The sequence below is a fragment of the Lethenteron reissneri genome, chromosome 6 (genome assembly GCF_015708825.2).
Source record: "Lethenteron reissneri isolate LAM-NWPU_2019-01 chromosome 6, ASM1570882v1, whole genome shotgun sequence".
Taxonomy (NCBI): domain Eukaryota; kingdom Metazoa; phylum Chordata; class Hyperoartia; order Petromyzontiformes; family Petromyzontidae; genus Lethenteron; species Lethenteron reissneri.
This window is the reverse complement of record NC_083784.1, coordinates 250,256-394,434: the sequence shown is the minus strand read 5'-3', so window position 1 is coordinate 394,434 and position 144,179 is coordinate 250,256. Positions and strand designations below refer to the sequence as shown.

Here is a 144,179-nt window from a genome sequence, read left to right as displayed (position 1 = left end):
TGTCACGTGTGTTGCTGGATGGCTCTGCGGTGTGAGTGGCGGGGTGTCACGTGTGCCGCTGGATGGCTCTGCGGTGTGAGTGACGGGGTGTCACGTGTGTTGCTGGACGGCTCTGCGGTGTGAGTGACGGGGTGTCACGTGTGTTGCTGGATGGCTCTGCGGTGTAAGTGGCGGGGTGTCACGTGTGTTGCTGGATGGCTCTGCGGTGTGAGTGGCGGGGTGTCACGTGTGTTGCTGGATGGCTCTGCGGTGTGAGTGGCGGGGTGTCAGTGTGTTGCTGGATGGCTCTGCGGTGTGAGTGGCGGGGTGTCACGTGTGCCGCTGGATGGCTCTGCGGTGTGAGTGTCGGAGTGTCACGTGTGCCGCTGGATGGCTCTGCGGTGTGAGTGTCGGAGTGTCACGTGTGCCGCTGGATGGCTCTGCGGTGTGAGTGGCGGGGTGTCACGTGTGCCGCTGGATGGCTCTGCGGTGTGAGTGTCGGAGTGTCACGTGTGTTGCTGGATGGCTCTGCGGTGTGAGTGACGGGGCGTCACGTGTGTTGCTGGACGGCTCTGCGGTGTGAGTGTCGGAGTGTCAGTGTGTTGCTGGACGGCTCTGCGGTGTGAGTGGCGGGGTGTCAGTGTGTTGCTGGACGGCTCTGCGGTGTGAGTGGCGGGGTGTCACGTGTGTTGCTGGACGGCTCTGCGGTGTGAGTGACGGGGTGTCACGTGTGTTGCTGGATGGCTCTGCGGTGTGAGTGGCGGGGTGTCACGTGTGTTGCTGGATGGCTCTGCGTGTGAGTGTCGGAGTGTCACGTGTGTTGCTGGATGGCTCTGCGGTGTGAGTGGCGGGGTGTCACGTGTGTTGGTGGACGGCTCTGCGGTGTGAGTGACGGGGCGTCACGTGTGCCGCTGGACAGCTCTGCGGTGTGAGTGGCGGGGTGTCACGTGTGTTGCTGGACGGCTCTGCGGTGTGAGTGATGGGGTGTCACGTGTGTTGCTGGATGGCTCTGCGGTGTGAGTGGCGGGGTGTCACGTGTGTTGCTGGATGGCTCTGCGGTGTGAGTGACGGGGCGTCACGTGTGTCGCTGGACGGCTCTGCGGTGTGAGTGGCGGGGTGTCACGTGTGCCGCTGGACAGCTCTGCGGTGTGAGTGGCGGGGTGTCACGTGTGTCGCTGGATGGCTCTGCGGTGTGAGTGGCGGTGTGTCACGTGTGCCGCTGGACGGCTCTGCGGTGTGAGTGGCGGGGTGTCACGTGTGCCGCTGGACAGCTCTGCGGTGTGAGTGGCGGGGTGTCACGTGTGTCGCTGGATGGCTCTGCGGTGTGAGTGGCGGTGTGTCACGTGTGTCGCTGGATGGCTCTGCGGTGTGAGTGGCGGTGTGTCACGTGTGTCGCTGGATGGCTCTGCGGTGTGAGTGGCGGGGTGTCACGTGTGTCGCTGGATGGCTCTGCGGTGTGAGTGGCGGTGTGTCACGTGTGTCGCTGGATGGCTCTGCGGTGTGAGTGGCGGGGTGTCACGTGTGTCGCTGGATGGCTCTGCGGTGTGAGTGGCGGGGTGTCACGTGTGTCGCTGGATGGCTCTGCGGTGTGAGTGGCGGGTTGTCACGTGTGCCGCTCGGCTTGACGTCCGGCGTCTGACGCGCGGCAGGATCCGAAGGGACGTCGGAGAACTACGCAAGGCAGCCGCTGTTGGTTGCATGACTTAATGTTGCTCTCTCTCTCTGATCGTTTGAAACAAATATAATCTACGATATTTAATTAAATTAGAACTTAGTTATATTTCACTCATGGGCAAGCATTGGCTCATAATTTAAGCACTCACATTTGCTTTCAAGTACACGGAATCACAACTTACTGTCACAAAGTTAAGGGTTTTTTTTTCCATCTCACTTTAGGTTGTGTTTAAAGCAATTCAAGTGGTTACTTGTGAATAAGATGACTCCACTTATAACGCAACGGCTGCTCATGAGGCATGTAGCCACCCCAGACCTCATCACAATGCATTCTCTCCGTTATACAGGACCCCACGCTCAACGTTGCACAGAATATCTCTACGGAAGCATCCAATCAAAGCAACGAAGGGCTCCGTGTCACACAGAAGCCTGCAGCTGGAGTCCAACCTACAGCGAGGTTTTGGTGCTGTCTCTCAACTTTATCACTGGACAAGAGCCCTTTTGTGAGAGTTTCTCCTTGGCAAACAAGATACAGGTCACACACAAACAAGATACAGGTCACACACAAACAAGATACAGGTCACACACAAACAAGATACAGGTCACACACAAACAAGATACAGGTCACACACAAACAAGTTACAGGCCAGTCACACACACAAGTTACAGGCCACATACAAACTGAGTTACAGGTCACACAAATGCAGTCAGTTACTTTGAATGCCCATATGTCCACTTTCTGGCAACAGGCAGTACCACGTGGCCATTTCAGCTGTTACAAAGGGAAAGGCGCTGGCCTGCGATTGCTTGTCCACGCTACTCCGACGGAACCGCTTCAATGACAATCTCTACAGAGCCCCTCTAGAAGGTGGCTGGCCTCCTCTTACACACTCGCCAAGCGTCTTGGGAGAGGTGGGGGTGCCCACACTTTACCCCACCACACGCCACCTGCCGATCGACAAACCGGGGTGTTCCCATTTACATACTGCTGGGTGGACACAGGTGGTAAGGAGAATGAACCAGCAACATTTGGATTGCTACCCGGTGTGCAAATAATGAAAGAGAGCCGACTTTGAGAGGTGGCCACCAGGTTGAGAGACCAGAGCGCCGAGCTACACTGTTGAGAATCTGGGTTCGGATGGGGGCAGACGCCCGCGATGAAACCGGGGGGTTCCCAAGTAGAGAGTTGATGATCTCCAGGAGTCACATCCATGCCTGACCAGAGATACATCATTATATTTCATTGTCCACCTAATGTGGCTACATTGCGGCTCTACGCATGCAGACAATGTTTTGACTGTTAAGTGACAAACATTCATCTCAGCAGAGTGACTGAGAAAGTGCGACCCCCTTCGGTGTAAAGGATGAAACGGAGACTTGAAGGATTTTTTCATCGACGTCCCATGAACAATCTCTCCCATGGGCCCTTCTGCAGCACATGGGTCGCGCTGCTATGAGAGTTCCAAATTAATTCTTCACCTCATGAAAAGATGCTCCTACATAAGCCAACCAGAATGCACCGAATACAAAAACAAAGACGATCAGCACCACTCACTGCAATTGTATCCCCTTAGCGCCTGTGGCGTCATAGTTCAGTGTCATCGTCCGCCTACAGCCTGGATTGTAATAAACTCGCACGTTGCACGCGACCTGGTTCTCTCTGCAGTGCATCAGGGCCAAGCAAGAAAAAGTTGCTTAAGAGCATAGAAATCAGCGACACGTTTAATAAACAACAAATAAAAAATCGAACGGTTGGAAAAAGTTTGGAGCAAAGAAACAGGAAATGAACCACTTCGCCCCCCACGTAAGCATTGTCGCCAAAAACCGCCAGACTGCTAAAAGAATTGTCAATGCGAAGGTCTTTCCAAGAAAGTAGATAAAGATGTGTTCATTAAAAGAGAGGGTGACGACGGATTTCATGTGAAGGACGCCGACACCACGTGTCACGTCCACATCCAGCTTAGGACAACGTGTGCATCTGTAACAATGGGGCGACATTTCTAGATTTCTCATAATAATTTAGCAGTAATTATAACCGTGCTTCAACAGGAATGGGCAGTTCTGTGATTGTAGCAACGTGTCAGATTTTTTTGAAAAACATTTCTCGACACAAATCGTCTAGTACACAATACATGACGGTGATGTCAGGACGTGGGTTTGTTGAGTATTCTGACCACTCACAACAACCTAAAGACACGTTTTACACAGCAAGATATCTCACTTTGAACAGCACAGTATAGTCAAGATATAGAGTTAGCGTATACTTTTATTTTTTTTCTTATTAATGATAGAGCTTTTACGGCGTCACGCACACACGCACACACATAAGACGCTTTACATTACTGCACGGCCACAACAAACAGAACACCAATTTATCCCAAATCTTCATGACCACACAGACATACGTACGTTACGTCAACTTTAGAAACTTAATCCTCACAAAAACAAAGAACCACTCGAACCAGAACATTTAAAAATAGTCTCTAATATCGATTAGAAGCTGTCAATAAATACACCAATTGTTGGTTTCGTTTGTGGGGTCAGTAGGGGGGAGAGGGTCGCGGTGCTTGAGAGAGCATAGAGGGACTGGCACGGGGGGACTGGATTTTCACGTCACGGGATGGGATGCGAGTACACTGGCGCGGCACGTGCCAACAACTTGATGGGTGTGCAGGGGCTCCGATGAAGCAAGACAGCTGAAAAAAGAAAAACAACATGCGGATTAAAAAGTCCCCACGTCTGGACTTGGATTCCTCCTCTGTGACAACGCAACCTCGGACTAATACAGTACAACCCCTTTGTCAATCCACCGTCTGAGATGTTTGACCAAGGCAGGGTTGTTAATTGACGTGTGTAGTGGAGGGCTTGTGCAGGACACACCGCTTTGCTGGATATTTGCCCAATGGTCAAGCGTAATGAGGGAGTGGTAACTCATTGAAGAGGAACAGCAATGCAATAAAGTGGTGCACAGACACTCGAATTATTACATCACACGGTGGGGGCCTTCATCCAGCAGTGGAATGACTGGCTCACGATGAAGATGTTGATTGTATGTCCCACCACCAGCTATGTTGAACTTGTTTCGCACCGTTCGTAGCCAACCGTGCTCATCGGAGGTTTGGGGGAAGGGAAACAAACTAAGCACAACAAAGCAGTTCTTAAGAAATAAGTTTTCAATCTAGATTTAGAAGTGCATAGCTCCAGTGGCTTCCTAATATCGGAAGGAAGAGCGTTCCAGACGGCCACGGAAGCGCATCTGAAAGCGCGCGACACGGTGACCACCGCCTTTGTTCGAGGATGACCGTAAAGGTGACGTTGGCCGTCAGACTCACGTGCAGCTCACCGCAGGCAGGCGGCCGGCGTGGGCGGGGCACGACTACAGCGTGGTGGCCTGGATGAGGACCTTGGGATTCTCGATGTCTCGCTTGCTCTGCACCATCCTGATCTCCAGCTCCGCCACGCGAGGCTTCCCACCACCTGCTTGGGCTGCAGGCAGAGCAATTGTCGCGGAGCGACGGCGAGACTCAATATTCTCTCCGCCTGCGGTGATTTTGCACATTTTATGACCTCAAATTTGTCAAGGCTGGCAGTATTCAGATAAGACCACGCGGATAAGAGACACAATGTGACATTTATTTTAACTTGCAGTAATTTCAGCGGCACAACAATCAATTTGTGTACAAATGCAGGACTTCACAAAAATCCCAGTGAACTCTGTTGACAAAGAGACAGCCATATAAGCACTTCCAGAAATATGCATAGAATTTCTTATTCAACACGAATTTTTACTTTCATTTTCGATAAATAATGTTTATGTACAGGATTAAAGTGCAATTAAATGTTTAGTAATGGCGCTTGGCTCTTTAAGTGTTCTTGTGGTTGAGGGTGTTGCATAACGAATGATTTTGCACAACCACACGCCAAAGCAGTACCTTGAGCGCAAGACAGGGTCCTTTTCAAAACGTGCGACATAGCCGACACGGCTTTTTCACAGGCCAGCTGTGGACACAAACAAACAACGGCGTGTAATTTACACGAGGTGAGGGTCACGCACTGCCAACACGTAGGTTGTTGTCGCGCTTGTGCCGGACAGCTCCCACGTTTGTTTCCGGGTTGTGCCGCGTGTTGTGCAGCGCGATGTCCGACGTTTCGCTCCACGTGCCGAGTGCTCTAACCTTTAAAAACCACCACGCCTAGGCCGCCATTGTCTTCCCGATGCTGATAACGCTGCACTACAATCGATATTTGTTTTATGCAGGCGCATGCACACAAAATGCTTTTTGCGTTTAGTTTGTTGTCCATCCCTTGCACCTCCGATTAGCTTGGTACTGTGCGAAAGAAATTCAGCATACATACACAAATGTCTACATTATCACAGGTAAATACCTACTTAAATTTCTAAGTAGACCAAAATACCCCTATCTATTTATCATATGACCTGAATGGAATCTCCGATCACGAGGAGTAACAAGTCGGGCATCACGCCAAACAACAGGCGGAAACTATCTGAAAACCCCTCACGGTGAGGTTAAACATCGGTCATCTCAAAGGCTCCATCTCAGCATGAACCGCCAATCTCACTTCCGACTTACTGGATTGCCAGCTGCGCCTCATGCCCAACCGGCCACCACAGCTGCCGTAAATGTAAGACTTGGTGGGGCACGGGGGGGTGGTCTTGAGAGCGCCGCGGTAGCGAGATGTTAACTACCTCGCCTTGTATACAGGAGGTCGTGGGTTCCGATCATGATGCCTATATATATGGAGTTTGCATGTTCTCCCCGTGGTCGCGTGGATTTTTCTCTGGGTCCTCCGTTTTAATCAACATTTAGAAATATGCATTTAGAGTATTTGGCTGCTATAAATTTGCACATGATAACCCACTTCGCCGAGCTATAATTTGTGGCCATATCGCTTCTGAAAAAGAGCTATAGAGTTCAGTGGGCTATACCTGGTAAAACAAAAAGTTTAGTCTGGTTTCAAATGGATCTCGGGTGAATGAGACGTGTCGTGCTTTCTAACAAGATGCCTGTTACTGCTACCAAGTGGCACGACCTCGGTGGTGGGATCGTGGGCCGGTGTCCAAGTGAGGGGGAGGCTTGGTGTAAGTTTCCGCACACATGCTGGAGTCCATCATGTGTGGCCAACTTAAAGGTCTCATTCATTCGGCTTCCAAAACAGGATCGGGAATTTGGAGCGGACATCTACGAATCCTGGCAGCATGCCCTACCAAAAGAGCGTGGCGCATGTAGAGAAACACAGGCTGCTTCCCCACTACCGATGGAGAGAATCGTGGTGGGATAATTCTATATATCACACGGAGATTGGCGAGGTGTGTTAATTCAAGTGCTGTACTTTTACCAAAGACTTTAAGTTCATCAATCAACGATGTCTAACACACAATCAGTATGCTGAAGTAGTAACTAATTGCCGCATTATGTTCACGTGACAACCTTACTAATTGGCTGTGTCGGGTGGAGGTGGGTGTACAATACATTTAACAAAACTAATTCGCAATATTGATCGCAAAAAGCTGACATGTCACATCTACAGGAAGTAACTTAGGTCACATCTCCTGCTTGCACAATGCACGGATTCACGCAAGGGCCGCGGAGAGAAAACTCTTATTTTTTGTCCCCACGGCCGCGTCACCTTGAAGTTGTCAGGGTGGTGGTGGATCCACGCAAGGAGCATGGCTGCAAAAAGGTCCCCGGTTCCAACAAACACCGCGTCGAGTTTCGGGATTTCCAGTCGGATTTTCTCCTTGCTGTTGGTACCGTCCGGTTTGCCTGCGTTATCACACACACCAAGACTAAAGATCCCCCACATGGCCTTCACAGACTGTTGGGGAACATGCTGTTAGCGAGCACCTATAAAGGCCGGCACGGCACATGAGGGGGTGGGGTGGCCAGCACCACGCCTGACCGCTTTTGTTTCCCCGGTGGCGATGTTTACACACCGCACCGGGTACTCAATTGAAGATCAGTCGACCTAGGGGAGGCCCAGGACCGATTCAGAAAATCCTCACCGGTGTTGGCCATTAGCAGGAATCGAACTCCGGTCGCCTGAGTTCATAGCGCAGCGTAGCGCAGCGTAGCGCAGCGTAGCGCTAACCACACAGGTCCACACGCGACGGGATTACAATAAGCCACATGGCAAATCGTCAAGTTGGTAAACGCTGCCGTGGAAGCGTGCGGAACTTTCGTTACTGGGAGCAGGTGTGCGTGCAGGCCTCTCTCTAGATGACCGTGCGACGTGCGCGCCATCCTCACGGGTGATGCGGCTTCCCAGCACGATGAGGAGGTCGTTTTCGCAGCTGGGAATGAAGTCGGAGCTCGTGATGAGCACCGTGTGGGGCCCCATGGCGTGCAGGACCTCCATGACCTAACGGCAAAACCGCATGCCGCCTGCGTTATTCACCGCGTGAGTCCAGGGGTGCCGGCTGTGTAAACTGCGGAAGCCACACCGTTCTCTACCCGTGTGAGGGATTGTCCCCAATGGAAATTACGCTTGGTTTGTAGTCCTACGTAACGTACGTATGTTGAACTTCTTTTGCACTGTATATAGCCAACCATACTAATCGGAGGTGCAGGGAAAGGACACCAAAAATCAGTTCTGAAGAAATTAGTTTTCAATCTAGATTTTGTAACATGTTGAGACGCCGAATAAACTGACAGTCATTATTTGGCAAATGCATCCAGATATTCACAAGGCGGGGGAGTACAAAAACAAAGATCCCACGTTTTGCCTTAATAGACTTTTGGGGTAAGTGCTGTTAGCGAGCACCTATGAAGGCCGGCTCGGCCTATAAGGGGGTGGTGGCCAGCACCACGCCCGGCCGCCTTTGTTTCCCCAGTGGCGATAATTTTACACACCGAACCAGGCACTTATTTGAGGCCGAGTCAAGCTAGGGGAGGCACAGGACCAGCTCAGATATTCGACACTAAGTGGCGGTGACGTCACCACGACACTTGTGCCAGGCTATGTGTACATTAAGGTCACGTGAAGTGTCAAACACCCGCTGGCAGGTCACCGGACAAACCCAGGTGCCATGGGTTGGCCGACTAAGATGACTGGCCGATGCACGACCTGTGCCCCCTACTGTGCCAACTTGCTGTGTTTTAGCCACCCGGCGCTCGACTTGTTGTTGTGAGCGTCACTCCTCACACAACAACCACCATTCGCCACTAGGTGGCGGTGACGTCACCACGGTGCTTATGCCAGGCTTAATTACCACTAAATCACACTCCTCGCGCGCCACACACACCGACACGACGAGCACGGAATGTCAGGACACTGCATTGTTCAGGTGGACTGTGCATGCCCCATCCATTCTCCAGCTCAGATCTGGAATGGTCAGATTTCTATGTCTGACACTTTGAAATATTTCCTAGATCGGTATTTATTTTAGCAACGCCGGCATGATCATCATAGGCCGAGCCGACGCCTGACTGGGATTGAAGATGAAAAGGGAGCATGTGGATGTGACACGGGTGCTCTGAAACGCGCCACTTGGCCAGAACCGGCATTGGCACGTGTTTTAAGACACTCCACCACCCCACGAGTTGTGATGTTTCGTGAGACGTTCAAATACCTCCAGAGCTTCCTTCTCGGTGTTTAAAGTCCTTCCTGTTAGGAGCCTGCACAGAGAGACACGTTCTCGTCAGCCGTGTTTCCGTGTTTTAGGTTCAGTGTCAAGAAACAATAACCTAAGCTCAGGGAAATTTGACTAAAATGGACACGTGAAGGATTTCATAGAAATGAACACATTTTGGTTATTAATATTGAAACATTTTTTTTCATTTTTTTAACAATTACATACGTTTTGATTAATCTCCCAGGTGGTTCAGATAATTGTGGAGATGTGGTTGTCATTTGATTCGAGAATTTATTAATTCTGGGTTGCTTTTACCATTTAGCGTGCATAGTTTTTTCGTAAATTTATCTCTGTCGTTTGTATATTCACTTTACAAGCCTACAAGAAACAGTATTATGTAATTATCAAGTAAATTGCATAAACCAAGAAAATAGATGCTTTCGCGCACAATTCGACGCGGATCAATGAACGATTCCAGGCAGATGCATTATTGCACTAAGATAATCCGTCGCAAAAAAACATTTCCCATTAAAGTCCAGAACTGAATAAAACGCAGCTAGTTCATAGTCATTATATGTTCTTGTCATACAGGAAATTTATAGGGGAGAAATGTAAGAACACAAACGAGTTCGGCAGGGAAAGCGACCATGGCAAAGGCGTGGGTGCAGTGCGCACTCGGCCTCAAACTGGTTGGGGGTTATGATGTCGGCGAGAGGAACCACTTGGTCTCGGTAGACAGGAAGCAGCTCCTCTGGAACGTACTGCGTCGCACGAAAGTACACACACAACAACAAAGACCCCCCCCCCCCCCGGCACAAAGCCATTTGTCAGTGCAAGCGCAGTTTGCGAGCAGCACCTATGAAGGCCGGCGAGGCACACGATGGGTGTGTGGTGGCTCCCATACCCCCCCCCCCCCCGATTAGCACAGTTGACTACGTACGGTGCGAAAGAAGTTCAACGTACATACATACGGTGTGGCCAGCGTCACACCCGCTCGCCTGTGTTTCCGCTGTGCCGACATTCACACACTGCCTCAGGTACTCGTCGAGGGCTGGGTCAACTAGGCGAGGTCCCAGGAACCGAATCGGTATTGGAAAAACTTCCATAAAAATCTCCCACAGGACGTGGGGCGAAATATCGTGCACGTGCCGAACAGCAAGCGGTACAGAATCGCAGCCATTACATTCTTGAATAAGGCAGCAATATGTTAAAGGAGCTAATGCCAATGTCGAGGTCTGCTAGCCACGAGAGGACTTCAGGAGATGGTTCGTGTAATTTTGGAACTCCTTCGTGAAATGAGCGCAGAATACAGCGGTTTACTATATGGTCCAAAGTTTTGAATCAAGTAACCCAGAGAATTATGATGAAAGCAAGCATTGTAATAGCACCAATGACGATGTGTATTGCAACAATAACACTATCTACGAATGATTATAAATCATTCAGACAAAGGGGTACACGCAGGATGGAAACCATCAAGAGTGATAACACACCTCCCATGAACATTACTATGCTCTACGTATAGATCTTTCCGCACTTACGACCCGAGCCACATTATGGTGAAAGAGGCACTGCGCATTCGGCCGCTCAGTTCGTTCGTAAATCAGCGTGCGGTTATTGCGCCGCCCCATTGAAACGGGTGGGTGGCGCAGCGCACGCCAAAAAAACGAATGTTTGCTGAATTGGTCCCAGGGTAAAAGCAAACGAGCCGCCACGGCAGGCGGCTATGGAACAATAACGGCGCAGCTGGACGCGCAAATTGTCGCGGCTCGGTGGACAGATGGCAACACGGACGGTCGTTTTACTTAAAACTAGCCGGGCGCGCCGCGGGAGAGACGTGCCCCAGCCTCACCATAGATCCCTCGCCATTCCACTTGTCCCCCAGGACTGGGTCGCAGACTGCAATGCAAAAGCAAGTTCGAACACAAAGATAAAGACAAAGATCTCCCGTGTCAGCTGTTGGTTTGGGCAAGTGCACCGACGAAATCCGGCATGCAGCGCGAGGAAGCCACGTGGCCAGAACCACACCCCGCCACCTTTGTCTCCCCAGTACTGATGTTTTATACCCACTGCACCAGGTACTCATTTAAGTCCGAGTTGACCTAGGGGAGGCCCAGTATCGGTTCAGATATTCGTCACCGATTGTTGGCCGTGAGTGGGAATTGAACTCGTGCCGCCAGGTTCATAGTGCACTGTGATAACTACTGCGCTGTCGTTCAACAACACGCCTGTACACACACACACGTGTGTACGCAAGCGTGCACACACACGTGTGTACGCAAGCGTGCACACACACGTGTGTACGCAAGCGTGCACACACACGTGTGTATGCAAGCGTGCACACACACGTGTGTAAGAACCATTCATAAAACACATTTGGCAATTAAATAAAATGACAACTGCAAGGTTTGATTAATGAGACGCTAATTAAAGGTTGAAACATTAAGGCCCAACCAAAGAGTGCAAAACCCAGTGCAATCCAGTTCCAACTCTCTGTCCTAACCTCTACTCTGAAGGAGCTAATGTTCACAACATTTACACTTTATATATCGAGTCCATTTGTAAAGTGTACGTGTGGTTAATTATGACTGTGGCGAGTCTTGCATTGTGATAGATTTTTACCCTTTCAACGGGTACAAAAACTGACACCTTTATACAAGGCATCATGTTTGCAATAACCACAACACAAGCAGTCAAATTGCAAACAAAAATAAACAACTCGGATAATGATATGCACTGTCATATCAGAGTTGTTTCTTTTTGTTTGCATTTTGACTGCTTGTGTTGTGGTTTTTGCAAACATGATGCCTTGTATAAAGGTGTTAGTTTTTGTACCAGTTGAAAGGGTAAAAACCTATCACTATATTTTGCCACTGGTAAAGGAGGTCTCATAGTGAGTCTTGCATTATGGCATTTGTGCAAGTTGACAGGTGTTAATCACTCTTTTTTTTACTGCTGTTGGCATATGCCACAAATGCTAGTCTGCTCCTTAAAAGCTCATCGATGGCAAAATGTGCTCTTGTAGTTGTGGTGAGGCATCACTATAAAATCCTTTATATGCGTGGCATCGGGGCGGCTAGAGTCCTCTCGTCCTCTGGCTTGAGATGGCTGCCACCTATGGGTCAGATGATTGTCTGGCAGCATTAAGCAATTGGTAATTAAATATTTTTAAAAAATTCCCTAAACAGTGTAAAATTTTAGAATTTTTTTTTCACGAAAATGCATTGTCACGCACAACGAGTCTGTGTGGAAAATGTCAGCTCGATTGGATCACGGGAAGTGGGTTAAAAAACGACCGAAAGATTTGCACGGTCCTAAGCAAGCAAGCAAGTGAACTTAATATAAAGGATTTAAAAAAACAGAAAGACTCCTGCAATTAGAGCTCAGAAAGAGGATTCAGGAAGGGACAGTTTAAAATCTGATTTCATCAAAAGTTGCAGACAGAGTCCTGTAGGACCAGCAACTCAAGTGTCAGTCCAGCTTCCACACTGCGCATCATGTAGATTAACAACAGCATTTGTAAAAAAAGAAATGGGGGTGACAGATTGTTTAAGTCACAAATATATTTATAATATCGCTCAGCGGAACTTCCGTAACCCACCAACAAGTGGTAGCAGTGAGCTGAAAAGTATTGCACTGTGTGCATGCGCGTTTGCATTGGAATGAGTTTCAGGTAAATAAAATTGAATTTAGATTTCCCATTTGTTGGGATATTTGGATGATGTACATCATGTAGTCATTCCACGTGTCTTCGTGCATATCGAGCAGGAAAAGTGCAAATGTGACGTCACCTCCCACAATGTCATAGTTTCGATCAACAATAAAAAAAAATATTTTCGAGGCATCCAAATATCATATATACGTGTGATTTTCGGATTTTTTTATTAACCCAAAAATCAGGAATACTTCCCTCATGTGTACACTATTTGTAAAATAAGATATGTATGTTGCTGCCTAAGAGCAGAGTTGGAAAAAATGGGTATTAGCCAGGTTATTCTCGCTGTTTCATGAAACGTGCTGGATTGTTAAGCCGATATTTTGGACCTTATGGACATCCGCTTAGAATATTAAATTCCTTTCGACACATTTGGGTGAACCCAGAAGGTCCGGACATTTGTTTTACATTTTAGACCAATGTTTATAAATTGTGTCAGTCACAAATTAGCCGAATTTGAGAAGTTACTCACAAATAACGTGCTCAACGTGGATATGCCGATGTTTAAATTATTTCGCACCGTAAGTAGCCAACCGTGCGAGGTGATTATTACCTGATACCGGACCTCTTGGTGCTAATCACCTCCTATCCAGGAGGCCTGGCTCGGGGCGATGGATCGCGACACCTCGAGGAGGAACATTCAAAACGGGCCATTCATGGCTTTGTGGCTCCTGCTGTATAGCAACGCTGCCCCCTACTGGTGAGACTAACCCCACGTGTGAAACAGCACCTTCACGACAGCCTTGCGCCACATTAACGGAAGGGAGTACAAATTTCAGCATGGGACTTGACTCACGAAATGGTGTGGACCAATCAGTTGCTAAGACATTGCATATAATATCAGAGCATGTGTTTTTTTTGCATGTTCACCACAACTATATGTGGTTAATGCAGACATGATTCCTTGCAAAAGGTTTCAGTTTGGTGTTTTAACATCTTAACACCTGATTTATTGCCAGAAAGGGTCAATATATTTTGATACTGGCAAGGGAGGTCCCATGATGCAGCAGGGTTTCCTTGAGCTGGTGAATCAGAGTGCACCTTTGATCTCTCAAAAGAGGGGGAATGGAGAAAATGCATAAATGTGGAAGCGAGGTTTTACTTGGCAACAAAGCGGCTTCGCTTACCGTAAATTACTTTGGGGTTCTGCTTTTTTAAATCCTTCACGATGCCCACCAGCTGTTCCAGGAAGGATTTGTCAGCTGTGTAGCCTGTCAAAAACCAGACGCACACCGACAAGTCTCACAAAGCTCTCGAGAAGCCACCAGCATTCCTGGATGTTGAGCCAACACTTTGAGAAGCAATAAATAGAATGCATATTTACACACACATTTAAAGCACAGCCTTTATGACAGCATAGAGTGAAACAAGGAAATGTTACAGATGTATGTTGAACTTCTTTCACACCGTATGTAGCCAATCGTGCTAATCGGAGGTGCGGGGGAAGGACAACAAACGACACACAAAAAGCAGCTCTAAAGAAATGAGTTTGTTAAGCGAGAGGACTTCAAAGTGTACGGCTCCAGTGGCTTCCGAATATTGGAAGAGCATTCCAGACAGTCGCAGAAGAGCATCTGAAAGCGTGCGATGCAGTGACCATCTTTGCTCGATGGCGAGCCAAAAGCCACTGCTGCGAGTTTGATGTCACTGCAAAAGCTTTGAGTTTCATTTCACGAGAGAGAACCAGAACCTGTAAGAGCGGGATTCGTTTAAGTTTTTAAAAATTTTCCCACGATTTATTGCAACTGCGCTAACGGCATGATATTATACGAAGAATCCCATCGGAAATCTCGCCGAGCAGTGCAGACCGTGTACGAGAGAGCGGCAGCGGCAGGAGGTAATATCCACACGACAAGAGGGGTTGACCACTCTCATACACTCTGCTATGAGATCGCTCGTCGCATGAGAGCCAGAGACATTTGTAATTAGCCGAGCTAGAATTTAGCCAAAGGAAGTGAAAACCCGAATTTTTGCACAAACATCAGGGACCGGGAGAGGGGGGGTGAGAGCATTAACTCGTTACACTTGAGAATAAAGTTTAATTACAGAAAGCTGAAACCCACGTGTTGACCCAGAATGTCAGGCTGATGGTTCAGCGCTCTGGCCTGAGCCACCTTGGGATTTGGTTCAAGTAAAATAACACGATCCCAGCGGTACAGCCTGTGTGTGGCGGTTACATAACCTTTAAATAAACTGCTGGTGCCACAGTTTAAATCATCCATGAACACGTCTCAAGCAGGGCTTTTCCCTTACGAGTCTCACTTTACACCTCCGTTTAATTATCGAAGGAGGCGTGGCAGCCGGAGCACCCTGCAGAATCCAACGGGTTATACAACAATAAAAATGGGTAATTTAATTGCTCACGTAAACATTTCAGTGCTGTGTGGGACCAAGACGGCCCCCATCTCACTTACAGAATGCTGACTGCGATGGCAAGGGGCGATATTCTGCTGACAATTGTGCATTGCACCGATTGTAGTGAAGCAGAGCATGTCGGGCAAAGTTCAGATCAACACCACTGCAGATCATTGCAGATGACTGCGGTATCACTAAGGGTACTGACAACAAGATTTTTTTAGGGCAAGGTGTCGCTAAGCATTTCAGAGCTCATTAAAGTGGCCATGCGATTTGGTGGAAGCGAGGGTACTGCGGGGCAGCAAACCCCAGTTGCTGTCACGAAAAAGAAACGGCTACAAACGACACCACCATACCACCTTTGTGAGTCGGGGACCAAAGTCACGTATTGGAGCAAGAATATTTTTCTCCAGATTTTTGCGGTGGTATTGAAGAAGTGAGCTGGCCACAAATAATAGCTCAATAAAGTGGCTTATCATGTGGAAATGTATAGCAGACAAATACTCTAAAGGCATGTTTCTAAATGTGGTGGGAAAAACCAATGGACCTGGAGAAAAATCCACGTGACCACGGGGAGAACACGCAAACTCCAAATATACAGGCATCAGGGTCTCCTCTATACCAGGCGAGGCAGTTAACATCTCGCCACCGTAGCGCAGCCGGCGAGCGGACCCACCAGTGAGAACATAGTCATAGCGCGTGATATCGTTGAGCCGGAGGCCCTGGTACAGTTCCTTGAGCTCGTCGGACTTGAGGACTTGGCCACGCCAGTGAGCGTAACCTGCACACGTACACAAAACAAAGATCCCCCCGTAAAGCCTGAACAGACTGTTGGGGCAATTGCTGTTAGCGAGCACCTATGAAGGCCGGCACACCATGCGAAGGGGTGGGTGGCCAACACAACGCCCGGCCGCCTTTGTCTCCCCAGTGGCGATGTTTACACACTGCACCAAGTACTCATTTGAGGCCGAGTCGAACTAGGGAAGGCCGAGGACCGGTTAAAATAATCGTCGCTGGTGTTGACGGAGCGGGAATCGAAACTGGATCACGAGGTTGGTAGCACAGTGCGATAAGAGCGACACAAGCGCTCCCCACACACTCACACTCGTACACACGAGAGACATCACCAAAGTAAACTTAAGGGGAATAACCCTCCCACACCCCCCAAAAAACGAACAGCTCTTATTTTGTGGACATGCGGCATAACCTTGAGGCCTCCTTAATTAAAACAGCTGCTGGACTTCTCAATCAATGTTTAAGAGCAGAATTGTTGTATGAAGTGGGAAAACAGTGGACCAGTAGAGTCCGGTTTTGTAAAGCGTGCCCCCTTCCGTGTTTTTGTGTACACCTCAGAGTGCAAAAGTGCCAAAACCAATCTGACTTTTGAAATCCGGATTCATGGAACGGACGGTGTCGAGCAAGGTTTAAAACTCGAGGTTTGGCAGCCCTAGCTAAAATACAGTATTTGCTCTGTATTGTAAGCCTTTACCTCATTACGAAGGTTCAAACTTGTGCGATACAGCCGAGGCCGCACACGTAGTCTCGATTGAAAACTAATTTCTTTAGAACTGCTTTTTGTGTTTAGTTTGTTGTCCTTCCCCCGCACCTCCAATTAGCACGGTTGGCTACGTACGGTACGAAAGAAGTTAAACATACATACAGTATAAGTATCTACACTATAAGAGATGTTTCTATTTTGGGTTAAGTGTTTCTTGCAGGAGACTGCATTGGCAGTGGTTTCCAAACGCAAACTGAAGCGACATCTCCACAATCCTCATCAATCCTCATGAACACAGTGCCTCCCCAACGCCTCGACACTGCCTCTAGCAAACTCTACGTTCTTCTCTAACAAGGCAATGCATGTTAATGACATTGACTTCCCAAAACGTGGTACTTACTTACTTTATTGACCCCAGACAGCTGAGTGGCTGGGTTTATCTTCAACAGGGATTTGAAATAGGATGCTTAAAATTACGTGCAAATTATTTCTTAATTTCCGTTTCAAGCTTTATAGTGGACGTTTGCCTTATTGTGGATGTATAAAGGGACTGAAATCTATATGTTAAATGATTCACGTTATTTTTTCTAAATTACATTTTACTGCCGTGTTGCTGCTGAATTTTCTTTCATGAGCCTAGAGAGACTTCCCAAATGGGCTGGTTTTAAGTCAGGATTTATTACTCAGACGGCTAACCACAGCACCATATGGCAGTTCTAACTTACATTATACTTGTGAAGTATGGGAATTGACGGCAGGAACTTCTTGACGGGGAACACACTTTTTATTAAATCTTTACGTGTCAAAATACAACGTGTAGTCTCCTTTCTTCCGACTTCACACTCCACTACTCTCGTGTAAACTCTAGGCCTCTGGCTACACACGATACCCTTCACTCGTGTAGACCCTACGCCTCTGGCTACACAATACACTCGACTCGTGTAGACCCTATGTCCCTGGCTACACACACTGCATTCGGCTCGTGTAGACCTTATGCCTATGGCTACACACACTACACTCGCCTCTGGGTTACACAGAGTCCCGGTCCCGTTAGGACAGCGGGACTAGGTACCGCAGGGCCCTAGGTCTTCATCCCCGTCTTCATTCTTCGCTGGTTACACACTGCTCTCACGCCTGTGTGCATCCCCTTTTATAGCCCCTGCTCACGAGAGGCGGAGCTGATGCGTACTTCAACGTGAGCATCGCTCCTTAATGAACCAATCACGACGCACTCTCTCTACGATCCGTTTTCCCCAGCGCGTGCTAACACTCCTCCACCAATCACACCGCGCTGCCACCCGATCACTCCCTCTCAGCACGTCACCGGCCCACAGCCAATCAGTACCCCGTAACCCACGACCCCGCGCTGACCCCTGATCCTCCACCGTCAGCGCGCGTCACCACCTACACAGCCAATCATTACGCGCTGGCATACGATCTCTAATCCCAGCGCGTATCACCTCTACATCACCCCCTCCCACATAGCTTGCAGCCGGCCCGGCTGTTAACCAACAACACAACCTAACGTCAATGCAGTAACAAGAAACTCCACCTCTCAGTGTGCCCCGTAATGCAACAACAACAACACAACACAACACTTAAATATGAAGCAATATACAGCCCGACGAACAACACAATAAAAGCGAACACCGGAAAACGAACACAATAAAAGCGAACACCGGAAAACGAACGCGCCAAGTGTCTCTGTGACTAAACGCAGTGCCGAGGCGCTCCGGCTGCCTCGACTCCTCACGTGGCAGGTCACACAAAGTAGCGCGACCTAGCGCGAGTCCGTCTGGCCGGTCCGTCGTATGGGACGGAACGTTGGCGACCGTCCGGTGGCTCCGGCCGCTCAAGATCCGGCCGCCGGTGGTCGGCAGCTGTCAGTTCCGAGACACCTGGGAGCGGATCAGGCGGAGACATGTGAGGAGCAGGCAAAGACAATTCCCCCTCAGGGTCGCTGGTCACGTCACATGCTCGGCCCTCATGACACAAGGGGAGGCCATACGGAGGCGAGAACGGTTTCAGTCGGGAGGGGTGGACGTACCAACGGCGTTTTCCCCATTTTATCTGAACGCACTGGGGGCGTGCAACCCGCACGACCTCCACGGGTCCCCGCCACGGCTTCAACAATTTAGGCGACGTAGCCAAAGGTGCCTGCGGGCAATGCAGCCAGGCCCTGTCACCTGGTTCCCAATTGTGCACGGACACCTTCCGTGCCCGCAACCGCTCGTTTGCAATTTGGCGAGCCCGTGAATTAAGCCGTGCGGTAGGCGAGCACGGTCTCCGTGTCCGCCTTCCGTCTTGCATAAAAATGATGGCGGCACGCCGAGGGAGGACCATAGACCTTGGCCATGAGAGCCAGCGCATCCTTGAGCGTGGAGCGGTCCGACCTGCGTGCGGACGTGAAGGCCGCGAGCGCGTTGTCATCCAGCATGGCAGGCAGTGCCCGCAGTGCCGTAGCGTCGGACCAGGCGGACATCTCCTGATGCGCCAAAAATCTGCGCTGAAATTGGCTCCAATCCCCGCCTTCCGCCTTGAAGGCTGACAACGTGGGAAGGCGCTGCTGACAGATGAAGTCGTCCTCCTCCTCGTGCTTCCTCTCTGCCGCCCCGTCGGTGTGTAAGATGGCGGCCCCCTCGGCGGGTGTGTGATGGCGGTCCGCCGCGCGCGTTGGTGACGTCAGCGGGCGCGCATGGAGAACCGCTGCCACGTGGTGATGGCCGTTCCCGCCAAAAGTCGGTGCAGATGAAATGGCGGCCATCGCCAAATCGTTTTGGCGGGAATCTGCAGGGCGACCCTGCAGAACGTCGGCCGCCGTTCCCGCTCCTCCCGACGAGCTGATCTCCGCCAGGATGGACGCGGCGGCGAGCAGCAGCTCCGCCAGACGGGAGTGCGCTTCGCGAAGCACGGCGTCAGTCCCCCGTCTCTCGTCCGGCGCCGTCGGCGGATCCTGCCCCGTGGGCAACTCCTCTTCCTCACCCCCCGATGCCAGCTGGCCCGCGTCGTCGAGGTTGTCCCCGTGGTCAATCCCGTGGGTCCGACGGTTCCTCCTTGTATCCATGCTTGGAAGACCGTTTCACTTCTGACGCCAGTTGAAGTATGGGAATTGACGGCAGGAACTTCTTGACGGGAACACACTTTTTATTAAATCTTTACGTGTCAAAATACAACGTGTAGTCTCCTTTCTTCCGACTTCACACTCCACTACTCTCGTGTAAACTCTAGGCCTCTGGCTACACACGATACCATTCACTCGTGTAGACCCTACGCCTCTGGCTACACAATACACTCGACTCGTGTAGACCCTATGTCCCTGGCTACACACACTGCATTCGGCTCGTGTAGACCTTATGCCTATGGCTACACACACTACACTCGCCTCTGGGTTACACAGAGTCCCGGTCCCGTTAGGACAGCGGGACTAGGTACCGCAGGGCCCTAGGTCTTCATCCCCGTCTTCATTCTTCGCTGGTTACACACTGCTCTCACGCCTGTGTGCATCCCCTTTCATAGCCCCTGCTCACGAGAGGCGGAGCTGATGCGTACTTCAACGTGAGCATCGCTCCTTAATGAACCAATCACGACGCACTCTCTCTACGATCCGTTTTCCCCAGCGCGTGTTAACACTCCTCCACCAATCACACCGCGCTGCCACCCGATCACTCCCTCTCAGCACGTCACCGGCCCACAGCCAATCAGTACCCCGTAACCCACGACCCCGCGCTGACCCCTGATCCTCCACCGTCAGCGCGCGTCACCACCTACACAGCCAATCATTACGCGCTGGCATACGATCTCTAATCCCAGCGCGTATCACCTCTACACTTGAATGATCACCGTGGCGAGGGTTCGATTCAGGCGCAGGTTTAACAGTCGCAGTCACAATAACAACTCCGTCTGCAGCTACCAACATCGGACTTGTTACCAACGAGGCAAGATGATTAATCTCTCTCACGATTCGATGGATCATCGTGATATAGGGAGACACGATATTATTTAGGAAATTATTTGTCTTTAACACTGGGGGTGGGGGGGGCATCGTTGCGCCTCTAGTGGCCGCAGGGATCACGTGACATGATCACATATTAAATAAGTGCACATTGAAACACAATGATCACACCCAGAATTAGACAGATGCATGCATCGTGAGTGTAAGAATCGGTTCTAAAACAGGAATGTATTTTCAGTGTAAGAGGAAAGAAAGCGAAGTGGTTAGCAACAAACATTTTCTTAACAGACCACCGGCAGATATGGTGCATCGGAAATCTAACTTCCCCCGGTGCACAGACACCACGCAGTGTGGGGGGGGGGTCAGGTGTTGTACCTCAGCAGAACGCTCTGGGGTCCAACACGCCGCCACAAATCTCCGTAGATACATTTAATTGTAAACACACACGCACATATATGGGGGCTGTGTTGTGGGCAGCAGAAGGGCCATGCAGCAACACCAACTGTTGTACTGTTCGTCTATTCTCCCGCATCTATGCTCCCCGCATTGACCGACGCGCACTGTGGATTGACAGAAAGTGCTATACAATGTATATCGTTACTTGCTTGACCTGCGTACTCGTAAAATGCATTTGCAATCAAGTGACTCCCCGCTAATTATTAAGAAAGCACTCGGTGACCTGAGAGTCGATGTTATCCTGAGCGAATGTCAATAATCCATTATCTCACACTAAATCCGAGCTGCTGTTAAATTGGCCGAATTCCTCGGCGTGTTACTGTATAATTACCCCGAGCTAATACCAAAAGTCACACGCACAGGGAGCTCAGAGAATTCCTATGCGGAGCCTAAACATGAACAAAAAGCCCTTAGAATAAAATGAATTACACCCATCCTGGAGCCATCGATGGAAGGCCTCCCTGAGCGACGTGGGTTATGAAGGGTGTGTTTGTTGTTAACCATACTTCACCACGTTGGTCAATGTGGGCACCTGAAGGAGAGGACTGATTCGGATATCACTCGCCACTGATGTTAGCCATGGCAAGGAATCAAACTCGGATGACCAGGTTCGCAGTGAAGCACATGGACCACTGTACCGATCACTCCACTCATGAAGCACTTGTTAACAATGTCAGGCTGTATTGTGGTCTTCATGAATGCCAACATTACCACCGCTGGAATTAGCATTGGGCTTTGTTATTTCCACTCTTGGTCCCAAGTCAGCAGGGAAAATTTCACATTGATATGCCAGGGACCTTAGCAATCGAAGTCTTAAATTGCAAGGGCCGAAGAATCAGCCTGGCTCCGTTCAGAAAACAAGACTCTTAATTGATCTTGAACTCACACAATCTCTCCGACGGTTAAGAAGCAGTAGGATGCGCCCATTACAACCTGCTTTGGTAATTAGTGCTCGATTAAATCCCACGCAGCCGTCTCAATGGAGCAATTTAAACGTTTTCAAATTGTCCGCGTGTCTACGCTGTCTAGTGGTGAAAGCTCATTTAAATGCACCACACTGACGCATGCGATGCACGAGGCTGCGTAAATACGTCGAGGTGAAACGAATTGGGAGAAGCTTCATTCAGGAATGCTTAACAGCAGCGAACGCAAACAAAGAAACACAAGTGCTGTTTTGGCATTCTACCTTGACATAACGACAACAATAATAATGTAAACTTGTAACACGTTACACAGTATTCACTCACTCTCCAAGACGGAGCATGGCTCAGAGGCACGCGGAACACCAGACACAAAGAAAGGCAGCGAAGCGACGAGCCAGCACCAACTATTGTCCAAGCTCTGCGGTCCTGTATATATACTAAACATGTGGGAGGAAACAGGGACACGTGGAGAAAACCCACGTGTGCGGAGGGGCAACACTATCCCATACAGATGGAACGGAGTGTGTGCATATTCGCTGTACTGTCTTCTCCTGGGTATGGCTCCTCGACATCCATGGGGAGAGAGTATCACAACATTTGTGCAGTGATCCACCTACCCTTGCATCAGGTGCTGGATTACAGGCATGCACCACCACCATTGAATCACTACAATGGCCAATACAAACACCACATCAGAGGCTAAAGACTGGTGATTAGTGGAACGGCTCAATGAGACAAGTTTGATCTTTTTGCCCTCTCAGCCAGCCAGATTTACTGCCTGCCTTTGTCCACGAGCCATCCTTGAGAAGAGATAAAACAACAATAATATTCTAGCTGCCCTCTCTATCTGATCTGAAGGGCTACTACTTTAAACATGATGGTATTGCAATTATGTTTCCAATTGAAAGTGTATTGACCTTTTTTCTTGACCTTTTCCCACATTTTAGAACATTTATGCAGTCAGTATCACAAGTAATGAGATGCAGAATGCATTAGGAACTATTGCAGAGCAGGGCATCTATAAACGTATCTTCCTATCTTAAAGAATTATGATCAGACATCAGTTTGAAATGTGCAGGTGAAATGCTGGCAACATATTCCTTATATACTTATGGGTTTTTTTACTGAAAATATTTAAGCATTCGAATCTATCATAGACAAGATGTTGCTGAACATCTGGGACTCTCATATCTCGAATGCCACGGTGGGTGCATGAAGGTTTAGAGGGGGTAAAACTTGTAGATAAAACCTTCACCATACCAAGTGCGTGTGTGCGTGTAGTTTTATTGAGCAAGTTCAAACTACAGTGTCATTATAATTCTTTAACAATGGATGATAAAATACCTTTACGAACACCCCTGTACTTGAGCCTATTGGCTTTCCGGCTCAAATTGACGGGCCGCATTTGTTTAAACGCACACACTGCGACTGCTGGTGCCAAGAAAAGGTGGTGCGAGCGGAGATCACGCTTGCATTCCGGTTCTAGGTTCATGGACTAAAACCTTGTTTCGATAACACCACACACCATAGGTGTTCTTCACAATCACTCTCGTGATTATTCTTGATTTCTTTTGGTAAAGTCACGTAGATAGAAAAAAATAAGGCAACAAAAAAATACTAATGTAGACTGTAGCCTGTTTTTTAATCGGAGTGTACTGGCAGTCTATAATGTAAACTGTAGCAATGGTTATTAAGTTGGGTGAGTGTACTGGCAGTCTATAATGTAGACTGTAGCCTGGTTCTTTACCTCGGTGAGTGCACTGACAGTCTATAATGTAGACTGTAGCCTGGTTTCTCAGCTGGTGAACGAACTGGCAGTCTATAATGTAGACTGTAGCCCGGTTCTTAACCTGAGTGAGCGTACTGGCAGTCTATAATGTATACTTATTCTCTACATCATAGACTGCCAGTACGCTCACTCAGTTTAATAACCATTGCTACAGTCTACATTATAGGCTGCCAGTACACTCACCGAAATGAATAACCAGGCTACAGTCTACATTAGTGTTTTTTTGTTTATTATGTTTATTTCTAATTCACTTTCTTTTTCATTATTCTTTTTCTATCTACGTGACTTTACCGAAAGAACCAAAGAACATGAATTCCTGCAGTCACTCTCGTGATCATCTCTCGTTCACACATTCATCCGCTATGCTCTTCCGTGGCAAGATTGTGACAGGTTCACGGAAACGTCGGGAATGGGTTCCGAAATCTTTGAACCTCTCTCTCAACGATGGTAACAATTACAAAGTAACCGGAATGGGTTAAGGGGCAGCGGGGGGGGGGAGAAATCAATTAGAGATGGAGCAACAACAGCAATCTGTCGCAACAACGCACCGGCACATCCGGCGGTGGGTGGGGTTGAAGGCCCAGCTGGCTGGAACGGTGTTTCATTTACACGACCTGACGGTGCGCCGAGAATTTATAAGCAAAAAATCAAATTATAACGATCAATCGTGGGGCGCATCATAAGCGGATGTCAGCCGCGACCTAAATCTATAATTACGTACAATGTGACATTTGTAAAACGCGGCTTTCAATGAGCAATGCCCACGAAATAAATGTCAATGTGTTCAGAGAAAGGAATATGTCAAAGGAAATTACCGTACGGCGTATGTGCATTCTCTTTCATCTTTATACGCGCTGCAGTGGATAATGATTTGCCCTTGTGTTTCTCTTTTTCTTTGGAGTTGAATTTAAAAAAATGCATCACCAGCATTTTACAATAATACAAATTTTGGCACATTCTGTTCGAAGACAAACTTACCTTGTATTTTTTGTTGGATCACACGATATGCACATACTGTACTATGTACATTTTCCAAGAACAGAGAAGGAACCAAACACAAATTGATTAAACACTGGAATTTTTTAATCCCACAGACTTTGTCCAACCAGCAGGACCATGCTTTCCGCTAGATTACATATCGCTTCAGCAATCATTCCAACTGTAACGTAACCCTGGGTGTCTCATTAATGAAATGCGATGTTCTGGAAAAAAATCTGTGCAGCATTCCTCATCTATTTCCATCTGTCGGGTTCTCTCCATGAGTATCCATTAAGATGAAAAACATCCTAACAGATGCGAGAGCACCGCAGAGCTTGGACAATTGTTTAGCGCCGGCTAAATTCTTCGCTGCCTTCCAGATTGTCTGTGCTTCCTCAACAATTGTGCAATGCGATTTGCATGCAGGACGACACTATATAAAACATACCGTCATAATTAGAGTTTGAAGAGGGTTGGCTGGGATAAAGGAAATGTGTGCAAGGGTTTATTATAAACTATGTCTCACTTGCTAAAATGCATTTACCCAGCTAATTTAATGGCATTTTTTTATAAACTGTATACATATTATTAGAATATTCTAATACAGGGTTCTTCAGCTGTATTCTCTGGCCACATAATACTAATATAGATTGTCTGTGCTGGCGGGCAACATTACGCATTGACATTCGTGAGGACTTTATGACGTCACGTGGTGTCGTAGCTTCATAACGTCGGCACACGTGACCGCTGACATGGATCTCTTGTCCACAGCTCTCTCATCTCCGTCAGGGTTGTCTCTCTCTCGTGTCACTAATCTGTATCTCTTATCCACAGCTCTGTCATCCCTACCTCTGTATATCTCGAAGCGCCACATTTCTTAGTGGGCCACAGCTCGGCAGACCACACACTAGTTAAAAATAAAATTAAAGACATAGCACATTATACACAATCATTTTTGTCTTTTCTATCATAATGAGCTGAATCAACCCACTTGGCTATTTGGAAACCATGATTTCCATGATTTCCTCTGGCGTGGTTGGGTGGCTCAGGGGGGAATTGCTGCGTCAGAGAGCTGAACAAGGACCGACGTGTGGATCCACGGTGGCGAGATGTTAACGACCTCGCCTGCTATGTGGCTCTTTCGCCAGGTTATCAGCTTTTCCCCTCCACATTAAGAATCGACATCACGCATTAAGAGTATGTGGCTGCTGTACACTTCCACGTGATAAGCCACTTCACGGAGCTATCATTGTTGGCCAGCTCGCTTCTGAAAAGTAGCTAAATAGCTCAGTGGTAAAAATTCTTTTTTTTATGAATACCCTTGTGGCTGATGAAAATCTCAAGGGAAGGAAGCTAAATTGTAATTGTTGGTATCCCCAACACCAAGAACCACCAGCCGGTAGGGACAACAGGAAGGTAAAGAATATTATTATAGATCATCATCATCATCGCCATCAGCCACGGTGGATACACTCTAGGTCAGGTACTCGGGGAGAGGGGCACCCCTCTCAAAGTCTCCTCTCCTATTGGATGCCCTTCCACCAGCAGTGGCATGAGCGAGCAATTCCAGGGCAGCACCGTTACCCAAGTCGTGTCATTTCTACAACTTCTTAATGGAAATACGACCAATGGCACTTAAAATGTCCATCTCTGAAAACGATTTGATCGCAAACCGCCCATTGCGTTTCTTACACCTAACTGTGTTCATCTTTCTTAAATCCCCCCCCGCCGACCTCAGCATACCTCATTAATATGAATGACTTCCCGTTACAAGGAATCAGCTGAGCGACAAGAACGATCACCGGGATGTGTCGACGGGGGTCGGGGGAGGGAGGGCGTGGAGGTGGGCGCAAGGAGGGACGGCGACGGGGCGGCGGGCCGTGAGAGCTCTCCCCGCCACCCCAGGGGCGGTGGGCACGGCTTGGTGGGGGGGTCCAGGGGGTGGGAGGTGGGGGGGTGAGTTGAGGTGGAGGGAGTGATGGAGGTGGGGGGAGTGATGGGGGCGGGGGTGGTGAAAAGACCGGAGGCAGCAGCGGGGGCTGCAAATGACGCGCAGCATCGATCGCTCGTGCCCGCAAGCTCCGCATCGATGATTCGCGGCTTATCTGCGCTGAACACAAACGGAGCCCCACTCCGCTGCGCATCCCCACACACACGCCCCCGCGTGGGCCGAGACCCTTTGCTGGCTGGACATACGCGCACATGTAAGAAATAAGAAAACAAATTAATGCCACGTAGAAGGGACATAATAAGATATTATGTTTGATTTTTATTATTTCCCTTCTACGTGACTTTACCGAAAGAACCAAGAATATGAATCCCTGCAGTCACGAAAGCTTCGAATCTACATTTATTAATGCCATCCACATGTTCATGGTTAAGTCCTCTAATGTGTCCCGTATAAAACCGCTTTGAAACCCCCCCCAGCGTAAGGAGCCATATCAATTGTTTCTTATTATTAATAGTGTCATATGTTGAGTGTGTACGCATCAGTTTAACTAAATATTTTACCATCGTTTTCATGCATAAATGATGGCTCGTCACAGAAAATATATTGAGCAGCTGAATAAATTTCTTGAAGCTCACAGCACGTGCAGCGAAACGTCGGACATCGTGCCGAACAACACGCGGTTGAACCCAAACACAAAGCCAGGCGTTTGTAAACGAGGCCTTCTGTAGCTGAAAGGATACCCAGCAGTCTCAGTGGGCTCTCTCTCCTGCTTATAGCAATGATACTTATTAAATAACGTGTGCAAAATCAAATATCAAAATAAAAAAATCCATTCACAATTACATTTCACACAAATACATTGCAAAGGGCAAGTGCTCTGATACAACACCATCCACCTGAACCGACCAGCCATGGGTGAGCTCGTGTTCTGGCCAATGGCCCTCCTCTTGGTAGAGGAGAGACAGCGACGGGAAGGAGACAATCATTTTACATTTTGCAGCCTTCAAAATGAAGACTGAAACATGAAGAGGCAGTTGCTATATGACGTTTCTATTAGGAGATAATAACAAAAAAATAATTAAAACAGTACAAGTGCAACATTCTTCATACTGTCAAAATATTCTGTTGTTCAGGAAATAATCTACGATGCTTTGTCAGTGCACTGCTGGATGAATGCCCCCCACCCCCCTCCATGTTGGCGATGACATAGAGTTTGACAATAATTCGTCATGTAGGATACTGTGGATTAGTGAAGGGGTGCCCCCGTGACGAGTTCAGATGTCACTCACCACTGATGTTGGTCATGGGTGGGAAATGTATCTCAAGTCGCAGGGCTTATCGGTCAGTTCACTAACCAATGTGCCACCACTCCCCCCACCTCAGCTCAAAATGTTAGCTTATTTCACATGTACTTTACCATGAGGATGATGACATGGGGAAGGGGCCTTCATTCAGCAGTGGATACGTAATGGCTGATGTGGATATTCATGATGTGTGAGGTTTTAGAATTGCAAATACATTTAATTTAGTTATACAGCAGTGTCATTGACGATGGCATCAGTCATCAGTCATTTCCAGTCCATATTTACACCAATTTGCCAATGCAGTCTCGTAAGTTTTACTGAAGATGTATGCAATATAAGCATAAAATAAATGGAAAACAAATAGATTGAACCAGGTTCAATGGATTGTCCATGTGACATGAGTGGATGGGGGAGGCCATACAGTGAAAGGAATACAGCTCAAGATTGGAGAGGAAGGGGGCAGTTTGAGCCCAAGGGCTGTCGTTGGGCAGAGGATGAAAAGTAAATGGAATGGAAGCCATTCATATATTTATCTTGGTCAAGTGTCCTTTCCTAGGCGAGATGCCTCAAGTCTGGATCAACCTTTCTCATGCTTCCCACCTATAGTCCGAATACCCTTCAGAATCCAACCAACTGTATGATCTCAAGTCATCGTTCATGGCCGTCACCATTTGGAGAAGGTGGAGGGGGAAGAGGCGGTTAATTGTGGTCAGATGCAGCTGAACCAACGTGTATCCGAGTTTAGATGATAACAGTCATGGTAATCATCAACTGTATGGATACACGATACATATTCAAGTTATTTCTCCAGTACATTTAGAGTGTATACCAAAATTACAGGTTAATAAAAAAAAGCAATTTTTTTTATAGGTCAGAGGAAAAAAATCTGAATTATTCGGATGACCGACCTTCAGGAAAAGCTGAGGTTTAGCTGAGGTTGGTAGATGAGGTTTGTTTTCCTACGCCTCCCGACTTCGAATTGTGTCTTATTTGAGAAATGTGTGCCCAACAAATTGTTTATTATTGTGTAAATGTACAGCCCTTTAGGTCAATCCACTGCTGGATGAGGCATCCTCACACTGTCCAGCCCATGAGGGTTACTGGACGACACTAACACGCTGACGAGTGCCGGTTGGTGAGGAGGTTGTGTTTACTTTGGCTGGTTGGTGATCTCTGTTTACAAGACTCACTGGGGTGCTATCAGCCATCATCATTATCGTTTGAAGATGTTTTTAATGCACTGCGCACATTACGCTGTGAATTGTCTGACTGAAACGTAATTGGTTTTCTCATTGTGTGGACATCCAGAAGTCGGTCAAACTCGGATGACTCATTTCACCGCAGAGAGTTCGTCACCTGACACAACCTCGCCCTCGAACCTTGCAAATGAATGTGACCCCTTGAGGCTGCTGGTATTGGGATGTATGAAGACAGCTGCTCCTCAGGAGAATCAAGCCCCACCCCGCTCCCCTTGCCTTGTGTTTTTAAATTTTATATTGTTTAGACGTTCATGCAAAGTGCATCTCAGACTCAGAATATGTATTCATTCTGGAGGAATCCGATGAGCTATAAAGCGCTTTTTCACAGATGTCCAGTTGGGGCGGGTCAGAAAGTTACAACAACAAACAACACAAAAACACGACAGAGTACAAAGTATAAGAAAGGTTAGAAATCCACTTAAAAATATACATAAAACTAAACTATTTTATTTTACCAGGTGAAGCCCGCTGAGCTTTATAGCTTTTTTAGAAGCGACCTGCTCATAAATGATAGCTCAACGAAATGATTTATCATGTGGAAATGTACAAGAGCCAAATAATCTAAATAATCTAAACGCAACTCACAATAACTTAGCATGCAGGGAAAAGTTGGCAGGGAGCCAGGTGGTGAGCCAGCGCCACCAATCGTGCAAGCTCTGCACTCCTCCACACATTAAGATGTTTTAGCCAATTAGCAAGTGTTTATGCACGTGGGAGGAAGCCCGAGTATCTGGAGAAAACCCATGAGTGCGAGGGCGCAACACTCTATCCCACACAGAAGGGGCCGATATTCGTTCGCAGGTACCGCCTTCTCCTGGCGAGCCAGGGGAAGAAGCGAGTTTCACAACATGTGTACGACGAACCAAACCTCGCTGCCTCCAGAGTGCTGCATTACAGGCCTCGTGCGTAGCCATCACCACGGCACTGCGGTGTACAACACCGTGTGAGATGTGTGCTTCTGAGTGACAAACTAATCTCCACAAAACACGCGACCTTTCAAAAGACAACTACGGGCACACGTGCCTATTATTTAAAAATTTACGTATTCCCTTGCTTCGCTGCAAATTTTCCGGCTCTACGAATTTATATTCACCCGCACGCGGAACTGCTCAATAAATTAGATATTCAGGGATGCCTATTTGCTCCGATTTAGCAGACATTTGCCGAGTTCAGTCACCACGACTGTCCACCTCGTCTGCCCGTGCATTGCTGTGTCGATTAACGCTGATGCGGGCTTTTTGTTACAATCAGTGCGAGAGCTTGAAGAGGGAGGGAATGTGGGAGATTGCGTTTTGTTGTTTCATTTATTTATTTTTCTGCGACAAATACAAACGTCAGGCTTTTTCACACGAGGGCAATTTTCATTTTCCCATCACTGCACCTCCGTCGCGTCCGTGTGACACAGGACCAGGGGCGAGAGGAGCCGGTTCCCCTGGCAACGCGACCACGTCAGGAGCCGTGAGTTCAGAGGCAGCGACATCGCAGGGGTGGCGTGGTGAGGGTGGTGAGGGTGGCGTGGTGAGGGTGGTGAGGGTGGCGTGGTGAGGGTGGTGAGGGAGGCGTGGTGAGGGTGGCGTGGTGAGGGTGGCGTGGTGAGGGTGGCGTGGTGAGGGTGGTGAGGGTGGCGTGGTGAGGGTGGTGAGGGTGGCGTGGTGAGGGTGGCGTGGTGAGGGTGGTGAGGGTGGCGTGGTGAGGGTGGTGAGGGTGGCGTGGTGAGGGTGGTGAGGGTGGCGTGGTGAGGGTGATGAGGGTGGTGAGGGTGGCGTGGTGAGGGTGGTGAGGGTGGCGTGGTGAGGGTGGTGAGGGTGGCGTGGTGAGGGTGGCGTGGTGAGGGTGGTGAGGGTGGTGAGGGTGGCGTGGTGAGGGTGGTGAGGGTGGCGTGGTGAGGGTGGTGAGGGTGGCGTGGTGAGGGTGGTGAGGGTGGTGAGGGTGGCGTGGTGAGGGTGGTGAGGGTGGCGTGATGAGGGTGGTGTGGTGAGGGTGGAGGGAGAAAATGGGTTGGAGAGTTGGGGGGAGAGGGGGCGTGGGAGGGTGTGGGGGGGAGAAGGGATGGAGGAGGAGGAGGGAGAAGCCAAGGCATTTCATCACCTCGGCCATTATCATCCCACGTCCCAATCACCGTCACTCAAATACAAACGCCGTTCCCCTTTCACGAACACCCGCCACGATTAGGTAACGAGCGTGCCGATTGAAAGCCTCTGCCACTTCCACGCATTGGGCTCGACGCCGTGCGTTAACACCCATTTAGTCGGTCGTCAATTTAATTTTCATTTATCTAATGGTGTGCCTGTCATTGAGGGAGGCCGATTTCAACTCGGCTATTTTATTTCTATTTGCGTAAAAAGAAAGGTGTGAGAAGATAAGAATCACTCGTACGTTCCCAAAATAATAAATACTCTCTAACAAACGATATTGTTAGCATGTAATTACCCGTTAATAGCAGTTAATATTATTCGACAGAATCTATTGTATAAATTGTTATTATATTGGTGGCAAGGCTTCGATGGAAGATTTTCACAAAAAATCGACCCTGTGTTTTAATCTTGTCCGTCACAGATGCCTTTGGGCCACGCGACTGCAATGCACAAATGACCACGTGCCTTATGGCATTATAATTATTGTTGATATTGTAATTTGTATCATCATTTTCACTACCTATGAATGTTCCCCAGAGCCAAGAGTTTTCTCTGCCAAAGCTTCACCTTCCCCAGGGACCGAGATAGCAGCTTCCACGGATGTCTATCGGAAGTGATTATCAGAAATTTGCACACCACTCAGAGCCCCTTCACCCGCCCGGGGTTGTACAAAGAGCATACCTTGAAGAGAACGCACAGCACAGAACACATGGCACAGCACAGAACACATGGCACAGCACAGAACACATGGCACAGCACAGAACACATGGCACAACACATGGCACAACACGCCACATGACATCATCAACCATAGCACATCACGCACAACACACCACCCACTGCATACATCACTCGGCCACAGCAGACCACACGCAACAAACGCCACATTACCACCCACAGCACACAGCACCACTAAAATAATTAGTATTGTTATCAGTCGAAGGATCAAATCAACAAGTACCGTGTGTTCGAATCCGTTGTGACGTGATAAGAAGCACACTTCAGGGACGGTGGACTTCGTCTCAAGAGACGGAATGTTCCACTGTACGGTATTAAAAAACATCACGCACTCGAGACGACCAGATCATCGAGTGAAGAATCACAGCCCCCGACAGATACATGATCTCAGCTACTAAATAAGGGACAACCGATTTTATACAACAGAGGATTCTATTGAGCATGAATAATTGTTGTACGAATTCTATGTGGTTAACAGAGCCAGAATCAGAGATTACGTTGGGGTTTCAGGCAACGCACCAGGGATTAGGCAAAGGTGCAGCCATGCAATGTCGCAGTCACGCTACTGCTGGTGGGAGGGCCTCCACTAACTCATTTGTACAGGGTGGTTTCAACTGCTCTTTCCACGGTAATGAGGGATTAATACCCCGGCAAAATGTGAACAGTTTGCCAACAAAAAGCATTCGATCGCAGACATTCGTGTCCACAGCTCCCAGAGTTCATCATTATCAGCCACAATCAATCCACCGCTAGATGAAGGCCAAGGGAGCGCGTTCCCTCCCCTTAGCTGCTCACTTTCTCATTATCTCGACCACCGGCTATCATCCCTTCTAGAAGTCGCATGTCCTCCCCCGAGCTCACTTTCCTTAAACTTTGGTGATACTGTGTTAACAGTGGCGCTCAAGCTAAATAGAAAAAAACACATCCGTCAATAAAGGCATTGTTGACGAACGTGTTGAGGTTTTTTTACTGATATTGACAGAATTACGTCTTTAACTTACAGATGTTGTCAAATCCATTTATTCCTCTACCGGTCTCTCAGTGTAAATCCAAGCGTGTATCTCAAATTCACAGAAGGCTATTTACTATCTTCTGTAAGAGGAAAATTACGATGTGGCCTATTTACTAGAAGTGAGACGACCTTGCAGTGCTTGATTTCAAGAACAATGGCCTAACTGCCACAAACTCATTGACCCAGGGTTAGCTTGTCGAGACAAATGCTGCCGGATGATATTGGTCTGGAAAGCAAATATACCAATCGACAATTATTTTTTAATGGATATGTGAAGACTCACAATTGCGTTATACTTATACGTTTGTAATGACATGATGACACCTGCTGACTAGAAAGGGGAAGCACGGGTACTACAGGCACCGCTAAGACAACATCCAATCTGAAAGGGAGATGTATCTGGGGCAAAGGTAATGGGCGGGGGTTCGCCGAGATGCTCCGGGAACCTGCTGGAAGGTTCCACGAGAGGGCGTGGCCGGAGGTGGAGCCTAGCCGCGCCTGGGGAGATACAAGCGGGGCGGGCGAGGGCTCGGGGTCCGTGTGTGCAGTCTTGGGCCCGGACTGCGTCGCTGCTCGCCGTCATCTCTCTCCGTCGTCCGGCCACGTGGAAGATCTCCTGCGGACTTCCATCACCCTCCTCGGCACGCCGCCAGTCAGCGGCGTGGCCGAGTGTGGACGGTGGAATGGCGCCGAGTGATCGGCCGTGTGTGTGTGTAGCCAGTAGAGACGCTAACATCTAAGTGTTGTACTCGGAGTGAGACAATAAGGTTGGCCTGTGTTGTGCCCGTGTAAGAATAAAGAAGTACCCTCTACACGACGTGTCGTGGAAGTCACATGTTTAACCCACGACGGTTGACAGCAACGCAAAATGAGTTTGCTTTTGCCATGAACAGGGCTTCAGTTTAGATTCAGTGCTCTTGCCGTAGCATCTGCTAATCCGGTAGCAATTTGTTAAACAAATTTGTCTCTGCTAATGAGACCCTGAAGGACAAATATGGTCCAATCTTTGCTTGCTTAAACAAATGCTGCTGCAATGACATTCGTCTTGAAAGCAAATAGGCCAATGGACTAAATTTTATTTTTCATTCTTAGTTGGAGACAAAGAACCAGGCCACAATGGTTGTTGTGGTAGATTACACGTGAGAAAATGAACGACAACCACCAGACGTTCACCAGGCCGGCCGGCTAAACACATCAATAGAAGAGCCAGGCTGCTGTATGGCATGTTGAACTTCTTTCGCACCGTACACCGCTAACCGCTCGAATCGGGAGGTGCAAAAGACGCCGCACAAGCTGGCGTGCATCCTGCACCACGGCAAGTGGGATGGAGGGTCAGTGATTGGAAGAGTCGAGAATGGGTTTAGTCGAGAATGGGTTTAGTCGAAAATGGGTTTAGTCGAGAATGGGTTTATGAATGGGATTGTCCCAAGCACAGCCTCTGTATTGAAAAGATAACATCAAAACAAGGTGGCCAGGGGGCTCAGAGGTCAAAAGTGATGAGCCGGCACAGCTGAGGCCTTGTGTCTGTACCTGGGTTCCATCACCCTGTGATTAAACTGGGCTCTCAAGTGGAGTGAGGTGATTGTCTCAGTCCGGTCGCCAGTGACTACAAGAAACCCAGCATTTAAATTTGGATTTACCATTTAATTTTGATTAGTCCAGTTCTGAGACTTAAAATTTTTAGTTTCATTAAAACACTTTTGCAGGGCGTACAAATAAGCTCCTGAACGTGGATAAAGCTGATGAAAGTGATTTCAGAATTAGTCGTGGGAAATGTGGGGCATTCTCTGCCATAGGGTGAAGCACTGCAAGCTGTAGAGTTATGCATATAAATGTCTTTGTCTTGCAATGAGGCAAATAACAACAATTGTAAAAACTACAGAAATGGAGCAAGTAAGCGGGTAACGCTGCAGGGTTATAACCTGCTGCCGCTAATCTTAAATCCATTAAATAATATAATAATACTCCCAACACCTCTACAGTGTGCACATTCTGCAAAACGATTTGCGGAGTACGAGGGTTACGTGCCGCAAATTATGCTGCATGTCCACGAGGCACACCACCCACAGTATGACACCCACAGCACCCAAACATGCCACACTACCCACGGCACATCACGCACAGCACATCACCCACAACACTACACCCATGACACCCATCCATGGTACATCACCCACGGCACATCACCAACAGCACTACACCCATTGCACACTACCCACAGTATGACACCCACAGCACCCAAACATGCCACACTACCCACGGCACATCACGCACAGCACATCACCCACAACACTACACCCATGACACCCATCCATGGTACATCACCCACGGCACATCACCAACAGCACTACACCCATTGCACACTACCCACAGTACGACACCCACAACACCCAACCACGGTACACCACCCACAGCAGAACACCCATGGCACACCACCCACGGCACATCACCCACATCACTCAAACATGGTACCCCATCCATAGCACACTACCCAAGGCACACAATCCACAGCATTCCATCCATGAGACTTCAGCCATCATCCACAGCACGCGATCAATGGCACACCATCCACAGAACACCGGCTACATCTCGGACAGCACACCATCTACAGCATGCCATCCGAAGCACACCATGCGCTTTCGACACGGCGCTTGCTGCTGACTTAGCCAGCCATGTGATGATGGCGATCCGTGGTGGCGATGGGCACAAACCAAACTAAGCAAATGCATAGGTCGTGCTTGAGGAAGGGTCACTTCCCAAAATGTCGTCTCTTACGTATTTTTTTTTGATGGCCAGTGTTGCTGACAATGTTTTAAATTGTTTTGTTAATTGTGTTTGTCCACTATTGTCAACACAAACACTAATTTACATTTAAAATACAACTATTATTTCTCATCATTATCAAGTCTGCATCTCTCTTAGGTCATAACTACATTTTGGCTCTTGTCTACATCTCTAATGTCACGAGATCTGTCTCGTTGGTATCTGCCGTAATCTCACGACATCTCTACATTTTGTCGATATTCGTCCAAATTCTCGACATGTATCCCCAACATTGTTATTTGTGGTTGCCCACAAAATGTATTTCTGATTCGAGTCCCCAATGGGGCAGCACCAGCACTGATGGCATTGATAACGATGATGGCGTTGATGATGGCGGTGGTGTTGATGATGATGATGGTTACAACGGCAGTGACGAATTAGGCAGTGGGTGGAGAAGAACACAGGGTGGCGTGTGGGAAGCAATCAGCTGAGTGGTGCACAGACACTCACTTGCAATTCAATTACACTAACAACTTGAGTCACCAAATAATTGTCTTATACCAACGATTGTAGCACATCTATAACCATAGTTTACACGGTCACTAAATTATGTATTCAGTATTTAGACATGTTTGTGTGTGTGTTTATTATGGGTGGCCAAAAGCATTTTAATTTAATTTCACAAGTGTCACTACCTACAAGTTACATGCTATTATGAAGCCCAATGTCCATCACAAGATAATGAATTATTAATGCTGAACGTGAACAGCACCTTCGGTCAGTCCAATGCTGAATGAAGGCGTCCTCACGCATTGCAGGTCGTGGGGGCTATTTGACCATACTTCACCACGCAGGTAAGTGCGGGTTCGTGAAGATGGGAGGTAATGAAGCTGCAGCGTATTCCAGTACAGCAACGGATTTTTGTTACAAAGTCCTCTGCTGACGATGTTGTCCCATATCAGCCTATACCACCCCTGTTATATAAATGGTGGTCGCCCATCCAAGCACGATCCAGGCTCAACCCGTATAGCTCACGAGATATGTGCAAGATCACGTGTATTGCGGTAGCGAGATGTTAATTACCTCGCCTGGTATAAATGAGGTCGTGGGTTCAATCCCAACTCTGACGCCTGCTGTATATTTGGAGTTTGTGTGTCTCTCTCCCTGTGGTCGCATAGATTTTTCTCCGGACCCTCCGGTTTTTCCCTCCACATTTAGAATCAACATCACGCGTTTAGAGTATTTGGCTGCTATAAATTTCCACTTGATTAGCCACTTCGTTGAGTTATCATTTTTGATAGCCACGTCGCTTGTGAAAAAGAGCTACGTAGCTCAGTGGGCCTTAGATTAAAAGCACAAGCGCCTGCATGCTCAATCAAGTGCTGGGTGTTGCTCATTTGCATTAAAGCTCTGAAGGCAGTGATGGAAATGCATGAATCTAGTTGCATGGCAAAATAAGCGGAACCTCATTACGTATTGCTATTCAGGGGACAACTGACCATGTAGTGCAAATACATCACATTATAAACTATAAACTATTTTAGTTTTACTAGGTGAGGCCCACTCTGAGCTATATCGCTCTTTTTAGAAACTACCTGGCCACAAATGATTGCCCAATGAAGTAGCTTATCACGTGGACGTTTATAGCAACCTTTAAATGCATGTTAATTCTAAATGTGGAGGGAAAAACCAAAGGACCCGGAGAAAAATCCATGCGACCACGTCGAGAGACACGCAAACTCGAAATACAGCAGGCGTCAGGGTCGGGATGGAACCCACGACCTTCTGTATACCAGGCAAGGTAGTTAACATCTCGCCACCGTGGCAAGATGTCATTATCATGCCAAAAGAATAATGATGATGGTGGTGGCAGTGATGTGGCAGCAGCGGTTACGGTGATGATGATGCTGAAGTTGTGATAACGATGATAATGATGAAGCTAGTAGTGCAAGGGCGGCGCTAAAATTATAAGAATGACATCATAATGGTAGTAATGCAGAAGCGGTGATTTTGATGATGATGATGAGACAACGGTGGCAATTATGATAATGATGAAGGTAGAGGTGTGAGGCAGCATTGAATGTATGCGTTGTATGAATATGATCATGATGACTAGATGATGATGATGACATTGGAAAATAACACTGGCTAAAATATGAACTTGCAATCTTATGATTGCTGCAATTAACACCATGCCGGAGAAGCTGTGTGTAACAACCAGAGAGCAACAACAAGTACGGTGACAATCTTTGCAGTAGCGATGCACAAAAGAACGAAACAACAATATATCACATTTAAAGGAAGGAGGCCCATCTATAAGCCATTAAATGTGATAAACATTCATTCCCAACGTAGCAGGCGCGAGCTGGTGATTGAGCTGCTGTCGCCGGCGTGCCCTGCCGCGGCATATCAAGTGCGCCACGAGCATGCGAGCGTCGTCGCGGGGAGGCTGCAGCCATGAATTTAAATTCACGATCGCCTCCCACGTGAGCCCTCGTGCTCATGGCTGGAACCCGCAACGGGCACATGTCTATTTCAGCAGGTGGGGTAAGTAAAGACGCAGCCGAGCCCTGTTATCAAGCGATATCAAGCGATAACAGGGCTTGCTCGCACCACTGCTGGCGAAAGGGCCTCCACGATAGAGGTCCCTCTAGAGCAGGGGCCCCAACCCCCGGGCCACGGACCGGTACCGGTCTGTGGCCTGTCAGGAACCGGGCCGCACACCACTTCCATTCGCGCCTCTTTCCCGCACTGCGCACTTGTCTCACAGTGTTGGTGAGCCCACAAGCTCTAACCCCTCAAGCTAACCCCTAGTAGCCACAATGAGTAGAAAATAAACGTAGCTGGAGAGCTTATTTGAAAAGGGGGAAAGACCCAATGATGAAACCCCCCTCCCCCCCGGTCCGTGAAAAAATTGTCTTCCACGAAACCGGTCCCTGGTGCCAACAAGGTTGGGCCCGCCGCCCTAGAGGGCATATCGGCCGACTCTTCCCACGCTGGACAGACGCCTCCGAAAAGATGGGAGCACCCACGCTGGACTCCTCCCACTTGCCCATCAACTAACCACGGTGTGGTGTACTCATTCACTCTGATGGGGAGACAAAGGTGGTGGGGGGGGGGGAGAAACTCCCCCATTGTGTCAAACAGTCAAAGTTCAATGTCCGAACCGTTGCACCACAGCGGCATTCCACAGCAGTGCATCGTTTATTATTATTATTATGACGTGGCACTCACTGCCCGTGAGGCAAGACTTGCCATTTTAATGCGCGTACTTTTACATGTTTACGTAATAGCGGTTATTTTTTCGCGCTCACAAGACCACAGTTTTATTTCACAACCATCCCTGCAGCAGTGACGACAACCTTGTCTACACACACAGCTGCTCTGGTGCAGAATCCCCCAAGCACAGACATGTAAGCACAGATCTCTTTTTATCGTCACTTATTTGAATAATTGTGATGAAAACGAATGAAAAGTGAATAAAGGGGCTCGTTAAACTGCTCATAGGAATTTACATTTGAATGATTTGTTTAAAGGGTCTTCGAGTTTAATGCTTCCAAGAAGCATTACGTTTTGCAAAGACACCCTGAGCCAGTGCTGAGTTCACTGGAGCTGAGATATTCGATATTTAAGTAATGGAAAAGACTAAAGATTGTTATCACGATTACTCCACTTACTGGCTAAACTAAAAAAGTGTAAAATTATCACCTCTTCCCCTGCTAAATGAGAACGGTAATGGGCAGAGATTGGTGATGTCACCGGCATCATTTGCTGCGTCATGCTCGGCATGGGCTTACGGGGGTTTCCAGCCTTTGGGAGAAAATGTGGGGGTGGCCATCATTTTTAAAGAGGTGCCACAGTGTTGAGATGTTAACGACCTCACCTGGTATACAGGAGGTCATGGGTTTGATTCCAACCTTGACGCCTGTTGTATATTTTGAGTTAGCATGTTCTCCCCGTGGTCGCGTGAATTTTTTTCTGGGTTCTCCGTTTTTTTCCTCCACATTAAAAAAATGTGTTAAGAGTATTTGACTGATATACATTTCCACATGATAAGCCACTTCGTTGGGTATCATTTGTGGCCAGGTCGCTTCTCAAAAAGAGCTATTATATAGCTCAGTGGGATTTGCCTGGTAAAATAAAAAGTATAGTTTGATCATTTTAATAGTTTAAAGGGGCCCGAGTTATCCACTTAAAATGAGGAGTCGATTACAACTTTTAGTCGATGAGCTTACTAAGCTAATGTTCCCAGATCTAGACCTCACTCAGTTAACACAGAGCTGTGGTGTCCTGTAGTATTGTGAGAAAAAGCAGCCGCCCAGAGAATGTGGGAGCCAAACAGACTTCCGGTAACTTACAACAAATGTTGATAGTCTTTGCAACATCTGGGAATCCAATGTGATTGTAACCGCAATAGGCAAGTGAAGAGCCATTGAAGATATGGCATGTCAGGAAATACTATGCAATATATTGGCATATGAGCTTCCCAGATACATTTTTCCGAAGGCAGGTACGTAAAATGGTAAAAAGAAGTTTAACGGTGATAGAAAAGGAAAAACATTATTTAAAAGTACTATAGCCTTCCAGCACAGCGTGAAACGCGAATGATTTAACCTCAACCGTCCTGTAAAAACGAAAAGTTAACTGTTTCAAACTCAATTGTGAACCCAATGTACCGCATTCTAAACGGAAGCTATGGGACGTGTACATTGATTCCATGTAATGTTGGCGGGGCTGCGTGTCACTAACGCGTGTTCGTCTCTGTACAACGTCCACATTGGCGTGCACCGCCACAACAAACAGGGCTGCGGCACACTGGCGGCAGACGCTTCAACAAGCGCATCCAACAACCGGCAGCCGATAACGACAAAACTGAAATAAAGCCGTGCCACCGGACCGATGAAATATGTCTCCGGTAAAGAGAAATTGAGACGCAATGAAAAGCGCGAGAGAGAAACGAATTAGAGCGGGGAGGGGGGGATGGCGAATCACCGACTGCTCGCTTTGCCGAGCTGACGACGCCTCGCTCACAAAAGCAATTGCCGCGCTGCGAAAGCGTCCATCAGACAAGTGACAAACACGCATTTCATATTGCACGCGTCGGCTCAGTAAGCCGACATTGTAAACCACAAATGGCACCGCAAGGAGGAGATGGAAATAAATAAATAAAACATTTTAATAATGAAATACAAAGCGCAAAATCCGCGCCGCGGGCACTCGTGGCTGCAAACGGTGGAAAGGAGGTGGGGGGGGCACTCATCCCTCGTCTTGTGACGCAGCTGAAATGGCCATGGCTGCCGCTGACAAAATGCTCGTCTGCTGGCGTACAGCAAACCATGCCCACGTGGCTTACACATAGAATTCGGCCGCGTGCCCCTTTTACACATGCAAGTCGTACGTACATGTTTGTATGTTGAACTTCTTTCGCACCGCACATAGCCAACCGTGCAAATCGGAGGTGCATGCAAGCCACATGGGAGTAGAGTTACTTTGTAGGCAAAAATGTCAAGGTGCAGCCCTTGCAATTTCTTGTTCAGGCCACTTCCCTCCTCAATTCATATATGTATAATAAAAGATATATATAATAATAAAAGATTCATCATTTACAGCCGTGTGTCAACTCAATTCTGGATGAAGAGATCCTCCTGCCATGTTGTTATGCGGGTTGTTTAACCGTACTTCATCACGCTGGCTCAGTGCAGGGTGAAGGACGGAACACAGACATGGAAGCAGCATAGAAGTATATTACAAACACAATGGCTGCACTGCCCTCGCGCCGATCACCATTGTAGCACAACTCCAGCCAACTATGAAAGCCTGGCATGCATTATGGTCACCCATCCAGAGTCCTATCCAGGCTCGTGTCTGCTTGGCTTCCGACATCTGTTAGGATCGGGCACATTGAGTGATTTTGTCAGGCAGCCAACAATACAAGTCATGCGATAAAACACGAGGATTTATAACTCTCTGAAAGTGTACCAGGCACTGGATGGTGTTCAAGATACAGAATGTGCCAAAAACAACAAATGGTTCCAGTTATAATTAACGGAAAGGTTAAAAGTTAAAGGTGCAGCCCTGCAATTCCATGCTCAGGCTACTGCCGCCAGACGGGCCGCCATTGGAGGCAACTGCAGGGCCCCACTGAAGGGTTTTTTTGACCGATTATTCCATGCTGCCCAGAAATGCTGGAAGAGGTGGGAGAGAACCCACACTCCACACAGACTGCTATTCTACAGACTGTGGTCTACCTAATTGGGACCTTATTGCCAGTATCAAAGTATGAAAAATAAGAATAGGTTTTACCGTATCTGGCAATAAAACAGGTGTTAAGATGTCAAACACAAAATATAAACATTTTGCAAGGAATCAAGTCTGCGTTAATCACAGGTACTTATGGTAACCATGCAAACAAAAATGCTCTGATAACACTGTGTAACATTTTTTTTGTTACTTCCTAATTGCTTATGCCTCAAAAGTACAGAAAATGGCTATTATTCTCCAAAAACTTTGCTTTTGTGACCAGGACAGTGATATTTTAAAATGTACCTATTTTCCAGAACATTCCAGATAGATTCAGTGCTGAGTAAACTTGGAGTGACTTTTAGAACATTCTAGAACTTTCCAGTAATATAAACAGTAGTATAAATACAGGGGCCTTAAGCCCACCAGTTCAATTTCACCTGCGAGCAATGCAAAAACAACTCTGGAAGGTAATATGGACAATGATTTCTCGGAATTTCATGTTATAAAATGTGTTAAAATTCTTAAAATTGCAAAAGTTTTAAATTTTAAAATATTTTACAATTTTCAATGTTATTGAAAAAATATATCATATATGAAAAATGTTTCGAGAATCTCTTACACATTCGTCATGGGTGAAATAAATTTATTTTTGTAGGATGGTACAGAGGGGAAAAGAAAGCCAAGAAGTTCGCTATCCCCAGAATTTGGCGGGAACCCACTGACCACTCAAGCAACTGCTACTTCTGCAAGGTGGACCCTTCCAAACGTCGGACTGGCAAAAATGCACCTGCTATCACGTATCCGGGACCTTCCTTCATCCATCGCCCCGGTGCCTCACTGCCACAAACTACCCGTACCCACTCCTCCGGAGCGAGAGCAGTCGTCTTTAGAAGAGGGCAGCAAGTCAGAGAGCGAGGAAGACGTTGTAGATCCAGATGACAATTTCAGAGGTGGAGCTGAGAAGAGAAACCCATACTACCCCAACCAAAAATACCTCAACGACTTGATCAGAGATCCTGGTCTCACCAAGTCCAATGCCGAGCTTTTGACGTCAAGGCTCAAGCAGTGGAACTTGTTGGATAAAAGTGTGCAAGTCGCAGATCAGATGAAGCGTCACTAATCTTTTTGCAGCTTCTTCACCCGTCAAGATGGGCTCTACTTCTGCCACAATGTGGCCAGTCTGTTCGAGGCAATCGGAATCGCCTGTAACCAGAATGAGTGGTGCCTCTTCATTGACAGCTCTTCCAGGAGCCTCAAAGCCATGCTGCTCCATCATGGTAACAAGTACCCGTCTCTTCCCCTGGTTCACTCGGTGCACCTCAAAGAGGATTACAACAGCATCAAGACCTTGCTGGATGCCTTGAAGTATGATGAGTACGGCTGGGAGATCATCAGAGACTTCGAAATGGTGGCATTCCTGATAGGTCTCCAAGGCGGTTTGACAAAGTGTCCCTGCTATCTTTGCCATTGGGACAGCAGGGACACCAAGTCACACTACCACAGGTGGGACTGGCCACAGCGGACCGAGTTCTCTGTGGGAAGGAACAACGTCAAGTGGGAGCCACTGGTGGACCCACGGAAGGTGCTGATGCCACCACTGCACATCAAATTGGGCCTTACGAAACAATTTGTCAGAGCTGTAGATAAGGAGTAGGCAGCCTTCAAGTATCTTCAAGACTTACGACACAAGAACACAAACTGTGTTACAGTGTAACATACTCATGATCTTTGAAACTGATTGGCCTACACCAGAGACAGCCTTCTTTAGGGCCTAGGCTCACGAGTGTCAGACCAGAGAATGCCAAAGGTGATCATCAGTACAAACACAATGCACTGTCACGTACATTTATAGCTCGGAGTGAGCAACTACAAAATGGGACCTTTTTGCCAGTATCAAAGTTTGAAAAAAAATAAGAATAGGTTTTTCTCTTTCTGTCAATAAACCAGGTGTTAAGATATTATCAGATCATGTGTGTTTGCATGTTCACCACACGTACGTGTGGCTAATGCAGACTTTATTCCTTACAAAATATTTATATTTGGTGTTTGAACATCTTAATACCTGCAAGCAAAGGGTAAAACCTATTCTTATCTTTTCCTACTGTGGAGTACCTATTAAAATTGCTGGGATGTACAGAGGTAGTAGGGATAGGATTGAAGAACCATACACCAATGTTTCAACTTCTGTGCATCGGGAGATTGAGCCATTAAATTGTGTATAGCTAATCCAGCGTGCTAACCATTACACCATGGCAACGACCCCTAATTTGTGCATAATGATACGTATGAATGGTGATTGCAAATGAAGGACCGAGGGAGAACAGCAAGAGTGGTGGTGCCCATCTCAGACGAGCCGAACGTCCAATCAGATGGCAGGAAGTCGTACGAAGAGGAGAAGACCACGTGGGAAGAAGTTTATGAACTTAAAGCACCAGAGAGGAGGCCAAGCAGCAGACCAAGAGAGATGTGGTTGCCAGTAGCGAACTGGGATGTGAGGGATTGCGGAGTGGACGTGGAGCCGATGGCCCAGGACAGGCGTGAGGAGAGAGAGGACCAGGCAGGCTGACCCCACACAAGTGGGGACAATGCCCAGAAGAAGATGCATCGTGAATATAGTTTTGTGTTGAGTGGTGCTTACTCTAATGTTGGTGGACATTTCAAATAAATATGGCAGGGGCCAGTCCAGTACTCAACTTAGCGAGGACAAACTTCACACACAATATGGTACACATACGCTCCTGTATACATACATTCTCAAGGACCGCCTTGGTCAACATTCAGTCTATCAATTTTTGTGCACTGCGAATTCTACAATGAAAATGAAGTCTCGCACTTAGAATATCTGGATATTTGTAATATCTACACACGTTTGCAAAAACATTTTCAGTCGTTTTGTGTGCACAACCGACGATAATGTTGTGTCTGTTTTTTATAAGTGTACCAATATGCAAATTAGCATCTGTATGTTCTGTCCATCTCATTGATTCCACACATTTGCGGATAAAATTTACGATGTCCTGCGGACAAAGGCAATCAATGGCTTATCATGGTAAAGTACACGCGAGCACAACAATGATCCCCCATTAGCCTTTCGGCCATATAGTCATGGGCTGTCAGTGAGCATCTATGAAGGTGAGCGTGTTCGAGAGGGTGGTGGTGTCAAATCACCGACTTTACTGGGGTAGAGCAGCGGTGACACAGTCATGAGATCACTGAACTGTGAACCCAGCGACTTGAGTCCGATGCCTGTTAACAGCTCACATCGATTCCCGGCCACCGCGAATGTTTCTGGTCAGTGAGGCAGGAGCCAGTCCTAAGTTCCCTCCGTCACCAACCGGCACAGACCAATGTGGGAGTTCATAAATCTCCGTGATCCATTATCTTGATCACTAAAGCACTGGATTACAGGCTACCTGCTGTATCAATTCATATTTTTTGTCGGCAATGTGTCCATGATTATTTCAGGACAGGGAGTTCATAAAAGGCAACAGGACAGAGATTTCAGTGTGGCAGAGGTACAAAGATGTTTCCAAGTGAACGGGTATTTATTCCAAGGCAGAGGAGACGAGACAGAGGGGAGGTGCCAAACTAAGACGGCATCAACGAGAAGCAACCTCGACTTGAGCTCAGGTTCACTATGATGGGTTTCAACAGGAGGCCTTGGTTGCCCAAGAAAACATGTGGGAGGGGTGTAGTAGCAGGAGCTGGCGAGGAGGGAGAAGACGTGGGGGTGATTCCTAGGACGATCGTGGAACAAATGTGCACCAGCCCCAACTGGTCTAGGGAACTCTCCCAGAAAGGTTCAGATGTCGCACGTGCTGACCAGGTGTCACGATCACCAGAATTGTTAAGGAGCGTTAGAACCACTCTGCCACCACTGCCCACATATGCACTTCAGGTAACGTAATTGGTGATTTTAGTTGTTCATTTATAATATCAAGATGATACAACAAAAACAGAACGACAGAAATATGATCTTGATGAAGATACTATATCATTGAGTAAAAAATATCATTGAGCATCATGTTGACCATCCAGTGCATTAAGTAATTACTCTAAATTAAGGAATTTAATGAGGTTAACATTAATGGCAAATTGACATTCATTTTAAGGTGTAAAGTATACAGCAGACATCCCTGGCTATATATGAAACATTTTCTTCACGTACATTTCTGAAAAGTGTCCTTATCTATCCGAGTGATCGTTGAGGAATTTAAAATGTGGTGCCCATATTTGCTGTGTCCACATAATTGTCACTTTTAAGGCCTCCTGCCCAATGCTGCAATCAGTCGCCCCATAGACTAAGTGCAAGGCTGGGCATTTGGATCAGGCATGAGCCGTGACATCACGACAGCGCAATAGCAGTTCTAATTCAACGCAATTACAAACATAATGTGATTGCCACTTGCACAACCCCACAGTTTGCTGTATAGATTGTTTCGGCTTTAAAACAAATGCTGAATTTATTATACGAAAAAAAATCCCATTATTTCACACGAATCTACGCTAAACGATAAGATAAATAGACCCACAGCAGAGTGCTCATGGGCCCGCGTATAAATAATTACTAAAACGCAGATAATTGTCATATGAACATTTGTGAGGTAGTCTCAGCTCATATATATTAAAATAAAAGACAACCCTTTACATTCAATGCATGCGGATTCGAATTATATAACGTTGCAGCCATACACATTACACACATTTGTAGGTGACGTTCCCTGCTCATTTGTGAATAACAGCTCATGAATTTTAAAACGCTACACCAACCCCGATAGAGAACAAACGCATCACTCACGCACCACGGCTACTAAGAGGGCTTCAATTCAATACCCAGACCTCAATTACAGAGCCGCTCGCCCCACAATAAGACCAATGGCATATCTACATTCTCAATCGGTTAAGAAATTGTCTGAATTAGGACATGCCCTTCATGAAAAGAGACCCATCAATAAGGCCAATCGTATTAATATTGTGTTTCTCGTACACTATGATCAACGTGGGATAAATTCATACCGAAGCAGTGCCATGGATTTACAATGCCTAATTCAAGAGCAGAAAAATATTCACCACTGCTAACCTTTCCTCTACAATAACCATCATTAACCATCATCTTCTAATGATCACAGCGATACACTCCGCTGCCCCTGACGCGGTTACCTGGCTTGACCACCTGAATGTGAAGTTGTTGCTGTTGCTCTGCATCTACAGCAGCTGTAGAACAGAAAATAATATAATGGAGAAAATAATGGTATGCATCCACTTAAAATGGACACATTTTAATATGTAACATGTTTTAGCGGTGTGGTCGGCTACAGGACTTATCACCATTGTTAATAATGAATGCACTTTAACATCCTTTTATCAATCTGCTGCTTGATGAAGGTCTCGCAGTGTTGAGATGGTGATGGAGGATGTTTGGGCATACTTCACCACGCTGGTCAGTGCGGACCCGTGAAGGGGGGGCATGCCCAGGATCAGCCGTGGTCAGGAATCAAACTCAGGTCACCGGGTTCCCATTGGAATGCACTTACAACTGTGCCATCACTCTACCACAGTATACATATACTTGTACACTTGTGTAGTGACATAGAGTCGGTCACGGAGCAGCATAGCGCTGGCTGCTGGCAGGGAAGGGGATCTGCAGCTCGCAGCAGCCCTGACTGACAGCAGGTCACGCGATTGACCAGAGGGGGATGTAGGGGAAAGCTCACGGAAGGGGCACATCGAGAACCCGCTAGAAGGCTCCAGAAGGGGGGCATGTCCAGGGGCGGAGCCAGCAGGCCACGCTGGCAGTAGAAGAGGGGCCCCGGGAGGGGAGCTCGGGGCTGTCGTGTGGAGTGGGGGGGGTCCCCCTCGGCGTCGCCAGTCTGCCAGCCGTGCTGACTGGGAGCCGTAGTCACCCAGTGTGAACTGTTAAGGCCGTTTAATAAACACAGTGCCTCCTACTCTTCGTGTCTCTGAGTCAGTCACTACACTTGTATGCAATCAAGGATGGAGAGGTCCATGCTTGGAATTACACTGAGAGAATGTAGAACAGATGGATCGTTGAGTGATCACAAATCACAGATATCCTCATAAATGTTAAAAACGTAGGTGGGCTTGGGGCAGAACAGATCATCGCTCGCAAGGATGAGACTGGCGATGGAATTGCAGCCAAAAAAGTGAGATTAACTATGTACTGTACATTAAACTTCTTTCGCGCCCTACGTAGCCAAACGTGCTCAGCGGAGGTGCGGGGGAAAGGAGAACAATCTAAACACAAAGAGCTGTTCTAAAGAAATTCGTTTTCAATCTAAAATTTAAAGTTCATAGCGCCAGTGGCTTCCTAATATCAGAAGAAAGAGTGTTCCAGACGAACGGAGAAGCGCATCTGAAAGCACGCGATGCAGTGACCGTCTTTATTCGATGGTTAGCCAAAAGCCTCTGCAAGGATGACCTGTGGATATCAAGCACTGACAAGTGCATACGTAAGTAGCGTAGTGTGCACATGCGTTGTTTCCTTATCATCTCCACTTTCCAATTACTGCCGTCTGATTGCAAGAGCAGCCCTCCTTTGGCGTTAAGCTAACTCCAGCTGTGACAAGACTGTCTAACCAACCGCCTAGAGCGGGAACTGTGAACCCACACAGAGAGACGCCATGCCTTCTGATACTCGTCAGCAGAGGAATCTCGGGTGAAGAGCACGGGTCAATTCCTAGACATGCTGGCCTAGACGGATAGTTTACCAATTTATATTAGAACGCTCACACAGCACTGCGATGGTAAACACGTGTCGAGTACGCGCATGCAATACATTACTTGATTCGTGTAACTTGTAACTGGGTGAGGTCACTCCCTGGAAGGCACTAGGAGCAACTACATTGACCACTATGTTTAAAAAAACGAGGAAGATCATTCATATGCACAGATTACGTAGCAGGCAGCACAGTGCCGAGATGTTAACTACCTCGCCTGGTATGCAGGAGGTCGTCGGCTAGATCCCGACCCTGATGACTGCTGTATATTTGCAGTTTGCATGTTCTCCCCGTGGTCATGTGGATTTTTCTCTGGGTCCTCCGGTTCTTCCCTCCACATGTATTTGACGACTATACATTTCATAATAAACTATACATTTCATAATAAACTAGACATTTCCTCATAAGCCACTTAGTTGAGTTACCATGTGGCCAGGTCACTTCTAAAAAAGAGCTATATAGTTCAGTGGGCCTTACCTGCTAAAATAAAAAGTTTAGTTAGTTTAACACGAATATATCAGATGTGTAAATGATTGCAACTCACTGCATCTCTGAGTGCAGGTTCGAAGTCTGCTTAATCACGCACCGACCTCGCCCATTAAACATTTCCGCAGAGAGGATACAAAACTAAATCTGTGGAGAAAAATCCATAAGTTCCAATCCACCGAATAATTCTAATCCATCACACGGCTGATGAGTGTGCAAATATGCATCGGCAAAAGTAATCAGCACAGTAAAACAAACCACTTTAAACGCTAGCCTGCACAAACACACACATCTTGTTCAGTTAAGCAGAACCAATAGTCATAAACACAAGCGAGAACAATAATTCATACGCACATTAATAACGCACACACACAAAGACAAATGTATCCCCCAGCACAGCGTTCTGGACTGCGGAGGAAATTTCTGCTGGCAAGAAGCTCGCAAGACGGGCACAGAATTCTCGTCAATGCCAGGTGCGGTCCAGTACCACATGGTTGCGTTTAGCTCACGTGTCTTCACGACTACCACACTGCACCAGAAACTAATTTTAGTGGAGGCCTGAGCCAAGCTCACAATAATCCAAACCGATCTATAGATGATGTGGAAAAGCAGGGCTAAACAACGGTCAGCCATATTCTTGGTTCTTTCGGTAAAGTCACGTAGAAGGGAAATAATAAATTAATAAAAATTAAACAATAAAATTCTCACGACGTTTAGATTGCAACACAAGCAATCATCATCAGGTGTGAAAACCACAGCAAGAATAATCCAAACCTGATGATGATTGCTTGTGTTGCAATCGAAACGTCGTGATAATTTTATCGTTTTATTTTTATTCTACATTGACTTTACCGAAAGAACCAAGAATATGAATCCCTGTAGTCACGAAAGCTTTAAATAGAAACGGTCAGCCAGCATAGACTGGTGTTGCTCATCACTGCTCTGGGGTAATTTCAGATTTGTGCAAACAGTAGATGCTGCGGTTTCCGATAAGCGCCACGGTGGCAAGATGTCAACTACCTCACCTGGTCTACAGGAGGTCGTGGGTTCCATCCCGACCCTGACACCTGCTGCTGCTGTATATTTGGAGTTTGCGTGTTCTTCCCGTGGCCGCCTGGAGTTTACTCCGGGTCCTCCGGTTTTCACCTCCACATTTAGAATCAACATCACGCGTTTTAGAGCATTTGGCTGCTATACATTTCCACGTGATAATCCACGACGTTGAGCTATCATTTATGGCCAGGTCGCTTCTGAAAAAAGAGCTATATACGTCAGTGGGCCTTACCGAGTAAAATAAAAATTGTTTATAGTAAGCGTGAGAGTTTTCACTTAAGAGTGTCCATAGCGGAGTTGGAGTGATCAGACCCGTAACTGTGCAGGTGCTCCGTGGATTGTTGCCTCGCGAACTGAGGAATGGCGAGAGCTTGGGAGGCCTTCACCCAGCAGTGCCTTGGTCTTGGCTGGGATGGTGACGAATCACTTCGCCTTTTATCAAATCGACTGCCGCACCAAGGCCTCCCGACGCCGCGACGGCGACTGTTTGTCCATACCTCACCACGCTGGTCAATGTGGGTTGACAAACGGGGGTGTGCACGCGTGCCCGCAAGCAACGGTTCAGATATGAATCGCCACTGATGTTAGCCGTGAATTGAAATCGAACTCGACCGGGTCACCTGGTTCTCAATGCAGTGCGCAATCCACTAACCCACAGCTCCCCAGAGTCTAAATGGGAAATGTGTTTATAACCAGCCAGTACACGGATGGCGCAAGTTCTAAAGATGGGTGCAAGGGCTGCAGAAATGCGCATGGCACATCACGTATATAACACCCAGTGACTCGTCCTGAAAATTAGCAGATGGAAGTAATATATATTTGTCTGGTCTTGCTTCTTTTTGCCCTTCCTTAGGAGACTAATTACAAATCCCCCTTGTAGACAGACTGTCCTGTTGGTAGCGTAAAATAAAGACACAGCCCCGCAATTGTTTGCTCACGCCACCACCGCTCGCAGAAAGCCCTCCACTCGAGGGAGCTCAAGAAAGACCCCCCCCCCGAGTATTTGGCCTATGTCTGATTATGCTGGCCAGATGTCTTGGGAGAGAGGTTGAAGTACCCACATTTCACCACACCACACCTGACGAACTGCGGTTTATCCATTTACACAGCTGGAAGGACAGAGGCGGGGGGGGGGTTAACAAACGTGTTTTTCAGCTGCAACATTGGGAGATCACGCGGTGTTGGTTCACGGACAGCATCATGTGTTGCTCATCTCCATATCCCCGAATCTGAGACAGTTTAGGACTTGCTATGTATCATCAGTGTGATCAGTGTGGCACATTCGTCATGGAATGGACTCATAAGAGTGCGTCATAGCAAATGTTCAGACTTAACTTAATTCGATTGTGTTGGACAACACCAGTCACTTTTCAAGGACGATGACCGCTGATGACGTTCCACAACGTAGTACATATTCTATTGGCTCCAGGAAGGTAATGTGTGGAATTGACCCCCGACTGAGATGTCGACTCTAAATACTCGTGATTGAGTTTTGGCGCTGGGCCGGTTGGATTATTTGGATTAAGTTTCTGCCCAGCTAATAATTGCACAGATCCAAACTTCGCCGTAACCAGTCTGCCACCAGAGGAACTGTGTACGGGTTTGTTCATTTCGTTTTGTTCGTGTTACGAATCTATTCTATGCAAGCAACAAAAGCAAAAATCCAGTATCGCTCTCAGAAGTGTTTTCGGATGTAGCGCGTGTTGTTCGACAACCAAGTCCAACGTTTTGCTCAATTTGCTGGGAATCGAATTCAGTTCCTCAAGAAGCTCCCAAGCACGTGGAACAAAACATCGGAGGTCGTGCCGAACGACGCGCAACAATGGCCCGAAAATAAATCAGAAATCTGTAAGGCACAACTGCAAAAGTTGTAGAAAAAATTATGTTATCGGTTAACCAACCAGCACTGACCAACGTTGAGTATGTTCAACACAATCCTCTTGACTCTGACACAGCATGAATATGGGCCTTGATACAACAGTGGACTGACAAAGGGCTGTAAGGTTTTTTTTATCTTGTATGGAATGGATCATCATGTGACCAATCCAGTTGAAATGCACCATGTGGTTTGGACAATCAAATTTAAATTGGACTTGATTATCAATTACATGACTTTCGAAATCAATAATCGATTGGGTAAATCATTATCGAAAAATCGATAACCTATTAACAACTCGAGTGAAGTATACAATGTTTGAGAGATCACTTAAAAGAAGTGTAGCCCCTGCCAATTTTAGGTGAACACATTAATGATCAAAATAGGAAACAAATATTCAGTTAAAAAGCAACTTTGTTGACAGGCCTGATATGTAGGTAGAAGGGCATCTCTCCCAGTCATGAAACTGGGAGTGACAATCCCAGTCAGGGCCAATGCAGCCCCTCACCCATCCATCATCATTCATGGCAGCCATCATCTGTGCACTGCTGGATGAAGGCCTCCTCAAGTTGTCGCCATCCATCACATTCCTATGATGCAACGAATCCTTTCAGCTCCTGCAGACGGGCTGAATTCATCACTCCATCTCCACAGTCGTCTTGCTTCCAGGCTGCCATTCCATCGTTTTCCTCGACTATAAGTCATCATCCCTTCTGCCCAAGAACACTTATTTTTCTCAGTCAACAATATCAATATGAGCTATATCATCTGCCCAGGGTGGATAAAATTAGGACCGCCTTTTAAGGATTCTCAACTTGGTAGGAAGCCAGCAGCGGTTATTCTGAGACCACACACATTCATGGTAAGTCACATAGGAATGTGGAACGAACTGCTCACGAAGATACATACACCCAGATAGACATTATTGGACCTTTATCTATTTTGGTTAATTTGTATTGAATTGCAAACAAATAGCACATCCAGTCCCTTACTGACAATAACTTTAACTCAACAGCCCATAAAAAAAAACACGATATACCCTTTTACAATGTATTGGCCGAGGCAATACTACCCAAAGTTCCTGTTGCACTCTTTAATCCCATAATTTGACTCACGCATTAGGAACATATTTAATTAATGATGGACTGGTTGGGGCAGCGTTATGAAGCAGTGAGTCACGAGCATGCATGTTTGGCCAGGCGTGATGAAGCCATGGGAGCGGTAGTGTGGTGAACACAACGGTGCGTCGGTGCTACTGGCGGCGCTGAGCAGTGGCTCGCTGCAGCTCGCTGTGTGAGAAGCAGGTGTTGTATACAATGGCGCAGGCACAGCTGAGGCACGGTATAGCCATCGCTGTCAACGTGAAGGTGGGACCGTGTGTGTGAGTGCATGTGTGTGTGGTGCATCCGGCAAAACAACCGCCTACCTCCTCGTGGTGCCGAGCGGCAACGCTGTGGTGGGCAGTGCTGTGGGGGGAGGGACAATTTTTTTGGCCTTTCCCCTCATGGCGTTTGTAATCACCACAGCGGCCGAATGGGGGCTCTGGACAGGTACGAGGGGCAGGTAACCCCTCCACCTTCAATTAATTACCACAAAACCACGACGGAAAAACTTAATTAATAAGCTTGTGCCGGAGGCCCTGGGGGGACAGGCGTCCATGACGTCTCTGGGCCAACCCCATTTGGAGGAGCCAGGAGACTGAATCCTTACCCTCGGGGCTCCTCCAGAAACCACAAAAGACCACGACGTGTGGTCACTTGGAATGATCGAACCCTCACTGATGAGGAGGCTGCTACTGCTCTGTCGGGAGCTGGACCGGTACCGCCTGGATCTCTGTGGTATTCAGGAGGTCCGATGGACCGGTTCTGGCTCCTGCTACCATGAGTGGTGGACAGTCCTCTTCTCGGGGCAGGAGACTGCCAAACAACAGGGAGTCACTCTTCTTCTGAATAAAATAATGAAGGGGGCGTGGGAGCATGGCGGTGAGGTGTGCGAAGCTGTAAGCCCCAGGCGACTTTGGGCTCACCTTCCCATCAACCAGAGGCGAGGAGTGGTGGTCGTGGTTACTTATGCCCCCACTGAAGACGAACATTCGTGGAGGGATGCAGGCAAGGCCGATGAGTCCGATGCCTTCTATGACCACCTGTCACAGATGCTGGCTAAAGTGGCCCCTCGGGATAAAGTCATCTTGATGGGTGACTTCAATGCCCGAGTTGGTCATGATGCTGGCACCTAGTCTGGAGTGATTGGAAGGCATGGGCCAGATCAGCTCAATAACAACGGCAGGAGGCTGCTAGATTTTTGTGCAGCCTATGGGCTGGTAATAACCAACACGCTGTTCCGGCATTGGCGCATCCACAGAACATCATGGATGCATGCCGGGTCCAAGCAAGAACATCTTCTGAACTACATAGTGACGGAACAGCGGATGCAGGCCCATGTCCTTGACACCAGGACCTACTGTGGAGCTGACCTGCCCACTGACCATCGACTCGTCATCTGTAAGATGTGCCTGTCATTCTTCCACTCCGGTGGTGGGTGTGCACCCAGGACCCCATTTAAACCCTTAGTGGCATGGTCTCAGCTAGCTGATGAAAGTTGCAAGCAAAAATGTCATCATCGCTTGCGGCTGGAGTTGGCATCGTCTCCCACTCCTCCTGATGTCGAGGGAAATTGGCGAGGTTTAGGACTGTGGTTCATGCAGCTGCAATGCCTGCTTTGGGTACACGGTCCAGATCTCCCCAGAAACCCTGGCTGACAGAGGAGGTGTTCAAGCTGGCTGAGAAAAAGCAACAGGCTCACTCTCATCGGCTACAGCATCCCATGTCAGAGAATGAGGAGGCTTACCGCAGCCTTCGCTCGGAGGTTCGGAGAGCCGTGAGGCGCTGCAAGGATGGGTGGTGGTCGTGGGTTGCTGAGGAGATGGAGCCTGCCTCAATGGCCCGCGATCACAAATCGCTCTTTAATTCCATCAAAAAAGTAACCTGCAGCGCCACACCTATAACCTTCATTAGGGGAAAGAACGGTGATCCAATCTCCGACCCCCAGAAACAGGTTTGCAGATTTGCTGAGCATTTCTGTGAGGTCCTGGGGGAGGAGAAATCCCTCAGCCTGGAAAACGTGGGACAAAGTGGGGATAACCCTGCTGAGGCTGAGGTGCCTCAAATATTGAAAGAAGAAGTCACCCCCTATGAGTGGCTACTGAGGTGCCATCTGTTGAGGAAGTACTGAAGGCGATCCAGAGCCTTAGACCAGAAAAGGCACCGGGCAGAGATGATCTCCCAAGCGAAATGCTGAGGGTGGCGTTTGTGCACAGACTGCCCGACATTACATCATAATAACAATCTGGGCCACTGGACGGGTTTCGCAGGATTATAAGGATGCCCTGGTGGTTCCCCTCTTAAAGAAGGGGGACCGCACAGACTGTAACAACTACAGGAGCATCTCACTCCTCAGTGTGCCGGGAAAGGTCCTGGCAATGATTGTTCAACATCGCCTTGCTAGGCACGCTGAGGAGAGGCTTGCGGAGCCCCAATGTGGTTTCAGGAAAGGGCGGTCCTGCACAGATGCCCTATTTTCTGTCCGTCTGCTACAGCAGAGGTGCAGGAAATTACAACAAGACCTACATCTCTGCTTTATTGACCTGGTCAAGGCCTATGATACCATCAGTAGGCCTTGGCTCTGGGTTGTTCTTCGTGCTTTCGGAGTCCCTGACCCTCTGCTCACGATCATTAAGGACCTTCATGATGGTGAGCAGGCCCGGGTAAAACTACGTGGCCAGGCGTCGGAGTCATTCCCTGTACACCTTGGGGTGCGACAGGGATGTCCTCTGGCTCCCACATTATTTAACATCTATTTCGACCACGTAGTTCGTGAAGCCTTCAATAGCTGTACCGGAGGAATTTCCATCTGGTACAGATACAATGAGAGGCTGATCGATGCCCCGGTGCGGTCAAGGGATGGCTCCCTATTGCTCAAACATGTTATATATGCTGATGATCTGGTAATTGAGTTGGAGGCGCTGCTGCTGAACCTGGAGCTTGCCACTAAGAGGTGGGGACTTACCATCAGCCCCACCAAAACTAAGCACCTGCCTGAGTAATTTGTACCATCGGACACTCAACCCCCACAATTCCCAATTAGTGACAGGGCAGTTGTGGAGAGAGTGGAGAGTATCCCATACCTAGGCAGTATGCTCATGACTGGCTCCGGTTTAACAGCAGAGGTCTCACTCCAAATCAGTCGAGCGACATTATCTTTTCATCGGTTGCATAACGCTGTGTGGAAGCTACCTAGTCTGTCGCTCCACACGAAGCTTCAGGTCTTCTCGGCCACAGTTATTCCCTCCCTTCTCTACGTTTGCGAAACGTGGACCACCATAAGGGAACATCTTCGCCGGTTAGAAACATTTAGGCTGGCCTGCCTACGATCCATCCTGGGTTTAACCAGGTTGGATTGTGTGAGGAGCTCACAAATCCTTGAAAGATCTGGACAAAGTCGCATCGGTGAACTCCTCCGGCAGGCAAGGCTGCGTTGGCTGGGTAATGAAGCCGGCATGTCCAGCTACCGCATGCCTAAACAGCTTTTGTTCGGCCGGATCGAGGGGGCTAAACGGGCGCAGCACAGGTTAGAGAAGAAATTGAGTGATGTGGTACAGGAGGATGTGGAGCTAAGTGGACTTGCCGATGACTGGTCCCAGCGGTGTCAAGATCGGCCTGTGGAGGAGGCTCGTGAAGGATGCTACTGGGCGGTTGGAGGCAGTCGCCCTCCAACAACAATGGAGGGCGGAGGAGCGACGTTCACAACAACGAGCAGAGCGCCGGGTGGTTAAAGCACAGCAAGTTGGCACAGTAGGGGGCAGAGGTGGTGCCTCAGCCAGTCATGTCATTCAGTCGACCCGTGGTACCTGGGTCTTCCCCGTAACCTCCTGCCAGCAGGTGTTCGACACTTCACGTAGCCTCAAGGTGCACATAGCCTGGCACAAGCATCGTGGTGACGTCACCGCCACGTCGTGGCGAATGGCGGTTGTTTTTATTGTTGGCGTAGTGTACCGGTTCGCGTACTGCGGCTAAGAACCCAGCGACCCGAGTTTGATTCCCACTCACGGCCAACACCAGTGACGATTATTTGAACCGGTCCTGGGTCTCCCATAGGTCGAATCGGCCTCAAATGAGTACCTGGTGCGGTGTGTAAACATCACCACTGAGGAGACAAAGGCGGCCGGGTGTGGTGCTGGCCACCCACTCCCTCGTATGCCATGCTGGCCTTCATAGGTGCTCACAAACAGCACTTGCCCCAACAGTCTGTTAAGGCTATACGGGGGATATTTTTCTTTGATCAAGCCATTCGGGGGCAGGGGGGGGCGAGGTGGGAGGGGCTCGCAATCCCGAGCTCTAAAATCGATATTGACACACACATGACGACACACCGCACGCTCTTCCCGCTGTCAAGGCAAAAGGTGACGAGGTCATCACAGTTGATGTAGCCAATGTTAGCACAACACATGGGAAACTAGGGGAAGAAATCAGTAACAGTGAGCAGCTTCTATCAAAGCGAACAGCACTGGTGTGGAATAGAGCGTGGCCGATGCGTAGATTATTACATCGCAGAATCGCGAGAGATGGTGGCCACTAGGGAAGGCCTTCATCCAGCAGTGGATTGACCAAGGCTGACCATACTATGAGTCAACACTAACATACGCTGTGGAAACGTTAACTTTAGGATGGAGGAAGGACAATAAAGGACAAGCCGTTGAAAGGAGAAGTTGATGAAATAGGGTGAGGAAGAGGACACAGAGGCATAGTAGAAGGTGAATCTCTGCAAAACAACTATGGTCACATCAAGAAGAGGGAAAAACACTAAAATCTATTATTATTTTACGAGGTAAGGTCCACTGAGCTAAATAGCTCTTTTCCAGAAGTGACCTGCCTGGCCACAAATGATAGCTCAACGAAGTGGCTTATCATGTGTGAATGTAAAGCAGCCAAATACTCTAAAGGCACGTTTCTAAATGTGGAGGGGAAAAGTGGAGGATCCAGAGAACGATCCATGCAACCACAGATGGGGAGAACTCCAAATATACAGCAGCAGCAGACGTCAGCGTCGAGATCACACCCACGACCTCCTGTATACTAGGCAAGGTAGTTAACATCTCGTCACCACTGCACCCACATTGCCAAGGAAAGCTAACTTGAGAGATGGGAATAGAATAAAGAACCAGATAAAACCGTAACTGCTTTATGGTTGTGTCTATCATATCTATCATACCTGCCGGGTACTGGTCTTTGTTTCCGAGTTAATTCCCCCCCATCCACAGCTCTCTCGGCCTCCCACTTCCAGCCCCCCCCCCCAGCCTCACGTCCCCTCTCCTGGCGCTCACGCAGCACCCCCCTACCCCCACCTCTCTCTCCCCCCTTGCCCATCCACCCTTCTTAACTATATAACATCTTGCCACGGCCGCTCTCTCTCCCACTTCAGCAAAAAAAAGATCTTGCTGTGGTTTTCCCACCTGATGACGATTGCTTTTGTAGCAATCAAAACGTCGTGATTTGTTTTATTTTAATTTATTTCTAACTACGTGACTTTACCGAAAGAACCAAAGAGTATAGAATAAAGACGACCAACAGGGCCAAGGAAGGAGCGGGACAGATGGCGTTATGGAGGCCTTAAAAAACGAGAAGACAGGAGAGTGTTGGAGCAAGAGATGAGAGGTATAAAGGGAGGCAGGGAGAGATGTCATCTCGCAAGTGACCCACGAAATTCCTGGACATGGAGACCAATGATGGGTAATGATGACGATGATGACTGACGGCGATGATTATGAGAATGATAAGTACAAGCTCATGAGGCTCTAGCACTTGGCGGTGATTATTATAAGACACGTCTGGTCTAGGAGCACCACCAAAGCTGAGAATTGGCAGAAAAGGTATATTCTGGTAATGTGTAAAATGCCTGGTAAGTATGATGATGAGAAAAGTTAATAAACATTTATTAAATTCCATAAAATATTTCATTCGTGCCACAAAAGACAGAGTAACAGAAAAATCCTAAAATCACATTTTGAACACGTACTGTATAGTAATCATACACTCAACCAAATATCACCAGACAGGACCTTAGACTCCCTTGGTTATTGTTTTACTTCATGTACATACCAGTTCTACCAAGGTAGCTCCATCCCACTCAAAGAAGTGCATCCAGTACAGGTGTAGTGACATAGAATCGGTCACTTAGCAACATAGCGCTGGCTGCTGGCAGGGAAGGGGATCTGCAGCTCACAGCAGCCCTGACTGACAGCAGGCCACGTGATCGACCCGAGAGCGATCGAGGGGGAAAAGTCACTGAAGGGGCACATTGAGAACCTGCTAGAAGGTTCCAGAAGGGGGGTGGAGCCAGCAGGCCACGCTGGCAGTAGAAGAGGGGCCCCGGGAGGGGACCTCGGGGCTGTCATGTGGAGTGGGGGGGGGGGTCCCCGTCGTTGCTGCTGAAGATCGTCACCATCATCGCTGTCGTCTCGCCACCTTCGACGCTGTCGTCGTCACTTGCTACATTGCGCTGCTGGACGGTAGTTGGCTGTCTTAGTTCAGCGCCGTCAGTGTCAGACGGCGAGTGTTGTGTGTAGGCTAGCAACCAGTGTAGAGTTTCGTATAAGCGAATGGCAGCGGAGTGTGTAACAGTGTAGGGTGTGTATTGTACAAAGTGTGCTCGGTATTTAATTAAAGAACTGCCTCCAATAACTAAAGCCTTATTATCTCTCTAATAAAGCCAAATCCCTCCTTTACAGACAATTTGTAGGACGAATGCCTCCCCTGTGGTTGCTGAGCATGGCTACAGGAGAGGTGTGAACAGCGCAGTGTTGTGCATCTGGCATTATGACATTCAAACAAATGAATCTCCTGGACGAGATGGAGCCACTTTGGCAGACAGAGGATTAGTGTTCACCGATTAGTAAATTGGAAAATGCGGCAAATTTAGTTTTGTTAGAGAATTTAGTTTTGTTAACAGTCTTACCTACGGTGCCATCTTTTATGCAGTCATGGATTCCTGCTAGACATTGAATGAGAGAACGGGCTAACTTAAAATGAATGTTAACACTCCAAATAAAAAAAAAGCATAAAAGGCAACAAAAATGAAACACAAGTAGCACAGGCAGAACCCACTGACTCTGTATCAACCATGTAAACATACAACACTGTCCATATCACAATGCACAACAGCTTTGGAGAGTTCAATTTGGAGCATTCCATTGTATATGGGGGGGGGGGGCTTCTATTTGTCAATAACCTTTCCTTAAATATGCGACATTTCAGGCAATGGTCCTTCTTAATAGCAGACAGGCCAGCAAGGTAGAGTGATATCGAGTTGACACAGAGTCTATGCCCTGCACAGCAATACAAATCAAATGATTGAGAAAACAAAACAAACCATGAAAATGTAATGGAATTGCTTGTGGCCATGTTCATACCTGTGTGATTTGAAAACTGCACAGAGTTGATTGTGTCCACTTCAAACCCCAACACCTGGGTAAAACAAAGAAAACTGGTTAAGATTCCGACTCATGTCCATAATAACATTAAATTCCTCAGAAAGCAAGCCCGTTTAAGGTGCATGCTGCATTGGGAGGTGGGCCAGAGCAAACATTGACACCACCTAATGTGGAAAGCTTTAATAGCACCAATGTATTGATATGGCCTATGAGTGAATAATTTGATAACCCACTGATTCCCAATGGTTATCACACAATACGCTGTGATTGACCACAAATAAATTGTAACCGCTAAGTGAAACATCTCAACACACGCATCAACAACAACCTCATGCAGCAATGGATATAATAGGACACATTAAAGGCAATGGCCATTTTGCATCTACTGCCTAAAACGTCACCATTTATATATTTATTTTCAAGGTAGCGTTAACGTGTGTTGAGTTTTGTGTTAATCGTATTTTCACTCCACTGCCAAGTGAAATATCTGGTCTGGGCCCAAGGATCAATGAGTAGGAGAACACTAGAAAAACACCCACACTAAAGAGATTATAACACTCAAAATCAAAACAAATGGATATCAGAATCATAACATTTATTTCTACTGGAGGAATCCGATGTGCTAGAAAGCTCTTTCACAGATATCCAGTAGGATGGGTCATGTAATGCCCTCCCCTCCTATACTCCCATCTCCTCACAGCCCCAAGCCAACAACAACTGCCAATGCCTGGAAGTCTGCCATCCAAATGCTAACTAATCTCATCCCTGCTGAGTTCCAGCGATCCACCAAGATTGAGCTGATCAGCGTGACTTGTCTCAATGCCCAGCCGGTGGTAAAAACAAAACACCTGCAGCCAAAAATTCTGAAGAATTTGGCAATTACATATTCTACAGATTCTACTTTCCTACAATCTCCTTGAAACTTTTCTGTTCCAAATGAAAAAAGGTGTATTTGGGCAACCAGTAACCGCGTCCTATAAATGTGTACGAGCGAGAGTTAGCCTCACAGGAATTCAAGGTTACCGAGAAGCCCTTCTGTTTGTGTGCTACCCAACCAGACAGTGACATTGTGCATTGATGGCTCTGCCAGGGGAACATCTGTCCATACCAGATCCATCTGCTTCCAAACATTAATGAGACAGGACGATCTATCCCCAGAAGCAGGGTTTAATATAGAATCAAACTCATTATCAAGCATGATCGATCAACTCCTGAATTACGGCCATTCCAAGCCGACGCTATCTCTCAGGGTACCGCGATGCAACAATCCACCCTGCACACGTGCCGATCTCATCGCTCCGTCTTCTTGCTGGACGCACTCTTCGACGCACTCCCTTCTGTGCCACTCTGTCACCATACTTGACCTCCGATTAGCACGTATGGTGCGAAAGAAGTTCAACATACATATATATTCCTTCCAGAGTGTGAATGAACCTGCTCATGTTCTGTACTCCGCGTGCTCCTCTGCTGTCTCTTGACGTCATTTACAAGTCTGCGTCGCTCCGGACTTCGAAGCAAACTTTTCAGTTGTTTTCATTTTTTGTTGATGACCATGTTTCTAAACTATATGGCCGAGCAAGTAATATACACTACTCTGAAATGGCTCTGATATTAGCCAGTTCACTGATTTTAGGTAGGTCAAAAATTACTGTCAAAAGCCAGATGTTTATTTTAGCATTGATGGGAATGCGGAGGCACATGCTGTTAGTGAGCACCTGTTCAGGTCGGTAGGCCAAAACCAAGCTTATTGTTTTTCATCTACCCAATGCTGATGATAAGACCACACTATTTAACCAGTGTCGATGCCTCAGGTAAGGAAAGGTTAGGTTCAGAAATTTATATTCCACTGGTATAGTTCACGGATCAGAATCGAACCCAGGTTCATTGGTCCTGTAGCACATTGGGCTCACAACCACGTCATCGCCACTTTCCCTCAAAACGCACACGGACGCACACGCGTGCGGGCGATTGAAAAAAATCACGAGCACAGATCATAATGGCTACTCTACAAAAATGCTAAAGAGGTCCATGAATCAGATGATAGTCAACACGGCACCATTAAGAGATGGTAAATGCACACAGCGTTCACTGCGGGATCCAAACGCGGCGATCGCTTTGCAAGCGAGGCATCTGGCACTCCGTGTGCGCAAGTGGTTTAGACCCCCCCCCACCACCGCCCCATCATGACTGCACCCCTGATCCCAACCTTCTCATCTCGCCTATGCACATGGCTAGGCAATAGGACCATTTTGCCAGTCAATTATTTTAAAGGCCACCTGGGGAATTGAAACCCAAGGCTAACCCAACTCACAGCATCTGCTCCAATCGCAACAGCAGCATCACATCAGATGGGTTATTTTATTTTTTACACAGTGTGTATTGAGCTCATTATAATCATAATCATCAGCCATGATTAGTCCACTGGTGGATGGAGGCTTCCCCAAGCCATCGCAACCCCTCACAGTCCTGGGATGTAACATTCCACCTAGCAACACGAGCTGATTTCATCACTCCATCTCTGCAGTCAGGTGACGACGTCCCTCTGTTGGCTGCCACTCTTGAATTATTCTGAATCCCTGACAATCAACTCTTGACTGGTGGTGAAGAATAATGAGGGTGGTCACTAATCTTATAAAAACAGACAAATTAGATTGTTTGATGCAGTAGAATGCAAACAGCTTCATGCATGTGCTTCAAAAAGTGAATTAATTTGTTTACTATTGCTTGTACCTACATACTTAAGTATTTACTTTGAATTATTTACATTTACTTGTTAATTATCTGCATCAGGCCATTAACTACACTCATTAATGTACAACCATTTGTGTGCAACTTTTCCAGTTACCCATCAAATCTTTCTTTAAATCTCAAAACCTTTGCGGACTGTAATGTCGCGTAAGATTGTCACTGTTTAGAGTTGAGTAAATTATTATTGATTTCCCTTTTAGGATGGCGATCAATTAGGGATTTTATTCACCAATTTTTTTTTTGCAGGGTGTAATTGTGTTTATGAAATATTAAAAAAAGGGCAGCTCAATATAATTTACTTTTCCAAAAGTTCAACGAGAACCTCGAATGAGCAGATATTTATGCAGTCACGTAGCGGACAACAAAATATAACATTTCGATGAAAAGATTTCGGAGATAATGGCCATGCAAAAATGACATGAGGTTGTAGGCAATTACGCTGTTATAAACCACGTGTAATATATATAATAAATATGCTTGTTTAGCATACAGAAACGTATATTTGACAACATGAAACATGACAGGCAGGTTATACGATGAATATTTAATCTGTTTCTTAATACCAAATTGTATAATACGGTGAAAGTTTTGGACATTTGTAGTTCATCTTACAAACACCACTATATGTACAAGATACTGGATTAAACCGTTCAACGGGATGCACATATGGCTGCTCGGCATTAAGCCTAAAGACACATTGAATGGGTTAGTTTATTAAATTAAATGATTTTTTTAAATACTGTCAATTTCAACAGTTTCCACAAAGAATATAATACTTTAGGAAATGTAAGAGGCAATGCATCTTCTGCCACATGTCACATTGTAATAGACAAGGGCATGTAACCTCCGAAGTGTCACTGTGATTAATACATCATTATAAAGCTGTTTGCTCTAAGAGAACATCAATACATATATCACGTAAATGGCATCTTCTACGTAGAAAGTTGCCATATCGCAAACTTCAGCCATTTACAATGTTCAAAACAGCATCACTGTCATTTTTTATAGAGCATTGCCATACAACAAAAATATAAAACATAAATAGTGTCAGAACTGTGCGTCACGGCAATGAGACACCATTGCCCACTTCGTAAATAACCTGGGTTTTGTGATCTCATTGTAGGCAGGGCTCATTGCACAACGCCAGGATTCGTGGTCTTGAACTCCGAACCCGAATATAATACCGGGGCAACCGCTCCACTGACTACAAAATGACAGTCCGGATTTTTTTCAGCACCTAACACACAACCGCAACACAACACACTGCACATCAAAGACGATGTACCTATGTGCACAGGGTAGGATTAAGGTGGTAGTTAATGGAGGTGGGGAGGAAGATAAGACACTGTATGGATGGAGAGAACCTCATGAGAGGCATATGAATGAATGTGAAGAGTGATCATGATTTACAGCTGGATTGTCAATCCAGTGGAGGAAGACCACACGATGCCATATGGTCATGAGGGGATGTTTGGCCATACATCCCCAGACTGGCCAGCTGCAGGTTGGTGACGGGGAGGGTTTAAAACCAGTTCAAATGTCACTCACCACTGATGCTGGCCATGGCCGGGAATCAAACGGAGGTTGCACGGTTCATTGGGTAGCGAGTAAACGACTGCGCCACCACTCTCCACCGAGATTAATTCGTATTTTTACGTGAAAATAATTTAAGTGTTTCACCGCTCCTCATCTCCATCAGCAGCCATGAGCCAACGGTGTCATGAGACTACGCCGTCGGCAACAGCGGGGACAGGACAGCAAAATCCATTGTTGTACTATACATCCAAGGTCCCACATCTATGCTAGCTGCCTTCACCATCCACACTGAACAGCATGGGAAGGCTGTGCTAAGCCAAAACCCTGGGACAATGGTGGAAATTCCTCCCTCATTTCCTATGGTATGAGTGGGCCTTCATCACATCCCAATGACAAGTGTGAATGATCAAAATTACCCCCAGGAGCCACATGGCATGGTGAGGCCATCATCCAGTAGTGGATTGACAAAAGGGACCGTAGATGTATCATACAAGGTTTTGTGTAGCTTATTAAATGGATGGGTGCTTGTGTTTTAACATGCAAAAAACAAATATCTTCCACTTAGCCCGATAAAGACAAGCAAGTGCTGTGATTACGCGCCTATTAATGCCAGAACGTCACACGCGAGTTAACTATTACTAAACTACGAGTGGGTGAAGCAGTGGTATGGCCATGAATGCAAATCCCATGAGTAGGGGAACCTATCTAGGGCCTGTGGGCCGCATTGCATAACACCCACAGCCACTTGGAAAAGGCCTGTCAATTATACTGATAGGAACCTCCTGGTTACATCAGCCCGCAGGGGATTATTGTGTCCGTCGTGCAGGAAGGGGCTGGGTGGGGTGGGAGGGGCTGGGTGGGGAGGGGCTGGGTGGGGAGGGTGGGACAGGGTGGGGAGGGTGGGGCTGGGTGGGGGGTGGGAGGGGTGGGGCTGGGTGGGGAGGGGCTGGTCACCCCGTGGTGCCCTTATAAAACTCAACGTTTAACCTACTCACGCATATTTGCGGAATACACCACGCCGCCGTTGACCCTGGCCATTGACCGAGCAACCCAACGTTTCTACCAGCTCCCTCCGCAGGAATGTATTATACTTATACTACCCGTCACTGCAAGCATATTGCCACACTAATCGGGCAGTAAAGGGGTAGATTTTCGAAACTGTTAACACTGCGTATATCATTTTTGTGGGTTCAGTCACTTTTATGACTTAACTATGGGTTTTAATGCGGACAGTTAGAAAAAGTGAAATTCCTGTTCAGCCCTGAATGATGAAAAAGTCCTCCTACACCTGGCCTAGCCACGAATATCCTCGTGCGTATGTTCATGAGCACACTGAACCATTCCTCATGAGGATTGTGGCAGATTGATATACCTATTGGGTCAATGGAATCACAGTGCGCTAAATGCAACACTACAGTAGAACAGACACCGTACAAAGACAAATAGTGTTTTACCTACGTGACTTCACCGAAAAAACCTAAGAATACCGAAAAAAACCTAAGAATACAAATAGCAAATTCAGGCATATTCCAGATGAGCAAGCGGTGTTCACGAGCACCCATCAAGGATGGAGTGGCACACCAGAAAGTCTCTTGGACGCAGCCCCCTGTCCAGCCAAATTTGTCTCCGCAATGTCGGTATTAACGCCTCCAGCAGGTACCGATTTCAGGCCAAGTCAACCTAAAGCAAGTCCAGTACAGGAGGTTCTAACCTCTCGCGCCACTGATGATATCTATGGGCAGACATTTAATCCAAGTCAATGTAAGCATTGCTGTGTACCATAACCCAACAACAATCACCGCCGTTCACCACGAAGTGGCGGTGACGTCAACACGGTGCTTGTGCCAGACTAGGTGCACCTTGGACTCGAGGTAGATCGAGCCACAACTCGACACGTACACACGCCAGGCACCCAAGCTCCAGCATTATGTAACTGAGGGTACAGGCGTCATCACAACGGCAGTGTGGATGACTCGCTCGCACACAGCGGCAAGCACCGGTGATGGGTAGAACATAGAACTCAACAAGTCGCGTATGACACATCTCCCCGACAACCTTGCAGAACGAGTCCAGTACACCACGATGTGTGCGTCAACACACGCGATCGTGTAAGGGTGGGTCGATCTCAGGGTGGCCAAGGACAGGGTTCAGGTGCCGCTGATTGTCTGTGACAGAATCGACCCCGCGTGACCCGAGATCATAACGCACGGTGAGAGCCACCGTGCCACACACGTCAATGCGCGTACTCACTCGCATACACACACACACACACACGAGCATAGGTACACACAGACACGCGAGCATAGATACACACACACACACGAGCATAGGTACACACACACACACGAGCATAGGTACACACACACACACGAGCATAGGTACACACAGACACACGAGCATAGGTACACACAGACACACGAGCATAGATACACACAGACACACGAGCATAGGTACACACAGACACACGAGCATAGGTACACACAGACACACGAGCATAGATACACACAGACACACGAGCATAGGTACACACAGACACACGAGCATAGGTACACACAGACACACGAGCATAGATACACACAGACACACGAGCATAGGTACACACAGACACACGAGCATAGGTACACACACACACACACGAGCATAGATACACACAGACACACGAGCATAGGTACACACAGACACACGAGCATAGGTACACACACACACACACGAGCATAGATACACACAGACACACGAGCATAGGTACACACGCACACAGACACACGTGCGCCAAACCAACTGCATCCACATGGACCACACGGAGACAGTGGAGGAGTGACTGACAGATACACGCTCCAAGCTCCCACTGGCAACATTGCCACAACAAACATCACCATCACCAACCTCTTTTACCACCACACCCACGCCTAGCCCCAATACCACCAACCACGACGATTATTACATTATCACACCAGCAGTCATTCACTCCCCACCACCATCACTAAGCAACATAACCACCATAAAAATTCACCACGGCCACAATCACGACGGTTCTCCTCACAATTGGCACCATCACGAACCACCTCCAACCAGTCACCACCCAACATCACCACGACCACCACCAATAAAACCACAACTCCCCCCACCACCACCACCACCGGCTCCTCTCCCCAGCCCCGTCGTCACCTGCAGCGGGAAGGCTGCCGACTTGTTGCCCACGTATCCGCGCACCACGTGGCTCTGGATGGAGAGCACGCGGCACTCGGGCTCGCACTCCATCTGCGCGGCGTCGCGGCTCTCTGCTGCTGCTGCTCCTTTTCCTCCTCCTCGGCGACCCGGTTGGAGTCCGGCTCCCAGACCCGGCGGCGTGGCTTCGGTTCCGGCTCCCGGCTCCGGCGTGGCTCTCGCTCCGACTGCGGCTCCCGACTCTAGCAGCGTGGCTCTGGTGGTTCCCGGACCTGGCGTGGATGTGGCCCCAGCTGTGGCTCCCGCCGGTGTGGCCCTGGCTGAGCCACAGAGCCGCGCTGAGCTCACCACGTGTGTACGCAGCGCGCGCGCGAGCATCGCTCCTACAGCGGCCCCGCCGCCAATCACCGTCAAGCGGCGCCAGGGGGCGTGCTCAGCGCTGACCAATCAGAGCGCGCTGGAGCGCAATGTAGGCGTGACCGAACTCGCGAGATGACATCATTGAGACGTTGGTTCAAGAGGGCTGCCCAATCGGAAGGGGACTCTAACGTGACATCACTTTAGCGTCTCTGTCTATGACGTCATTTGATTATATACGTTACATTTTTAACTAGGTGACGTCATTAAAATTGAGGGCGTGGTATCCATTGGCCAATCAGCAGTGCCCTTAGGGGTCGTCTTGATTCTATTTATAGCCTGCATAGAATACAATAGACACAGCCCAGCCCCCCCATATACAGTGTTGTAGGTGTATAATAACATTTAAATGAAGGTTAAAAAAATAATGCAATGCTGTATTTTCAAATGCATTTCATTACCAGCTACACAATAACCTATTGATATTGTAATGGAGAATTTAATTGCAAAATATGGTTCATGCTAAAGCAATGCACCAGCATGCACGCTCAAGCCCTCACAATTCATTATCAACAATGGCTTATTTAAAATGGCAGTCTTGCCAGATTCTCTTGGTTTCAAAGTGAAGGACTTCCACCCAATCCCCCAGGCAAGCCACACAAATGATAATATCCTGTGCTGTAGGTTTGGGAAATCTGCTGGACTAGTGGCAATGACTGTGATGTTCACCCCACATTGTTGTAAAAAATATTCCCAAAATCATGAGCAAACACAAGATCCAGGTTCGATTTAACATAGTACTGTACGTAAAATTCGTGATCTGATCCCATCTATGAAGGATCTGATCCCTGACATGCAATACCCCGGCGTCTACAAACTAAGCTGAGTCTGCGGCAGTAGTTACATTTGGGGAAACTAAGCGACATGTCTCGGACCGTGTTCGTGAACATGAGGCAGATCTGAAACACGGTAGGACCAATACATCGGTCGTGGCTGATCATTGTTGCGGTTGACTCACACAAAATGGATTTCTCTAAGACGAAGGTACTTTGCAAACCCACTGGCTATCAACAAAGATTCGTTCATGAAGCCATCCATATATGCAGACATAGACACAATTTCAACTGAGAAGATGAGTACAAACTGAGCAATCACTGGAAGGACGTTATCAACCAGTTTAAGTCATAACTGGCTGTAATATTATGCTGAAGTGGGAGAGAGATGCCGTGGTAAGAGGTTATATAGGTAAGAGAGGGCGGAGGGGCAAGGGAGGGGGGTAGGGGGAGGGGAGCGTTGCGTGGACGCTTGGAGAGGAAAAAAAATATTGCTGTGGTTTTCCCACCTGATGATGATTGCTTGTGTTGCAATCGAAACGTCGTGGCTACTGCAAATGAGCTGGCCTCTTCTTTCTCAGTGTCCACGTTCATAATCTATCTCGTAACAGCTCATATGCACAGATTGAAAGCTGTGTTATGTGGGCACATTTGGGTGTTCTTTTTCATGAAGCTCCATTCTCCGAAGGTACTCCAATCTGCTCTGGCACGTTCCTTTATTTCATTATTAGATCCTGGTCTGCCTTCAACAACTGTCCTGATCCGCCGTGACGGCGGTGAAGTATGATCACGTGACCCCCCCACAACTGACGCGTCCAGATATTTTTTTGTAGTTTATAACTTGTATGAATTTTGAAGAAAAAACATTTCTTTTTTATAATTTTTACAAAAATCAAACTACATTTCCAGCAGAATTCAGGGAGTGTTTTGGATTGTGATCATATGGCGTAAACACGAGTTTTTTGTATTTTTTAAATCGTATGAAAAACTAAAATAAGTGGCAATCATAAAGGTCAGCAGCGACTGGTGTTGATGTCTATGGCACGTACACACTGTTAGCACATGCACATGCGTTGACTTCATTGCATGTGAAGTTATAAAAATGCACTAATACATATTTTAAAAGATTCCACACTTACTAAAAATGTTTTAAATTTCAAATTGTTCTGACTAATGTATAATGTATACATTTAAGGGCCCTATCACCATAAGCATTCGGTATCAAGTCTACAAATGTACTTATTGTTAATGCGCTATAAACATTAAAATATTAACATTTTTTACGCACCATCGCTAAGGTTATATGTGCATGAGCATGTAATGGAGTGAAATTTTAATATGCACACACTCTGAACAGGATTATCACAGAGCAGTTTTCTTCCAGACCACAGTAGCGCATACACAGAGCCTTATTCACACAACTGCACGTCTAAAAATACAGCCGGCTTTAAGGCACAGGGAGGGATTCTTTTTTCCTTAGTGCATCAAGCAATGAAGCATATAATTCCTCATGTAACTTTGGAGTGGGAAGATTATTGGATAAGATTGAAGTGGCTCACAAATAAGAAATCCTCAATTTATATTTACTGTATCTTGAAATGAATGTTAAAAGCTAAAAACAAAATCTTTCTTATCTGTTAATATTTTCACCACCAACAAAAAAACAGCCTCACACGTCTGGACGATGATCTTTAGACAACACATCTTATTAAAATATTGCCCTAATATGGAACTAACTCTTGCACAGTACTGTAAGTCAAAAGGTACTTAAAGATGTAAACATTTTTTAATCAAATAAGACAACTTAAGGGATTAATTCAATTTGATATGCTACATACCAGGGCTTTAAGAGATAAAATTCGTGTTTTAAATAAGAGAATAATTATTCATCCAAAAACAGTGATCACCGTTCATTGAAAAATTGGTAACCTTTTGCAGCGTTTTCCATAAACTATTTTTGTTTGTACATACATAAGTAAACGTATATAATTTCAATTTGGTATTCTACATACCAGGGCTTTAAAAGATATCGTTCATGTATATAAGAAAATAAGTATGCATCCAATGACAGTGATCACCGTTCATTGAAAAATTGCTAACCTTTTGCAGCATTTTCCATCAACTATTTTTGTTTAAACATACAAACATAAGTAAAGGAAGACGAGATTACAGCAGCCTTTAACCTGGAATGCCAAGTTGATTTAAGCTCAAGGAACCACAGTAGAATTTACTTGAATCACGAAGCTGAGAGGTTAGTGCCCGGTTTGACCTTCAATACGACCTCTATCTCGTACATTGACGTTCGCAGTTTCTCCTTTCCATTAAATGGTCTGTCAATAGAATAAAGGAATAACTTTTTTTATTTTCTGTAGTCGAATGAGATAAGCACCTCTAGGATTAGCAGTACTGGAGAAGCACCATTGGATGAGATCTGATCGAGGCGTATTGGCAGATCGCTATAGAGTTTGGAGCTGACTCGTTGGGTGAATTGAAGCTGCCCTCGTCACTCAAGCAATGGATGCACAACCACCACGTTGGTTAGCATTTCTTTACGCCAAACAGTATTTGCTGCACAGTACCATGTTAAAAAAATTAAGTGTTATACCTAATGCATGCCGAGCAAAATAATAATATTCATACAAGCTTAAGAATGGTATAATCTGCATTGTGTACATTCTTTGAAGCAGGGATTTAGAGTACTGCACAGTATTATTGCATTGTGCCCATGGACTGCATACAGGCAGAAAGGAACATGACTCTATAAATGTAAATAAATTACTGGATAAGTAAAACATTTATTTATCTTTTTAATAAAAGGGTTATATGGCTTATTGTACTGTTTACCCATTCTCGTGGAGAGCCTCTCATCCAGCAGTGTCTTGACAAAGGGCTGTTCGTGTACGTACCCATTGTCATTCATTACGATACTTTGATATGAAGCGTACATGTAGCATGATCATTCAAGATCAATGCTGAGTGAACTGACATTAACCCATCATTATACCAGGTAACCAATTAAAAAGGTGTTAAAATCAAAACCATTACACAACAACATTGCATGGAATTAATTATTATATTTTAGGAACAGCCCATGTGAACAGTTTGGCTAAACCAGATCAACGTACAATGATCCATTCTTATTGCTTTGATTAAAACATTTGTTTTTATTATTATTAACAATGGTTCATTGTAGATTCATTCAAGAATAGTAATGGAGTGGTAACCAAGGAATGGTACCCGTTCCAAGAGCCCGTCTACCGAGGAGATGGAGCAATAACATGAGGTTGTTTGCAGGTGTTGGGCTTTCACACACAGTCAAGATCCAGTTATATATCAAGAAAAAGGACAATAATACAAAAAAAGAGAACACGAGACCGTACGACCACACGAAACAACATACACCGCCGTCTCTACACTTGCTGTGACAGCGGCATGAGGCCACGCTTTGGTAGGAAGTGTTTGCATTGGCGGTGCCAGCAAACGGACATCTGCTCTACGATCATAAACTTCTCATGAAGTCGAACTTGCCACAAGATTCAGCACCTGCACCCAGGCCGCTATGGCCAACATTCTTATGGGAAAGCCGAACACACCCCAGCAATTCTGACAACCATGCAGTTCCGTACTCTCACCCTAACGCTTCTCTTCGCAGAGGGCAAGAATCTATCCATGGAGCCTTTGCACGATGCATTTTCAAATCTTATTTTTAATTCCAAGAAAAATGAATTACACAAATTCCATTACACATAAACCATATGGACACAGTATCAAATTCTGAATACAGCTAACGGATATCATGTCATGAAAAACATACCTGACTCGACAGGGCTAAATAATTATCGAGCATTGGTTGAATTTGCCCAAATCTATTTAAAATTTCGTTAAATATTTTTAAATATTTCATTGATGAAAAATAAATTTACATGAGGGGAAAAAATGGACGTTACCCTCTGTACAATTCATGGCTCACAAATATCAGCCAATAAATAAACTATTAATTGGAAACAACATTGCAAATGTTATATTTTCTATGGTTGATATAATTACAGCAGATATCCGATAATTTGAAGTCCCATAATCCACAACTCACTTGATGCAGCTAATCTGGCTGTGACGGTCCCACCTGATGACAGAGACTTGTGTTGCCTCCGAAACGTCGTGATCTTTATTTTATTTTATTTTTATTAATTTTGATGTTTAACCTACGTGACTTTACCGAAAAAACCTAAGAATATGAATCCACAACTCCCTGTAATTCTCAAAAATGAGGCAGGATTCCGATAAAAATGCTGCCCAAAACCAATTCCATCACTGGTAATTCAGCTGGAGTGTTCTGAAGCAACATCGCAGAACTTAACCGTTGTGAAGGCTAACCGGCGTTACAAAGGCTGATTTGGAGCTGGTGAACTCCACATCTAGTTTGACTTTCCAGTACAATACCCCGACAAGAGATCAAAGTGTGCTGAAGAAAGAGGCCCCGAAGAGAGTCGCTCATCCCTCTGTGGAAGGGACATAGCAGGAGCTGCATGCAGTGGCTCTTTAAGAACTGCTTCGTGACGTTATTTATTAAGGACCACCACCGTCTCATATTCATATACATTGCGGCTGTTGAAATTTTGAGTGTTTTGACAGAATTCGATCAAAATGTCCCTTCTTGTTATTTTTGTTGCCGACCCTTGGGATATGGCATCTGCCAACATGATACATTTTATCCGTATTCACGTTATTTTACGCATTATTGTGCATGGCAGCCACGTTTCAAGATAAAAAAATATATACAAATGAGGTAACTGTAGGTTAGTTACGCCACCGCCTGACCGGTATTTCACTATGGCAGTGACCAAAGAAGATTAGCAACAGTGTGAGGCGGGTGACCTCTGCTGGAATCTTCATAGAGGTGGACACCGCCAAGAGGACCTGTTAAAGATGCCACAGAGGCTTTTAAGCAAATTCTTCCAAATAAAAACGATGCAGGTGAACATGATGAGCGTAAAGGCAAATTGTCTGTGAAACTTTGTTCTGAACTTCTATGAAAAATACTCAATACGTCTGTTACCTCAATAGGATTTCAGGAATTAAAACATGTCTGCTTAGTACCCCAAATAGGCTAGTACCTCCACCGTGTGAACCACGACCAAAAGCAGTGGCACATTTTTGTGTTTGCGAGAGATTACGTGTGCAAGTGTGTGCAATTGCGTTGACTTATGGACATAATGGATTTTATAATTATCATAATCAGCCATGATCAATCCAATGCAAGATGAAGACCTCGCCATTCCATCGCCAAATCTCACAATGCACATGTATCGATCCGTTATACATAACTCATCGGTGATGTGAACGACCAACACTGCAACTTATTATCCACGGGGTTATCCGCATTGTTACTCCATTGCCGATAATGGGATGAATTTGCAGATTGGCTCCTCTTATCTCCAAAAATTAACGGATTATTGGAAGTCGTTTATCAATGCGAGAAAAAAATTATTGGTTCTTTCGGTAAAGTCACGAAGATAGAAAATACAAATAAAATTAAAAATAATATAAAAAATAAAAGCAAAATACCCACGACGTTTTGATCGCAACACAAGCGGTCTACATCAGGCCGCCACCCACCGCAATGTGTGCACTTACTACTATAGGGTTGGTAGATACTCATATTATAGCGCTTAGATAGTATTATTGTAGCGCGGGCGGGGGGATGGTGGGGGGGGGGATAGCAGCCCAGCCCCAGCCTGCCAAGGTGCCACCTCGGCCGGCTGGGCAATCTAAGCGAGGCCGGGGGCTCTGCAAGGGGACTAGGCCTCACCACGCCACTCTGTCAGGTGAGTACTTTGTGCTATAGAGTCGGTAGAAACTGCTATAGAGTCAGCATGTACTACTGTAGCAATAGCAGGTACCACCACGGTCGGTATGCACTTCTGTAATCATAGCAGGAATCACCACAGTCAGTATGCACTGCTGTTATCATAGCAGATACCACCACCGTCAGTATGCACTGCTGCTGTGAAAGCATGTGTTGCTGTTACATGTGTGTTGCTGTTACATGTAGTGTGTTGTTGTTACATGTGTTGTTGTTACGTGTGTGTTACATGTAGTGTTGTTGTTACATGTCATGTGTTGTTGGTATCTGTGTTGCTGTTACATGTGTGTTGCTGTTACATGTAGTGTGTTGTTGTTACATGTGTGTTGTTGTTACATGTGTGTTACATGTAGTGTTGTTGTTACATGTAGTGTGTTACATGTAGTGTGTTGTTGTTACATGTGTGTTGTTGTTACATGTGTGTTACATGTAGTGTTGTTGTTACATGTAGTGTGTTACATGTAGTGTTGTTGTTACATGTAGTGTGTTACATGTAGTGTGTTACATGTAGTGTGTTATATGTAGTGTTGTTGTTACATGTAGTGTGTTACATGTAGTGTTGTTGTTACATGTAGTGTGTTACATGTAGTGTGTTACATGTAGTGTGTTACATGTAGTGTGTTACATGTAGTGTGTTACATGTAGTGTTGTTGTTACATGTAGTGTGTTACATGTAGTGTTGTTGTTACATGTGTTGTTGTTACATGTGTGTTACATGTAGTGTTGTTGTTACATGTAGTGTGTTACATGTAGTGTTGTTGTTACATGTAGTGTGTTACCTGTGTGTTACGTGTAGTGTTGTTGTTACATGTAGTGTGTTACATGTAGTGTTGTTGTTATATGTAGTGTGTTACATGTAGTGTGTTGTTGTTACATGTGTTGTTGTTACATGTGTGTTACATGTAGTGTTGTTGTTACATGTTACATGTGTGTTACATGTCATGTGTTGTTGGTATCTGTGTTGCTGTGACGTTGTGGGTGTTGCCGTTTCGCGAGGGAAGCCCGCACTGACGTCATCACCGCGCGTGCCGCGACTCGAGGCCCCGCCCCCTCAAGAGTCCAGAGCCAGAAGCCTTCCTCCGCCTCTGGTGGAGTCGAACAAACACAACACCGCTCGCTCGCTCTGTGTCTCTCTCTGTCTCTCTGTGTCTCTCTCTATGTCTCTCGTGGGCTCTTGGCGCCTTGATGGTTGACGTGTAAGTTGCTTGGTTGTCACGCATTCTGCCGAGTGCTTGCGGCGTGTGAAGGAACCCGGGTTACTGATTGCAGAGAGCGCCTCGCGTTGTTGACGCTAAGTTGGCGCGCGTTGCAAAGTTTCGCTCTCTTCGTGAGTGACGGGCACGGTGATGGTGATCGGTGAGCCAGTGTCGATCGCCTCTCTGTAACGAGGTGAGAGGGATGCATCGATGAGTCATCGATCGCCTTCATGCACGAGGTGAGGCGCTGCAGTGATGGAGACGTTCGCGAGCTTCGTTGAACCGTGCGAGCGCCACAGACCTCGTCTGTCTGCCGCCTCACGTTGTCGTGATGATCGTGAAGACGCGTGGTTACATTCGGCCACTTTGCCGTGTTTATGTCCTTTGGCATACGATCAGTAAGAACTTGGATTTATAAAGCGCCCTTTTGAATTTATAAACCGCTGTGCATAGAAAGACGGAAATATGTTTAACATCAACCAAGGAAAGAAGACGTGAGGAAGACTTTGAAAATAACTAAAAGAGAAAAAGGCATTTTAAACAGATAACGTTCGTGGCGATGTTAGTATTTGCAGTGTCTCTGAAGGCCTCGTGACTTCGAAGGCGACGAGCTCCAGAGTTGAGGTGCAAAGGCAGCGACGATCACGCGTCAAGCCTCGGCCGTGGGACCGCGGTCAGTGCACAATCTGAGGGTCTTCGTGACCCCGATGGGGATATGGATACGGCTGAAGGAGGCATTCATGTAGGGAGGAGCAAGTCCATTCAAGGCCTTGAACACCAGCAAGGGGAAGTCTGCGAGCACAGACAGGGAGTCGTGAAGGGACAGGAACACCGGTGTGTGTGTGTGAGCCTCCAAGAGGTACCAGATAAGAGGTCCTCACGGTTCTGTTGACATGGGACTGAAAGGATAAAGTTTGGACACCAAGATTGTTGACCTCACGTGTTTGATGCACGTTCCAACCATCAATAACCAAGTTAAGAGGGATTTATTTGGATACCTGATGTGATGTACGAATTAAAATAGGCTGTGTTTTATCATCCATTTAAAGGAAGTTTTGAGACATCCAGGTAGGTATATCCGATTGTCATCTGCGTAACAGTAATAGCTGAGCCCTTGGTGTCGTAATAAAGTTACAATGGGGCCAAATAAACAGAGAACAGAATGTGGCTTAATACTGATCCCTGAGGGACACCGTGAGGAACTAAGTTGTGGATTTATAGGTGCCCATTTTGACAAATTGCATGCGGTTTGAGAGATAGGAGTTGAACAATTTCAACGTGGTGCCTGAGATCCACATGAAGACTGCCAATCGGTTGAGTAAGATATTGAGATCAATTATGTCGAAGGCTGCGCTTAGGTCAAGAAGGAGGAGAGCACTTGGAGAACCTTTATCAGCAGCAATTAGGAGATCATTAATTCTTCTTACTAAGGCTGTTTCAGTGCTATAGTGGTTGTATAGGCGACCTCTACCTTGTATGCCAGATTTCCTTAGGCGGCTGCGGAACTGCTTAGTGAGCAGCAGAAGGGCAGTGCAGAAAAATCTATTGTTGTACCGTACTATGCTTTCATGTCTATGCTCCCCGCCTTCACCAAGATGCACTGACCGGCGTGGTGACGTATGGGAAGATAACTGCCACCTCCCACAGCGTGGGGAGACCCCCTTCCAGTCGTAGGAAATACTCTACGAAAGGGCTCTACATGTGCAATTAAGTCCTCTACCCATATAAGAGTTTATCCAGATGCGTTGCATCTTCGTTGCTGTTTTAATAAAAATAAATGTAAAGCAGCTTTGTACAGGTTTGCATCAGCACATTAAAACCTCTTCATTCGAGGATTTTTCTTTCGTGAAATTCGATTATTCGAAATTTTTTAATTTGAATACCTTTTCAAGTTTCACGCCGCTTTTCCCCTCGACTATTCGCAACGTGGCATGTCAGGAGTGCGTGTAACGCACACTCGACGCGCACAGCGCAAATGTGCGCACATTATTGCCATGTGCATATAGCCGTCCACTCGTTGAGGACGTGTCATATAGGGACGCTGAGATCAGTGCTCTGAACTAATCTTCAGAGGGGGGCTGCTTTCACCGATAATACATCAGTGTGAGGGCCACCACACCGCCTGCAAGGGGTGTTTTCACATTTATGTATTGTCGGGGGCCGCACGTCAGAGGCCGCACTAAAGGCCACCAGTGGCCCGCGGGCCTTGCAATGAAGAACACTGGCTTAGGTGACGCATGCGGTCATGTAAAACATTCCCGACACGCACAATGCAAATGTGCATCCTCTATATTTGTCACATTTAGAAGCTTAGATTTAAACGTAGGCTTTCGTGACCAATATCATTCATAAAGTTTTTTGGTTTCGGTCCTATAAATATAAAAGTGTCGCCAGAATTGTCAGATTTGTCAATTCTGGCAAATCGCCTGATGAAGCTGGTTGTATTCACTAGCAAAACGTCGTACCCAATTTTTTTATTTGTGGATTTTCTCTGTATTACACCGGCGGTGTGCCGAAGTTTTAACCAATTGGCACATTTTGTTTACATGACAAACCTTACTAATTGGCTTTGTTGGGTGCTGGTGGGTTTATGACACATTTATATTTATGCGATCTATCCCAAAACATTTATTATGAATTTAGAAGCGTGTTCTCGATATGTATAAAAAGTTATTATAATGACGACTGCCTGTCCTTGTTTCTTGTAAGCGTGGAGGTGCTCACGTAAAGAGTCACGTGTCAGCATGGCCGTTCGCGATCTCCAACAGTGCTGCCAGCGTTTGGATGGAGAGAAAGTGACAGAACGCAAGGCATGCCACCGCAGCCCACCTGTTTCACCTGACCCGGGAGTCGGCAATCTGCGGCTCCGGAGCCGCATGCGGCTCTTTAAAGACTGTCTCATGACGTTCTCTATTAAGGACCACTGTCCCTTATTCACATGCGTTGCAGCTCTTGAAATGTTGAGTTTTTTTAAATCAAATTTGAAAAATGCCTCCTGTTGTTTTGGTTGCCGACCCCTGCCGTAACCTGATGCTCTCGCATGGCCATTAATTTTCTTCACCCAGATTAGACGGAGCCGAAAGCCATATAACACAATTTGTGTTTTGGCGTGCGTTGGTTATGATAAAAAAAATTGGTCAAAATGTACCAATTCGTTACCAACAATGTGTAAAATTGTAAAGTTGATATATTTTCGCTGTATTGTGTAGATTTCATTAGTAAAAGGTAAACGTGCAGCCGTGCAATTGTTTGCTCTTTCTTCTGCTGGCGGCAGGGCCTCCACTAGAGTAAACTCTATAGATCCCTTCTAGAGGATATTTACCCGACTTTTCCATGTGGGTGAGGTATCTTGGATGAGGTGGGAGTACCCACATTTTACCCCACTTATATGGTTGGTGGAAAGTACTTACTAATAAGTACTAATAGGTCAAGGGTTTCTGGCCATATGACTTGAAATGGGCCTAATTTTATCAGATCTTGGAAGCTAAGGAGAGTTGAGCCTGGATAATGCAGCAGAGGCCAGTGCAGGAATATCCATTGTTGTGCTGTATGTAGTTGTATGCTCCACATCTTTGCTCCTCCACTTCAACCTGCTCTGACCATCCTTTTGAAATATGGTTAAATAACGCTCATGACGCGCATGGCATAGGGAGGCCCTCATTCAGCAGGTTATTGACAGGACTGTACACAGAGGCAGAGCGATTCAACCAATAGATTTAGTTGCACATTTCGGTCAAACACTGCAAGCACTCGAAGTTCCACTTGGTCCTGCCAGTTGATGCCACCTGATGGGCCACGTGGCCCTGTGTTGTCTGATCGGAGCAGAAGGAGGCGGAGCGCTTCGGCAGGTTGATGGTGCTCCCTGACGTGATCGCGGAGCTGGACCGGTGCTCAGACTTGCGGCCTCCTCGTGGCCTCACCTGGGATGCTGTCTTCAAGTGAGCACTGCTTTGTCTGTGCTTCCCGTTAAATGGAATGATTTAGCCACCACCTGGTTTAAATGCGTCAACAACGTATTGCAATTATGGTGTTCCGTGTACGTCACCATCCAGCAATTAAGGCGAATACATCATTGTGACCCTTAATGTTAATGCCAGTATCACACTTGCTTTTTATAGAATTCTCAGCTGTAGTACAGTTAACACCCAACCTCCTGCGTCTGCTCTTATAGTTTCAACAAAGTAATCTGGCTCACAAGGACGATGAAAATGACAATAATTGTGTTATAACAATGGTTTCTTGATGATATGGACATTGTTTATCATGAAACCATAAATCCCTGAAGCAGAGGAGGGGAACAGACAGGCTGGATATTACTAATGAATGGCATGTGTGTTAGTGTGTGATCCATCGAAAGCTTTTGAAAATTCTATCTGGCCCTTAGAAAAAGATTCCACACCCCTGTGTTAAAGCCTACGACCCTGTTAATACGCTTCACAATCGTACAAAACACAAATACGCGGATATCTTAAGACAGATAACGGGGGCCGCTTGCGTGCGTCAGATTTGTGCAGCGTTACATGCAGCGGGAGACTGATGCTCTACAGACAGCGGCCTCCACTGCCTCCACCTCCACCACTGCACGCAGCAACCGGCAGGCGCGGAGCCGCGAAGTCGCCACGCTCTGCAAGCGCTTTGTGCGCATCGCCAACCGACGTGCGTGCACACGCCTGGAGCCAATCCGCTTACTTGTCCGTCGTATACACTCCTGCTGTCAGTGCACTGCTGGATGAGGGCCTCTCCATGCAGTACGGTTTGTGGGGGTTATTTTATCATACTTCACGCTCGTTGGTGAATGTATGTTATGTAAGTTGAACGTCTTTCACACCGTACGTAGCCACCTGTGCTAATTGGAGGTGCAGATTGGTAAAGGCAAGGAGTTTAGATGTGGGAGCATAGACTCATAGTACAACAATGTATTTGTTCCTTCTGCCTTCTGCTAACGACCATATAGTATTGTCCTGCAGTTGCCTGGGGCAAACTGGTGTCCACGGTAGTCACCCATCCAATAATCATCCAGGCTCAAATTTGCTTAGCTTGAAAACTCTGACATATTTGGGTGTATTCTGGGTTATTGGTGATGAGTGATGATTTTTTTTAAACTGAACTTCTGGTCATCTTAATTGTGCTATTGCCCAAGTCATCTCTAAAGGTAAATTAACATCCATCTTAATATTATTGTGTTGCCTAGGTGGCAGATAATGTGTAAATAATAATCAAATTCAAATTGTACTTTGCTGCTCATGTGTGCAATATGTAAGTGTTCATCCCTGTTAAGGACCAACATAAAGGTCCTGGGTGTTTATTTACATCACAAATCTAGCTGCAGATCTGGGAATGTGTCCTGAAGAGCCACTTTTGATCAAACGAGTGGGGAACCTGGAGAAAAGTAGGAACACAAGCCAAGGCGTTAGAGGGAGTCGGAACACAGTCGACAACAGCTTATTTTATCTCCTCCTGCTGCCCTGACAAATGGTAAACCTGTAAGTAATGTAGTATGTCTGGGTAGTAGATTAACACTAATATAATTTAAGAATGATGTTGAATGTTGTCATTTGTTTAGGTGAGTATCGTTTTGGTTGAAGCATTTAATTCAAATAAAAAAAATTCAAGGTCACATCCCTCTGCCAGGTGGCACGCGACTCAAGTGCTCAGAGCTGGTGCGCCACGTCCTTGAAACCCTGAGCAACAAGTGCGCTCGGATGCAGTTTGGCTCCGAGTACATCATGCTGCTCATACGCGACGTTCTCTCCGTGCGACGCTACTGGTGTGAAATCACTGCGTCCACCTGGGCAGGTACGACACAATCGGAAGTGGCAGTGAGGAAGGGGCTGCTTTCACATTGCAGATGCGCAGCACCTTCCCCATGACAAGATCACCCGAAACGCGCCCAATCTTGTCATCTTTGGAAGCTAAGCAAGTCCAGCCTCTATACCGCTTTGATCGGCGACCAACATGGCATAGGGACTCCAGGGTGACGAGATGTTAACTACCTTGCCTGGTATACGGGCGGTCGTGGGTTCCATCCCGACCCTGACGCCTGTATATTTGGAGTTTTCATGTTCTCCCCGTGGTCGCTTGGATTTTTCTCTGGATCCTCCGGTTTTTGCCTCCACATTTCGAAACATGTTTAGAGTATTTGGCTGCTATAAATTTCCGCTTAATAAGTCACTTGGTTGAGCTATAATTTGTTACCAAGTCGCTTCTGAATATGAGCTATATAGCTCAGTGGGCCTACCTGGTAAAATAAAAAACATAGTTTGGTGGAGTAATTTGTGCACAGCAGAGGGCATAGCGGCAAAATCGATTGTTGTAGTCTACTTCAGCTTGATGAAGTACTGTCAAACAACCCCAGCATCCAGTAGATTGACAAAAGGGCAGTGAGTGGACAGAAAGTCTGTTTTTTGACTGTAGTGTTGCACATGTACTTGTCTCTGCGGACTTGTCACCAGACCTGCAGAAGCTGTGCTGCCGATTGCTGGAGAGCAAAGAGGAACTGGACCGTGCTGTCTTGGCCCTCGCTGTGCGGTTGCTGCTCTCTGCCTGCAGCTTCCAATGCGACACACCCTACCAAGACCTCCCATGCTTCTCTTTGCGCGCCCTGCATGCCCTGCGGTCAGCATTAAACGCACACACACGCAAATATCACCACGTGGATTAACACTACTGTTTAACAGGAAAGTACATGCGAGGTTAAAATTGCAGGCATTTGACCATCAGACGAGAACACGGGTAGAAAACGATGGCCTAATCCGTGGCACATCTCCTCATATAGCCTGCAGCCAAATGAGACCTACCACTGTGAAATGACCCACAAACTTTGTACACTTTAATGCAGCCACTTTAGCCACACTAATTGTGATTCTTCTTCTTCTTTCATATGGCATGGAAGCAACAGTTTCTATATATGTCATAGTTGAATGTTAAGGTCTTTAACCATTCCAAGGCGGCAGTAGTTGCTGTATGGATTGCAGCGATACCGCCAGGGTATGCACGGATGGCGCACTCGTCGATATGTTATCAAATTAAAACTCCAGCATGTATCTGCATCATCTTCCACTCGCACGTTTGTTCAAGGTGGTAATTCTCAAGGCTTGTAGAGCCATAGACGACACCCTTAAGATTGCGATTAAAATCCAACTTTCTCCCTGCACAAAGAAGCAATCTCAGCTGGTGGCTCTGAGCGAAATTCAACACTCCCATGGTGAAGGCCAGGATGATTATGGCTCATTGGTAATGCTGACACTATTCATCTTTCTTCCTCTAACCCCCCCCCCCCCGCATATCCTTTACAAATGTAATAGGCTCAGCTAGGCGCACACAACTTCTTGGGAGGCAACACTATTTATTAACACCAACACGTTCCACTTAACATAGGGTGGTAACCACCGACCTGCTCTAACTAACACACACCATCGCTCGCTAACACAGACTCTCAGTTACAATAGCGTGGCCCAGCCAGGTGGGCTACTGGTGGGTCCGCTGACTGGAGGCTTGACTCTTCTAAGGAGGCGTCTTCACGATGCATCTTCTTTCTTGACACGAGCAGCCCCGAACCCGGTGGGAAGGCTGCTTATATGGGCCTCGGCGTGTCCGGGCCCCACCCCGATCACGCCTTCCTTTGAGAACCCTCTCGAAGCTCCTCGGCTGTCCACGTGGCCCCCCAAGGTGCCCCCCAGGCCCCCGGCCCCCACCTTGATCCGGTCACGTGTCCAGCCGGGTTCACTTAGAGTGCCACGGCCTTACACAACCCCCGTGGCCTCACCCACGGTCTCCCGATCCCTGAACCGGCCCTGACGTCATTCCTGCCTCCAGACGGGATGACGTCATGTGTGTAGACCCGTGTGGTAGTGACGCTCCCCCGCATAGTGACGTCACACATGTGTGTGTGTGTGTATCCAGTAGTGACACTGCAAGTCACTACACAAACATGCTGCGTGTTTGCTTCATCAAGCGTTAAGGTCTACAACCAAATCTACCTGAATGCACCCAATCTTTTCACATTTCTGGTTGATACTTGGGATAAGAGGCTGCCAGGTGGTCATACCAGGTGTTGTAGGATTGGGCTGCGAGGTGCCCAGGGGATGGCAGTACAGGAATTGAATCTTGATCATATCTCTGGGCTTTGAGGACTATGCCTTTCTCTCCATGGATTTTTTTCTGGGTATCCGAGTTTCCTCTCACCTGCCAAACACTCAAAAAGGAAATTAGCCAAACTTCCCAATGCAAAATTCTACTGATAGGGAGTGTTGAGATTCAGCGAGGCTCTTTCTGGATAAGGGACATTATTGTAGAAGGCATATCAAAGCAAACTTTGTATTTTAAAGCAAGACATATTAGTGTGTCTTTTATTTTACTTTTTTAAATACTTTATAACTAAGATTGACAGCATTAATGCAATCGTTCTGTCTATATAATATGGGATCTGATTATATCACATTGCAATATGAAGTTGTGTTGATATTAGGGATTCTGCTTATAAAAAAGAAAATCGATCAAATTGACCAGATGCTTCCCCAACATTTGGCAATAAAAAAATCAATTATGTCACATGTTGTGCATGTACCTCACCTCCTTTTTCGATAGTGTCATCACACATGACCCCATCTTGTCATGCAGCTCAGAAGGTAACATTACACATTTCGACATTATCGGCAATTAAATACTTCCCAGGACAAACACGTCGGGGAAGCATTGCAAAATTCACGCTCGTTCGTGATTTTTCTTCCCTGCTTGACGTTGCCATCCGTGGGTTTCGCACTAGCGTAGACACGAGCGCTCGCCGGACGTTCTGGAACGCACCGCGACAGCGGTGACCGCCTTCCTGCGTGCCGCCGGCGCCAACGACGGGCGGCGGCGGCTGCTGTGCCGCGTGGGCGAGGAGTCGGGCGCCGCGCTGCTCTACGTGTGGCTCAACACGCGGCCCTGCAGCTCTGCCAAGCGCGTCCTCTGGGAGTTCTTCCTGTTGCAGATGAGCGCCCACCACCCGCGCGGGGCACGCCACGCTCACCACGGTGTGTCCCCAATGGCTTCCCCGGATGTTTAATGAACATTTCGCGAGTTCGCAGAGAATGAATAGGTGTGGCCATCCCCAAATGGACCAACACAGGCGTAGCCATCTTCGCTGTAATGAGCATTGCAGAGGGTCTTTACAGATTCCATTGGATCTATGTGAATTGAATTTGGTCTTTGTGATGCTGGCGGGTCTGTTGTAAGGATCTTACTGGGACTATATTGATCTGAGTTGATCTCCGCACGTTCCATTGGTTTTAATTGGTTTGCTTTTAGACACAATGTAAAAAAAAACACATTGCATGATATATATAAAATTATCAAAAAAATGTATCTTAAAATACTAATGTACCATACTCTTTGGTTCTTTCGGTAAAGTCACGTAGGTAGAAAAATAAAATAAATAATATATCACGACGTTTCGATCGCAACACAAGCAATCGTCATCAGGTGGGACAACCACAGCTTTTTTTTCTTGATGTGGTTGTCCCACCTGATGACGATTGCTTGTGTTGCGATCGAAACGTCGCGATCTATTATTATTCTACCTACGTGACTTTACCGAAAGAACCAAAGAGTATGGATTCCTGCAGTCACGAAAGCTTCAAATCAATATTAACGTACCACCAAAGATCAATTCATGTAGTATATATAGCAAATTCTGTTGTCAAATCCTTCACCACCACACCTCATACGGCACCGGCTTAATCATGCAGATGTCTCATTCAGAACCGCCGTCCCCACTTCACCCCGCTCTACCCTGCTTCACCCCGATCTGCTTCACCCCGCTCCGCTCCACCCTGCTCCACCCCACTCCGCTCCACCCTGCTCCACCCCAATCTCGCCCTAACCCACTCCAACCCGCTCCACCTCGCTCCACTCCAGCCCACTCCACCCTGCCCCATTCTGCTATGTCCCAACCTGCTATGCCCCAACCTGCTATGCCCCGCTCTGCTCCACCCCTCTCCACTCTACCCCACTCTACCCTACTCCACCGCGCTCCACCCCGCTCTAACCCGCTCCACCCCGCTCCGGCATGCTCTGCCCCACCCCGCTCTATTCCACCCCGCTCCACCCCGCTCTGCTCCACTCCATTCCACTCCACCCCACTCCACTCCAACCTGCTCCAACCTGCTCCACCCCGCTCCGCCCCACCCCGCTCCACCCTGCTCCACTTCGCTTTGCTCCATCCTGCACCACTCCACCCCGCTCCAACCTGCCCCACCCTGCTCCACCCCGCTCCAACCCACCCCACCCCGCTCTGCCCCACTCCACCCCACTGCACTCCGCTCCACCTTGCTCTGCTCCACCCTGCTCTGCCCCGCTCCAACCCGCCGTAGGTGCACTTGCGGGCGACATCTCCGCTTGGCATCGCGTGCTGGCCCAGCTGTACGACGCGGTGTGCTCGGAGCTGAAGGAGATGGGAGGTCGCATCCGCTTCTCGGGCCCTGGGCGGCCTGCTCGGTCCGCGCCCTCCCTCCCGCCAGCCTTCGCTGACCTTGCCGCTCACGTCTGCCATCAGGTGTCCCCTGCGTTAGCCCACGAGCCACGGGGATTGGTCGGTCCTGTTTGGGGAGGAAAATTCTACCAGACTCTACAGGGAGCAGTATCTTCCATGGGCTGAAATATTAGCGTAAATCCTTTTTGTTTTATACATATTCTTCCTGTTTGTTTTCCTGTTCCGTGGATGTTTAATATCACGTAACTTTTTTCCCCCCAAATAATATTCTCTAAAACATACAATATTATCGTTCTTGAGGAAACATTTTCTCGTAAAACTGCCACCGTAACCTTGCTATCACACATTTTATATCTAGGGATAAAATAATTCAAGAAAATAATTGTTATTCTTGGGGTCTTTCGGTAAAGTCACGTAGGTGGTTCAAGGAAAATAACAAAAAACTACGACGTTTCGATCACAACACAAGGGATCGTTGTCAGGAGGAAAGCTGCTGAATGCAGACTGTTTTATGGGGTGTAGTAGTCTTAGGTTCATAAACAAAGTGGGCGGGGCTAGTGATGTTAATGTGAGAGATTAGCATGTTAATGTGAAATCGGAGAGCGGCGTCGGCGACGAGTGCGTGGGTGGCTATGTTAATGTGAGAGATTAGCATGTTAATGTGAGAGATTAGCATGTTAATGTGAGAGATTAGCATGTTAATGTGAGAGATTAGCATGTTAATGTAAGATCGGAGAGCGGCGTCGGCGACGAGTGCGTGGGTGGCTATGTTAATGTGAGAGATTAGCATGTTAATGTGAGAGATTAGCATGTTAATGTGAGAGATTAGCATGTTAATGTGAGGGATTGGCATGTTAATGTGAGGGATTGGCATGTTAATGTGAGAGATTAGCATGTTAATGTGAGGGATTGGCATGTTAATGTGAGAGATTAGCATGTTAATGTGAGAGATTGGCATGTTAATGTGAGAGATTGGCATGTTAATGTGAGGGATTGGCATGTTAATGTGAGATTGTAGAGCCACCGCGGCGCAAAGGTCGGTGTCCGTAGGTGGCCACGTTGGCTCGAGAAATTCAATCTGTTAATGTGAAATCGGAGAGCCGAAGCCACGGGGGATTTTTTTGTATTATTAACATCGGAAGGTGGCAGGAAGGGAACATCACAGCCATACACCCATCCATCAAATTCACCATGGAAGTCGAAAATGATGGCAAGCTGCCATATTCCTGGATGTTTTAATCGAAGAGACCTGACTGTCTACAGGAAAGCCACCCACACGGATTCCTATCTAAAGCCTGATTCCCACCACCATCCAGCCCAGAAGAACTCCCTCATCAAAACACTACACCATAGGGGGCGCGCTGCATCTCCCACCAGCAACACCTCGCCAGTGAGCTGGAGCACGTACACCAAGCCCTCAAGATGAATGGATATTCAAACCGCACAATCCGCAAAGCTGCATCCCCAACCATGGGGAGAGAGCCATCTGAGGACCCAATCAAAACCATCACCTTGCCATACATAGCAGGTGTTACCAAAATATTTCCAAAATCTTGAACAAACACAAGATCCAGGTTCGATTCAACAAAGTACACAAAATCCGTGATTTGATCTCATCTGTGAAAGATGTGATTCCTGAAATGCAATACCCTGGTGTCTACAAACTAAGTTGTGTCTGCGGTAGCAGTTACATCGGGGAAACTAAACGACATGTCTCGGATCCGTGTTCGCGAACACAAGGCAGATTTGAAACACGGCAGAACCAATACCTCTGCCGTGACTGATCACTGTTATAACGTGGTCGGTTCACACGATATTGTTTTTTCCGAGACCAATGTACTCTGCAAACCTTCGGGCTACCATCAAAGATTTGTCCATGAAGCCATCTAGATATTTAAACACAGACACAATTTCAACCTAGAAGATGGGTACAAACTGAGCAATCATTGGAAGGATGTTATTAACCAAGTAAGTCATAACTTGCTGTGATGTGTCCATCCTTCCTGCCGTTGTTTAGCAGTTATTTCTGACTCTGAATTACATCACGTGGTTAAATGTTTTTTACATTAACAGACTAAGGTCTCACTAACATAGCCACCTCTGCTCCCTTTTGCCTCGATGTAACGGTGGCTCTCGCTGTTCAATAGGCTGTATGTCTCACTGGCACGGCCACCGTTACGGTGGTTCTCTGGCGTTGATTCCCTGGCCTCTCCGTGCAGCAGCCAACGCCGCAGCTTGTGTTGCCCACGAGGTGGCGCTATGCCCGGTCCTCTGACACAGACACGCGATCTTCCCATTATACTCGTTGACATTGACATGCCAATCTCTCCCATTAACGCAGCTTCTGTGCGTGCGTGCGGCGACGGGACTCCTTTCCATCTATGGTGGGAGTCACCCTTGGGTGACACCCACCTCAAACCCACATCGTGTTGCAGCAGCCCTTTCTTGTTCAGCAGTTCTACTGCTGTAACTTTCTACCTGATGACGATTGCTTGTGTTGCGATCGAAACGTCGTGATCTATTATTTATTTTTCTACCAACGTGACTTTACCGAAAGAACCAAAGAGTATGGATTCCTGCAGTCACCAAAACTTCAAATAAAGCCAGTTATGACTTAAACTGGTTGATAACGTCCTTCCAATGATTGCCAAGTTTGTACCTATCTTCTCGGTTGAAATTGTGTCTGTGTCTATATATATTGTTGATTATGATCAACAATACTTAGAACTGCTTTTTGTGTTTAGTTAGTTGTCCTTCTCCCCAATTTGCATGGTTGGCAACGTACGGTGCGAACAAAGTTCAACATACCACATAATACTTGGTCACTTCGAGTGGACAACTCTTACCCAACACCGAAAGGTTGCTCTTTCATGCATTGTACAGAGTGGTTTGCTGCATGTCATCCGGCGTGTATTTACAAATGGCATGTCTCTGGTCTGGCAGCTGTTCAACTCGGAGACAAACGTTCTGGAATTGATTGAAGCCGGTGGCGGTGACGGTGGCGGCAACGGTGTTCCTACCAGTGGTGACAGGGGCCACGCGACCAGCGGCGTCGCTTCTGGGGGCAGTAACGGCACTCTCTCGGGAGCGAGCCGTCGACGGGGAAGCTCGTGGGACACGCGTGACGTGGCAAGCAAGAGGCGCAGGGTGGACCTGGGCTGGGAGGTGCTGAGGGAAACTTTGCTCAAGTCACAGGTCGACGGGGAAGTCCTGCCCTGGTGGGAATTCTTTCATTTTTGTTTTACTTAAATAAGGAGATTGATGCTCTCGGCGTGCGATGGTTATCGTACTGGATGTAAATCCAGACGTTGCCTGTTAATTTTTCTGGTGCAGCAGTTGCAACAGTGGTGCATGTTTCTTAAATTCTCCACTGTCTTAATCAACACAGCAGAATAAATGTATACACCACAGTCGCTCATTAGGTCGTGTGTGATGGGATGACGTGTGGCTACCCTCACCTCTTCAAAGATGTCCGGTCAGTGTGGATGAGTAGGCCAATATACCCTTTTGGAGGGCTCCCTACAGTGTAGAATCTTCCACCAGCAGTGGAGTGAGAAAGTAATTGCCTTGGCTCGGTGTAACTGCTGTGGTAAAGCAGCCATGTGGTGGTGGGGTCGGTTGATCTCGCAGAGATGTCGCCATGTGTGTGTGTTAGAGATTGTCACCTGCATGGCAAACAGAGTTTTGTTTTACTCGAGTTCAATTACTGTCCAGGGTTAATTCATTAAATTGTGATTTCAAATTGCGAGTCCAAAGTGAGCTCATCCCCTGTGTTGTCATCGTCAACAGTGGAATCGATATCACCATGATTGCCATCATTATCATACTTCTGGGGTTATTACAATTAATACAGTCTGGTGTATGGGAATATGATAATTATACTGCTGGCTCAGGACTATCATTACAAAACATGATAACAAAGGAAACAAGTATAGAAGCTTTCTTTTCTGTCTGTGGCTGTAGGTTGGAGATCATGAGCCGTCTCTTGGACAGGCACCCCGACAGCCTGCCGAGGAGTGAGCTGGTTGCCACGGTAACCACTCTAAATCGGCTGCAGGCCTCCCGGCGTCGCCAAGGAGATGACCGGACACGGCTGTCCTTGCTGTGCCTGAACCAGTTTGCCAAAATACAGCCGGTGGTGAGTTCCCATTCGTGCCAGAGATTGTAAAAAAAGCATGTTACTCTGTGTGGTCTTCCAGGTTATCCTCGTATTGAGAAAGTTTACTCTCAAGCTTTCATCATACACACACCTGCTTCGATTCCTGCCTACTGCTATTGTAATTGTAGTCCCCTTAGCCACCAGGCCACCTTGGCCAGAGACGTTTGAACAAAGAAGCCAAACCGAATCGAAGGTATGCCAAACTTCTTTTGCACCGTACGTAGCCAACCCTGCGAATCGGAGGTGTGGATAAAGGACAAAAAAACTAAACACAAAAAGAAGTTATAAATAAATTCGTTTTAAATCTAGATTTAAAAGTGCATAGCTCCAGTGGCTTCCCAATGCCACCTAAACAGACTTTAATGGGCCAACTTTCAGTTTCATGTATTAGGTGTAGCCCTGTGAGCCATGCAGCTCTTGACTCGGGTGCAACCACAACAAACAAAAACATGAACAAAGAACATCTTAAAGTGACTACACGTAAGAGAAAAATCCAGGAAAAAACAGCAAAGCCTTACAGAAAAAAACACCGTAAATCAACGCTGTGTGCAAAAATCCCAGTGGGATGCAAGTCAAACAATAACAACCATAAGACAGTTTAGATTAAAGTTATCAGGCTAACTCTGTACTACAACAAACAAACATGGCTAAACCATACGTTTTGGAAATCACCAAAATAAAGCTATAAAAACAATGTAACAGTGATCATAGGAACTGTGATTCAAATTTAACAATAAGCGATATACATAACATGTACGACCAAACTTTGCAGCCATAGCTGTATCAGCAGGAGTATCAACATTTTTCAATGCACTTTTAAAGATCAGCACACTATAACATGCCTCCGACAGCTTCCAAATCGTTCCCGCGTGTCCATTTGTGCTTCCTCCTGCCCAGGATGTGGGTGTGGAGGAGCGCCGTTTGTGGTGCACGTCGTGGTCGCTTGCACTGCGCTCGCTCCCTTCGGCGCCTGCGTGTGAGACCCGCGCGCTCGCTCTGCTCTCGACGCTGCTGCAGCGCGGACTCGTGCTCCCCGAGCCGGACGCCTGGCGTGCCCTGCTCACCTGCCGGCCCTCACGGTATGGCGATAGAGTGTTGCCCTCTCGCATGTGAGTTTTTTCCGGGTTCCCCCGGAATGTGTATAAACAGCTTATTAATTGGCTGAAAACATCTTAAAATAAAAACACAATGCAGGACCCTCCTGAAAATGAGTCCAATGACTCGGTGTGGCTTTCCTGGTTAAGTAAGTAAATCGATAATACATTATCCAAACAACATGTGCAGGCATCGGGAGGTCCTCATCCTAAAGGGATGCAGATGTACATGAAGTTTTGTGAATCAATGTATTTCCAATTTTTGGCTCTCATTAGATCGACTACTGTGGGTTGATATGTGCGTGAGTGCAGCCACTGAACACCAGCCGCGATGACCCCCAAACTGTCGAATCGCCATCTCTGTCTCCGTATGTGCACGATCGCGTGCATTGTTTTCCAGCTCTGCGGTGGAGCTCCTGCTCCAGCTGGTGTCACGGCAGATGGTGCCGGCAGAGGGCGGCACGGCGGCGGTGGCGGCGCTGGCTGCCAGTTGGCAGCCGGGCTTGGTATCGGAGGGCAGCGAAAGCACCTCCCAGGAGAGTGCCGAAGAGGCGGCGTGGACGGAGGGCGACAGGCGGGACCCCACGCTCCGCCGCAGTCTCATGGCATGGCTGCTGGCGAGGCAGAGCTCTCCGAGCGAGGACGGCACCGAGAAGATCGAACCTCCAGCTACCTTGCAAGGGTGATGGCAGAAAGGAACCACGTGTCAACCTTGGTGCTGCTGCTGTTGTTGGCTTTATTGATGCTGTCCAGACGACGATACCTGTTCCCCTGTGGACCTGATTGGTCCTGATTTTGTTTAATGTCATTATCATGTGAAAGTGAGCACACTTCGTGTAACATCACGTGAGCGCATTTGTTTCAAGGGAGGGCCTGGGTCACGAAAATAACAAAAACAGCAGTGGTACAGAACAAATGTCAAAGGAATCTTGAGGAATTAAAAACATAAATACGTAACTTATTGCCATCTTGTAAAATAAATTATTGGTTTTGTTTGTGTTCTCTCCACCTTTTGTTCCCAGAGATTTTCCCCCTTTCCTGGTGTCCCGTGCGCTCGTTTGCCTGACTCTAAAGGATAACCGGGCTGCAGCTCGGACGATCTTCTCTGATACGGATTTCAGGCACGTGTTTAACATAATTCGCCACTCGACCAGCATACCGAATATTCCGATAGTAGCTCTGTTAATTTCTGCAGGGTGTTATTATGAACAAATGTTGATTCCAATAACAGTGACTTCACTCATGGTAGTGCTCAAGTGGCATCACTCTTTTGCCGTTTTGAATTCACAACAGTTGTGCTGCAGTGATGAGCATTGTCCATCTTCAAAAATGTGAGCTGTTGAGCTTGTGTGCCTGCATGCCTGACTCTAAGATTGTTGTAGCTCACAGTCCTCCCCATTTGAATCCTCACTTCTCAGCAACGAAGACAAAACCTACTACCCTCGTGACGAAGGCCTGGAACAAATGGAGGAGCTCTTCCTTCTGTCTACCTTCGAGGTCTCCGACCCCGAGCCTACACTGCCTGGCCACGCAAATGCCACGCACTTGAGCATGGCATCCATACACACTGGGGTCACGGCCGGATCAAAGGTCATGACCCCTGTGAGATTCATCCTCGAGGAAAAGGTGGTGGCATTCGCCGAAAGCCTCATTGGAGGCCAGGACGTCCAGGTGAGTCGCTGTCTGTTTCCTGTCTCTCTGATTCTCTAATTTTTTTTAATGTATCTGTCTTTCTCCCTCTGTTTCTCTTTGCATCTGTCTTGCTCTGCTTGGCTCTTGCGCGTTCCCTGTCATTCTGTGTGTGTACAAATCTCCATCTTTTACATTGATAACCACATTTTGAATATCACATAGTAAAGATTACGATTGGAAATGGCAGTGTCAAATGAGGGGCTCGTAGACACATGTGCGAGACGGGGTCACTGTGTTTATGCCTGTCCAGCCGGTGCCTCCAGAGTGTCTGGCTCGTGGTGCTGCCTTGCTCTGTGGATTGGTGGCTGGGTTCCGACTGGTGGGGGCGGACGCTGATGATGCTGGCAGAAAAAGTGTGCTACTTGAGAAAGCTAAGGTATGAGCATCCACCACCTTTGTCCTGGCCTATGATGATCATGTGAATAACAGCTGAACTATCTGATTACTTTACCAATGATCAACTCTGACTTAGTCATGAGCTCACATTCCATTTATGAGTTGACTTCGTCCACCATTTTTCCAAGATCAATAACAAATAGTACCACTTTGTAGGAAGTCAATATTGGTTGTTTTTGGAAATACTAGTCCTTGCCAGAGAATATGAAGTTCATAATATTGCCTTGTGGCTGTCAACTGAGACATGCAATCCAGATTGCTTGCCTGAGTGTGGGGTTTATTGTTTATTTGTATCCTTTGTCACCACTTATATCCACAGCTGCTGATGCGGTCGGTGGGTGAGTTCGTCAGCACCAATGTAAACAAGGCGACCGAGAGCCATGTGGCGTGCGCGATGAAGGCTCTCGTGGCGTCGTGCACTTCCGCTGTTGAAGCCCTGGACTCCACACAGGTTCGGGTGACTCGTGACTCCTTGGAAGAGCATTCTTCCACACTTGTCATGCCATCATAGACAATAGCGTTAGTCTCGTTGTCTCACCCAATGACAGGTGGATTGTTTAGCTTGACAATGTGAACCATCAGGATTTGGACTAATATTTTGAATTTTTATTTAACACTTTACTGAAGTGTTATAGAAGAACTGAAATCAGGAAGCCATTCAGACCAATTTTGTTGATGCCACCACTCCTTTCCATTGCTGGCTTTATCTGCTATACCTTGTAACTATTCCAAAGTGAACACCTGCATCTTACAACATTGGAGTCTTTTTAAGACCACGATAACACGCTTTTCAGGATCCTTTGGGGCAGTTGGCGTCTTCGCTCTTCCTGCTCACCATCCCTGCGTGTTTCATCACTGACCTGCTGGGGCTTGTCAAGCATATGGTAAGGGCAGCTTATGATTAAATATGCATGACATGATTACACACTGCCTCTGCAGATTATATGTTTATGACATTTTTAGGTAAATAGTTTACGTCAATTAACAAACAATGAGCTGGTGCTTATTCTGTTGCCTGCCATAATCCAGTGGCAGATTTTCAGTATCTCTGCTGTAAGGGCCGGTTTCTATTTTATATGACCAGTGTTGACTTCCCAATATGTGGTACTCATTTCGTAGACCCAAAGGGGTAGATGAGCTGAGCGTACTCCAACCAGGATTTTAATTTGCAATCTAACCACTGCTATACACCTAGAGTTTGGTTTAATTTCTGAAGTGAAATACCATTTAATCCCTGAACCAATGAACATTCTCAGTAATTGTATCTGCATATATATTTTTTTACCAACGTTTGATACTTTAGCTTTCCGAATCAAGTTTTCTGTAATTGTTACACTTAAAATGCATTGATTGCTCCACTGATATTTTAACTTCAAGATTCTAAATTAACTCTTCATTTGTTGACTCCAGGACAAGCAAGTTGGGTCAACCGACCTTTTTTCAGATGATATGGACACTAGCACCACAGCAACAACCTCTAATTCCAGTGACCTAGAAATGCTCGGTGACAACTTGGGTCGTGGTGGGGAGAGCTGTGAAGACGGTGCCGGAAGTCAAGTTGGAGCAGGTTAAACAAAAATGTGCAAACACCATTATTGTAAAACTGACATGAGTTTCCGATTTAATGGAGTCCCTGGATATCTCATCAATGCTACCAAACATCCTCTCGTTTGGACCATCCCATGTTCAGAAAGGCTGTGCTTGTGACTATTTACGTATTGATAAAATATGATATTTTGTCCCGGTTTAAAATGTTCGAGCCTCATGGGCCAAGCTAATTGAGTAGTGGGTGGTGTTGGCAGAGGAGTAGGCAAGGACCTAGGAGCCAATATAAAGCATGAGGCCACTCTGTGTAGGTGGGGCTAGTGATTGAATGGGTGTGGTTAATACAAAGTGGGTGGGACTAACTGAAGGAGGGGCTGCCAGCTGACCGCGTGTTCCTGGTTGAGCCTCCAAAAAGAGTGATAGCTTGAGAACTCTTCATGCTCATGTCGGGTGTCTGGGTTGATGAGGTCACGGATGATCTCTGAGCTAACAATCCTGAGATGCTGGTTTCGAATGTGGGATTCAGTCACATGTCATTAAACCACATTGTTGGTGATGGGAATGTTATAGTCTCTATATTTGTTGTCAATAACTCCTCGAAAAGTATGTCATGTTGTACATGTTTTTTTTCTTTTGATTCTGTCAAGGCCACCACTGAAAATGTGTGGGAGCATTATGATGTGGTCGAGTGCTCTTATTCTTAACCAGTCAGCACCTGCATTCCAGGAAATCCAGTCAGTATATATTTAATGCAGTTACATACTACCTTGTATGGAGAGTAAAGTTCATAAAATGGTTAAATTCCTCAACTTATAGTCAAAAGGTTTTGAGTTCAAATCCTGGTCATTATTCATTCACATCCTAGTTGGCATTACTGCTTTATGACGCGGTGTGCCCAGCTGTACAACGCGGTTTGCTTGGACCCGCACTGTGTGAGAAGGCCCTCATCCAGCAGTGGATTGACAAAGGGCTGTACATTTACACATGCCTTCATCATCAGCCTCGGTTAATACGTTGCTGGTTGAAGGCCTCCCTCCAAAAGCAATTGCCGTCTCTCGCGATCCTGCAATGTAATAATACAGCGAGCAGCTGCACTCAAGCTGATTTTATCGTTACAACATCCTGTATGGACTTTCTCTCGGATGCGATCCGTTCCTTGGCTGCCACTGTGATTGAACATTGGCCATCATCCCTTCTAGCGGTGTGCCCTGCAATACTCAACAGTTGAATGATGTCATCAGTCTGTGTACATTCTCTAATTAGCTAATAAATGCGTTCCTTTTGCCGTCTCTCATACACACACTCTTCTAAAATTCCTTAGCTGGCAATGCTCTGCTCTGATCTTGCCGCCTCTGCCCTTTGCCCCCCGCAGTGCCCCTGTGTGTGCTATCGGACGAGCAGCTGAGCCGTGCCGATCAGCTGGCTCTGGACACGACTGCCTTCCTGTGTGCGTGCGCGCGCGGCGCATCTGTGGCGGCCCGAGTCTCAGGCACCGCCCCCCAGTTCAACCCCAGCCAGCTGAGGTGTGGCCTCCTGACCCTGTGCAGCCCGGCGCAGTTGGACCTCAAGAGGGCTGTGCACGTTCGGATGGTGAATACAGCTCTGGCAACAAGGCCAGGCGGCTCGTGCGCCATATTGTAGCACCGAGACGGCACTGATCACAATATAAAATGCTTGGGTTTTTCTCGTATCTAAATACAACCACCTCTCAAAACAATGTAAAAATGCAATGTGACATTCTCTTTTCGTAGTTGGTAATATATGCAATATATGTAGATAATTTGTAGAGAAAAGGGAAGGTCTTGTGCCGTTAGGTAGGGCTGTGTACGGTTGTAGGGGGCTTCCCACTCTACCGTATAATCTGGCGAGTGGCGAGGGTCAGACGGGTGTCGTGAGAGTGTCTTGTCACCCCATCGAAATGACGGGCTGCCCGCTATTCTTGCTCATGGCAATGTGTTCAATGGCTAAATGCCACTGTCGAGGTCTGCTCGCCATGAGAGGGCTTCAGAAAAGAGTTCGTGTAGTTTTGCTACTCCACCATTGAAGGAGTGCAGATTATAAAATTGTACGTAGAATTATCGTGATTTGAGATGAAGAATGGGGTTATTTAAAGTGGCGCTGTAGTTTTAGTGCCAGGAGAACAGGCGGAAGTGTTCAGGAGAGGTTGTAGTAGCCTTAATCGTAACTGGGGGACGACGAAAACTTGGAGGGCGGAGAAGTGTTGAGGCATTGCATTGGGAAGACAAAGAGGGTCGGCCGGGGGGGAGCCGGGTGGGAGAAGGGGGCCTCCGCGAGTGAGTCTACAAGGGCGTGCCGACTCTGGGTGCAGTGCTCTAAACCCTGGTGACCATAACATGGCACAAATAACATTAATTCCATTTGTCATGTCCACAGTACCTCTGCCTGCTTGAGAAATTTCCAAGTACAGGAGGAGACTCCTTCGGCATGGACTACAGCTCCTTGCTTACCTCGCTCAGGTGTTGAACTCGGTGTTGCTTGATTGTGGAATGTTAAAGTAGGGAATGCAAAGCCTATTCATAATATAGGTTTTTGGGTCGGATCGTGTTGTTTATAAATGTGTCGTAACCCTCCACCAACCAACACGGCCAAACACATTTTTTACTGTTTGGCCGTGTCAGGTGGTGGAGTGTTACGACACATTTATAAACAACGCGATCTGACCCAAAAACCTATTTTATGAATAATATTGGTCGCGAAAGCCTACGTGCAAAGCCTAGTTCACATTCCTTAGGAATGGTGCTCTAACTCCTCTGTTAGGATGTGGACTTGGCAATTGTAGACCTTCATAAATGAGTTTCTGCAGTCAAGGTTAAAAAAAATAGTTTTCTTTGTTCCATTGTTTGTTTGAAACAGTATTTAGTCTTTTTAACCTTGACTGCAGATTTATTCCATTGTCATGTGTAATTTACACCATTGGCCCGTAACCAATATAAGGGCATTTTTACCTTTTATTATCACTTCTTATTACTTTATGTGTATACCCTTGTGAATGACTCTAAATCTTTCATGTATGGTGGGTAGACAATCATGGTATTCATACCTACTGCCCTTGTCATGTAAGATCTTAAATGGATACTTGCACTATCACAAGTCAATCCGTTTCAGCATTACAGTTTGATTTACTCACCGATTCTGTTTTGCTTGCTGTGTGGTATGTGTCAACTCTGTAATGCGATGATGGACCCATCTGAACATACATGGCTGAGAAGTATGTTTTAGACAGTTTAAAGCATCCATTCATTTAATAAGTTATTTTATTGAAACCAAGTGAGATATGATTGAGACTAAAAATCTCATTCAACAGGGGGGGCCTGGGTTACAGAGTGATACAGAAGTAACAGCAAAATGACATACATTTTGTTGACGTAGTGAAGAATTTATATTAATAACTGAATGTTCGATTTTTTTAATTCAAACCGATTCTTACGCTCATGACAAATATTATGAGCATATGCCAGATGCTCATCTGGGTAGGAACTGATTTTTATCGGTGGATGCATGAATCGTTACATACGAAGCCCTGCTGACGTCGCCTTGTGCTGTTCGATGTGCGTATGCTCTGCACAGGACCGTTTGCTCGCACTACCGCAGCGATCAGGAAGTGTGTGCCGCACTGCTGTGCCGGCTGCCCCCGCTCATTCGTGCTCTGGGTTGCACCTCGGGGTCAGACAGAGACCTCACAGATGCCCGTCAGAAACTTCGGGCTGCGCTCTCCGGCTTTTGGTAGATGTTAACTTCCCACCCCTGACACCTCATACCCCACTGTCTCCCTGCAATGAAACCAGCACCAGTGAGCCAGTCCTATGCAGCATACCGCTCGGCGCACCTGCGCTGGAGACTCAAATATGAACACACAAAATGATAATCATGCCCTTTATTCAGGAGAGCCTCACCGAGTGTCAAGACTTTTTCAAGATGTTTGGCCAATTCCACTGCTCGATGTGTTGCTTGTGGAGGGAATTCCAGGGGCAGTTAAATGATTTGCAGGAGCGATTTGAGTGTGGCATTAGAGTAAGTTGGGAGAACGCAAATGTCGTGTCAGATGAAGTTTCGGGATTGAGTGCGGACCATAAATTCCACTCATTTGATGCATTTTGTTGTTTCTGTTGCTTCCCAGGTTACTCCGCGGCAAGGGGCAGTGCACGGCTGCAGTGCGAGCCGCCTTGCTTACATGCATGGCCACGATGCTTGAGGTATCGTCCCGGTGGTGAATGAATTAATGAATAAGAAAACAAATGAGGAATTGAATGAAGTGACCCAGTGACAGTAGGCGCAATGGAGCCCCACAACACTCCTCGTATCATTCTTACCTAAATAATAAAATAATGCATTATTGTCATTGTCAATCAGCAGACTATGTACAAAGATAGCCTTGATATAGATAGCCTTGCACTCACAGAAGGCTGTGAATATTGTAGGTACCTATGATTTGATGATGCTTTATCATTGGTGGCCAAGAGTGTCCGTGCATCATCTACGCAGCATGCGAGTTGCTGTCCTCACGTTTCCATCTACCCGTGGACATCTGTAAAAAAGAGCTTCATAGCTCATCCGGATTCCTCCAGTATAGATATTCTGATTCTGATATCCGTACTTCGCGTGCAGGTGGACGCACGGTGCAGGTGGGCCATCCTGGAGGTTGAGAGCACCGCCCTGCCCGTCCGAGAGGCCTTCCCAGAGTTCCTGGGCGACAGGCAGCACCGTGTGCGCATGCTGGCGGCCCAGGCACTCCACAGGTGCACCTGCCACTCCAACCCGCTACCGTCACCTGTGTGTTGGTTGTGTTGAAGGCTGAATGCGCAGAAGGCATCGGTGTATATTAGGGACACACCCAATTTGTCATTTAGCCAAATTTTTATTTGAAGCAGGTTAGTATATTTTTTTGTGGATTTCTTCCAATAATTAGGTAAGTCTCTGTTTTCGTTTTTCCTCTGTCCCATTTAAACATTTTCTCCCTGTCTCTCTGTCTTTCTCTTTGTCTATCTGTATGCCTCTGTATCTATCACTGTATATCTGTGTTTGTCTCCCTCTGTCAATCGTTTGTTGCGGTTTCTCGTCCTATTTTGTCTCCATTTGTGTCTCTCTACCTCTGAATCTGTTTTTCCACCTACCCTATCTCTCCTTGCCTCTGCGTCTTTGTCTAAATCTGCCATTATTAAATTCCTTTATATTAAGTTCGCTTGCTTGCGTGCTTGCGTGCTTGCTTGCTTGCTTACGACCGTGCAAATCTTTCGGTCGTTTTTTAACCCACTTCCCGTGATCCAATCGAGCTGACATTTTGCACACAGACTCGTTGTGCGAGACAATTAATGTTCGTGAAAATTTTTTTCCAAAATTTTACACTGTTTAGGGAAAACAAATTAAATATTTAATTACCAATTGCTTAATACTGGCAGACAATCATCTGACCCATAGGTGGCAGCCATCTCAAGCCAGGGGACGAGAGGACTCTAGCCGCCACACATATAAAGGATTTATAGTGAAAAACTTTGTTTTTACGGGTTATACTTATTTTTCTCTCTATTTGTCTGTCTTGACTCGACTTTTTTCTCTTCTCTAGTTCTGCCTCTATCTCCATATTCACTTGGCTACAAATGTATACATTCAAAAAAATCACAAACATCCTTTTGCGCAAACGATAACTAGGCTCTTCCGTCCTGAGATAAAAACCCCAAAACAGGCAATCTCCCAAGCATGCTCCAACATGCCGCCAGTCTCAACTTAATAAAATATTTAATTAAAACTCGCACAACATGTGGAACTGTTTCGGCGAGAGAACTTTCTAATTGAATCAGCGTTTATACGCCGGTTAATGATTTATTAATGTCGTTATGTGTTGACTGCAATGTGGTGTTCATTGCATGCAATGTGCAGGTATGTGTTACTTACTTGACACTATCAGACTACCATATCCTCAGTTGCACACAGTCAAGACCAGATGCGCAGGAAGTCGTGATTTCTAGACGCACACACGTGAACACACCAGCGGTGTGCTCAAATGGGCATAGCGCTTGAGAGCAATCCAGAGCACTTATCTATTTCTCGACCTTTAACCCCAGAGCGCTTAGTTACAAGAGCTCACGTTCTGTGGAGCTGCCTTGCTGAACATTAAGTGGGCTTGTCAAGATGGCGGACATCCATTACCAATTCAGAGGGTGTCCACGTTAGTTCATTTCTCCATTTTAAAACTCACCCTCCTAACACCATTCAAAAAGAGGTAACTTCCACCTCATAGCGCCACGGCAGAGCGCTTTGCCTATTGAACATACCGTAGATTACACTGTGTACAGAAATACACACGGACACATTGACACTCCAGATACACTACTCACAGCAGTAACGCACAGCATGTGTGCATTGTAACACGGAGAGCAGTGATTTGTAAGTAGCTCAGGCCCACACAGTTTGCGGCAGCACCGAATGTTTTCCTGTGTGTGCCAGTCTGTTTCTACAGCGGGCGGGTGACGGCCTCTCAGCTGAGTGGCAGCCGCTGCCGCCAGCTGTGCAGCAGGACTCGTTTGAGCGAGTACGGGAGAAGGTGTTTACGTGCCTACGCACCGCGGTGAGTGAGCCACTGGTGTCATGACCGTCCATTCGGGCACCACAACAGCCATCTGGAACGCTGTTCCTTCCAATATTAGGAATCCACTTTTAAATCTAGATTCAAAACTTCAGACGTTCAACATGCATACAACATTCTGTCTGCTCCGTAGCTGAGCAATGCCCCAACCATCACTCCTATTACTCTCTCTCTTGGCAGGTGAAGGAGCAGGGCACGGACCAACCCGAGGACAAGTGTGTGGATTCTGAACCCAATGGCGCGTCGGTGCTACTGGCAGCGCTGGGCACAGTGGCTCGCTGCAGCTCGCTGTGTGAGAAGCAGGCGCTGTATGCAATGGTGCAGGCACAGCTGAGACACGGCGTAGCCATCACTGTCATCGCGAAGGTGGGACCGTGTGTGTGAGTACATGTGTGTGTGTGGGGTGTAGTGTAGCAGTTACTCTGTGACCTGAATTCTGTTCCCGCTCACGGTCAACACCAGTGACGATTATCTGGTCTGGGCCTAGGCCTCCCCTAGGTAGACTCACCCCGAAATGAGTACCTGGTGAGACAATGGCGTCCGGGCGTGGTGGTGGCCACCTACCCCCTCGTTTGCCGTGCTGGCCTCTATAATTGCTCGCTCACAGCACTTGCCCCAACAGTCTGTTAAGGCTTTACTGGGGATTTTTGTGGGCTGTGATGGCCCATACATGAAGGTGCAAACATGTGTGAACACTCGTCCGTGTGTGTGGGAAGCAGGAGTGCGGTGGTTAGTGCACTGCCTTAAATTAGTCCCTCCAGCGTGGAAACTTCAGCATTGGGGAGACAGCTGGGAATGTTGCTGGCCATACCACCCCATTGTGGACAATTCCAGCCTTCATAGGTGCTCGTGAATAGCACTTGCCCCAAAAGTCTCTTTGCCGTTTTGAGCGCAGTTGTGACTGCTTCTAAGGAGTGTAGATTTGTGTATGAGTGTCTATGCGCTTGCTTGAATCTGTGCTTCCAACCACTGCACTCAATCCAGATTATATTCTTTTTACTACCAGTTCTACATGGCATTGTGTCCAGAAAAAGTTCTCCAAGATGACACTACTGAACCACTTATTTGACAATTGAATAGATCTCTTTCTCCCAAAGCTTTACATTTTTATTAAATCATCAAATGTCCATCGACTGAAATGTTATTTTGCCACTGCTGCTTTTGTTGTTGCTGTGCAGGCAGTGCGGGTGGTGTCTTTGGCCTTAAATCAAGCCAGTCCGACTCGCTACCTGGAGTCTCATCTGGGCTACCTGCTTCACCACTGGCTCTCGGATAGAAAGACGCTGGAGAACTTTCCCTTCCAGCTCCTGGAATGCGACACGGTGGAGGAGTTTTACAGGTGAGCTCGCTCCCCCAGTTCACCCACTCACTCGCCATCTCGCACACCCTTCCCCCTCAACATTACATAGACACTTTCCAAACCACTCTCAGTTGTACTCAAGTATGTTGGCTAAATACTACATCAGAGGCCTGTCTCATTACCAAAAGATCATATCAGGGACAACTGACATTATTGTCTATTATCAGACTCTGATCTGTCAGTGTTTTGTCTAAAGAACTCATCAGATACCAGTTTGCCAGTCTGTTGTCTAACGACCATATGTGTTAGACAATAGACAGTAGTACAATAGGTATTTCATAAAATATCCATGACGAGTTTGGCAGCGTGCCAGCCCACTAGTAACTTGCCAACCCGAGTTTGATTTCCGACTGGTTAATGTTAGTTGCAAGTAGTATCTGAACCAGACGTGCTCCCCACTTCACGAACCCGCACTGGTGAAGTCATGTCAAACAACTCCTAATACTGACATGGCATCGGGAGGCCCACATCCCGAGGTAAATTGACAAAGGGCTAAAATATTTTTTCATTCATTATAAAATTGACACAGACTGCAAGTAGTAAGAGTAAAATACAGAGGTGGGTGAATCCATTGGGGTCATTGTTACATCGCATGGCCAAATCGCTTGGATCTTGCCCGATCCCATTAGATGTCAGAAGCTGAGCAGGCTACTATTTTGGATAGTGCTTGGATGGGTGACCACCATGTTTCGCAGGCTGTTATCGACTGCGGGGGAAGCAGCAGAAGGCAGTGCGGCAAAATACATAGTTGTACTGTACATCTATGCTCAGCTTGTCTGATCAGTAGGGCAAAGCATGGTCAAATAACCCTCTCGACACCCATGGCATGGGTGGCTCCTGACAAAATGGCTGCACATGAACGATCATGAGAAAACGCTATCAACGCAGCTGCTCCTCCGTCCTTTCTGTGTCGCAGGCGGCACTGGCTGGAGGTGGTACCACGCCTGGCCATGCGACAGGACTTTAATGGCGTGCGTGCGGCAAGCGCAGCGATGGGCGTGGATTGGCGCGACGCCCTTGTCCGCGCCTTCCCGCGCCTTTTCACCCGCGTGCTGCCCCTTTTCGTGGAGGAGGGGGAGGAGGGCAAAGGGCATCCGGCGACGGCCGCGCGGCACGAGAGGACCGAGGCCGTGCTCGTCTACGAATTCTTGTGCCGCGACGACTGCCTCGGCAAGAAGGCAAGTGCCACTCTTGGACAGACGTGCACGTCTTGTCAGACATACTCTTTGGTTCTTTCGGTAAAGTCAGGAAGGTAGAAAAATAATAGATCACGACGATTTTATCGCATCAGGTGGGACAACCGCAGCAAGAAATAACTGCTGAAGTAGGCGAGAGATCTGCCGTGGCACGAGGTTATATAGGCCTCGGCAGTAGGGGGGGAGAGAGAGGGGGGGGTAGGAGGCGGGGCAGAAAGTGGACCCCGCCGCAGCACCCGGGTGCACTGGAGTAAAGTGGGCCACCGCGGCAGCACGGGAGAGGTCGGCTGCAGGGGGAGAGAGAAGGGGGGGGGAGGAGGCAGGGCAGATTGGGGAGAGATGCACAGAGAGAGAGAAAGACACACAGAGAGTCGGAAATAACAGCTGACATAGACAGGTAGGATGGAAACATCACAGTCAGTTAAGACTTTAGCTGGTTAATAACGTCCTTCCAATGATTGCTCATTTAGTACCCATCTTCTCGGTTGAAGTTGTGTCTGTGTCTATATATCTGGATGACTTCATGAACAAATCTCTGATAATAGCCGGTGGGTTTGCAGAGTACCTTCGTCTTGGAAAAGTCAGACACTAGACTGATATAACGATGTCTGGTGGGGTCTTTAGACAAAAGGCTGACAGATTGCATTTCAGATGTGGTTTCTAGCTAATAGACAGATCACTCAGTCACTGAAGGGGTGTCTTGGACAACTGACAGACAAGTCCCTGATGACATTTTAGACAATGTTTGACTTATTGACAGACTGAGTGGTTTGACAGGATATTTAAACTATAGACGGTCTGGTAATTGATGGGGCTTCTCGGCAATGACTTGACAAATTTGTCTGGAGTGTTAAGACAGTAGACAGACTATGGCTGGTTTCTGATGGATATTATTGACAGATTGGTGGCTTATAACTTCTTTCAAATGGAGCAGGCTTTAATGTATTCCTTTAACCACAGCCTGATCAACTGACCCTAATTTAGTCTTAAGATAATATGTCACAAACCAGTCTGTCAAGCTATTTTGGGATTAACAGTCAACGTCCCCATTTTTAAAACCATCCTTTGCCTTTCCTGTTTTGCTCACTTCCCAACCCCACAACCTTGCAGAGGATAGATGAGCTGGTGCAGGCGAACCTGCCTGAGGTTGTTACGGAGTTACTTGGGACCTTGCATGAGCCCTCGACGTGTGGCGAACCGTCAGATGTTGGGCGCTATGCCAGGTGAGAATGCACCATGAAGTGGCCTCTTGCTTTGACCTGGTGAGAGCCCTCTGAGATGATGTGCGTGTGTGTGTGTTTTGTGGGGTAACTTCAATGCCCGAGTTGGTCATGATGCTAGCATCTGGTCTGGAGTGATTGGAAGCCAAGGGCCAGATCAGCTCAATAACAACAGGAGGAGGCTGCTAGATTTTTGTGCAGCCCATAGGCTTGTAATTACCAACACGCTGTTTTGGCATCAGCGCATCCACACAACATCGTGGGTGCATGCCGGGTCCAAGCAAGAACACCTGCTGGACTACATAAGGATGGAACAGCAGATGCGGGCCCATGTCCTTGACACCAGGACCTGGTGTCAAGGACATGGGGCATCGACTTGTAAGATGTGCCTGCCATTCTTCCACTCCGGTGGTGGGTGTACACCCAGGACCCCATTCAAACCTATTGTGGCATGGTCTCAGCTAGCTAATGAAAGTTGCAAGCGAGAATTTCATCATCGCTTGCGGCTGGGGTTGGCATCGTCCCCCACTCCTCCTGATGTCGAGGGGAAATGGGCGAGGTTTAGAACTGTGGCTCATGCAGCTGCAATGGCTGCTTTGGGTACATGGTCCAGACCTCCTCAGAGACCCTGGCTGACAGAGGAGGTGTTCAGGCTGGCTGAGAAAAAGCGACAGGCCCACTCTCATCGTCTACAGCATCCCACAACAGAGAATGAGGAGGCTTACCGCAGCCTTCGCTCGGAGGTTCGGAGAGCCGTGAGGCGCTGCAAGGATGGTTGGTCGTCGCGGGTTGCTGAGGAGATGGAGTCTGCCTCAATGGCCCGCGATCACAAATCTCTCTTTAATTCCATAAAAAAAGTTACCTGCAGTGCCACACCTATTACCATCATTAGAGGAAAGAACGGTGATCCAATTTCCCATCCCCAGGAACAGGTTTGCAGATTTGCTGAGCATTTCTGTGGGGTCCTGGGGGAGGGGAAATCCCACAGCCTGGAAAACATCTTGGGACAGAGTGGGGACCCTGCTGAGGCTGCGGTGCCTCAAATATTGGAAGAATAAGTCACCCCCTGTGAATGGCTGGCTGAGGTGCCATCTGTTGAGGAAGTACTGAGGGCGATCCAGAGCCTGAGACCAGGAAAGGCACCAGGCAGAGATGATCTCCCAAGCGATATGCTCAGGGAGGGTGGCGTTTGTGCACAGACTGCACTACATGACATCATAACAACAATCTGAACCACTGGATGGGTTCCGCGGGATTGGAAGGATGCCCTGGTGGTCCCCCTCTTTAAGAAAGGGGATCGCACAGACTGTAATAACTACAGGGGCATCTCACTCCTCAGTGTGCCGGGAAAGGTCCTGGCAAGGATTATTCAACATCGCCTTGCCAGACATGCTGAGGAGAGGCTTGCAGAGCCCCATTGTCGTTTCAGGAAAGGGCGGTCCTGCACAGATGCCATATTTTCTTTCCGTCTGCTGCAGCAGAGGTGTAGGGAATTCCAACAAGACCTACATCTCTGCTTTATTGACCTGGTCAAGGCCTATGATATCATCAGTAGGCTTGGGCTCTGGGTTGTTCTTCGTGCTTTCGGAGTCCCTGACCCATTGCTCACGATCATTAAGGACCTTCATGATGTTGAGTGGGCCCGGGTAAATCTACGTGTCCGGGAATCGGAGCCATTCTCTGTTCACTGTGGGGTGCGACAGAGATGTCCTCTGGCTCCCACATTATTTACCATCTATTTCGACCGTAGTTCGTGAAGCCTTCAGAAATTTTCATTTGGTGTCGATACAATGGGAGGCTGATTGATGCTCGGTTACGGTCAAGGGATGGCTACCTATTGCTCAACCATGTTATAAATGCCAATGATCTGGTAATTGCTGCTCAATCAGATGAGGAGTTGGAGGCGCTCCTGCTGAACCTGGAGCTTGCCACTAAGAGGTGGGGACTTACCATCAGCCCCACCAAAACTAAGCACTTGCCTGGGTATTTTGTACTATTGGGTCATGTAGCCCGCATGCCCAGCCACCGCATGCCTAAACAGCTTTTGTTCGGCCGGATCAAGGGGGCTAAACAGGCGCGGCACGGGCTAGAGAAGAGATGTAGTGATGTGGTACAGGAGGATGTGGAGCTGAGTGGACTTGCCGATGACTGGTACCAGCGGTGTCAAGATCGGCCTCTGTGGAGGAGGCTCGTGGAGGACGCTACTGGGCAGTTGGAGGCAGTCGCCCTCCAACAACAATGGAGGGTGGAGGAACGACGCTCACAATAATGAGCGGAGCGCCGGGTGGCTAAAGCACAGAAAGTTGGCACAGTAGGGAGCACAGGTGGTGCATCAGCCAGTCATCTCAGTCATCTCAGTAAGTCGACCCGTGGCACCTGGGTCTGCCCCGTGACCTCCTGCCAGCAGGCGTTCGACACTTCACGTGGCCTCAACATGCACATAGCCTTGCACAAGGTTCGTGGTGACGTCACCGCCACTTAGTGGCGAATGGTGGTAGGAATGATAGCGTAGCAATTAGCGCGCTGCACTACGCTGCAAACCCGAGTTGGATTCCCGCTCACGGCCAACACCAGTGGCGATTATCTAAATCAGTCCTGGTCCTCCCCTCGGTCGACTCGGCCTCAAATGATTACCTCGTGCGATGTGTCAACATCGCCACTGGGGAGACAAAGGCGGGTGTGGTGCTGGCCACCCACCCCTTCATCATCCATGCTGGCCCTCATAGGTGCTCGCTAACAGCACTTGCCCCAACAGCCTGTTAGGCTTACATGGGGAATCTTTTTTCGTGAAGACAATTAATTGGATACATCAATCGAGAGGCGAGCAAGTTCTTAACGTTTGTATCCACATGCAAGCTTCAACTCCTACAGAACGCAATTGTTTGAATGTGGCAATCGTAGAGCAATTTCAAGGTCACAGATTCTCATCAGCAGGATGAGGCTTCACAAACGAATGGCACTGGTTACCCTTGTATTTTTTAAGGAAAGGGGGAAGGGTTTGGACTAGTTTACTTCCTGGGAGATGCTCACAGCAAGTTGTGCCTCACATTGGTGCTTGGTTGGCTGCTCTTGCCATTAGAATTTGTGAGGAGTATTTAATTTAGACTTGACTTGTCGTCGCGGTTCTGTCACAGCGAGCTGGACCCCGCTCCAAACCCTCCCACGTTCTCCGCTTACGTGATTCGTGCCTCCATGGAATACCTGGGCAAGTGCCACGGCGGCGTTGGCAAGAGTCTCATTGGACACCTGGCACGGACGCCGGTATGAGTTCAAATCCCAGTCCTGGTCGGTTTAGCCTCACGTTTATCAGCACTTCCTTTGTCATTGTCATCAACAGTAGCAGCGTCATTCTGTATTATCGGAATTATCAAGTCATCCTCATCATCGTCATCACTAGCACAGCAGCATTATCATGCATTCATCATCAGCAGCATCATCTATCAGGAACATTGTCATCGCTATAATCTTCATCAGCAGCATAATCACTTTCATTACCGCCATTGTCAGCGTCAGTTGCTGCAGCATCATTATCAGCACCATCACTACTTTCATCATCATCAATAGCAGCAACAAATTCAACACCATTATCATTAATATAATCTATTCTATCAGCTTTGTTGCCACCATCATCATCACTTACCATTACCACTATAGTTATCTTTTTTTTTGTAAATTTTCCAAATGTTATCTCGAGCGTGCTATCGGGTCTTGTTATGAGAAAAAGTATCCATTTGGCAGATCTACCTCGAAGGTCCCTTCAAAGTGACCTCTGGTTCACACAATCGGAAGCTACAGAGAGTAATGTTCATCACACGACGGTCAAGCCGATATGTTTAATTCTCAAAAGCTGAAACTACATTTTATTGCAAGATTTTATTTAATGTCACGAGTTTTTTTTGTGCAGTCTTAGGTTAACCCAGCTGACACCATGAGCTCCCTACACTTGCAAACCCCGTTTAATCAGAGGCAGCGGTCGGCATACGAATCCAAGATCTCAACACTGTTAGCTCAGCACTCTTGACCTCTACACAACCTTGTGATCTCCACTATAATAATCATCGTCATCGTCGTCAGTGCATGTCGCCTTGGAGTTTGCGTGTGACACCACTTTTCTCTCCGCTTCCGCACCCGTAGGACTCCATCCAGAAGATCCTCCTGGCCGTCGGGCAGCAGGTACAGCTGGCCACGGATGCCCACGAGCGCCACCGGGTCCTCATGATGTACCGCCTGTTCATCGGGCACCTGCTAGGGGAGCTGCAGGATGGCCTCGGCGGCTCGGGGGCCTTCGTGCTGCGCGACGTCATCTACACTCTCGTTCACCTCATCAACAGCCGGTGCCGCCGCAACTCCGTCAGCTCACTCTCCCATGGCGGGGGGGGGGGGGGGGGGGTGGTTCGCAATGGCCTTGTCAGAGGCACCTCGGCCTGCATTGCCGAGATACTGGGTTCAGGCACTGGAGTGATGTGACAATTTCCTAGGTGGGCTCTTATTGGCCGTGTCGGAGACGCAGAGCCAGCACTGCCGTGATTCTGCGTTGAAACCCCCCCAGGATTACGTGTATTTCTCAGAGGTGCTTATAATGGCCATCTTGTGTATGGCTGCATGAAAAGCAACTTGTATGTCTATGTTCAGATAATTTAGCCAGGAATGTCTTCAGTTGTGCTCGATGGTCTAGACTATTTCCACAATCACACACTGGGCTTTATTTGAATTTCCACTTGTTTAGGTAGTGGGTGGATCTGGCTTGCGACATCCAACACAAATCCAAACTTTATTCAATGGACCGATACATAACCCCCCCCTCGTCCCACTAATTATTGGATGTCGAGATGCATTTTAGTTTAGAGACAAATGGGATATCACAGTTTGGATTTCTCACGGTACTGGATTAAAAAACAGCACCCACTCTCTTAGTTAAAAAGGGGCTTTCTGTGCGGCGTGTATTTAACCCATCAGCCCCAACGTCCAGGATGAAACATCTGCTCGGAGTTTCAGCCTTTGCCTTGACCTCTTGAACGTGTCCTGCCGTGCTGGAGTCAACTGGAGGCCAGAGGCTCTGGCTCCACACCTCCACGCCATTGTCGCTGCCCTCCTGCCACTCATTACCTGGACATCCCCACCACAACAATCATCATCAACATCTTCATCGACATCGTCACAAAAAAAACATGGTTACGCAAGTGACATCGCAAAGCAGGTCAGTTTAGCGTCATTGCGAAGTGTCACTTTGCGTGAATTGCACAGGGAGTTGGCACCCGTGGGTCGTGTGCTGTGCAATTGGTTCTGTCTGTCTAGGTTAAAAGACCTTGCTGTGCTACACTTAATGGCAATTGGTATCTGAATCTGGCTTTGGGCCTCCCATAGGCCTCTACATGTACAGCTGTTTTCAGTCCACTGATGGATGAGGGCCTCCCCACTCCTGGAGAGTATTGGACTACACTTCACTTTGCTGTTCAGTGTGGGTAGGGGAAGTCAGAGATCAAAGAAGTATGGCACAACAATGCATTTTCTGCACTTTCCTATGCTGGCCACCACATAGGCCCACAGCCCCTTTGCCAACATCGTTATGCATTACAGTCGCCCATCCATTCACTCAACCCAGGCTCAACCCCGCTTTGCTTCTGATATCTCACACGATCTGGTGCATTACGGGGGATTTCGTCATAAGCCCCATCAGGTATATTCTGCCTGAATTGAGTAACTGATGCAGCATTATTGTAGATGTCAGCGCTGGAGAAACAAAGGTGGCCAAGCACGTGGCCATGCCACCCCATCGTAGCGCTTGGAGTTGTCAGAGTGATGTTCTTGCTGCATTGTAAACCCAAATTATCTGGCTTCAATTTCCAGCCCTTTACAACATCAGTATCGAGTTGTTACCTTAACCTCCCTTTGGCCTTCCCTAGGTTGACTGAGCCTTAAATGAGTATTCGGCATTGTATATGAACCTCAGTACTGGGGAGACAAAGGGAGGTGGGCATGGTGCTGTCCACACCACCCCTTCATGTGCCGTTACGGCTGTAATTGGTGTTCACCAATGGCATGTGCCCTTCAATCTTACGCAGACTCATTGGGAATCATCGTGTCTCAGCAGGCCTTGGCTCTGTTGGACTTCTTGGTGATCAACTGCCAGGCTGTAGAGCCTCTATCCCGTGCTCTAAGCCGTCTGGACCCCTTCCCACACCAACAAACCCTGGAGCACCTGCGATTGGCCCAGGAAAGGGTTAAATACCAGCACGGAAAGCTGTCCCTGCTGCAGGTGAGGTGAAGGTGTAACCTGTCACATCCAAGCTTTGTATGGTTTCTTGTTCTGCCTCGATTGTACAGTTATCTTTGCTGCATCAGCCTAAACGTAACATCGGCATTCTATTTCCATATCATTCCCATGTATCTTTAATTAATTGATTCTTATACACGTGATTTGATGCACATATTGTGAGTGTAAGATGTGATTTTAATCAACAAATAAGTGCATTCCTAGCCAAATACTCTCAGATGTGGGATGTGCACATGCACGTTAAAGATCCCTTCACATCATTCACAAGAGTAGACCTTTGTATGCCAGTGTCATGTTCCAGAAAAAAATAATTGGAATATACAGAGCAATCATTGTCACCTGCAAAAAATTGGCAGGACCTTCCTGAAATAGAGTCATGAGACTTGGGCTTTTATGGGTAAACAAGCATAATAATAACAACAAAATAATATTAATCCTGCTTTTCACACTCACCACGTTATTCTTGCCAGGAGTTGGAGCACTTCCTGTCGGCGGGCGTCTGGCAGGGCCTGGCCGGGGCACGCGTCGAGGGTGTTCGTCACCTGCATGTGCAGCTGGCGCAGCGCAAGGAAGAGCTGTGTGGTCTGCTTGCCGCCCAGAAAGGTCAGCACCACTCTACATATGTATGTATGTTGAACTTCTTTCGCACAAATGAACCACAGTAGCTGCTGATCTCGTCAAGGAGCATAAACCATCACGCGAACTCCAGGCAAGCCTCGCAGCGGCTTTTGGCTGGCCATCGAACAAAGACGGTCACTGCAATCTATATTGAAAACTCATTGCTTTAGAACTGCTTTTTGTGTTTAGTTTGTTGTCTATCCCCCGCACCTCCGATCAGCAAGGTTGGCTACATACGGTGCGAAAGAAGTTCAACATACGGGCTGTTGTTGCAGATGCCTTGGAGGGTGGCGTGCTGATCCGTTTAGTGGGTGGCCTGGTGCGCATGAGCCGGACTGCCCTGGCCTCTCCAACCGGGGCTGAAGATACTCTGGGTAACTCATCCTCGTGATCATCGCCACACAACACAGCGTAGTTTAATGTTGAGTTGAATTAAAAGTATATCTCGAGGTGGTTGTGTCGCCCAACATAAAATCCATCAAACTGTTTCCCTCCTCAAGGAAGCATTGTGCGGTGATCATCTCTCTTAATGCCAATTAGCCAGTGGTGGAAATTCTACATTTCTCTGGCAGGGACCTGTCACTCGATAGGGTTCTTCTTTTCGGTGGTATAATTTGAGCATCAATCATAATTAAATACGGGCATTTGAAAATCCAGTTGATGGCTTCAGGAGATAATGAGTGTGCACCACTCGTACGACCTTGAAATGCTCGTAATGGACAGGAGTTTATAGTGTGTTGTTTGGCACGGCGCGGCGCAGTCGCCCACTGGAGAATCTTTGGTGAGCAATTAATAACTTCCCTTGAAGGGATACTTATTGTAACAGCCATGGGGGAGAGCTTGGGCTGTCGAATTACCAACCAGGATTTGAACTCGGAAGTTTAAAATGGTCAGTCGTGTGATCAAACCACAGGTTTATAGTTCTCATGTCATTGCACTAAGCCCACACCTCTGAGGTTCTGTGTTATGCTCCAAGTCAGCCGTGCTGTTTCTCTTGTAGGGACTTGGTAAAGACCGAGTGCACAATTGATTGATTGCATACACAAACTTTTGTGAAAAATTAGTTGCGTGTTCAATTTGGCTTTTTATCCATAGAAGCTTCTCAAGACCACTTCCCTAACTCACCCACACATTCAATTGCACATCCACCTCACATCACTCACCCTCATTCACTAACTCCACACCCCAGTAATTCACACGCTTACTCATCCATCCAGCCACTCACTTACCTATCCTTTGACTCAATCATTTACACACCTACCTACCCACTAACTCACTCATTCAATCACCTTTACACCCATCCAGCCACCAACCCACCCACCCACTTAACTAACCATCTACTTAACTAACAATGTATCTACCTAGCAATTAAATGTCTTACTGTTTCGCTTGACAGCTCAGTCTCTCACTCAGTCACCCACCCACCAATCTAATCACCCACTCATTAAAATCCAGAATCAATTGTTTATTCTCCAAAAATACAGAGGCTGTGGCTGCCTGCCTTGGCGAGCTGGGTCCCGTCGCTTTCTCCACCACGGCCCTGGAGAGGGATACTGAGGGCCAGCCCTGGGGTCTGTCGACCTCCATCACCCCCCAGGACCCCGGATCCATCACCACACAGTGGACGGACATGGCCGTGGCACTGCTGAACGACTCACTGACTGACAGCAGGTGGTGACACTGCCTCATGACGACTTCGTATATTTAATTCTGCTCTTGTAGTTGGGAGTGATTAGATGGATGGCTGTCTGAGTGGGTGCCTGGATGCCTGGGTGTGTAGATGTATGGTTGAGTGTGGAAGCGAGTGCATTTGTGGTTAAGCCAGTAAATTTGTAAGTGAGCATTTGGGTATACGCTTGACTGAACGAATGTTAAGTTAGTAGTTGAGTGAGTGAGAGAATGAGTAGTTGAATGTGTAGATCATTAAGTGACTCAATGGTACCAATTGTCAGTGCAAGTAAATTTTAACTCAACATTTCTCTGCTGCTCATGCTACCACTGCCATCCCTTCCGTCGTCACCACCGCTCGCTGTTTTCCATGCCAGTGTGGAGGTCCGAGCAGCCAGCTCCACTTGCCTGAAGGCCGTGCTTGCCACGCGCGCTGGCGCCGAATTCTGGGAACGTCAGGCGGCCCTGCCTGAGACAGAGTTCTTCCTGCAGATCCTCGCGCCCTTTCGCAACCCTAAAAAGAAGGCAAGTGCGGTGTAGCCAGGCAGCTCTTACAGACTTAGCACCATCTCCCCATCTTTACGTTTAGTCCTGAATGAGAATGAACTGGAACGGTGGCGAAGTGATTAGCCGACTACGCTGTAAACCCGGCGATCTGACTTATATTAAATTCTGGCTCGCTGCTAATATCAATGGTGAGTGATATGTGAGCTGATCCTGGACCGATCCCCCGCAACCACCACTGACTTAGCCTGAAAAAGCTTTGTCCAAAAAAAAGTGAATATGTTAAGCTAAAATGCCAGAACACACAGCATGGGGTGTGCACGGACGGAACCCAGAGCCACCACCAAGGCCAGAGTTATGTGTAGGCCTCCTGTACACACTGTAAGAGGAATTAAATACAATACAGCACTGCATAGTAAAGTATATGCTTTTGTATGTTTATCAGAATCTTGATGTGCCGTACTCAACAGTAGCAGGGGAATGTCACTCCTGTGACAAGACATTTGTTTCCCACTGCAATTTGCATTCTGCTACGATGATGAGCTATGCATTGCTTTTAGGCCTATAGGACACATGGCACTTATATATCTGTCTTAGCCTAATTGTCGATAGTCCTGCTTACATCACTGTTGATAAACAGTGTTCAAATGCATCTCCAATCCCAACAGTTTATAAACTATCACAGTGCAAAATACTCGTATACATTTTATGTTAAATTTTATAAATGCCTTCACTGCTCTGAAAAAGGCTACTGCCCAAAACGACCAGCACACAATACATGTTTGACAGTGTTAACATAACAGTGAAACTTCTTCATTTCTGTTTTCATGCCTGATTTGACCCTTGACCCCCCAGTGCTTGGAGCTGCCGCCCCTGCCACTGGACGGCCGCCCCTCTAAAGAGCTGGAGAGTGATACATTATGGGAGCCGGACGGTGGTAGCCATGATCTGTGGCTTAAAGGCTTAACGTGTGCACTCATCCGAGGCGGTGCAGCTCGCTGCGACGTCTTGCGTCTGCTCGGGCCCATCTGTGAGGTAAGGGGCTCTGTGTGTTTACAGCCAGCTTGTTTATTGAGCCGTTCGAGTGAGTTATCAGGTGGAAAACTTGCCTGTTCTAGATCTTCTAATTTCCGAGAAAATTAAGCACACGTTTTCACCAAGATATTCTCATATGGTGGTGGTGGTGATGATGACCCTTCTGCACTCTGGCCCTGCATGCGTGTGTGCTGCGGCTGTAGGCCAAGGCGGAGGTTTGCGAGCGAGTGCTCCCACTGCTGCTGCACGATGCTCTCCTGGGCGACGCTGAGGTCGGTGGCGGCTGGATGCTTCTCATCTCGAGCCACCTCATGAGGGTCCTTCAGCCCCCACGGCGGTCCTCGGCACAGGGCTCCTCCAGGCCCACCACGCCAATGCTCGCTGCTGGAGGTGGGGCCACCCTCCTGCTTTGTGCGATGAGCTATGGATTCTCGATTCTATCTGTGCAATTTTTTTAGTGTTACCCCCTAAGCGTATGCATGGGTTTTCTGCAGCTGCTCCAGTTTCTTCACGATACTAAACACTCATAAGTGGATTTGGTCAAACATCCCAAAACAGGGGGTCTTCCTTAAAAAGAGCCCTGAATATTAGTGGGGCTTTTTCTCATCTTAATGGGTTCATACTTTGTAAGTGATTGGACCTATTGATTGATTGAATGAAAACAAGTGTATTAATTGCTGAATGTGTCGAAATGCTGTTGCTATTGTATGTGAAGCTCTTCTGTGCCGATGTGGTCACCGTGCGATCTTTTTGAAGATGCCTCGGGGGTACATGTGGACCCGGTGTCTGTGCGTTCCGTCCTCCGGGCCATCGGCTACCTGCGTCGCCACCAACGGTAATGTCGTACACTCATAGTGCGCGCACACACACACACACTGCTTACACCACACACACCACACTCTTTACACACACTGCTTACACCACACACACTGCACTCAATACACACACACACACTGCTTACACCACACACACCGCACTCCATACACACACACACTGCTTACACCACACACACCGTACTCCATACACACACACACACCACACAAAGACAAGGATCCCCCGTAAAGCTTATAACAGACTGTTAGTGCAAGTTCTGTTAGCGAGCACCTAAGAAGGCCAGCACGGCACACGAGGAGGTAGGTGGTCAGCACCACAGCCTTTGTCTCCCGAATGGCTATGTTTACACACCGCACCAGGTACTCAATTTGAGGCTTAGTCGATGTAGGGGAGGCTCCGGACCGGTTCAGATAATCGTCACTAGTGTTGGCCGTGAGCGGGAATTAAAGTCGGGTCACCGGGTTCGTAGCGCAACATGCTAACCAAAGGACCACCACTCCCCGCCACACCTACAACATACACGCACCTACCACATCACAACTATTCTCACTACACGCAAAGTTGTGGTCGTTGCTGCCGTGGTTGCGGCCATGTGCATCTGCGTGTGTCAGGCCCAACTCGCAAACGCCCTGGGACAACAACTTCTGGCTGAGTCTCAACCACCTGCAGGTGGCGAGCGCGGCACAGGCGTGCGGGGCACACTTCACCGCACTGCTCTACGCCGAGATCTATGCCGGCACGCATCGGTACAGCCACAGCACTCGCTCGCTTGCTCAGCCTCGCACACGCGGCAATAGACGGATCAATGTATATTCAGCCAGGTGGATGGCTGTATATGCAATTGGATGGATGGATGGGTGATTATTTGGATATATTGACTAGAAAAGAAGGAAAAGACGCGTACAGACAGAAGGATGAACTGATAAATGAATGGACTGAATCATGGACAGGTATATTTATGAACAGTAGACCTCTAATAATTCACTTCCTGTCTTGCCTGCAGCAATTCAATGAAGTGCCATCATTCTGGTTCATGACTAGATTAAAGAATCAATTCTTTTTTGTCTCCTTTTTACAGTGTAATTTGTAAAGTTTTGTTGCACCATTGAGCAAATGTAGCATGAACATATTATATGTACTGCATTTGCATTAAATATAAATATTCAATTATTACATAGACAAACAGATGTGTTTCTTGAGCATAAGATTTGATTTTAAGTGATGAATCGATGTTTTATTATATGCATAATGGCCAGGCAGGTGGACGTAGATTGATTGATCAATGGGTAGATAAATTATGGATGTATGGATATGCCATTTATAGAACGAAGAATTGCCTGAAGAATGGGAGGTAGGATAGAAGGACAGAACGGTGGATGGGTGGATTGATGGATGGACAAAATAACGGACAAACATATGACAAACGGATGGATGGACAGATATGCATACACAGAATAGTGAATGATGGGTGTGGAGGTGGACATACTGATAGATGGGTGGACACACACGTAGTTGGATAATTGGACTGATCGACAGATGAACTGACGGATGGATGCACAGAGAGGTGGGACAGGTGAAAGACAGTCAAGCATCTGTGATCACATTACTCAACCACCTCACCATGTCATCCACTCCTGCCATCGTTGATGCAATCTCAGGCCCCAGGATGGCAGCGGTGATTTCAACGGCCGTTCGAGCCATGATGAGGACAATCACAAGTCGCTGCTGGAGAACATCAGCGAGACAGGGATGGATGAGGCGAACATCAGCCTGCAGGTCATACGATGAGCATAATGTGTGCTTCGTGAATTGGATCAGTAAACGTATAAGGATGAGGATTTGTATTAATATGGTGCTTGCTTAAATGCCTCGGCAAATCAAAACGCCTTATATCACATGTCGTATCAGCCATGTGAATGCCATACTGCAGTCTTACCAATGTGACCCACAGTGGCAGCTGTCGCTTTTGTAGCACAGATTTTACACAGTACCAGCCTGCACGTGGGCATCAGTCTGCCAGTCAGGGGTGACGCTGCAATGTGGCTTTATCCACTTAATAAATTTGCAAGCAATTGATCACATTTTCCAAATTTGCACCATAACGCCAGCAACAAATGGACTACTCTTGTTCGAGTAACAGCGGGATCTTTAACGTCCGCTACAAAGCATATGGCGCAGATTTAATGATAATACACTCGATATTGTTTGAATATGCTTTTTGATAATGGCTGCCATTAACCTCTTAATGTTACGTGATTACTCAAGTGACATTACATGCAAAAATTTTTTTTTTAAACGTACGGCCCTTTGTCACTCCACTGCTGGATGAAAGCCTCACCACGACATGTCGGTCATGGGGCTTTTTTGATCATATTTCGCAAGGCTGGTCAGAATGGGTTGGTGAAGAATGGCAAACCAATATATTTTTTTAATAGTTTTCTCTTTTTACATGTTATTATCGATAACACTAACACACTCAAATTAACAACCCTGGTTCGAAAATGAGGTTTTTGTTTCCACCGTGTGACTCCAGGATCTGCTGCTGGAGGTTTATAGAAGCATCGGGGAGCCCGACAGCCTGTACGGCTGCAGGAGAGGTCACCCTGTCCATGCCCTGGCCAGGTGATTTCCTCCTTTCCATCATCGAAGCGCTCATGCGAGCACATGCAAATTCTGGCACCATGCGTGTTCTTTTTACTGCTTTCCAACGAAGGTTGAAAGTGTTAATGAATTAGCCATACCTGTCTGCCTGTCTGTCTCTCCAACTATCCATCTCTGTCTATCTATATTTTGAACTACAAAACCTTGCTGATCTCGTCAGGAGCATAAACCAGCACGCTAAATCTGATCATTTTCATAGCGGTTTTTGGCTAGCCATCGAATAAAGATGGCCACTGTATCATGCGGTTTCAGATGCACTTCTACGGGGACAGTCTGGAACACCCGGTATTAGGAAGCCAATGGAGCTATACACTTTTAAATCTAGATTTAAAACTAATTTCTTTAGTACTGCTTTTTGTTTAGTTTGTCCTTCCCCTGCACCTCCGATTAGCACCGTTGACTACGTACAGTGCGATAGAAGTTGAACATACATACATCTGTCTGTCGGTCTGTAGCTGTGGATCATGATACATCTCGTAAAGATGATCGAATGTAAATCACGTGTTTTAGTTTAAAGTTCATTACTATTTAGGACTTGCGCTATAGAAAACTGGCCAAAACGGAAGGTGCCATTGTTATTATTGCAAATTAATACTTTCGTGGACAAATACATATTGCAAAGCATTACGGAAGCCATGCACTTTCATGAGTTTGTTTCATTATTTCTCATTAATGAAGATTCCAACCCATGTCAAACTGGGTCACGCAATTATAATACTAATTTACAAGAGAGTCAATTTGAGATTGAGACTTCTAAGATAAACCTTGAAATTGATTCTGATTTCCTCATACTTGTTTATATGTGTGTCGTGTGTGTGTGTGCCCTGCTGAAGGGTGCGCACCTATGAGCATGAGGGGGAGTGGGAGAAGGCACTGGGAGTGTATGACCTTGACACGGCATTGCCCATGGGCGTCAGGCAAGCGGGGATCTTACAGGTACCGGTGCCAAATGGCATTTCAAATAAAAATTCCCCCCCCCCCGCCCCTACCCACTTCATTGACCTATACACTTTGGATCCTGTAAGTGCTGGAACTGGGCCTCACTTCGCATTAGAAGTTCCCCTGCTGCTTCACCTCCACATTCACCTCCACATTCACCTCCACATTCACCTCCACATTCACCTCCACATTCACCTCCACATTCACCTCGGATCCTGCAGGAGCACACTTTGGACTCCATTCACAATAAAAGTGTGCCCGTGCACATTTTAGTCATCTGTTCATCTCAGATCCTGTAAGTGCTGGTGCTGGACCCCGCTTCATATTAAAAGTACCTTCTATTCACTTTACCCATCCCTTCACCTAGGAAAGTGTTGTAGGCTGCTGCGGGGCTATGCTGTCAGCAAAGAACAGTGTAGAAAAATGCATTACACTGCCTACACTGCCCACCTTCATCAACCCACACCAACCAGTGTGGTGAAATATGGTCAAATGACTCCCACAACCCGCACTGCGGGATAAGGCCTCATTCAGCAATGGGTTCATAATAGGGCTATCCATGTACATCATAAAGACAATCGTCATCCCCTGATGACGATTGATTGTGTTGCGATCGAAACGTCGTTATATTTTATTATTTTTCTAACTACGCGGCTTTACTTATGATTGCACTCTTGTTGGAGATCATCGACAGAGTGATGCTGTTATTTACCATAAGGAAGCCTAAATTAGTCTCAATACTTGCTGTCACGATGTTGGTTCGGCCGACTGAGCATTGTCGCTCTTTTTCAGAAGCAAACTGGCCACAAATGAAGTGGCTTATCATGTGGAATTTATCGCATCCAAATACTCTCAATGCATGTTTCTAAAAGTGGAGGGAAAAACCGAAGAACATGCAAACTGCAAACATTTGTGTGTCAGGGTCGGGATCGATCGAACCCATAACTTCCTGCATACCAGGCAATGGAGTTAACATCTCGCCACCGTGGCAGGGGAGCCATGCAATGGAACATTTGTCCAGTATTGTTAACGAGAATTTGGCCCGTGCAAGGAAGCTGGAGTACCCGGTGCGTGTTCACTGGGAGCAGGCGCTGCAGAACTGCGGGCTGGACTTGGTGCTGCAGCGATACCTTCGAGGCCTGGAGGAGGAGTCGCCCGAGTGCAGCGCAGACCTAGAGGAGATGCGCTACCAGGCAGCCTGGCGAGCGGGCCAGTGGGACCGCCAGCCCAGCTCTCGGTGGCACTCGCACACACTCGCACACACTCGCACACACTCGCACACACTCGCACACACTCGCACACACTCGCACACACAAGATCAGCTCATGTGCAGTAATGGAATCAATTATTGCACCACGGGACAATGAGAGATGGAAATGGCGTGGGGAGACCTTAATCCAGCAGTATGATGGTTATTTCCATTGGTTCTTATAATGGCGATGTCATCAACTCACTCGAGAGGGCTTATATATTGTCAATTAGTTTTTATGCCTTAATTTCTCCAATTCAGTTTACAGAAAATATCTTATGTTGATGTAGCGTTGGTAAGAGCAAATCTGTTTGCCTGACTCCTCCTTTGATTTGTATTTTGTTACTTTGTTCATGCAGCCTCGATATAGCTGTTCCATCTTACAAATGGTTTTGATCATGTCTATGTATGTTTAACATGTAGGCTTTCGCGACCAATATCCATAATACAGGTGTTTTGGGTTAGATTGCGTAAATATATAAATGTGTCGTTAAACCCGACCACCATCCGACACAAACCTTACTAATTGGCTGTGTTGGGTGGTGGCGGGTTTAACGACACATTTCTATATTTACGCGATCTCACCCCAAAAACCTGTATTATGGATGTCTATGTGTTTTATTAATGCCTCGGTTTGTGAGAGCTTAGATGACTAAATTAAAAGTATTCACTGAAAATAGAATCAAATGCCCTTACATAATCTCTGAAAGGCCAGGCATAATTGTATTTGTTATTGATTTGTGTTATCTACGATCTGACGAATGGTAGGTTTGTGTCATGGTAGAAAACCCTTTTATAAATCCAGCTTGCTTATATGATTGGTTGGTCTTTCAAACGTCTATTATTCGTAATATTTGTTTTGGGTTAGATCGCGTAAATATGTAAATGTGTCGGTTTAACACGTAGGCTTTCGCGACCAGTATTATTCATAAAGGTTTTTGGGTTAGATCGCGTTATTTATAAATGTGTCGCAACCCTCCACCACCCGACACGGCCAATCAGTAAAAATGTGTCACGTTGACAAAAGACAAATAGTTCACTACTTTAGCCCACCGATGTGTTGAAGAGTGAATCCACAACATTTTCAATTTGAGTACGACGTTTCGCTGGAAATTACATCCAGCATCCACCTGCTTCCTGTCTTAAATAGTGCAGGATGACGTCATCATTGTTGAACCCCATCAGGATTCGAGATCAGAGGCGGGGGTGTATGCAATTATGTAATAGATCAATAATCAGCCACTTAGCATGTGATGCACCTGTAAGGAATTGTAATGTGTTGTGTTTGACTTAATAATACGCTTCCAGGCTGTGCCGAGTCTGTAGCTATCACAGCGGTTAAAATGATTTTAATTATTCTCAATTTCAATTGATTCTCTAACTAATATTGGCCAGTAATAATTAGTTCTACATAACACTTCAACGTTATCAAAATCAATTGAATGTCCTTGTTGGCAAGCATGCTCTGCCACTGCTGACAGCTGTGTTTAGGAGAATTTAATGTTCCTCTGGTGTTCTTCTAGTCGATATAGAGGCGTTTCTTTATAAGGAACGAAACAGGCGGAGGACTTCTCCACAAATCTGCCGCCTGATGAAGCTTGTTGTAATTACTGACGAAACGTCGTACTCAGATTGTAAATGTTGATGCTTGGCTCTCCAGCACACCGGTGTGCTGTACTAGTAATGAATTGGCACGTTCTGTTTACGCGACAACCCTTACTAGTTGGCTGTGTCGGGTGGCGTTGGGTTTTAACGACACATTTATATATTTACGAGATATAACCCAAAAAACCTCTTATGTATGATATTGGTAGCGAAAGTGTACGTGTTTAACTGTCTTATTTAGTTCCATGTAGCTGTGGTGCAGTGGTTAAAACGCTATGCTCTAAACCCTTGAGTTCAACTCCTGGTCACGGCTTGGCGAGTTACATCTGGGTTCCTTCTCACCAACCTACACTGAACCAGCGTGGTACACTATGTTCAAACAACCCAACGACACACATGGTGTGAGGAGGTTTCTTTCAATACACTGTTGGATAAAGTGCTGTAATTATAAATATGTGTTTGATGGGAGTAAAAGCCCCTGCGGGCTGTAATGTTAACCGGCGGGGGGCGGGAGGGGTCTTGGTGTGCATGTGTGTGTGATCAGCAGGTCAGAGCCCCGCAGCCTGGGCTACCACGAGTGCCTCTACTACAGTCTCCAGGCTCTGCACGACCGCGAGTTCAGCAGCTTCACCCAGCACCTGGCAGCAGCACGGTGAGACGCACAGCCCACACGGCGGCCACAGCCGGTGTGAGATGGTATTTACATGCCGGGGTCAGAATACTACACGTGGTTAGGGTATCTGCCAAATGGTTTCTTACAACCTTATTAAAATGGTCTCTTGTTTCTATCAAGGAGCAACACTCATAGGCTAACTCCCAATATCATGGGAAAGGAGTGGAAATCATTTATCAGACTGGCACCACCACTGCCAGCATACGTATTTCTTCTACTAAAGTGCATTCGGGCCACTGCTGCTGCAGCAGCCCTGCCCTGACAGCAAGTGTATCATCACAATCGCAGCTCCAGATATGCAGTGTACTGGGTGCTTTATGCATTAAAACATACATGAATTATATTTGGAATTTAGATTCAATGCTTAATTATATGCAGAGCAGTTATTGTACGGCTTGAGTTTGCATTACAGAATAACAGTTGTAGCGTGCATGGAGAAGGAGCCCGCGACCCATGTTCCTTGGGACCCCCGAGGGCGCGTTTGCTAACCAGCACCGCTAGACTACAATGGTTATATCTTTGTTTTGGAATGTAATGTGCAGTGCTTTGTCGATCCACTTACCTGGAGCGTGTTGCCGCACCGCCTCGTGCCAGGGTGCAGGAGATGCGTGAGCTGAGCGCCCTCAGTCTGGAGTCGGTGCACGCCGTGTACCCGGCGCTCTGCCGCCTGCGCTCGCTCAGCGAGATGGAAGCCGCTGGACAACGGCTGTACAGGTTTCGCTCGTTTCCATTTCATTATTCAGTTGTCTTATTCCCCCAGTTATGGTTCAGTTGCGTTGTTATTGGTGGCGGGTTTTTTTCATGAGACATAGAGCTGTTTCAACGTGGAATGCTCACGGCGAGTCTTGGGATGTTAGTCTAAGCTCTGTTCGACAAAGATAATGAACAATGCACATGTATAATGATATCTACTGTTGGATGGAATCTCCCCATGGGTTATTTGACCATTATTCACCATGCTATTCAGTGTGAGTTGTTGACGGCCCTTATAAGGCACCACGTAACCCCTCAAGCCCGATGACCTGGTGGTCAGCAATCGAAGCTCTATCCAGATGCAACCTGACTTAACTTCCCAGATCTGGTGAGATTGGGTGCATGCTTGGTGATTTAGTCACAAAATACTTTTTGTGCCTTCCTGTGCGCAGTATGTTGCACCCCTTGTGTTTTGTTTAATTAGTATTTTCTCATTTGTATTCGTACACTGCTCGAATTTAAATCCACCTCATAATTATTGTTGATGTGGCAACGCAAGCGCTGGGCCCGACGTGGACGCGCTGGCGCCGCTGCAGGACTCGTGGCGCCAGCAGCTGCTGGTGCTGCGGGAGACCGACTTCCGCTACCAGGAGCCCGTGCTGTCGCTGCGCACGGCGCTGCACCGCCAGGCGGCGCCCGAGAGCACGGGGGCCCTCGTCGACCATCTCACGGAGCTGGCGCGGCTCGCACGCCTCGCCGGAAATACACGCGTACGTCCCCCGCGTCTCTGTCTGCCTCCCTGTCCCCGTGCCCTTGTTTCTATGTGTGGCCGTCTCTCTTCCATGTCCATCTCTACATTTGTCACAAAGGGTGTGTCCCTTTGGGGAGTGGTCGTGTCACGGTTAACAGGCTGCGCTACGAACCCGGCGACCCGAACCTGGTCTTGGGTCTCCCCTAGGTTGACTAAGCCTCAAATGACTACCTGGTGTGGTGTGTAAACATCGCCACTGGGAAGGCACTTGCCCCAACAGTCTGTAAAGGCTATATGGGGGATCTTTGTTGTCTGGAGGTTCAACATTCCTACGTCCATCCACCTGTGTTTTGTCTGTTGTGTCCGCATGTGAGTGCCTGGGGGAATCCGTCTTCTATTTTCCATCTGTCTTGCAAATAAAATACCACTACCGTTATTATCTTCACCAACAATCATTAAGAACGATTTTCAACATCGCCCGCATCACTGTCATTATCCATTCCTGTGCTGTCGTACTGCCGTTGAACCACAGGTGTCGGAGAGGGCGATACAATCAATCAGGCAGTGCCCGAGACGCCCACACGGGGTCCATGCTTGGCAGGTGGAGGATGCTGAGATGTTTTGGGCCAAGCAAGAGCAGGGCCGGGCAATGGGCATCATGAAGGGCCTCCTGGGAACACTTAAAGCTCAGGTGCTGCCTCCTTACTCCATGCGACTTCAAAGACACTTAAAGTCCTATAGACAGCAGAGGGGCTAATGGAGCAAAACAACTGTATTAATGAAACGTTAAAAATGGGACAAAGAATCGAATCTTGAATGAAAGCGCGGCTCTAAATGATGACTTGGATCGCTCGTTTGGTGTAATGTTACACCCATTATATTCAACCAATTCCTTAATTATGTTGTATTTTAATATGCAGAATGATAACTAAAATGAGCAGAGGAAATCCCATGCATTTAATGAGAAAAACATTAAAACTGCACTCTATAGACTGCCTGTTAAAAACGTCCCACATTTAATATTCTGTAGGATTAGAATCAAAATGTTACCATTTATTCGAGTCATATGCTTATGATCTACCAATAATACATTTATGCCGATTCAATGAAGGAGAAGGAACAAGACAACACATACGAGGGCAGACGATACGAATGAGACAAACACAAAACAAATGTTGATTTGACTGTTCTAATCTAATCGCAAAATGGTGGGGGGCGGTTGTGGATTGATTAATGTCCAGTTAGCTTGCTCCATGCGGCCTAGTTGCCCGCTCCATGTGGCTTTGCCGTGCACTTGCAGGTGGCAGGCGAGTGTGCGAAGGAGCTGTTGGCACTGTACGCCGAGTGCCTGGGCCGCTATGGACACTGGCTGGCCGAGACGTGCTCGGAGAGCCCCTCCATCATCCTCAGCGAGTACCTCGAGAAGGTGAGGGCCTTTCTTTCAGAATCTGAAAAAAAAATTATACTGGAGGAATCCGTCAAGCTAGAAAGCTCTTTTTCACAGATTTTAAAATACACGTGCAAATATTATGTAGGGGTCGACACACTTTGCTACAATCCCTGCGACAAGTGTTCGATTCCTGGCTACCCATGACATCATTTGAAAATTGGTTTCGGAGCCTGTTGTGGGCCGGCTCTCGGGTACTTGAGCCTTAACTGAGTGCCGGGTGCAGTGTGTGAACGACCGCAATGGTGAAGCACAAGGATGGTTGGGCATATCGCCGGCCAAAATTTCCACTTCGGCTGGCAGTGGCAGCCTCAATAGATGTTTGCAAACTAACTTTAATTATTGCACAATCAGTATCGTTAATTGGGTGAAAATCTCGCAAATATTGTGAATATTTTCCATGATGGTGTTTTGGTGAGAATGGCTGGCATTTTGAGGCATCAAAAAAGTGCAACTATATTCTGCTAACACACACAAACATGCTTCTTTGAATACACTTTTTGCTGACTGTTACATGAGCAACACTATTATTGTATTATTGCATCAGAGGTTTCGTATTATTTAGACTGTCACTATGATATGGTTATGTAAGTGGAAATTATATATGAAGTACCCACCCTATTTCTATGTTACACAATGTTCAGTCAGAAAAATGTATACAAGGTAAAAATACAGCAATTTTAACGGTTTTATATTTTGTTCTCTCAGTTTAGTTGCTACATTTTTTTAGAATGCAACGTTTTCACCATACCTGCATTTCTTGTTTATGGTGTCTCCTCCCTCTCGCATCTTTGCAAGAGTCCCTGGCACCTCCACTTCCCCATCCCTGTGCCGCCCCTCGATGCTCCCCCTCCGTCTGTGCGCCACCCCTCTGTGAAGCATCATCCATCTTCGTGCTGTCCCTCTACGCTGCCTCTTCCACCTTTGTCCCGCCCGTGTATTACTGCCTTCCTGGCACCCACCCCCCTTTGCCCATCGTGCCCGCCTACAGGCGGTGAGCGTAGCGGAGCGTGCGTGGGGCGATGGCAGCGGCGGCAGCGACATGGGCGAGGGCGAGGGTGGCCGCGTGTGCAGGGCGGCGCTGTACCTGTCGCTGGCGCGCTTCGCCGACGCTCAGCACCGCAGCATCGTGGCGTACATGCGCTCGGCCGAGTACGAGAACAAGCGAGCTCTGCTCCGCAAAGCTAAGGAGGACGTCACCCTCTTACAGTCACTCAAGCTGCAGCCATCCAGGTGAGTCGGCTGTGCAGGTGGACGGAGGCGGGTGCTGTGCACCTTGCCAATCGGTCTCTCACTAACAAGTTCCGTTAAGCACACGGTTAGACTGGAAGACCAGTCTCTGCTTGGGTCTTTAGACAATTGACTGAAAGACCAAATCTCTTAGTGGTTTTCAGAAATTTAGCTTAGATGTATCAATATGTAGTGAGCGGCTTCCGAGACACGTCGTGTAGAAGGCTTCTTACTTATTGGGAACACACTGGGCGATACATTTATGTAACGCAGCTACACATAGCCGACCCTATCACACAACCCCATCGTCGGCGTCCAACTACGTAGCTGTCCGACTAGTGCAGCGACGGCAATGATGAGAGCCTTGCAGAAGATCGGCCACGTGGTCGGACGACGAAGAGAGATGACGGCGAGCAGCGACGCAGCCAGGACCCAGGACCCGCAACAGCTGTCACCCCAACCGTTGGGAAAGAACCATCTGAGGACCCAATCAAAACCATCACCTTGCCATACATAGCAGGGGTCACCAAAAATAACTCCAAAATTATGAGCAAACAAGATGCAGATTCGATTTAACACAGGACATACAATTTTGATCTGGTCCCATCTGTGAAGGATGTGATCCCTGACATGCAATACCCCGGCGTCTACAAACTAAGCTGTGTCTGTGGCAGTAGTTACATTGGGGAAACAAAGCGACATGTCTCGGACCGTGTTCGTGAACATAAGGCAGATCTGAAACACGGTAGGACCAATACCTCGGCCGTGACTGATCATTGTTTTAATGCGGTGGGCTCACACGAAATTGATTTCTCTAAAATGAAGGTACTTTGCAAACCCACTGGTCATCAACAAAGATTCGTTCATGAACCCATCCACATATACAGACACAGCCACAACTTCAATGGAGAAGATGGGTATAAACTGAGTAATCATTGGAAGGACGTTATTAACCAGTTTAAGTCATAACTGGCTGTGATATTCCCATCCTACCGACGTTAGTTGTTATTTTCGGCACTCTGATTTGACATTAGCAGGTTAAATTTCCCACACTAACAGCCACCTTGCTCGCCAAGCTCGACGTTGCTGCTCTGCGATCTCGCATTAACATGCTAATCTCTCACAGTAACATAGCCACCTCCACGCCCTTGTCGTGGAGGTCGCTCTCCGATCTCCCATTAACATGCTAATCTCTCACAGTAACATTACTAGCCTCGCCCACTTCGTTTATGACCCTTGGGCTACAACCATTTTAAACCTTTAAAACAGTCTGCCTCAGCAGCTTTCCCCCTCTCTTTTCTTCTTGATGACGAATGCTTGTGTTGCGATCGAAACGTCGTAGTTTTTTATTATTTTTTGTTATTTTCTTTGAACCTATCTACGTGACTTTACCGAAAGGCCCAAATAATATAAGGGGATGTTCGTGTTTTTGTGAACGATGCAGGCTATGCAGGGGCCGCTTGTCCTTGTCTGTGCGTGTCCCCAGGTACATGGTGAAGCTGCAGCGCGAGTGCGATCTGGACGAGCGGGAGCTGCTGTCGCTGCGGCAGGACCGCGAGCGCTTCCTGGTGGAGGCGCTCGTCAACTACGTGCGCTGCCTGCGCAGCGGCGGGGCGCACGGGGAGGCGCGCGCATTCCGCCTCGTCTCGCTCTGGCTCGAGAACTCGGCGGAGCAGCAGGTCAACGACGTCATGCGGGTGAGATTTCTGCGTGCGTGAGGACACGCGGGTGCTAGAGCACACGCGCTAGAGCACGCGCACGCACACGAGCACACTGCTGTGATTTTCCCCAGTGTTTTTTTGTTACAAACAATTGCTTTCCTAAATTTTATCCCAATTGTGCTCTTCCTGACATAACCCTGAACAGTGGCATAATCACTGTCAACATAATCAGAATCAATTGTGGCATCATTTGCAGCATCAGTAGCAACAACATCTTCAATACCATATTTTCGTACTATAATCTATTGCCATAAGTATCACCATCATTACTATAAAAAAATGTTCATTCATACATTTTTCCCTATGGTTATCCTGATTGTGCTATTGGTGTCATGACTTAAGATGGGGAATCCATTCAGGGTGCTCGCAGAACAGTGCAAACCTGCGTGTTAGAGAACAGCGTTGTAAAGTAGATATCAACAAGCTACCTCTGAGATCCCTTCAAGTGACCTCGAGTTCACAACGTTAGGGCACAACTTCCCCACCACGACCTTTGCCACTTATTTGATGGGACAGTACTCCTGCTATGCAAACCAGGAGTTGGGTGAACAAACGAACCGTACGACATACTGGCCAAGTACTTCCCGCAAAACGGAGGTCTAATGCCAGGATATGGGGAATTAATCCTATGTTTAATATAGATTTTAAATGCACTAGTTAACTGCTACACAGTATATGTTTATTTAATGCGCAAGAATACTATTATGTCACATATAATTTATATAAATGCACAGAATACATGAAATCGTATGTAATTTATATTAAATGGAACTTAATATGTTACGTAGTATATAAAGCATATTAAATGCAATAGACTACCATTCTGTAATAAAGTAAAACATTTATTCATACAGCAATTTTTTTAAACCCATTTTTAACACTGATTTCACCCACTGCCACAACCATCGCCACCCTCATCCTTGTAAATCGTCACAGACTGGCGTGACAGACATCCCTCCGCACAAGTTCCTGCCGTTGATTTACCAGCTGGCGGCACGCATGGGCACCAAGATGGCGGGCGGAGAAGCCTTCCACAGCATCCTGCAGAAGGTGAGGGCGGCCGACACTGCCGTTCAGGGTTCTCGTGATATGGCGATGCTAAGGAATATCGTAAAACTAGATATGAATATAAACAGCAACAGTTGTCATCAGAGCGCTGCTGGTCATTACTTTAAATGCGTTTTGGCAAGAACGAAGTTGCAAAGTTATGTTGGACAACCTGGGCCACACAGCCTTAGTATGTTTCTACAGGAAAAGAGCAGTTTTTTTTGTTCGATATTCTTTGAACACTTGCATATGCAAAGATAAAGATCCCCTGTATAGCCTGTATTAGACTGTTGGGGCAAGTGTTGTTAGCAAGCACCGATGAAGGCTGGCATGGCACACAAGGGGGTGGTTTGACCAGCACCGCCTTTGTCTCCTCGGTACTGAGGTCCACACACCGCACCAGATACTCTTTTAAAGCTCAGTCAATTTACAGAAGGCCCAGTTCATATATTGACTGCTGATGTTTGCCATGGCTGTGATTTGAACTGAGGTCTTTGGGTTTGTAGCCTATTGTGCTAACCACTACGATGCCACTGCTCCTCACAACACACACAAAGACAAACGTGGATCCATCAAAACCGTTTCTCCCCGTCCCCCCCACCAGCTCATCCTGCGCGTGACGCTCACGCACCCGCACCATGCGCTGCTGGTGGTGCTGGCGCTGGCGAACGCTGGCAAGGACGAGCTGCTTCAGACAGTGGCAGCCAGGGATGGTGCACGCGGGGGCAGCCGCTTGAGCCGGGGAGATGGCAGGGGGTCCTCGGCCCCTAGTGACGACGTAAGTGCTCGCAGTCTCATCTGTATGTACGTTGTTTTCCAGCTCTTTTTTCAGAAGCCGCAAGACAGCTCTACAAAGTGGCTTATCATGTGGAATTTTAAAGTAGCTACATGCTCTAAATGCATATTTCTAGATGTGGAGGGATAACTGTAGGACCCGGAAAAAATGCACACGACCATGGGGAGAACATGCAAACTACAACTATACAGGTGTCAAGGGTCAGGATCAAACCCACGACCTCCTGCATACCAGGCTAGGAAGTTAACATCTCACCACCGTGGCACCCACTTTTGAAGCCATGGAGAGGACTGCATAACCCTGACCCTAAACGAGACCATCGCAAATACCCTGACCATTGCTTTAAGCCAGATCATAGCGATAACCGGATTGATACCCGAACTCACAGTTATACCTCGACCATAACTCTACTCTGTTACAATTCATCCCATTACTCAGACCATATCTTTAACCATAACGCAGGCTTTATCAATATTTAGACACGAGCAGGAACCTGCGGAACTTCCGCAAGGATTTGGGCAGTCCCCGAAGACATACACACATAAACACACACTGACTTTCACATGTGCACACAAAGACACAGATCCCCCGTATAGCCTTAATAGACTTTAGGGACAAGTGTTGTTAGCGAGCAGCACATTTGAAAGCTGGAACGACGCACAACAGGGTGAGTGGTCAGCACCACGCCCGGCCGCCTTTGTCTCCCCAGTGGCGTTGTTTACACACCAGGTACGCATTTGAGGCTAAATCAACGTAGGTCCTAGGGGATAATCATGACAGCTGTCAAGGTACACACTCACTTTCACATGCACACAAATACAAAGATCCCTAATATAACCTGAACAGACTGTTGGGGCAAGTACTGTTAGCGAGTAGCACATAATGAAGGCCAGCACGGCAGACAAAAGAGTGTGTGACCAGCACCAAGCAAGACCACTTTAGTCTCCCCCGGTGGCGATGTTTACTACACACACCGCACCCAGGTACTTATTTGATGCTGAGTCGACCTAGGGGAGGCCCAGGAGCGGTTCAGATTATTGTCACTGGTGGTGGCCTTGAGCGGGAATGAAACTCGGCTTGATAGGTTTCTAATGCAGCGTCGCGCTGAGCTCTACACTACCGCTCCGTGTAGCCTTAACAGACTGTTGGGGCAAGTGCAGTTAGTGAGCACCTATGAAGGCTGAAACGGCACACTAGGGGGTGGGTGGCCAACACCATGCCTGACCGCCTTTGTCTCCCTAGTGGCGATATTTACACACCACACTAGGTACTCATTTTAGGCTGAGTCAACCTCGGGGAGGCGATCTCGAGTGCGATGATTGTCACTGGGGTTGGGCGTAAGGGGAAATCGAACTCGGTTCGCTGGGTTCATAGCTAACCGCTACACTGCCGCTCCTGACATACACACAAACACAAAACACATACACAAAACACACGCACGTGTACACACACTCTCAAAAAACACACTCACAGCAGTAATGTTAGGACTTAACAGCTGGCGGAGGATCGTTCCGCCAAACCAAAGTTGGGCGGTTCGTGTCGCTAGTGCGAGTAGGTGTTTGCAAGTTCTATTGAAATAGTTATTTCACAGAATGTGTTATCTACGTGTTGTCATAAGTGGGGCTTTCGTCCAATGAGTGTGCCGACGTACGATCATCAATTGGACCAGTGAACGGGCAGGGACTGGCCGTAGGGTGGTATGGCAGTGAGTTGCAAATAATGTTGCATTTTGCAGCACAGGAATATTAATTATTGCATGGATAGGGTGTCGCACACTCTTTGGGTCTTTCGGTAAAGTCACGCAGATGGAATAAAAATAATAAAACATCACGACGTTTCGATCGCAACACAAGCAATCGTCTTCAGGTGAAAAAATACAGGAGAACTGCTGAGGCAGGAGAAATATTGCGGGAGATTGTCTCACCTTTGTTTTAGCATCGAAAGTTTGTATCATAACATTGACAGCTAAATTGATACTTGAGGCAACGCTCAGCGAGCGGCCAGTATAAATTTGCGAAGTATCAAATTATGTTAACGAGTCCTGTCGCCCACGCCGATTGGTTGCGGTGCGTAACGTCACCGCGACCAAGCAGCCAACCAGAGGGGCCGAATGTTGCAGGAAAAAAGTGTCTTAGTGTATTATTATTTAAGATTACTCTAACCCTAACCCAACCTGCAGCTTTACCCAGACACTACCGATTCATAAGAGTGCATGTACATTATTAGTGCCAATACACTACCGCCCGTTCCTATCTTAAGAACTCTAGTGCATGTGTATGAGTTCCTGCGTTTGTGCATATCTGTGTGTTGTGGACAAGTGCAAGTGTGCCGGCGAGTGTGTTGCATGTGTGCATGCGCGTTCGTGGGCAGGATCGTGTCAGGGCGACACGGGACCTCGTGGAACAGGTGCGAAAGCAGCAGCCCGAGCTGGTGCGTGACACGGAGAAGCTGTGCGACGCTTACATCGTGCTCGCCAACATGAACGCCGAGGCCTCGCGCAAGCAGACGAGTGAGCACCTTTGATGACTGGGGAAGCCCCATGACATTTGCCTCTCTCGCACCTCCTGTCTTTAGTTTCCTTGCCTTACATGTCCTTGTCTTTCATTAGCTCTCTCCTGGTGCCTCTTGCTTTTTCCATAAAATAATTGTAAAAAAAGTATCTCCAATAAAACTAGAAGCAAAATATATTTTTTTTGAGAGTCTGTTTTTATTGAAGAATGTCTGCACTTTGATTTGCAGAGGATTTGCTCATTCCAAAGGATCAGCCCATCAAGGACATCAGAAATCTGTACAAAGTTGTTATCCCCACATTGGAACTGAAGGTAAACCAATTCTCCTTGGTACACAGGTTGGGTGGTGGATGATTGGCTTAAGAGGTGAGAGCACTGAGCCAGCAACTGCAGAGATCCTGCAGCAACAGCTGTAGTGTGGAGAATAGAAGTCTGGTGATGGGCGGAATTCCTGGCTCGAGGTCCCGAGGGGTCAGGTACAGGAGAGTGCGCGAGAGCTCCTGGCGCTTGGCAGCGAGAGAGGGTGCTGTGGGAGCGGAGAGCGCGAGTCTGCAGGAGGGCCGCCTGATCAACGCTGCGAGCTGCATCCAACTCCGTGTGCTAGGACATCATCTGTTTCGAGTGTTCATTGTAATGTCAAATGTTCAGCGAGGTGTCAGATATTCATTGTTGCTCTACTGAGTATGCCCTGCACGTCTCGTGTGAATGCCATTGGTCAACAAGTAGGCTTTGTGTGTCACTACCATTGTGCTATGCCGTGTACAGTTGGCTCTCTGTGGATTTGTGAAGTGTTTGTGGGTGTGCGTGCGTATCCCCTGCATACAATGTGTGCGTGAGATCGGTTGCAGAGTAGGAAAGGATCAGGACCGCTATAGGTGTCTGTGTGTGCACTCTAATCTATGCGTTGACCTGCTGCTTAAAGGTGGAAGTTGGTGTCTTCTCAGTGTATAACCCACAATATAGGCTGACACCCCTACTCTTAAGTGTCCACCCATGGTTTGTCATTGGCTCCCCCGCAGCTCGTCACCACCCACCTCCAACGCTAAACATGGCCTGGCTGTAAAACACAAAGTGGTGCATAACACAAACCTCAACACTGACTTTGTTATTGAAATAACATTGTTGACTAAATGGAAGGTCTAAGGAGTTGTTGTAACTCTCGGCCCTGCTTGTATATTGACTTGACTATATCCTGTGGAGTTTTGACTAATTGGAAGCTGATACGTAATTGTGAAAATAATCTATGTTCCGGATTTCTTCCCACACCTTCAGGTGGACCCGACGGGGCAGTACCCTGACCTCGTGACGGTGCGTGCTTTCCGGCCACACTTCCGGCTCGCCGGAGGCGTTAACCTCCCCAAAATCATCGACTGCGAGGGATCGGATGGACGAACTTACAGGCAGCTTGTAAAGGTGTGTTGGCTATTAAGGAACAGCAGCTCCGCAGCAGAGGACCCGATACAATGAGACAGGGCCAAACAAATGGTGTTGCACAAATATATTCTGATGCACGTTGTCCAAAGGCCCCTTCAAACACACTGGTCTGCCAGCTTATTGTCTAAAATTCTAAGTCTGTTGTCTAAAGACCCTGTCTGAGATGGGATTGTCAGTCTTATTTTTAAGGACCCTGTCAAGATCAGTCTAGCAGCTGGTTAAAAAACACGTTTATTTAATCGCTCAGGGTTGCACAATTCTGTAATTAAAACAAACGGACACAGGGCATCGCCACCAAAAATAAAATCCGTGTGACTGTTACGGCAAACAATAATAGCTATGGAGTTCGTACAGTGGCAACGAGCAGTATCGATGACCGTGATGATTGTGACGATAATGATGGTGACTTTATAGTTTGTATGGCCTCGCTTGGCAGGGCCGTGACGACCTGCGTCAGGACGCCGTCATGCAGCAGGTTTTCCACATGTGCAATGAGCTGCTGGCCGGGAGCGCAGAGACACGCACCCGCAAGCTCAGCATCCGCACGTACAAGGTGGGTGATCATGCGTCCTCGTCATACTCAATTATGCCGGGTTAACACTCTGCGTCACGGGTGTGGGCTGTGTCTCTTCTCTTGGCGCCTGCTTCTTACCGCTGACTGGGCTAACGAGATGGGGTGCCTTGCCTGTGCCGCCCCCTCCCACGTGGGACGTGTAAGGTGGTGCCTCTGTCACAGCGGAGCGGCGTGCTCGAGTGGTGCGTGGGCACCGTGCCCATCGGCGACTACCTCGTCCACAAGGACACGGGCGCCCACACCAAGTACCGGCCCAACGACTGGCCCTCCATGCACTGTCGCAAATTCATGAATGTAAGGGCCCTCTGGTAACCAGGGCTGCCCCCACTTCTTATCACTAAACCCTTAGTAATACAGCTTTGAAACCTAACCTGGAAAGCCTTAATGCCCAAGCTGTAAGAACTTAATGTAAAAATGTATGTATATTTATTTTAGTGTTTAGCGTCTAAGGATTAAGCCTGAAGCTCATTACCGTATCTTCTTTGTACAAACTAAGCCCTAAGTTTTTTGCCAGGTATCGGTCGTAAAGCCAACCTTAAGAACAAGGACAACAACAACAACAACAACTTGTATTTATGTTGTGCCCACAATGCAAGAAACATCTCAGAGCTCAGGTTTTTAGCTGAGAGGAGCCCCTAATGGCAGCTCAACCCCATAGCCATGTAACGATAGCCGACCTTGATGGATGGGTGGATGGGTGTGCCACGCTGTCCACATGTTGCGGCGCAGGACCGTAGGAACGGGGACTTGTTCCTCGCTTACCAGGAGTTGTGCCACCACTTCCGGCCCGTTTTCCGCCACTTCTTCTGGGAACGCTTCCTGGACCCGGCCGTGTGGTTTGAGCGACGCCTCTCCTACACGCGCAGCGTCGCCACCTCCTCCATCGGTCAGTCCCCCGGGCTCCCGTTGGTATCTCGGTGTTTTTTAGATATCTTCTACTTTGGGATACTCTTAGAAATGTAACTTTAGTAGGTGGAGCCAGGTGGCTCAGGGGTCAGAGCACTCGGCTATCTCTGCTGAGACCCCAAGTTCGAATCTGGACCACCGCCCATGATTAAACCAGGTTCTCAAGTTGATGGTCTCAGTCCAGTCATCAATGACTGAAACAAACCCATCACATTTAATTTTCTTTTTTTACTTAATATGGCATCTTCCAGTTTTACGAATTCAACATGTCAGTTTCATTTACATCAGATGAATAATATTTGTATGGCATTAAAAGGTATGATGTTGGTTTGGATAAAGGGACTTATACACTTGACTATCAATTCAAAAGAGATGCATTTATAATAAGTGTTTCCTCTTTTTTTTTAGCTGGTGGTTTGAAACGAGGCTTTGTGCATTCCACACATAGTATAGTGATTTCACGTTACATACACAGCATGATGAGAGGACTGATATTTTGATCACAATCGTGCCTTTTGCCGTCTGGCAATCATGTTACTGCATGTATTATGACTCTTGTTAGTTTTCAGCCCGGATGAGTCTTGTATTCTTGTCTAATGAGTCCCTAATCTATCTCGCAATATAAGAATTGGTTAACTTCCGTGCATTAGGGAAAGTTTTTATTGTTATAAATTATACACACGGCTACATAGCACTGTTAATCCACAGCATGTATTAGCCACACTGGGATAAATGTAATTCCACTGGTTCTTCCACGTTCTGCATTGGATTCACATCACCGAATAGGTTGAAGGAAGACACCGCAGTAGATGTGAACAGGCATAGGAGGTTGCGATGTGAGGGACACGTGCAGGGTGGAAGTGGGCAGGGTACCAAGACAGGCACTTGGAGGGGCATCCAGAAGTCGGCACCCAAGCAGAAGACCGAGAGCCGGGTGGTCTTGAAGAGACTGTAGGAATGGTCCTTGAAGGATGTCGACTCTACACGAAGGGGAAGACCTAAAACCAGAAATTGGGAAGATGTAAGAACACACAGTGTATGTTAAGTGTCAATCATCTAGCAGAAGGAAGAAAGTGATGGTGAGGAGTACGCTGGCATCAGCATTATTGGATGTGATAATCCGAATGTTACCGTACATTGTGATTGTCGTTTCGCTGTAACCCTCCACTCCGCGTGTGCTCCCCGTCGGTGCAGTGGGCTACATCGTGGGGCTGGGCGACCGCCACGTGCAGAATATCCTCATCGACCTCAACTCGGCCGAGCTCGTACACATCGACCTGGGTACTCGCCGACTCTCGCTCCACCGGCAGCTTGATCGCTCGGGATGCGACGATTCGCCCACTGTGCGACGATTCAACGGATTGTATTCATTCGGGATAAAAATAATTAGTATATACCATAGTGTTAGTGCAGTTCTTAGAAAAAATATATATCACAAAAGTGCTATATTTCACATCGGAGGAATCTCCTAATTATTTAACTCAGTTATGCAACTACTTTGCAGGTAAGTTTCTAACTTGGCAAATTCGGACCACGTTGCGACTCTTTGTTGATTAATATCCTGGGATATTTTAATCTTTTGAGAGTTCGAGTACTTCATAGAGGCAGGTGGTTGAAAGTTCTATAAGCAGCTGTGTAACCTAGCCACTTGCCACTGTTGGAGATCCTGACCAAAAATCTGAAGGACATTGGTTAAAATAGTAGTTTGGGATAGGCTATGCCCATCACCCTCCAGGGTCAAGAAAGTGTGTCACCAGATTGTCTAAAGTTAACGGTGGTTGTTAATCGACTGGCAAGCAGCATAGGAATGTGGATTACTATTTGTTTATAACTGGATTAAGGTTGTCAATGGAGGCAAGGACTCTGCCCCACTTGGTTCATCTGATAAGGGGGACACATTGGCTTTGACTTGAAAGTGCACGTTGCATCGTGTTTTTAATTGGGAGTAGAGGAACCACCCTGGGACACAATGTTGTTGCTGCGCGCTCGTCCAGGTGTTGCGTTCGAGCAAGGCCGCGTACTACCGACTCCCGAGACTGTGCCATTCCGACTGACGCGAGACATCGTGGATGGAATGGGCGTCACGGGCGTGGAGGGCGTCTTCCGCAGGCAACGCTTCCCTTCGTTGCGCTCACGTCATCGTGATTGCGTTCACGTTGATCATCGTTGCCGTCATTGTCATCATCTTAGTGGTCATTGTCGTCATCACCTTGGTTCCCATTATAAACAGTGCCGTCATCATTGTCGAAGCATTGTTATCAATATTATTATCATTGTAATATTTCTTGTTTTGCCATTTATCAGTTTTCGAAAACTTTTCTTATAATTCGTTGGGTCTTTCGGTAAAGTCACGTAGATTAGTTCAAATAAAATAACAAAAAAATAACAAAAAACGATGACGTTTCAATCGCTTTTATTGTAATCAAAACGTCGTAGTTTTTTGTTGTTGCTATTTTCTTTGAACCTATCGACGTGACATTTACCGAAAGACCCAAAGAATATGAATTCCTACAGTCACGAAAGCTTTAAGTTAAGATCTTTTCTTTATAACTGCTTTTTGTGTTTGGTTTGTTGTTCAATCTTGATTTGAAGCTTTCGTGACTGCAGTAATCCATACTCTTTAGAGTATAGTTTGTTGTTCTTCCCCGCACCTCTGATTAAGATGGTTGGCTATGTATGGTGTGAAATAAGTTCAACATACATTGATACATCACCAGCATCAACATCTTCATGTATTGTTTTTAATGTAAGAGTTTGCGTGGTGGTAGTGGTGATGTTAAAGCTGTTTCTGGTACGAGTGCTGGTATTGGTGGTGCTGGTGATGGTCGTGGTAGTTGTGATGGTGGTTGTGGTGGTAGTCATGGTGGTCGTAGTGATGGAATTGGAGAATCGTCAAAGAGAGCACTAACACCGATCCCCTGTGTGCAGGTGCTGTGAGAAGACAATGGAGGTCATGAGGAATTCTCAGGAGGCCCTACTAACCATTGTTGAGGTCTGTTCCCATTGGCACTTATAGACTACATTATTTAACATATACTGTATTGTTGTTCTTTGGTTTTTAGTTCAAGTAATGTTTCAGCACGAGGCAACATTGTGGTCAGAAGTCAGTGCACCAAAATCCACTGCTGTACGATACCTCTGTCCACCCCACATCTGTGCTTCCCATCTCCACCAATCAGCACTGATCAGCACTGATCAGCATGGTGTAAAGTATTGTCCAATCAGTGACCTGCGTAGCATCGACAGACTGCCATCCAGCAGTGAATGTGACAAAAGACTGTCTGTGTACAATTGTCATTGACATTTTTTAATTATTATTTTAAATGCACAAACATAAAACAATGCTTATGTTTGTGCATGAGGGAACCATCAACGTCTTAAACACTGTTGCACTGTGATCTGGGCAGCCTGTGTTTGATTGTTATTCACTGATATGACACCAATGGCGCCTGGTGACTAACACTGGCCTGAGCCACCCAAAGGTTGATTCAAATGAAAATGTGAATGAGTCCAGTCTGTTTTTAAGTAAAGAGGCAGCCAGGCATGTGTGGGCCATGCTATAGGTGTGGTGTGCCTCCATCGATTGGCTCTCTCTAACAGATCTTGCCCAACTGCATATTTTGGATAAACAGGGAACGTTTGATGAGTGTGGTGGGTATTAATCTGTAACCTCGTGCTTTGTAGATAAAGGTTGGTAGATCACAACATATGTAAAACTTCAAAACCTGCTGGGGCTTTAAGGTGAACAGGTGATGGCAGTAGAGCAAGCCATATGGCTGTTTGAGTTTTTTATCTTCTCATATATATGGATTCGTTTAGGTACTCCAATTCCTTCCCCCATGCAAAACTCTTATGAAAAAGGAATGGACCTAACAGGTTAATACAGGACTGAAAAAAGCCTGACAGTGAAGCTCTCCTTGATAGATACACTTTGTTTACATCATTGCAATGTCAGTGGCGACAGGGTTGCACAGTCGTAACACTTGTGTGTGCCTCACGACAAGGAGGAGCTCGGTTCAGTTTCTGACTCGGGCGCATTTCTGCGTGTAGTTTATATTGTCTCCTCCTGTATGACTTTCCTCTGGATGTTCCATTGCTTCCATAAAAACACATTGGTGTTGGCAAAACATTTAAATGCAGGACCCTCCTGAAAAATTGTGTTTGACCACATTTACACCATTGAAATCTCATTTGCCAGTAGAAAAATATGATAATTGTTTTTTTACCCTTTTATTTACCCTTTTATTGGTGCCAGATAAAAGGGTAAAAAACCAATTATCATTTGACCGCATTGTTGATTTCCTGGGCAAATAGGTCATTACTGTTATATAATATATGTTCATGTGCCACTTTGATCCTAAACTCTCAACCCCCCAAATCTGTCTTGGCAGGTGCTGCTGTTCGATCCACTGTTTGACTGGACGATGAACCCCCTGAAAGCGCTGACGCTGCAGACACGAGTCGAGGACGAGACTGAGGGCACCTCCACCATGGGCCCCACGCTGGGGAGAGCGCCTGCATCTGGGAGGGCCGTGCACCAGGAACGAAACGGGTGAGGAGAGAGCACGTGGCTCAGACCAAGGCAGCTCCATTGCTCCGATGAGATGCTCAGGTCTCCAGGTGACCAGACGGCTTCAGCACGGGACTCTGAGAGGACAATGAACCCCCTAAAAACGAATTGCCATCAGCTCTGGCCTGTATACAGCTGGATGGAAGCCTTTCCTGTCTCATGCCTGCACGTAAACCAAGCTCATCGCTGTGCTGGTTATTCGCTTGGGTTTATTTTTTCTTTCGCTGCCTTTATGCTACTACCAATCTCGTCCATGGACCATCATTCCTTCTCGTGATATGATCTGTCGAAGCCCACTTCCTTTCACAATATGATGCATTTGATTTACATTTGTACCCTGAGTTTCATGCTCTTATTTCTATCTCAGAGTAATCACAGCATGCGTCCCTCCATGCTTACTTGTGCACTTTTCAGTTTTTGGTCCACTTTTGTCAGTGTTCATGTTTTTTTATCCATATCCAAGTGGGTAATGCACTTTTGTTCATTGCTGTTGTGGTTGCACACTGCTGTTGCCACGTCCATTACTGCTGTTGCAACGCTGCTCTATTTTTATTGTGTCTCAGACGGTATTGTTATTGCATCTCGGACTGGTGATGGTGTTGTTGTTGTTGTCTCAAACCATGTTGTTGTTGGGTCTTGGACCGTGTTGATGTTGTGTCTCTGACTGTGGCCGCGTGCAGCATGGACCCGCAGAGCCTCAACAAGATGGCAGAGCGCGTGCTCATGCGGCTGCAGCAGAAGCTGAAGGGCGTGGAGGAGGGCTCGGTGCTCAGCGTCCCGGGCCAGGTCAACCTTCTCATTCAGCAAGCCACCGACCCCAAGAACCTCAGCCGACTCTTCCCAGGATGGCAGCCCTGGGTTTAAGGCTTCTTCCACCAAAAGTCCCACAGTAGAGCATCTCGCTTACTCCCCCCCCACCCCCCATTTAAGTGGCATCTGGTGAAAGGAAGGAAGCATTGGCATGGTGTGCTGGCATCATCGTCATTGGCCATGAGGACATTGTGACCTGGACTTTGGTAAACAGCAGCGTGCTACCACAGCAACAATTTAAAGTTGTGTTTTGCTATTGTAACTGCTAACGAAGGAGAAGACATAGAATACATATAGGCAAATGGTAGAATAGTGTCAGAGCAGATATTGAAAGTTGATGTTGACATTGTAGCAATGGAGCTCATTGAGGTGTGCCAAACCACTCAGCTCCCAGAGGGTCATGAGATCAACTTCCAGCCAGGGGTTAACTTAGTTCTTCATCCCTCTATTTCATATAGAATTTGTCCCACTTAATGAGAAGTCAGCAATGGCTGTATCGTGAATACTCTGGTCTTTGTCGTAGGAGTTTGGAATGTCCTACATTACCTCGAGAGCTCTAAGGGAAACAACCATTCCCCAATGCTTATTTGAGTGTGAAGACTTCTTTGACATGTATTGGCACTCAGGTGGTTTACTCCAAAGTTTAACCGAAAATGTCTGTTTATTTGGAAATTTTCCACTTGAAATTGGCAAAAGCTGCCCAGCAGCTCACTGGATGATGGATTCGCGTGAATGTATCTTGGTGTGAGCACCTTCGCCTGAACAAAAAACTAAAGTTTGCTCACGTTCTTCCCTCCTAATAATGAAATCATTTTCAAGGAGCCTTATAACTATGCCTTTATTATTGTATATGTTATCACTGTACTTTAATATTCACATCATTCTTGTCTTTTATGATGAATTGCACGTAAGTTATACTTGTAAGACTCTCTGGATGTGAAATATAGCTTTTGTTTATATGACACTGCTTGAGATTATATTTGAAATGTTTTTTACAATGTGGCCAGAAACATGAATACTCATGTTGACAATTTTTTTAGCAAACCAGCCTTTTATTTAGTACACGAGAGTATTCGACTCCAACAAGCAAATCTTAGTCATCGTCGATCTGAATTTTACCACCCTTCATGAGCTGATATATACCCAGAACTAGGCAATTGGTGGAGAGGATATTCAATTCAGGATCATGGGAATAACAACACTACAATAATTTTTTTTTTTTAAAGAATGCAAGATTCCTGGA

The 144,179-nt window shown here is 47.1% G+C and overlaps 2 protein-coding genes and 1 long non-coding RNA gene across 9 annotated transcripts; 2 read left to right on the top strand and 1 right to left on the bottom strand.

Annotated features, from left to right (window-relative positions):
• Positions 1-3,901: 3,901 nt before the first annotated feature.
• Positions 3,902-68,809, bottom strand: PDXK (pyridoxal kinase). 4 transcript variants are annotated; one of them, XM_061569578.1, is made up of 13 exons: positions 68,405-68,809; positions 60,935-60,989; positions 60,481-60,516; positions 15,994-16,098; positions 14,090-14,173; positions 11,100-11,146; positions 9,923-10,008; positions 9,245-9,290; positions 7,923-8,034; positions 7,303-7,439; positions 5,586-5,652; positions 4,997-5,139; positions 3,902-4,349 (listed from the first exon to the last, which is right to left on the bottom strand). In XM_061569578.1, exons 1-12 carry the CDS (start codon positions 68,780-68,782, stop codon positions 5,030-5,032), a joined length of 1,263 nt encoding a protein of 420 aa, XP_061425562.1. In that variant the 5' UTR covers positions 68,783-68,809; the 3' UTR covers positions 3,902-4,349; positions 4,997-5,029. The 4 variants fall into 4 exon arrangements, with proteins under 4 accessions (XP_061425562.1, XP_061425552.1, XP_061425571.1 ...); XM_061569568.1 differs by having other exon boundaries at positions 4,986-5,139; positions 68,405-68,808; XM_061569587.1 differs by having other exon boundaries at positions 4,986-5,139; positions 60,481-60,513; positions 68,405-68,808.
• LOC133353281 (uncharacterized) lies at positions 42,767-48,243 on the top strand. The gene is made up of 3 exons (XR_009756353.1): positions 42,767-42,785; positions 42,974-43,900; positions 44,627-48,243. It is a non-coding gene; the product is annotated as an uncharacterized LOC133353281 (long non-coding RNA).
• Positions 68,810-76,508: 7,699 nt separating the features above from the next.
• ATM (ATM serine/threonine kinase) lies at positions 76,509-143,898 on the top strand. 4 transcript variants are annotated; one of them, XM_061569373.1, is made up of 64 exons: positions 76,509-76,653; positions 79,363-79,463; positions 80,479-80,591; positions 81,158-81,309; positions 82,285-82,449; positions 83,106-83,268; positions 85,423-85,667; positions 87,006-87,187; positions 90,068-90,342; positions 91,088-91,262; positions 92,181-92,362; positions 92,778-93,059; positions 93,400-93,498; positions 93,796-94,048; positions 94,320-94,445; positions 94,785-94,916; positions 95,260-95,349; positions 95,876-96,032; positions 97,383-97,600; positions 98,405-98,487; positions 99,599-99,754; positions 100,149-100,224; positions 100,637-100,767; positions 102,473-102,593; positions 102,792-102,977; positions 103,790-103,950; positions 104,888-105,149; positions 106,278-106,390; positions 109,522-109,648; positions 110,522-110,721; positions 111,344-111,584; positions 112,479-112,643; positions 113,132-113,264; positions 113,555-113,653; positions 114,764-114,950; positions 115,325-115,472; positions 116,307-116,486; positions 116,690-116,876; positions 117,243-117,321; positions 117,932-118,066; positions 118,979-119,096; positions 119,854-119,942; positions 120,815-120,917; positions 122,009-122,157; positions 124,319-124,426; positions 125,042-125,161; positions 125,700-125,910; positions 126,424-126,582; positions 127,192-127,317; positions 128,330-128,571; positions 130,055-130,265; positions 131,226-131,339; positions 131,941-132,114; positions 134,503-134,641; positions 134,872-134,954; positions 135,915-136,055; positions 136,513-136,629; positions 136,795-136,944; positions 137,380-137,536; positions 138,751-138,837; positions 139,551-139,665; positions 140,485-140,548; positions 141,948-142,108; positions 142,807-143,898. In XM_061569373.1, exons 2-64 carry the CDS (start codon positions 79,398-79,400, stop codon positions 142,988-142,990), a joined length of 9,567 nt encoding a protein of 3,188 aa, XP_061425357.1. In that variant the 5' UTR covers positions 76,509-76,653; positions 79,363-79,397; the 3' UTR covers positions 142,991-143,898. The 4 variants fall into 4 exon arrangements, with proteins under 4 accessions (XP_061425357.1, XP_061425366.1, XP_061425342.1 ...); XM_061569382.1 differs by having other exon boundaries at positions 112,476-112,643; positions 124,322-124,426; XM_061569358.1 differs by having other exon boundaries at positions 112,476-112,643.
• The last annotated feature ends 281 nt before the right edge of the window (positions 143,899-144,179 follow it).

Coding starts and splice junctions, on each gene's coding strand:
- ATM (XM_061569358.1), top strand. CDS start 79,398: ATGGCCGTTCGCGATCTCCAACAGTGCTGCCAGCGTTTGGATGGAGAG. Junction 87,188..90,067: donor CCGCTCACGTCTGCCATCAG/GTGTCCCCTGCG, acceptor CTGGTCTGGCAG/CTGTTCAACTCGGAGACAAA. Junction 94,917..95,259: donor AAGCCCTGGACTCCACACAG/GTTCGGGTGACT, acceptor CACGCTTTTCAG/GATCCTTTGGGGCAGTTGGC.
- PDXK (XM_061569578.1), bottom strand. CDS start 68,782: ATGCTCGCGCGCGCGCTGCGTACACACGTGGTGAGCTCAGCGCGGCTC. Junction 9,291..9,922: donor CCCAACCAGTTTGAGGCCGA/GTGCGCACTGCA, acceptor CTCTCTGTGCAG/GCTCCTAACAGGAAGGACTT. Junction 8,035..9,244: donor CCGAGAAGGAAGCTCTGGAG/GTATTTGAACGT, acceptor TTTTGCCGTTAG/GTCATGGAGGTCCTGCACGC.